Source organism: Rhinatrema bivittatum, chromosome 7 (assembly GCF_901001135.1).
Source record: "Rhinatrema bivittatum chromosome 7, aRhiBiv1.1, whole genome shotgun sequence".
NCBI classification, from domain to species: Eukaryota; Metazoa; Chordata; class Amphibia; order Gymnophiona; family Rhinatrematidae; genus Rhinatrema; species Rhinatrema bivittatum.
The window spans coordinates 141383695-141527873 of NC_042621.1; the positions used below are offsets into that span (position 1 = coordinate 141383695).

At 44.3% G+C, this 144179-nt stretch overlaps 1 protein-coding gene across 1 annotated transcript; it reads left to right on the top strand.

Annotated features, from left to right (window-relative positions):
- The first annotated feature begins 13058 nt into the window (after positions 1-13058).
- CNGB1 (cyclic nucleotide gated channel subunit beta 1) lies at positions 13059-119908 on the top strand. Its single transcript, XM_029609273.1, has 22 exons — positions 13059-13695; positions 25048-25153; positions 25571-25594; positions 27182-27224; positions 31570-31856; positions 33386-33542; positions 37735-37812; positions 55194-55351; positions 63920-64114; positions 66630-66838; positions 70342-70392; positions 75723-75809; positions 79718-79782; positions 88347-88469; positions 90809-90950; positions 93034-93193; positions 103518-103615; positions 104481-104564; positions 106226-106344; positions 114240-114386; positions 115030-115219; positions 118387-119908. The coding sequence occupies exons 5-22, from the start codon at positions 31625-31627 to the stop codon at positions 118594-118596; spliced, it is 2505 nt and encodes an 834-aa protein (XP_029465133.1). The 5' UTR covers positions 13059-13695; positions 25048-25153; positions 25571-25594; positions 27182-27224; positions 31570-31624; the 3' UTR covers positions 118597-119908.
- The last annotated feature ends 24271 nt before the right edge of the window (positions 119909-144179 follow it).

Below are 144179 nucleotides of genomic sequence, written 5' to 3' on the forward strand. Positions count from 1 at the left end.
TATTGGAGTGGTTTACAGACCTCCAAATCATATGGAAGAACTTGACAGAGATCTGGTTGAAGACATCCAAAAGATGGGAAAGAAGGGAGAAGGAATGATCGTTGGAAATTTTATTCTGCCAGATGTAGACTGGAGAATCCCTTCTGCAGAATTTAACATTAGTAGAGAGATAGTGGATGCCATGCAAGGGGCTCTGTTCAAACAAATGGTAATGGAACCCACCAGGGAGGGAGCTATGCTCAATTCAGTGTTCACAAACGGAGATAATGTCCGGGTGGGAGCCCATCTCAGCTTCAGTGTGTTGCACTCATCAGTCGCAGATGGCTGCGACCTCTCATGCTCACCTCTTTTTTCCCTGCACCGTCAATCATTGGAAGAGTGGCGACCTCCGCCAACCAACGCCGACCTCCCCGGCGTCATCGGCATGGGCACTGCTGACTGCCATCTTACTTCCGGAATCACCTAGGCACGCGCACGCAGGGCCTCCTTTTGTCTACGTCATGGTGGGAACCTCCGGGGCGTCCCCTCCCGATGACGTCAACTCACTGGTGTACTTAAGCTGACCGGCCCACTGCTAAGACGATTTAGCAAGGAGTTCTCTCATTGCTAAATCCGCTCCACATTGGAATGATCTGTTCCAGTAACTCATCGTGGCATTGGGACACTCTGGGTACCTGCTCCTCGGGGGCCTTTCCACATCTCGGCTATCCGCTCCTCGGAGGGCCCTTCTACCTTGGACTTCTCCTAACCCGACCCTTGGGTTCCTCTCCTGGAACTTCCTTATGTGAGTACCTTCTTCAGCTTCCTACACTGTCTTCATTGCTGGATTTTTCCATGGTGTACCCCATTCATCGGGCCACTACCATTCTTTAGCATATCCCTTCTACCTATCCTGAGCTACAGGGTATTGTTACCATGACTCAAGATCCTCTACCTGGTTCCTGTATCTCCAGACCTTTGCTACCTCGTCACCTACTGTACAGCTATCCTCAGCATACCCTGCACTGCGGGCCACTACCGTATCTTCTCTCAGAGGTATCTACAACAGCGTACAGGAATCTCCTGGTGTACCCCGAGCTGTGGGTCACTACCGGATCTTCTCATATACAGTACTACCCTGAGTATATCTTGCTCAAGAACTGTCTTATTGCATTTCCCACTCCTCGGGTTATGCATTATCTTTTCTCCCTAATAAAAGCTCTCTTACAGCTGTGTTCTACATCGCTGAGACCATGCCCACTGACGGTGAGGCTCACGGGGCTCCTCCCTGAGAGCGGAGATATCTCTCATCTCGGCCCAGGGTTCACAATTTCCAACAAAGTCATAACAGATTGCTAACTCCATGGACCCGGATCAGCTCTCAGCCCTTCAGGCCATTCCTGGCCTGGCCCAACATCTTGCCGAACAACAAAGGACACTAGAGACTCTGGCTAACACCTTTAATCAGCTAAACTTCTGGCTGAACTCCACAGGAATGCCTGACAAGGCCATTTTCTCTCCACTGGTGATGCCTGTACGTTTTTCCATACCCTTGCCAGCGCCTACACGCTTTACAGGTGATCACCTGTTATATAGGGGCTTTCTAAATCAGTGTTGTATGCACTTTTCGCTTCAACCTACTTATTTCCCAGATGTAGTCTCCAAAACTACGTACATACTATCACTTCTAGATGGAAAAGCCCTGGCCTGGGCTTCACCCCTCTGGGAAAGTAATGACCCTATACTCCAGGACTTGATGGGATTTCTCACACTCTTTCATTCTGTATTCGACGATCCCACCCATAAGACTGTCGCTGGATCCGGCGTTCTGCACTTACAACAAGGTACCAAACCTTTGACTGATTATGTTATTGAGTTTAAAACCTTGACCTCAGAATTACATTCGTACCTGGGTTGCCTATGGGCTGTTTTCCTGGAGGGTCTTAACTCTCTCATCAAAGACAAATTAGCGGCACGTGAACTCCCCAAGGCTTTGGACGCTCTCATTGATCTTGCTGGATGAATTGATCGTTGACTGCTTGAACACTCTCAAGAGATAAAGAATCCTAAGAAGATGTCATCTGGATTTCTCGCTCTCGTCCAATGCCAGTTACTCAGACCATTCCTACACCCAATATCGAGGAGGAAGAACCAATGCAACTAGGGCGAAACCATCTTTCGTCAAAGGAGAGATGTTATCGAAAGAGACTTGGCCTTTGCATGTACTGTGGACAACCGGGCCACGCAATACCTTCCTGTCCTATCTGTCCGGGAAACTTGCAGACCTAGGATCTGCCGGAGGACTCTTCCTAGGTCTAACCTCACCATCTCCTCCATTGACACTCCCAGTCTCTATTATTTTGGATGCCCTTGAATTCAAAACTCTAGCCGTCGTGGACTCTGGGACTGGTGGTAATTTCATACTTCGCCAACTCGTAGAGCACCTAAGAATCCCTATTGTTTGGACACCCACGCCTCTACTACTGTCATCTATACACAGCGAGCCTTTGCCTGGTGAGGTCTGTTACACCACTCAGCCTCTTCGTCTCCGCACAGGGTCTCTGCACTTGAGACCATTACATTTTTAGTCCTGGATAAGGCTATACATCCAGTGGTACTCGGGATACCATGGCTTCAAATTCATTCACCCCAATTCAATTGGAGTACCCTCGAACTATCTCAATGGGGAAAAGCCTGCCATGGAAGATGCTTAGAGGCAGTGACTCCTATGCCTTGCCTAGCTACCACTACCTCCCTTTCAGGTTTACCTCCACAGTACCAGTCTTATCAGGATGTGTTTTCTAAACAAGCAGCAGATACTTTGCCACCTCACCGATCCTCTGACTGCACCATCAATTTAGTACCGGGTTCCGAACCTCCTTTCTCTATCCGAAACAAAGGCTATGTCTACCTACATTCAGGAGAACTTGGCAAAGAGCTTTATCCAGCCTTCAAAGTCCCCGGCTGGAGCTGGATTCTTTTTCGTGGGTAATTAGACATATTCCTACTCCCATAGCAACCTAAAACTTAACTAGGAACTGATCAAAATTGAGATGAAGGCAGCAGTCCAGCAGCAAGAGGGGGGCTTCCCAGTCTTTTGTATCGAGTGTCACATGTATGATTTTTTACCTACCAGTGAGAAGTTGTACATGTGCATGTGATGCAAAGAGCTCCTGGCTCTCAGAGAATGAGTCCGATCTCTGAAGGCTAGAGTGGCAGACCTGGAGGAGCTGAGACAGACAGAGAGGTATATAGATGAGATCTTCAGGGACATAGTAGCCAAGTCCCAACTTCAGACTGGCAGCCCTGGTGCTGCCTTGGAGGAAGAAAGTCTCATGATTGGAGAGCATCAACCTGGTGTAGCAGGAAAGGATCCTATAGCAAGGACCTGCTCTCTAGGTGATGCACTGTCCGTTCGTACCGAGGATATCTCCCCAAAGCCTACTGCCCAGGAGGGAAGGGTTAGGTCGGCCGTCATAGTTGGTGTTTCGATTATTAAGAATGTAGACAGCTGGGTGGCTGGTGGGCATGAGGATCGCCTGGTAACATGCCTACCTGGTGCGAAGGTGGCGGACCTCACGCGTCACCTAGATAGGATTTTAGACAGTGCTGGGGAAGAGCCTGCTGTCGTGGTACATGTGGGCACCAACGACATAGGAAAATGTGGGAGGGAGGTTCTGGAAGCCAAATTTAGGCTCTTAGGTAGAAAACTTAAATCCAGAACCTCCAGGGCAGCATTCTCTGAAATGCTCCCTGTTCCACATGCAGGTCACAAGAGGCAGGCAGAGCTCCGGAGTCTCAATGCATGGATGAGATGATGGTGCAAGGAAGAGGGATTCAGTTTTGTTAGGAACTGGGGAACCTTTTGGGGAAGGGGGAGTCTCTTCTGAAGGGATGGGCTCCACCTTAACCAAGGTGGAACCAGACTGCTGGCGCTAACCTTTAAAAAGGAGATAGAGCAGCTTTTAAACTAGAACAAAGGGGAAAGCCGACAGTCGCTCAGCAGTGCATGGTTCGGAGAGAGGTATCTTCAAAGGATACTAATGATGCATTAGAATTAGGGCATCCCGACAGTGAGGTTCCAATAATAAGAAAAGTAGTCCAAGTGCCTGTAACTAAAAACTCACCTGAGCTAAAAAATTCTAACTTATCCCTATCAATTAAAAAGCAGAATGAAAATACAAACAAAAAACAAACTTTGAAATGTTTTTTAACTATTGCCTCGGGCTCCCTGTTAGAGCCCACTCTAACTTGTTTTTGCTGGTTACCCACCCCCACCTCCCCGTTCTATGTATTTTCTACCTGCTGTTATAATGTAAACCGATATGATGTGTATTTTAATGTTGGTATAGAAAAACTGTTAAATAAATAAATAAATAAATGTTTGTATGCTAATGCCAGAAGTCTAAGAAGTAAGATGGGAGAATTTGAATGTATAGCAGTAAATGATGACATAGACTTAATTGGCATCTCAGAGAGATGGTGGAAGGAGGACAACCAATGGGACAGTGCTATACCGGGCACAAATTATATCGCAATGACAGAGAGGAGCACCTGGGAGGTGGTGTGGTGCTTTATGTCTGGGATGGCATAGAGTCCAACAGGATAAATATCCTGCACGAGACTAAATGTACAATTGAATCTTTATGGGTAGAAATCCCTTGTGAGTCGGGGAAGACTACAGTGATAGGGGTATACTACCGTCCACCTGGTCAAGATGGTGAGATGGACAGTGAAATGCTAAGAGAAATTAGGGAAGCTAACCAAATTGGTAGTGCAGTAATATTGGGAGACTTCAAGTACTCCAATATTGACTGGGTAAATGTATCATCAGGACACGCTAGAGAGATAAAGTTCCTGGATGGAATAAATGATAGCTTTATGGAGCAATTGGTTCAGGAACCAACGAGAGAGGGAGCAATTTTAGATCTAATTCTCAGTGGAGAACAGGATTTGGTGAGAGAGGTAATGGTGGTGGGGCCACTTGGCAATAGTGATCATAATATGATCAAATTTGATTTAATGACTGGAAAAGGAACAGTGTGCAAATCCAAGGCTCTCGTGCTAAACTTTCAAAAGGGAAACTTTGAGAAAATGAGAAAAATTGTTAGAAAAAAACTGAAAGGAGCAGCTACAAAAGTAAAAATTGTGTGCAAGAGGCATGGTCATTGTTAAAAAAAATACCATCCTAGAAGCACAGTCCAGATGTATTCCACATATTAAGAAAGGTGGAAAGAAGGCAAAACGATTACCGGCATGGTTAAAAGGGGAGGTGAAAGAAGCTATTTTAGCCAAAAGATCTTCATTCAAAAATTGGAAGAAGGATCCAACAGAAGAAAATAGGATAAAGTGGCCAAGGCTATTAATTCGTCCAGCAAGTCAGGTGTCTGGCGAGCGGCCAGCTCATCCTTTAAACGGGTTTCCAGGCCTCTGCAGAAGAGAGTCTTGAGACAATTGGGGCCCAGCGAAGTTCCGCTGCAAGAGTCTTGAATTCTATGGCGAATTCCCTCAGTGATCTGTTGCCTTGCTTCAAGTCCACCAAAGCAAATCCAACAACAGAATTACGAGCAGGGTCATCAAAGACGGATTTAAACAAGTCCATAAATCCTTCTATGTTCTGCAAAATAGGGTCCTTGCATTCCATTACCTTTTCAGCCACTTCTTTAGAAAACCACACGGGCGGATTTTAAAAGCCCTGCTCGCGTAAATCCGCCCAGATTTACGCGAGCAGGGCCTTGCGCGCCTATTTTCCATAGGCCGCCGGCGCGCGCAGAGCCCCGGGACTCGTGTAAGTCCCGGGGTTTTGGGGGGGGGGGGGGGGGGGGGGGGGGGGGGGGCGGGGCCGATCGACGCGGCGTTTTGGGGGCAGGACGCGGTGTTTCGGGGGTGGGCCCGGGGGCGTGGCCGTGCCCTCCGGAACCGCCCCCGGGTCGAGTCTCGGCGCAGCAGCCCGCTGGCGCGCGTGGATTTACGTCTCCTTCTGGGAGACGTAAATCCGCGCAGCCTGCCTCCGTTCCCTCCGAGGCCGCTCCGATTTCGGAGCGGCCTCGGAGGGAACGGAGGCGGCTGCGCGGCTTGGCGCGCGCCGGCTGCCCAAAATCGGCAGCCTTGTGCGCGCCAATCCAGGATTTTATAAGATACGCGCGGCTACGCGCGTATCTTATAAAATCCAGCGTACTTTTGTTTGCGCCTGGTGCGCGAACAAAAGTACGCAATCGCGCATTTTTTAAAAATCTACCCCACAGTGATCTCTTTTTTTCATTTACCTTTATTTATTTTCTTAACTATAAGATTTGTTGCCCTTACAATTTCTATTTCAGTTTTGACCAGTGCTCTTCTACTGTACTTCGCCTAGCTTATCCCATCCAGTTAATAACTCATTGAGATACTCCTTGCCTTACCTTTCAATTTCCTGCCCAGTGACATTCATTTACAGCCCGATTTTAAAAGGGCCACGTGTGTAAATAATGGGGGTTACGCGCGTGACTGGGCCTTGCATGTGGCGCGTGCATTTTAGAACGAGCCCAACCACGTGCGAACCCCCGTTATGTGCCGAAGTGCTAGGACCTGCAAAAGGGGCGGGCCAGGGGGCATGGTCTGGGCAGGGAGGGGCGTAGCAGGGGTGGGCTGGAACAGCGCCATTAGCCGCTGTCCCGTGGAAGTGCATGCCACAGCCGGCCAGTGCAGGGAGATTACTTCTGCTCCCGGGGAGCAGTAAGTATTAAAATAAAAAATCTAGGGTTAGATTAGGGGTCGGGAAGGAGAGGGGAAGAGGTAGGAAGGGTAAGGTAAAGGATAGGAAAGTTCCCTCCCAGTCTGCTCCTTAATTGGAGCGGACTGGGAGGGAACTGGGGGAGGCCCAATTGCGTTGCCGCACGTATTTTGCTAAAATTCCCCCCCTTGCGCACAAGTCGCGGGCCGCCTGCACATGCATGCACGGATTTTAAAATCTGACATGCGTGTGTGTGTGGCCATTGGATTTTATAACGTGCGCTCGCTGGCGCGCACACGTTATAAAATCAGCACATCCATGTGCGCGTGCCGGGAACCGCGCGCACATGGACGCCCACATGCGGGTCTTAAAATCGCCCCCTTAGTGTCAGATCTTAATGAGTTCAGGAAACAAAGACTTGGCTCTTCTCATGATTTAAGCCTCAGTTTATACTTTATATTTTGTTTACCAACAGCTATAAGAACCCCATGCCCAAACTGGCCAGTGTGTTGGCTTAGGGAGGGAAGATTACAAGTTAAATAATTTATATTCTGTGAGGTGGTCAAACATGAGGGGTTCCCTTTTAAGATGAGGAGTCCCAGACATTTAAAATGTAATATCAAACCAAATATTTGTTTTGAGATTCAAGATTTGTGAGCTTTTGGGAAAGGGATAGTCTTCTCAGACAGTTTGCACCTGAATAACTTGAATTTGAATTTGTCTTTATTTGTATTTTCTTGGTAACAGAATAAATATCAGAATGTTCAACTGGTGCCATTCTAAATGTTCATCTAAAGGAAATTTGTCTCTAATTTGAGATTTTGGAGAGATTTAAGAAAATGTGGTCATGCAGAGGATTTCAGTTTAATTCATTTGGGAAAACAGTGGGTGATAGGATGTTTTATTATCGAATTGGTTTATATCAGTAGATTTATGGTGAAAGTAAATGCATTTAAATAAAAATAAAGAATGCTAAGTTACAACTGAAATTTGAAAAGTAACTGAAAAGATATTTCTCTTAAAAAGGTCTGATTGAATAATCTCATAGTCTATATAGTCATTGGATTGTATAATGGTTCAACAGAGACATTTTAACCTAGGTTTTGGTTTATATTAAGCACAGCTTAGATAGAAATGTTGCTGGGTTGTCAGGGACGTTAGGCCTAATTGGCTTCCTGGTTCTTTACGGTTGCAGTTGATCAGATGATCTGGAGGAGGACCAGGGGATGACGCACTCACTATACGGGCTGACCAGGCCCCTCCGTACATGACATTTATTCTCCAGAAACCCTCTAACTATGGTACTAGCTATTAGCCACATCCCAGAAAGCAAAGCAGGGCTGTAGGGAAGTGACTGTGGTTCCAAACCAAGATCTGTTTATTTTCATGAATAAAGGTATTTACAGATGCAAGCCACAGGAGAATTTAAACTCTGAAACAGTAACAGCATCCTCCAAATAGTATATCCTCAGAAAGCATCCCCGGGTGACCAGGAAATATGCAGCATTCAGACTCTCAGGAAATTTAGGTCAATTACAGCAGAGCTGGCTGACGTTTCTGCCTCAATGAGCTGAGGTTTTGCTTCCCTGATTCTCTTCCTACCTCCTGCAGAACGGCTCCTAGATCTCTAAAGATTAAAAAAAAAAAAAACACATGGGAGGGGTTTCTTAAGCTGATTGACAAGGGCTTAAAGGCACACAGTTGTATTATCACACAGGGTCCCCAATACCTAATGAAGTACCTGATTACACTGTGAAGGAACTGCAAAACCTACTGACCTCATAATTATAAACACAAGAACAGGAAACGCTCAGTATGGTAATGGAATATTATGTGATGAATGTGTATTTCTGCAAAACTTGAAATATACTTTTGTTTTCATTCCCCCCATCCCCAAGGAAAGACAGTATTTTGATAATTAAAACAGAGTTTCATGCACACTGAAGAAACGTTTGACGACCACCTTTGCAGGAAAACCTTTGTAATTGCAGTGATAAAAAGAGATTACTATGAGGATCGCACTGTGGCTTCAGGGAATAGTTCAAAAGAAATCTTTCAGATTTCACAGGAATTAGTGGGAAGGCATTGTGTACCGAGGGAGATTATCCCTGAAAAGTTAAATTTTCTCAGTTCTGAAAAAGTAAAATTGAAGGGTTATGTGATCAGTTGATTGTAGATACCCGTTCGATTAGGGAGATAAAAGGATTGGAGAAGGAATCACCTTTAGTGAGTCACTGGGTCGGTGTTGAGAACTTTGAGGAGGTGACTCAAGGAGAACTTTGTGGGATTTTGAAAAATCTGAATGTTACCAGTTGTAGCTTTGACCCTTGTCCGTCAGTTTTAGTGAAACATCTCCCTATTCAGTTAATGGGGAGATTACAAAAGATTGTAAATGGCTCACTGAGGGAGGGAATATTTCCAGTAGCACTGAAAAAAATAGAATTATATCCACTTTTAAAAGGGGGAGGGTTGAATCATGAAAACTGTGCAAGCTACTGCCCAGTGGCAAAGAACCCATTTCTAGGGAAGGTGATTGAAGAGGTAGCAATCGTTCAATTTTCTGAATTGGTGTGGGAGAATAAGCTATGAGATGAATGCCAGTCGGGGTTTCGCACCGATTATAGTACAGAGACAGTGTTGGTAGCAGCACAGGATTTTATTTGTAGGAATCTGGAGAAGGGCAATCAGTTGGGTTGTTGCAGTTGGATCTATCAAGGGTTTTTGACTTAATAGACCATAGAATTTTAGTACAAAGATGTGAGAACTGGGTTTTGGAGGAAACATTTTATATTGGGTTTCCTCTTTCTTGGAGGAGAGGATGTTGGATATGCATAAAGGGGAAGAAGTCCACTCCGTATTGTTAGAGTGTGGACTTCCACAGGTATCCCCGTTATTGCCATTACCATTTAACATGTTTGTGCAACCTTTGGGATGAATAATTCAGATGTTGGACTTCAGGCGATTTATCTAAACAGGTGATGTCCAAATTTTGTGCCCCCTTGGAAGAGACCCAGAGAGGTTGCTCATTAAGGTATATGAAGGGTTGAAGAGTTTAATGGATTGGATGATAGAAAATAAATTTGTTTTAAATGAGGGTAAAACTGAATGGATGACTTTTACAATGACAGAATCAGAAAACCCTCTACAGTTGGAGATGGAAAAAGTAAATGTTTAAACACTTCAAATGTTTGTAATTTGGGGGTCCAATTGGATGATAGATTGGCCTTTGAAGCCCAGGTTCCCCTGACGGTGCGGAGGATTTTTAGGAAATTAAAGCAGCTCAGGAGAATTAAAGGTTGGTTGAGTTTTGGGGCTTTTCGGATTGTTATTCAGGCATTAGTTTGTAATGGGTTATTGATGGGGGTGACAGTAAAAACCATGACAGCGAGGTTGGTGTACTGATGTCCAAGAAGGGTCAGTGTGAGAGCTGCACTGGCTCCCTGTTGATACAAGAATAAAGTTTAAGATCATGACTTTAATGTATAACGTGAAATATAATGAGGGAGCAGGCTATTTAGCTAATTTGGTACAAAGATATATTCCAGGTCAGAATTTATGTTCAGCAAATAGCCCTCTTTTCATAACAGCAGCGGTTAAAGTGATCAAAAGAGAGGCTTTTCGAAGAAAGATGTTCTCAATTTGTAGGCCGGCACTTTGGAATTTAGCACCACTGGAAACCAGGCTGGAGAGAAATTATTTAACATTTAGAAAGTAAAGGCATGGATGTTTTTTAATTGTAAAAGCAAAACAGTTTTAAGACTGCAAGCTGTTAAAAGGATGTTTAATATTGTTATATGATTGATTGTATATTGTTTTTTATTATGTTATAAACCGCTCTGACCAGTTTTTTTTCTGTTGTGCAGCATAGAAAAGCTGAGAAATAAACAGATAGATAAATAAATAAAGCTCTGTAATAAATGCTGGGTGAGAGACATTCTCAGGGCACTGTCTTTTACGACCTCAATCCTCTTGTCAGAGTGTCGTAGTGAGCTAGTGTTTCAGATGAGCAAGACCATCTTAAATCATCTGGGTTTTAACCTAATGTTGCATGCTTATACTTGGATTTGGCTGGACTCTTACTGATATAAGTTCCTGTAGGGTCCCATAAAATAAAAGTCCTACTGCTAAGGTTTCTTCTCTGTGGAATGAAATTTGGTTAGGTTGATGGTGGATTGGACTGAGCTCAGAGGTGAGGAGAGTACAAGATCTCTTATTGGATAAGGAAATAGTAAAATTAAACTTATTTTCCCTCTGTGACTCCAGATTGCCCCCGTAAGTGAAAGTCTTGCCCCTCTCGTTTAGCCTTCCTTGGCAGACTTAGGATCATGAACCCAAACCCTGGAATCAAATTACTTCAGTTCACACAGGTTTGGTAGTTCCAACTTGCAAACAATGTATGTACTCTTCTGGAAATTCAGCAGTAAAGCACAAAACAATATGAGTTACAGGCTTCAACAGCACAGGCAGGATAATAAAACCAACTACCCATTAGCAGCAAGATAAGAAAACCTCTTCTAGTTCAGGAAAAACAATAGAACCTCAATCATTACTTGGGTGGAAGATTATCCAACAAAGGCCAAGAGTTCAGGCTAGAATCTGGGATCCATGCAACCTCTTAGGGCTTCTTATGAGGAGAAATTAGGCATTAGCACCAAGGTGCCTGTCCTGTCACTCCTTGTTCATGGAAGAACCTGTAGGATCTTTTCTGCACTGGAAACACCAGAAAACCCTCTGCTAGAAAATAATCAGCAGAATCCTCTTGAATATTCTCTAAAAGATCTCCAAGGGACCTCCTTTCTCAGATTCTCTAAACTAGTATGCCCCAGTCACATAATTACAGCCCTGCACTGCAGAACCAATTACCCAGAGAATTAATGGTAGAGGTTAAGAACACACCACACCAGCAAATACCACAGGGGCCTAGGTCCATTTGGAACTTGGGTCACACTGAATTCCCCAGAAGGTTGTCTGTCAGTCCAAGAAGTAATGCTGAAAAGATTCTTGCTTGCTGACAGTAACTACACGATTTCTTTTTTCTTTTTTTTTTTTGTCCCCAGAAGCTTCCTTTTACTCTTTTGTACTTCCAGGGTAATTGGAGCCAGAGCTGGGATCTGATGCCATGAGCTTTCAGTCACGACTAGTGATGATCCTGGGCTGGGGGCTGTGCACTAGGGTTCCTTCTGGAATCCTGCAATCAGGGGCCCTGAATCTGGCCACTAGGTGTCACCCTTAAGCAGTGACCATGACTCTCTCCTCTGTGTCCCCCCCCCCCCCCCCAGGGGCTGTGAACACTGCCTCTGTAGCATCCCCAGCCTGGGGAGTGAAAAATTCAACGCAGGGTCCAACCTGGTAACCTTCCTCATGGTGGTGCACAACACTTGTCACCAGAGTCAAGGGGCCTGTCCAGCCACTCATTTTCTATCTTTATAATGACATTTTCTTGAATCTGAGTATTGCATGGCCACTGTTAGAGCAGTCATCCCTGAAAGCTTCTGCGTCAGCCATTATCCTACTCTCCCCATTTCCTTCCTCACCAGAGCTTCCTTTTTAACAGCAAGCATTAGGGAAGCATACTGAGGTTTAGACCCCTGCATTTTATGGTCAGAATGGCCTGAGTCCTGTGATTGTGTGAAGGAATTAGGCCCTCTACACCTCCCACCCGTCACTGTGCAGTGCTTTCCTTGTGCGCAAGGGTCTTGGTGGGATCTTTCATACTAAGCACTGTGTAGCAGCAGATTCAGGTCCTGTGAACATTTGCTTCTCACACAGAGGTAGTGAGCTGGTGAATTTAGGGTCGCCACCTGGCTCCATGCCTTGAAGAGCAGTTCAGTCCTCGGTTTTACCCTATTGAATGCAGAAACTTGTAGTTCTGATTGTCTCGTTGGTGGTTTATCTGGGAACTTATGACATGGAGCCAGAAGGGGGGGTTGATATTAATGTTATATTGGAGATGAGCATGTATTAATACCAATCATTTATCTTCCAAAGGCTACGAATATTATATCATGAGAGTGAAAGCAAGGAAGAAATCAACACGGCAGAGTAAGTCTTTTTCGCACTGTCCTTAGACATAAACTGCACGGGACCTGCATTTCCAACAAAATGGGAACACTAGCCTGGACTGGTGGGGAGGGAGCAATGCTAGAGACCCTTTGTTGAGCCTAGGAGGAGCCTTCTTTGCAGAAAAAAGGGAAAAGCACAAGGCAAACACAGTCAGGGCGGTAAGCATGTGCCGACAAAAGGTCCTTAGTGGCTGCCCAGCATCTCCTAGCAACACATTCCGTTGCCCTGGCAACAGGTTGCATCTCTTAGCAGCCACAGCGCCTGCGCTCCCCCAGGAAGATCAACCCCCATCCCATCACTTCCAAAAAAAAAAACAACCGAGCTCCAGTGCTGACTGCCGAGGAGGCTGAATGTCAAGGGCTGATTCCTGTAAGCTGCGACTGACTTGATCCCAGACTTGATTCCCTGGCTTCGATCTTGAAACACAATCCTTCTGCAGGTTTCGGCTCCAAATGGGCAGAAAAGTAGAGGTTTCACCTCACGGGATAACGGCACCTCTGTGTGCATGCTGCAGATAACAAACGAGCTTTGGTCGTGTCAGAGTTTGCTCCGTTTATGCTTGGTGTGACCACTTTATGACAGCACATTTCTGTTCTTGTGTGCAATCGAGTTCTGCTGCCGGGGAGCTGGATCATGTTCCATAGACGGCTGGAAATTAAACTTGTGCATAGAAAAGGCTTGAACTAAGGTGTCAAACAGTACCCGCCTCATCGATTTACGAACAGCATCGCTAATAATTTGGAGGGGAAGTAATTGCAGATATTCTTCTGGGAAGTGGGGAAAAAAACCCAACCCCTAGCCACCATGCTGCCCTCTACTCAAAAAGTTTCTTTCAAAAGCATCAGAGGAAAGGGATTTAAACATAGACGCTAAGCTGGCTGTGGCTCACAATTGGGCTGTACGCTGATGGTGGAAGGGAGCACGCTTGGAAACATACAAAGGTATTTAAACACTTTCCTTTGTTCATTTTTTTTTGTCTAACCCTGATGCTAGTTTCAGGATGGAGCTGAAATATTAGTTCTGCAAAGGATGACTTTGATTCTGGACTGTCTTGATCAGGTCAAGTTCTTACGTGATACCTTTTTCACATCTGGAATGGCTGGCGACCGTACTAGACTCTTTGCAGATCTACTCAGTCCCTTAGCTGTAGACTCCTGTATCTGGCAGGTGTCTCCTGCTCTCCCACAAGTTGAAAGCAAACACCTTCCAATTTAATGTTCTCAGGTAGGATGTGGCCAATCTTGGAGTCACTTTCTGAAAGTAGCCCGGGGGGTGACATTCACAGTGGATCCTCCAAGGCCAAGAAGATCTGCAGACCCTACTGTAGGGCCCAATGATCTCCCTCATCCCAATCCCTGGAAAAATCTGAGGATTCAGCTAGGAAGTGGGAGGGTTCCTGCTCTTCCCTGCCCAGTGGAGAGAACGGCTGCCACCTCTGTGGATTATGCTACTTCCTTCCCTCAAAAAAAACAGAACACATCACTGCTGCTGCCACTGGACAGCAGGAATCCTGGGACCCAATTCAAAGTAATATAGGCCGCACGTATGTCCCACGTAAAGAAAATGTATGTGTTGAAAAAAAATTAATTTTGTTGGCTGATGTGGCTTTTTTCTGTTATCTGGTTCCCTTCTGCACAGGACATATCCCTGATAGTGTAGTTTGAATTGGGTAGGGATTACTTTGGGGTGAGAAAACATATAGAATGTGTTTCTTGGCTGTCAGAGAACTGTATCTTTAGCAAGAACTGGTAACGCTTTTTCCTGGGGCAATTCATAGACCCTTTACAAACTATTTGCCTGCTACGCTTGTTCCCACCATGTGAAAAGGTGTCCCAGATTTCACCATCAAAAATCTGGTGACCTTGAAAGAGTGCTGGTGTGCATGTGCTTCAGTTGTTCTCACGTACGGGGAAGGAGACCAGACAAGAGCTGGATGGCTGCTTTCTCAGAGCTCCAAACTGTGGATTCTGCCCTGGTGGAGGAAAATGCCTGCCTGGGGCAGTCCCTGCTGAAGCATCGTAACAGGCCAGATGTGGCATGCAGCCACCTAAGTACTGGGGTCAGGGATTGCCACTGACCTGTGTAAACCAAGCTTTTAGTGGTGGAGCACTCGGCAGATTGACCCTCCTGCTAGCTAAGCACTAGAAGTAAGGTGAGTCTTGGGCAGCAGGCAGGAAGGGGAATGAGATGAGGAATATTCAGTAGAGGCTCAGATAAGCTGGCAGTGAAGAGCAAGGGAGCTTCCAGTAAGGGACTTTATATCTTTCTTTGCATGGACAATGAAAACAGCAATAGGCCATGTCTCGAGCTGTTTTTTTCCCAGCATATAGCACACTAAACACAGCCAAGAGTTCTAGGAGAGGAAGGGATAAAGTGTGTTTTGCTGAACAATTTTTCTCTTAAAAATTGCTCTCCCTTGCCTGCTCTATATTTTTCTGCTTTTGACAACCTAGAGTTTGGCTCATTCTTTAAGACCACATGTTTTTGAATACCCCTTTTCTGATATTTCTCAAATAACATTTTGGAGAGTGCTCCATGGCATGTTTATTGCTTTGCATGGATTTTCAGTCCATTTATCAGTAGGGATATCATTGCAAGATTCGGGGAAGCATGGTTTTTCTCAGAGGTGAACCTGATCAACTTCTTTGGGTGACCAGAGAGTTGGACCAAGGGAGAGCACTAGATATAGTATACTTGGATTGCAGTGAGGCCTTTTATATTGTTCCACATAAGTGGCCTGTAAATAAATTGAGCACCCATGGTATGGACCCTAAAGTGGCTGACTCGGTTAGAAACTGTTTGAGTGGGAAGCGACAAAGTGTAGTGGTAAATGGAGTTCACTCCAAGGAGGGAGGTGTTACTAGTGGAGTGCCTGAGGGATCAATCCTGGGACCAGTTCTTTTCAACATTTTGGTGACAAAATTGTGGAAGGATTGTTGGGTAGGGTTTGCCTTTTTGCCGATGATTCCAAAACTGTAACTGTTATGTAACGGCCTCGAAAGGCCTTGCATTCTGTTACATGTGGGGTGTTTTAGTGTGCCCATGGACCTCAGCCCCGCCCCAGACGGATCCAGGACCGAACCGAGGGTTGACGGCGTGTTCCAGCATGGCTGACGGTCTTACCCTCTGCAGGTTTGCAAGCTCCCAAGGCCAACAACAGGATGATGTTGGAATGTGAATGGTCCTCCGACCATTCCGAGCCCTTTCGGACCTGCCGCTTGGATCTGCATGGAGCAGCAGGCCAGCCTGAGGATGAGGGCAGACGGAGGCCTTGACACGAAGACATGACACCAGGGCTGATGCAACGGCATCAGAGACAAGGAACTTGATGAAGTCCAGACGAGACGAGAAGCTGAGAAGGAAGACATTGGCACTGTCTTTCAGGGCGCCCTACACAGCCCACCTTCACGGGCGGACCCAATGGGCTGGTCATGGACCACCCTGTCCCACTGCATGCCCTACACAGCCCGAGGAGGCTGGTCACGGGCCACGCTGAGAACGGGACGAGCGCAGGGAAGAATCCAGTCGAAGTGGGACCCCGACGACGAAGCCAGATGTCGCCCGAAGCACCACAAAGGCTGGCAGGACATGACGGCTCAGGAGCACAGGACACCAGTCCACTGCCGGCATCTCCCATGATGAAGCTGCGTCACCCGGAGATCCACGGCCGGCAGAACAGAAGGCTCTGGAGGAAACACGAACATCAAGGAGGGCTGGACACCAAGGAAGCTGGGACATCAGGAAGCAGAGGATCAAGACGAGACACCAGGACACCTGGACGAGGCCCTCAGGCACGAAGGCATGGCATGACAAGGAACAGACAAGACGAGGCACTCCATGGAGAAGATAAAAGACCAGACGGAGCTCTGGCAGGCAGGAGCCTCCAGAGTGAAGTAACTCCGATGCAAGGCCAGGCTGACTGGAAGTTGAAGTTCTTTTATAGGGCTGTAGACCGGCGACTCCCTGGGAGGAGTTTGGATGGCCCACACCTAGCTGGCCCTATAACTACGGAGGAGTGCTGTGGGCCGGCCCCTAGGGAGAAGGGCGAGGCTCAAACCAGGAAGTCCATGCAAACACAAGCAGCCTCAGGCAGGCCCCAGAACATAGAGGCCTCTCAGGCCCTGGAGCAAATCTTGGATAGTTCGTAGGCGAGACCCCAGCTTCGGAGCGGCCTCCAGGAAGAGGTAAGGAGCCTCCTGTAGCGGAGGGTTCATAACAGTACAGGGTAAACAACCAGGAAGGTGTGGGAAATATGAGGAGGGATCTAGCAAAGATCAAGGAATGATCTAGGGTATGGCAGCTAAAATTTAATGATAAAAAATGTAGAATTCTGTATTTAGGATGCAAAAACCCAAGGGAAAGGTACAGTATTGGGAATGAAATTCTTCTAAGCACGAAAGAAAGGGATCTGTGAGTGATTGTATCTGATGTTCTGATGATCTTAAGGTGACCAAATAATTGAATAAAGCAACAGCAAAAGCCAGAAAGATGCTTGGCTGCATAGGGAGAGGAAAGGTCAACTGAAAAAGGGAGGGAATGTTGCCCCTGTATATGTGCCTGGTGAGACCTCATTTGGAATACAGTGCACAATTCTGGAGACCGCGCCTTCAAAAGGACATAAACAGGATGGAGTCAATTCCGAGGGTGGCTACCAAAATGATCAGTTGTCTTTGTTCTAAAGCATATGGGGATAAACTTAAAGATTTAAACATGTATACCTTTGAGGAAAGGCGAGATAGGGGACATAAGATAGAGACATTCAAATATCTGAAAGGTTCAAATGCACAGGAGGCGACATCTTTCAACAGAAAAGAGGATCTAGAACAAGGGGTCATGAGATGAGGGGGAAAGGGGGTGGACACAGGAGTAATCCTAGGAAATATTTCTTTACAGAGAGGTAGTGGATGCATGGAACAGCCTCCCAATGGAGGTGGAGGAGGCAAAAACAGTATTTGAATTTAAGAAACTATGGGATAAATAGGGGATCTCTGTGGGCGTTATGGGAATTGTAAAACTTAATTAGTTGGGCAGACGGGCAGACTGGATGGGCCATATGGTATTTTTCTGCCACTATGTTTCTATGTCTGATACATATATTTTGTTTTTGCTTCCACTTATTTATACAAGCAAACTGATCTTTCATCAGGAACTAGTGGGCTTTTGTTTTCCTTGAGCTTGGATGGAAACCTTTTCTGACATTGCTGAGATTACCGAGTGAGAGTGTCTTTTCTAACAGACAGAGGTGCAGAATCAATTCTATTTAAGGCAGATAATGTAGGATTCTGTAACAGATAAACCTGAGGATTTGATAGAGGACAGAAGAGGCTTAAAAGAAGAACAGGACTGACTCTGACATGGATTTATTACTCTTAGCCAGAGGATTCTGCATAAGGCCTCAACCAAATACCAGCAGGCAAAACATTGGTGTCTGAAGGAAAAGGCATCTGGCTCCTATCAAGTTTCTATAGATCTAGTTTTAGGGTCAATACACTAAACTGCATTAACAATAGTGCAAGCATTAATGCGCATTAACAGCTTTAGCTGGAGTTAATGTCAACGTAAAATCTGTGCTGATGAAATAATGAGATACAGAATTATCCTAAATAGCTCATTTATTATTAGTGCAGTGAAAAACTACACGTTAAAAATGTGCAAACTATAATGCAGACCCTTAATGTAAAAATCTTTACTACACCTGAGGGAGGAGTAGTTGACTTTTTGTGTTAATGTCCGCATTAATGCACATATTTTAATGCAGGTGTATTAACACATGCTGCATTTGCATCTCATTATTGGTCGTTAATACACGTATTAAACACATTTTTAATGCTCATCATTGGCCAAAGTTAAGTCTCTTTGGTACATCGGCTTTAATGTCAGCATTTGAAGAAATCAGGCATGAGCTTGTACAACTAGAAGAGACAACTTAGAATTGTACATAGTAACACAACGGAGAAGAAAACTACATTTGTATCTCATTGTCTTAAAGTAACAGAATCACAGATAAATAAGAAAATAGAAAAGTAAAAGGAGAAATTCAGGATTAACACAGAAGTGAAATATTGTGCTATGCTAATGACTGCCCACAGAACAACCACGTTCTTCTTTGAGTGGGATTCAGGAAAAGGGTGACCTAGCAACTTCATATTCCTCGGCATTTGATTGGAAGGGAGTTAGGTCAATAAGAGAGAGCCAACAGACTGGTACAGCTTTATCAAGGGCAAGCCATCCGAAAAGAAAGGGAAGGGAGAATTAGAAGAAAGAGACAATCGCCCCTGAGCGCAGGACATGTATTTCATCCGGTAGAGAGATGAGGCCTCAGAAGATACAAGTTTTAAGAACATAAGAACATAAGAAATTGCCATGCTGGTCCATCAAGCCCAGCATCCTGTTTCCAACAGAGGCCAAACCAGACCACAAGAACCTGGCAATTACCCAAATACCAAGAAGATCCCATGTTACTGATGCAATTAATAGCAGTGGCTATTCCCTAAATAAACTTGATTAATAGCAGTTAATGGACTTCTCCTCCAAGAACTTATCCAAACCTTTTTTGAACCCAGCTACACTAACTGCACTAACCACATCCTCTGGCAACAAATTCCAGAGCTTTATTGTGCTTTATTCTGCTTTCCATTTGGAATGATCCTGCCGCTTAGCCCACTTCACTGTGCACTGCACTTAGCAGAGACTCAAGTTCAGATCTTCCACCTGATGGGCGTTGACGGGGGTCAGAGGCACCATGGAGGTGACTCGCTTGATTTTAGGGAGAGAAGGAATATGATTGCCACTACAGGTGCCAACTCCTGTTGACCAAAGGAGCAGGGTTGAGGGGCCTCAGAGGAGACTTCTGTCCAGCCCTTCTGGCTAGTGAGGGCACATGGCGCCCAGTTATACCATCTGGGCTGGGGCTGTAAAGAGCGAAAAATGGGATATACATTTTTAAAAAGTCTCGATGTCCTTCCTAACAGTTTGACATATTTTTATTTCAGACAGAAATGTTCACTTAACATTGAAAATGAAGGCTTTTAGAACCTGTCTAACTCGATAACCGAAATCTGTTTATAACGCCTCCACTAACCTTTGTTAACACATTGTTAAACATCGAAACTTGTAAACTGTTGTGATGGCGAAACAGAATGACGATATGTAAAACTTGATAAATAAAACATGCAGGAGAGTGCAGGGAGTGAGGAATCCGATAGCGAAAATGCACTTACACCGAAAAGTATTTCTATTCCCCCTATTAAGGATTCCTTTCTAGAAACCTTCTGCATATTGGTAAAAAGGGATGCAGGTGAGTACTCAGGGCCAGTGCAAGGGTATTAGGCACCCTAGGCGAACCTTCTGCTTGTGCCCTCCCTCCCCCCCCACTGGTCCAGGTCCAGCCTTGACCTCATTCACTCAGACAGGCCCCCTCTCTTACACACACTTAGGTTCCTTGAATCATTCACACACACACCCTTACACAGGCTCCCTCCCTCTCTCTCACTAACACCATTGCTCTCTCATAGACACACGATCCCTCTCACTCACACTCACACACACAGAGGTGCCGCTCATGGCCCACCAGACTCTGCTTCTCTCGGCTGTGAGTGGGATGGGCTCCGCTTGTGCCTCTGTATGGCTGCTCTTTGCTGCCCCTAATGGCTAGCGCCCTAGGCGACTGCCTGGTTCGCATATTGGAACGCACCAGCTCTGTAAATACTCATGTAGAAAGTAGCCACACATTGCAAAAGATGAACCTTAAAAGGATTATAGAAGGATAAGAACATTATCATTAAACCTGCTGACAGATACTGGGTTAGGCCAAGGTCCATCAAGCCCAGCATCCAGTCTTCGACAGTGGCCAATCCGAGTCACTAGTACCTGGCAGATCCCATAAAGTACATCTAATTCTTGTTACTCATTCCCAGGGATAGCAATAGTTTTCTTTAGTGTACCTGGCTAATAATGTGCCATGGCCTTTTCCTCCGGGAACTTATCCAAATCGCTATGCTAATCATCTTGATCGTGTCCTCTAGTAACAGATTCCACAGCTTGATAGTGCACTGAGTTAAACAGTACTTTCTAGGATCTGTTTTGAATGTGTTGGTTGTTAGTTTCTTGGAGTGTCCTCTTGTTTTAGTAATATTTGAAAGGATAAATAACTGTCATTTATTTACCCATTCCACCTCACTCAGGATTTTATAAACTTCTATCATGTCCTTTCTCAGCCATCTCTTTTCCAACTGAAGACAAGATGCTGAGCTCAATGGACCTTGGTCTAACTCAGCATAACAATTCTTATATTCTAAAGAGCTTAACCACTTGTAGAATATTTTTTCTTACCTAAATCAGTTTTTATTGTCTTAGAATGTTCCATCCCCTTTATCATTTTTTGTCATTTTCCTCTACACATTTTCTATTTCTGCTATGTCTTTCTTGCAATGGGGTTACCAGAACTGCCCACAATACACAAGATGCGGTCGCACCGTGGCTTGATAGAGGAAATATGATATTTTCCGTTTTAATCTCCATTCCTTTTTGGATCATTCCTAACATTCTATTTGCTTTTATGACTACCATTGCACACTGAGCCGAGGATTTCAAAGTATTGTCCACAAGGTCTCCAAGGTCCTTTTCCTGAGGAGTGACTTCCATTAGAGAATCCAGGTTCGTGTACCTATAGTTGGGATTATTTGTCCTATGTGCAACACTTTGCATTCATTCACATTAAATTTCACCTGCCATAATAAGGGCCTTCTGCAGTTCCTCACAATCTGTCATAACAATTTTGAATAAATTTTGTGTCATCTGCAAATTGGTCACCTCACTTGTCGTTCCCTTTTCCAGATCAGTTATTAATATGTTAAACAATACAGGTCCAAGACCAATCCCTGTGGTACTTCACTAATAACTTTCTCCATTTGGAAAACTGACCATTTAGTCCTATCTTCTGTTTCCAGCCTTTTAACCAGTTACCAGTCCACAACTAGGGTTTCCAACTGGCTCCAGATTTTCAGGATAGGTTGATCCAGTCCTGGTTTTACCCCACTGTATGCTAGGATTTATTTTGATTTGCCTATTGCATTCCCTAAGAAAATCAAGATTATAAGTACCTGCATTGTACAAATCTCATCATTGTGTGAGTTTCCTCACTCTGAAGGACATCAAATCTTCACAAGAGTGCACTGTTCTGTTTGTACGTTTCACTCTGCTTGTCAAAGTGGCCCCTAACCCCTACACTACTACCTAAACCTCACCTCGAGTTACTAGGTGGGCCTCCTATAGTAGCATAAATAGCTAAGTACTACAAGGCCCTTATAGGTACTCTCTCTCTCTCTCCACAATTTGTGAAAAAATCCACCATAACATGAGTTGGAAAATGACCTCCTATGTAAAAGTTAGTAACATTAGATTCAGCAGAAGTATTTTTAGGAAGAAGCAATAACCTACAAACAGAAGGTAGTTGGTCTGAAGAAAAATCCAAACTTTCCAAAAAAATATCTTTTTAAAGTCGCTTCCAGAATGTCCCCCATACGCTTAAGAAAATTAAATAATCTCAAATTCTTGGTATAATTTTCAAGATGTTCTATCATTCTTGAAAGAGTATTACAGTCCTTAACTGTAGCCAGCCACATTGAAAACTGAATTTGCTTCAAGTTGTCTTCAATAACAGACGCTTTAGAGCTAAGAACAGCTATTTGACCTTCACTGTTGGAAATCAATCATTTGAATTTAGATGAAAGAACATCCGTTTTTTGTATAGAAGAGTTCAGGGACTTCCCAAAGCCTGTGATTAATTCCCAGAGGGAACCTAGTGTTACTACGGCCAGCCGAGCTGGAATCACAAGAAAATCACAGGAAGGAATGCTTAGACTTACCCAGGGCAAAGCAGGTGAAAAAGTTCCATCCCGAGTTCAAAGCAACTGGGGGAGAAGGGAAAGACGCCAATCGACCTTCCTCGTGAAAATCTTCCAGAGATGAAATTGAAAGCAGCCGCTCCGGTGCACCCGTACTGCCAGCTCTCTCTACCGTGGTGCCTTCTGCCACAAGAAAGGTAGGCACTATGGAGCTGGAAGGGGAATCACAACTCTGTGCCGGCGGAGGTCGAAAGTTCAAAGGACTCAAAAACACTTCTGCAGGTGACCGCGGGTCTCCCTCACAGCGGGGCACATCAGGGTCATTGGTTCCTTGAAATGCTGAAGATTGGGAGGTGAAAGCTGTAATGAGCTGCTGTCCCGAGGGATATAAGGGTTCATAGGGGTAAACCCTAACCCATCCCTTACGCTTTGAAGGCCTAGTTCCAGAGAAGAAACTGTAGAAGTAGCGAGGTAAAGAGCAGCAGCTGAATACCTCCTGTACCTTGCCAACATCTTGCCCCTCTCCAGAAGGTTAAATGCCTTCTGAATATCTAAATGCACTATATCATTTGGATCACCTTTATCTGCATGTTTATTTACATCTTCAAATAAATCTAAAACATTTGTAAGACAAAAACATCCTCTTGCTAAAACCATGTTCACACTTTCCTATTAAGCCATTTCTATCTATGTGGCCAGTGATTTTGCTTTTAAAAATGTTTTTTTTATCATTTTACCCAGCACCAATGTCAGACTCACCTGTTTATAGTTTCCTGGTGTCACATTGGCCACCTTTCAGGCTTCAGAAATCACGGCTATTTTAAATGATAGGTTATAGATTACTAGTAATAGGTTAACAATTTCATGTTTTAGTTCTAAAAGAACTCCAGAGTTCTAAAAGGAGTGGATGCCTTCCAGTCCCAGTCATTTGATATTCTTCAGTCACAGATATTTGTTTTAGTTGCTCAGGACCTCCACCTTTAAAGCATGTTTCAGGCGTAGATATGTTCCCAATATCCTCCTCCGTAAAGACCAAGGCAAAGAATTCATTTAGTTTATCTGTTATTTCCTTGTCCTCCTTGAACACCCCTTTTGCCTCTCATCTAGCAGCCTCAGCTAATTTCCTCACAGGCTTTTTGCTTCAGATGTACTTGAAAAAGATTTTATTAGTTTTTTGCCTCACTTTCAAGCTTTTACTCAAAGCATTTTTTGGCCTATCTAACTACTGTTTTACATCTAACTTTCCAGCGCTTATACTCTTGCCTATTTTCATCATTTGGGTTTGCTTTCCATTTTTTGAACAATGGTCTTTTAGCTTTAAGTGCCTCTTTTACCTCACCATCTCACCATTAAACCACACTGGCAATCATTTGGTCTTCCTTCAATCTTTTTTTAATGCATGGAATACATTTTATCTGAGCTTCCAAAATGGTATTTTTAACAATGCCCATGCCTCATGCAAACTATTAAACCTTTGCATCCTCTCCTTTCAGATTTTCTAACTAATTTCCTCATTCTATCATATTCTTCCTTTTTAAAGATATATGCTACTATAGGTAGTAGTTTTAACTAATGTCCTCCCTCCAGTGATTATGTTAAATTTAATTGTATTATGATGACTATTGCTTAGTGGCCCCACCAGAGTAACTCCTCACAGCAAGTTATGCATTCCACTGAGGAAACCAAGCACCAATGTAAAGTAGCCACTTCTCTCATTCATTTTAGGATCAGCTGCTCCGTGAAGCAGTCATTTATGGCATCTAGAAATGTAACCTCTCTAACATGTACTGATGAGACATTGACTCATTCAGTTGAAATCTCCCATTATTATTGTGTTGCAAAATTTGTTTTTTTATTTTCAGCTAGTATTTCACAGCTCCTATGGCTGGTAATATATTCTTAGCAGTGTGGACTTTTATAACTGGGTAGACTGTTTGGCCAATTGATATTTATCTGCTGTCATCTACCAAATTACTATGTAAACACATTTTGATCTCACTTTAGATGCAAAGCAAAGGGTAATTACATAAGACTTACACTGTTCCTTACACTGTTCCTAAGTTCCATGTTAAGATGTTAATCCCCCTTTGTTATCCCCCTTTGTTATAATCTTCCCGGCTCACAAATAGAGCCTTCTCCTAACTGCAACCTCTTGTTGCAACCTGTTACGCTTGTTGTTCCTCTTTTCCCCGTCCCTGTTCATTGTATTTTCTACCTTTTTGTTCTAATGTAAACTGATATGATGTGCATTCTAATATCGGTATAGAAAAGCTGTTAAATAAAACAAAATAAATAAGACTTTCCTTAGGAAAGGGGATGGATAGTGTTTAGTTGCCTAAATGAGTAGCTTGTGAGTGCAGTATCCTGCAAGCTGGTTTGCATTTATCAGGTTTCATGAAGCATCCATTCAACCTCCTGGTTCCTTTATTTTGGAATTCATTGCTACAGACTGGTACAAGAGGGTCCAGCTGAGTTCTCTGACACCACTACCTCAGTTCTTCACCAGACTGAAGAGGAAACAGAGGACACTGACCCGACAGACTATTTTTCACAGGTAAGAATTCACTTCCTGCCATAAAATAATAGAAGAGAGCGACCAGAATGCTGTAGGATCAGTACCATAAGACCTATGAAAAGGGACTTAACAATCTAATAAGTAAGTATACCTAGAGAAGAGGGGAAGATGGGAGACATGATAGAAACATTCAGATACCAGTGAGCATGTGAGCTGGTAGTTAGAATTACAAATTAAGAAACAGGAGACTTGGGATCAAATCCTGTTTCTGCTGGTTAGCAAGGTACAGCATTAGAGTTATCAGGTAAGTGACATTATCTTCTGAATATAATACCCATTTAACCACTATTTATCACAGTATTTACTAAACTAATGAGATGAGGAACATTGCTGAATTAAAGTGTGGCAGCACTCTGTTTTCAATTCATTTTAATTTTTATATTCTGCTTTTCACAGCACTTCACAGCGGATTACTTACAGGTACTGTAGGTATTTTCCTATCCCCAGAGGGCTTATAAGCTAATGGCCAGATTCATTAAGGCTTTTCTCCCATTTTGTGTACAAATCGACTCTTTTCATCATTTATAAGGTCTAAAATTCTTTAATGAGGTCAATTTTACAATGAATACCTCTGAATGTGTCTGTAACAACCCTCTCCCAACCCCAAATCACCTCCCGAAAACTCACCCCGAATCAAAGTGTCCCCGTACAATACTTTATATATAGAGACTCAGACTGAGCCTTATAAAAAGGTTCTCTCTCTCTCCCCTCCTCTAACAGGAGCAGCTCCCCTGCAGCCCTCTTACATGCATGCATACACACAGCTTTGACAATCTACCTCTTAGTGAATCAGGTAGGTACTAAGTTTGCACCTTATGCAATGGAGGATAAAGAAACTTGTCCAAGGTCAAAAGGAGCAACAGTAAGATTTGAACCTTGGTTTCCCCAGGTCATAACCCACTGCATTAACCATTAGGATAATCCTCCCTTCCATGCAATCATATACTGAACATATTCAAACACAGTCAGTTAGGTTTGAAAGTTAGCCAGATACATGTAGTTGGATAACTTTAAGCAGGTATATTCAGCAGGACATTTATCCCACTGAATATACGGGACAAGTTATCTGGCTAACTTGTCCACTAAACGGTCTACTGAATATTGGCCTCCCTCTGTCCTCTCCTCTAGGGTATATATATTTAATAGGGATGTGCTGTTTTAAAATGACATTTATTTATTTATTTATGTATGTATGTATGTATGTATGTATTTATTTATTTAGAGATTTTTATATAGTTGTGGACATCATATCAAAATATCAACCCCATAAGCAAGGAAATGAAGAGACAGTAAATAAAATATTTGATTATTATCAGGTTGGTCTGAGCAGATTGTAGCTTGCCATCGTTCTACCTCCAGAGACTGAGTGAATGTTCCCCGGTCAGGGTTTTTGGGGGTTTTTTTGTAATACATCTTTTGTTAGCTTTATCACAAACTTGACATTCGCCACAGTGTAAAAAATGCAAATTTACAAAAAAGATCATTTACACTGTGATAAAGTTTACTACAATTGAGCTTTACAGTAGCCATAACAGCTTACTACCATACAGCTTAGCTGCACAAATAAGAGAAGTTGCACAAAAATTCAGTGGCTGAAGCACAGAGAGATAAATTGACTCACCTAAAGTCACACAGAGAGTCAATGACTCTCAGCGCTAACATCTGTGAGGCCCTAGCAGTGCTGAACCAAGAATCAGATGGGCAGCAGAAGCTGAGGACAGGGGACACAAGTAGACTTAAGAAGCAACCACTACTTATTACTGCATGATAGCATAAGATCTATAGTATTTACTGATTGGGCTCTTGCCAGGTGCTTGTGACCTGGACTGGCCATGGTTTGAAACAGCACACTGGGCTTGATGGACCCTCGGTTTGACCCAGTAGGGCAAATTCTTATGTTATTAGCTTATGCCTGGGAGACGCTTTCACTGCTGATTTGAGGATCAAACTTAGAACAGGAGGACATGCTAGACTGTCACTAAACACATTTCTTTGTCTTTCGTGAAGGTGCTACAGGAGGCAGCTGACACTGTTGACGTGGCCAAAGAAGGTATCATACGCTTAACATTCAGCCAGTTGTTTTTTCACCAGCACAAACCTCTTTCCTTCAGAATCTGAGCCAGTGTATCCCAAGTCTTAAAAGGCTCCCCTGCATTCTGTGTCAGTGATAGGCATCATTTGGAAGCTGAGGATGGATGGGTCTTCTATGTGCTATGCCGGCTGTCTCGGGATTTGTGTCTGGGAAAGTCTCACTGTGGCACAGGAGGGATATGCAGGCCAAATACATTTGTTTCAGTTCATTTCGTTCATTTCTGGGATTGCTTTTTTCTTTGTGTTTCAGTTTATTTAATGTTTATTTCAGTTCGGTTCATTTCCCAAACCAAAACAAATCATTAAAAGAAAAAAAATCCCAAAACAAATTAAGGAGCGAAATGAGGCCTCCCTGAGGCCTTCAAACCCCTTTCCACCCTCAGAGACAGGTAGGGGGCTCGGGACTCCTTGACCACCCTCCTGCCTCTCAAAGAAAACTGCAGGATCCAGGCCTACCCAGCTGGGCTTAGCCAGGTCCAGTCAAAACCTCCCTGGAAAGGTTTGCTGAGGCTGCGAACCTCCCTAGCCTCCACTTACTCTTTCCTTGTGGGTCGCTGGTGAAGAAAGGGGCAAGAGCAATGCCCATTTGCTCGCCTCTAGTTGCATTCTTTAAAAATGGTGCTGCTGGCCCTAGGAATGACATCAAAGTGACATCACTGTGGTGCTGTTCACAGGGTCAGCTGACATTCTTATGTTGTGCAGGCGCACAGAAGAATTTGTCCCCCTATACTGCACCTCTCCCTGCATTTTTTAGCATTAAATCTTAGTTGCCAGACTGTAGACCATTTCTCAAGCTTTGGTATCATCTGCAAAAAGACAAACCTTTCCCAATTATCCTTCCTGCTGTCCAATTCTACTAACAACCCTATCCTCCATTTAGCACTATTCTTTTTTGCCTTCCACTCGCTCAGTTTCTAGGGCCCATAATAAGGGTGCTCAGTTTATTGTGTCAAAAGCCCTACTGAAATCGAAGTGCACTTCATCTAACACTTTCCCTTAATCTAACTCTCTGGTCACCCAGTCAAAGAAATTGATCAGATTTGTCTGACAAGATCTACCTCTGGTAAAACATTGCTGCCTTGGATCTTGCAATCCATTAGATTCCAGAAACCGTACTGTCCTCTGTTTTAGCAGCAAAAAGCAATGGGCCGGATTTTAAATCACCTACGCATGTAAAAGCCCGGGGTTTTACATAGGTGGGCCTTACACGCACCAGGCCAATTTTCAAAGGCCCAGCCTCGCTTGTAAACCCCCGGGACATGTGTAAGTCCCGGGGTTAGTGAAAGAAGCGGTCCAGATGTGGAGCGGGGCAGTCCGGAGTGGGGCGGGGTGGGGCTAGAGGCGCCTGGCACAGCGGCCATTTGCCGCTGTGTCGGTGGATTGCATGCCTCCAAGGTGCCGGCGCGTGCAACTTGCTCCTGCTCAGAAGCAGGCGCAAAAGGTAAGTTCATGATTTGGGGGGGGGGAGGGGGTTAGGATAGGGATGGGGGCGGGCAGGATAGGGGAAGGGGCTAGGGGGGTTGGTAAGTTCACTCCCAGTCTGCTCTTTAATTGGAATGGACTGGGAGGGAATTGGGGAAGGCCCACCTACGGGTAAATGCAAAAATCTTTCCCCACTTGCATGCGCCGACCCGGTTTTTTATAACATGCGTGTGCAGGATTTCCAACTCACAAATATGTTTTTTTTACTGTCAGTCTGCCAGAATTATACTGACAGCCTGTTTTTTTTATGAACAGACGTTTTACCATTACTATGTTGTGCACAGCCAGACTTACTATTCAGAGCTTCACCCCTTTAGATGAAATATTGCCCCAAAATCCCAGTGCTAAATCGCCAGTTTGGAACCTTGGAGAACTGCAGCAAATTGCTTCCTTGTCCTATTGCAGCCAGGGCAGAAGGCGGAGTCCGCCCCTGGCTCCAGTCTGGTATCTTTCTTTTTAGAAAAACTTAATTCACATAGGCTGAGCCCAAGGCACCAGGGACAGGCCTCATTGCCCAGGATGTTTTTACTGATACATTTTTTTTAATGAACATATCAAGGTCCATATTCAAAATCCATTTATTTTATTTATTTATTTATTTAAAGCTTTTCTATACCGGCATTCATGATACAATCATATCATGCCGGTTTACATATAACAAGGGGTGCAATAACTTTCTTTTAACCAGTGTCGAGGAAGTAAAAAGTTACAATATAACAAGGTTGTTGAAACTGGGAAGGAAAGAGACAGGGAAAGACAAGAATTATATAATCCATTTACATGGATCTCTCAAATGTTATCCATCTAAATGGCAAATTTGACGTATTCAGCCACTTTGACTAAATTATAGCCGGATAAGTAGTTATCTGGCTATATTTTAGCTGGATAAACAAAGGGGCATTCTGGGAAGAAGTTGAGTATTCCGGCTAACCTAGACGAATGTATAGGTATATATGGCTAGGTGAGCTGGAGAACTTTAGGCCTGCTTCAGAGCCGGCCTAAAGTTACCTGGCATTGCGTGGGCAGGTAACGTGCTGCTTACCCCAATAATTTCAAAAGATTTCTGGGTAGCTAGCGCATCTTAAAAACGTAAATAAAGAAACAATCACAGGCCTCCTGGCCCAATTTACTCCCACCTCCCCCCCCACCATGAGTCTCATCCACCTGCTGACCCGGATCCCCCTCCCAACCCCTTCCTAGGAGCTGAAAATAGAAAGTAAACCGTGGCGCCAGGCCCAGCCCTCCCCGCTACATAGAAATGAGAGCCTCACCTATCACCCTCCATTCACGCCGGCAACATAAACCCTCCCACCCACTCCCCCTGTACCTGAAGCGGGGCCTGATTTTTACAATGTGATCCCGGCCGCTTCCAGCGTTACATTTATGCTGTACAGTCTGCCTCCATTGACGCTGGAAGCGGGAATTCCCACTGTGAAGTCTGCTTTCGAGTTATTACCGGCGTGACGCTGGAAGCGGCCGGGATTGCATGGCTCTGCGATTCTGGCATAAGAAACGGGCCCCGATCCAAGTATGGGGTGGGCGGGTGGGAGGGCGTCTGGTGCCAGCGTGGGGGGGGGGGGGGGGTGTTTGGGGAGGGCAGTAGACAAGGTTTTCATTTAGATTTAGTGGGGAGGGTAAGAAGTGGGAGGGCCGGGCCTGACGGCGCAGTTTACTTTTTATTTTAAATCCTGTGAAGGGGTTGAGAGGGGTTCCGGGTTAGCGGATGGGTGAGACTCATGGGGGGAGGGGGGAATTGGGCCAGGAGGCCCTCGATATTTTTTATGTAATTTTTTTTAAGAAGCACCAGTTACCCGGATATCTTTTTGATATGTGGCCGGATAACTTTGTGGTAGTATATTTAACGGGACGTTTATCCTGCTGAATATATGGCACAAGTTATCCAGTAGCCAGATTTATTTTATTTATTTATTTATTTATTTATTTAAAATTTTTATATACCGACATTCATCCAGGATATCACATCGGTTTACAGTGTAACACCAACAAACGCCAGGCATGGCCTAATGAATATGGACCTCATCATTTTTTGTTTGCTTTCTTTTACTGACTGTCAGTGCATTTACTGACAGTGGGCAAATTTGGTCATAAGACACGAAAGGTTTGTTGATAATGCAATGGGATACAAGTCAGTGGGTATTAATAACATGGGAATGAGGTGAATGCATTAAAAGCAGAAAATATGCTCTGTTTTAGATTTTTTGGAGCTTTTGATAATTTTCTGATATATTTGACACCAAAATTACAGTCTGAAGAGCCCTAAATTCACCATTTCCCAGGATGCACAGACATACCGGTGTCCAAACTCTAGATCAGTCACATGCAGGCAGATTTAGCTGTCTTGTCATTTTTATATATTTCCTTTTCTGTCTTGGTGATTTTAAAAGAGTTTTGTGTGCAAAACAAACTCGGTTGTTTTTAGTTCAACCTGCTGCTCAGGACTGAGATGAACTGGCAGGTGGTTAAAACACACAGCAAGGGGTGCTGCAGGTCAGGATGAGGTGCATTGCCAGAATTGGGTGGGGATCTCAGTGCTGTGATAGCAGAAGGTACTGCAGGTCAGGAGTGACTTTACTAATAGAAGAGAATGAGGTGTAGTGTCAGGACTGTAGAGGATATAGCAGTCTATGACTGAGGTGCATTTTGAGAGTTTGCTGAGATTGGGTGGAGAACCTATCTAACACCATCTTCACTGATACGTCTTTCAGTGCTATCAATGTTCAGTTCTGTGTGATGCTATGTGTGTCATCAATGGGCAGTGATCATGTCTTGTGTGATTTGCTCTGTTTTTGTTTTTTTTCTAGTTTCAGATGTCCTCGCCTGCTGTGCTTTGCTTGAAGCTCCCAGTCTCCTAGCATCATGACCAAGCAAACCAAAGACGTTGAACTTGATCACCTTGTGCATGATAAGCCGCTTGATTATCAGAGTGCCTCCCTTGCCTCCCCTGGCACTGCAGAGCTGCTTCCCAATGTTCCCAGCTATCAAGCCTCCTCTGCCTTACCCCTCTTGCCCCCTTCCCCCAAAACCCAAAAGGCTGGGGTGCTGAATCCAACTTTCCTAAAGGAGGAATTATCCACCTCTCGCCCCTTAGGTAGCAAAGAATGCCGCCTTTGTGTCATATCTGTTTTGTGGTGATTTTGTGTAGACATTTTCTGTCTTGTTTTGTGTGATATGTTAAGAAGTCTCATGAAATACAGAGTTCTGTTCAGGAATGCCGCATGCATCCAAAGAAAATGAGAGGTAGTTTCAGATAGAGCCTTTTTGAGTGAAGTAATATTGAGATGTACATGCAGGGAGACCTCTCAGGCATGGGACTTGAAGGGAGAAGTACACACAAGGAGAATTCTCCTGCATGAGGTTCATATTGAGGCATACAAGTAGGGAGAGCTCTCCCGCACGTGGCTCAGAGTGAGGAGTACATACAAAGAGAGCTGCCCAGCACAGGGCTCCTTCTTAGAGAGAAGAATCTGACTTAATTTCCACAGGGAAATATTTCTCAAGATTTTGGATCCAATGCATTTAAAATGTGGTGTCCATATTTTTAAGGATAATTCTCTGTTTTATTCTGTAAATATATTTGTAAGTATTTACTCCTCTCATATTTTAATTTTAAAAACATAATAATAACTGATTTCCTAAGTTTCCCAAAGGGGAATAAACTGCTTTGCAACTGATGATTTAATAGCATATCCCATATATTAACTGTACTCAGAACATTCATATGGGGAGTATACTGTGCTCCTCCTCTGAAAAATTGCATGGTAGGGTATAATTCATCATAGTATATTTCCAAGAGCAGCTTAAGGGACCAAATAAAACATTTTTGCAAGCAGAATGCTTTCACAATAAGAATTACCTGCAGAAGAAGAAACATAATTTTAAGAAACTGTTCTTATAGTACAAGCTTGGGGTCCATATTCAAATGTTATGTAGTGGGATAAGTAAGACTTATCCATCTAAGTGGTGGCCGCTGAATATCTAGCTATACAATTTAGCTGGATAAGTCACTTCTATGACTAAGTAGTTAGCCGGATAGTCAGTGAGTGTGCAGTGCGCATAACTGGGAGGTGCTACTTACCTGGCTCACTTATCTGGATAAGTAGCAATATTCAGACTTATCCAGTTAAGTTAACCAGATGAGTTAGATGTGCCCCACGTGCACCAAAAGTATTCGCGCAGAAAAAGCGCAGATTTCAGCACGGGTCTTGTTACATCGCCCTTATAGTTGACTAGATTTAAATATTGAACTCACCCTTAATTTGGCTCCCCTCTTTCACTCTTCTAATGATCAAACATGCTGCACCTTATTTCTTGGGGCAGAGGTTTAAAAGAGAGCCTTCTCTGAGACTGAGCTTATGTATTTCACTCTCGAGTTAATTTAGGAAACCCAAAATGCATGAGCTGATCGTATCCCTCCATTAACATGTACCACGCCATGGCCCAAACTACACAATTAGCTCATCCAGGAGAATGGATGTGTAGAGTGCTATTGCTGAGCCATGTTTCTTCAATAGAATTCCCTTTACTGTTGGTCAGAGAATACCCAGATGAGATAAGTGCTATACTGGCCACAATTGATAGGCCATTTTCTTTCTGATGATCTTGTTTATCTCCTTTAAGAACCCCATGGAAGCCCCCACCCAGCTGTCAATGTGGAGGATGTGGATTCTGACAACAAAGCTATGGGCATGCAGACACAGGATTCCATCCAACCTCCTCTCTCCCCCTACGGAAACAAAACCCTTACAGTACCAGGAACTTCTGCTACTACAAAAAGGTATGGGTGTTATACAGGGACCGCTGCACTGTAACATGGATCTTCTGAGTGAGGTCCATATCCATGCATCAGGTTTTGTATGTGAGCCACTTTCCTTAATATAGGAAGACAGTATTCTCAGGTTATCCCAGGCAATGCTCCTACCCTCCACCAACCTTCTTCTGCATTCTATCTGAAAGACTAGGTTCATAAATTTCAAAAGCGCTCTTTTGTTCTGTACATGAGGATTCCCATTGTTTCCACAGAAACCAAGTCCCAGCTCCATTCTTCTAATCTTTACCCTGCTTCTTCATCCAGATAGCCCTAACAGTTCACCTCTAGAGCTTCCGCTTCTCTCTCCAGATAGGAGATAACTTCCCATTGTCTCTGTGGGAACTCCTCAACTATTTACCACTCAAGATCAGGATAAGTTCTTATCCATTAGTCCCTGTCCTATTCTGAACACCTAGTAAGGCCACAGACCTTCAACTTGTGGGTTAGGATCTAAATGTAGGTCATAGAAGACTTGCAAATGTTCACAAAATAATCACTGTTAGAAAACCCTAGCGTAGATGGAATAGCAGCCTGTGGTTTGTCAGAGTTTTCAAAATGAAAAGCATATTGTTACCTATAGTTGGACTATCATCTAAAATGTGAGTTTTATTAAATACCATGCTCAATATAAACACTGGGACATCAGTGTTAAAATTATAATTAGTGGTATGTTATTTTTGTGGTAGGTCTCTTGGTTTAATAAGTCTTGCGTATAGTGCTCCTTTATGTGAGATGTCCCTTGATGTGCCTCCTTGGTGCTGATTTTTCATGATGTTTTTAACATCCTCTTTTATTAAGGGGGGGGTCTAATACACCCTCATAATAAATCAACTTTCTTTGTATCCTTATATATCAGTTAGATCTAAGAAAACTCACGTAACACAATAGCTAATCCCAATGAGAAAACTAAAAAATGGATAGTTTATCCTGCTAAAGTTAGCTGGAAAAGTTGTCAGGGATTCTCCGAGGATAAGTGAGATGACAGGCCTCACATATTGGTGACCTCATTAGATGGAGCCTAGCATGGAAATTTGATTTCAAAGAGTCTAGAAACATGCCCTCAGAAGCAATGTGATGACTTGGGTTGCTGGTGGACAAGGGAAAGAAGTGAGGAAAATACATGGTCTGGTCAATCTTTAATGTTTTTGAGATGGCATCAAGAGTCTCTGCAGTGAATATTAGTGCTCACAAGCTGACTTGGCTGTAGGCCTCAGACCTTCGGCTGGATGTCCAGGAAAGACTTGGTGATGTGCCTTGCAATGGAGAAAATCAGTTTGGATATATAGTCAAGGAAGTTGGGCCTGTGTGACGATTCAGATACCTCTCTACTGCCATTCCAGAACTACCCTCTTCAACTAGGAGGTACCCTAGTGGGGCACTGAGAAAGTATTTCTTTCAGTTGAAGAGACATTTCCTTCTGCCCCCTCGGATTCATCAATAGCAGGTTCCTCATGTTCATCCTAAGCAGCAGAGGGCCACAAAGCCACAGCCAACACATCTGTCAAAATTTTGGATGGGGTTTTAACTGGATCATAGGTAACATAGCCGAGATCCTGGTATCCGTGCCAGGTGATCTTCATGTCAGAGGCAGGCTAAGGTTTTATGTAAACCATTGGCCCAGAATAACTTGGGTCCTCAGCATAATTCGAAAAGAATACAGCCGTCCACTGAAACTCACTTAGTAGCTGTCTCAGCATCAGGAATTGCTACGAAAGGAGCTCTTCTCTCTCTTAGAAGTCAAAGCGGTCAAGGCTGTTCCACCAGAGGGCGGGAATTTTACTTCAAGCACTTCCTTATCCCTTATCCCAAAGAAAACAGGAGGCTCTGTCCCATCATAGATATGAAGGCTTTGAACAAAGTTCCTGAAAAGGAAAAAGTTCAGAATGATGTCCCTGGGCACCTTGATTCCCTTTCTTGAAAAAAGGAACTGGCTATGCTTTCTAGATCTAAAGGATGCTTATACCCACGTAGAGTTATTTTCAGCTTACAAGAAGTATCACATTCGTAGTAGAAAAATATCACCTTCAGTATCTCATACTGCCCTTTAGTTTGGTGTCAACACCACGTGTATTCACAAAATATCTGACGGTGGTAGCAGTGTAGTAATTTAAGGGAACCAATCTATCAATTTAGAAAAATGTTTATAATATATACAAAAGATTTTTAGAAAAAAGATTACAAAACATTATTTAACAATAAAAACAATAAATATCATATGTAAATCCTGTCTAGCTGCCCAATAGGAATAATATGTTTATATACAAATCATGTAATTAAGAGCTACCACAGTCATACCTTGCATCCATACTTATCTCACTAGACATACCAACACAATACAAAAACACATCACATGTGCAAAGCTAACTGCTTTCGTAATTTCACAAACTGAAACAACAAACTAAAGGTACTGACAGTGCGGCCCTGCAGCACCTTAAAACACCGGGCAGGCGCAGAGCTTTATCACCAGGTTCAAACGCCATATCGTTTAAACTGCACATGCACTGAAAAAGTGTTATCGTTGTTATAGAAACATAACCCATTCAGTTTTTTGATTGAGTCCCTTCGGGTGAAGCGTATCCCACTGGAAAATAAAACGCTGTTCTCTTTGTTTAAGAATCCCCAAGATATCTCCTCCCCAATGCAATCTAATCTTGCAAATCACAAAGAACTTTAAGTCATGTCAAGAGTGTCCACATGTCTGCCAATGTTCCACGAAGGATGTTCGTAGTTTTAGTGTACGAATACAGTTTTTGAGTTCAATAATACATGTGCGTATTTGTCTTTTTGTCTGCCCTATATAAACCAATTGACAGGGGCAGATAATCGCATAGATCACTTGACTTGTTTGGCATTTGAAGTTCTCTGTAAATCAGATAAGGTTTTGACAAATTGGGGTGATAAAAGCTTGAAATATTTGAGTGGACACAAATGGAGCAATGCCCACATGCGGAATGGCTACCATTCAGAGTCTGTCTATCTTCTGATGATAACACAGCTGACACAAGATGATTTTGAAGATTCTTGTTTTTTTTTTTTTAAAGGAAAAATGAGGAGGGGGGGGGGGGGGGGGCGGTCATTGAAGAAATAATTCCTGCTAATGTATGCCAATGTTTGTAGATAATAGATTTAATCCTGGCTGCCCTGTTTGAGAAAGGGATTGTACAAATGTGTTCTAAGGAAATCTGTTCTCTATTTCTGAACAGGTTGTCTCAATTTGCACAGAGAGCTCTTTTATAAGCTTGCTGTATGCATTTGTGAGTGTATTCCCAATCTAGGCTATGTTCAGATAATTTTTCAGCTTGCCTTTTATACTCATGAGTGGAGAAACAGATCATTCTTAAACGTAGAAACTGGCCTACCCGTATATTTTGTTTAAGGACTCTAGGGTGAAAACTAGAATTATGCAGTAATGTGATTTTGTCTGTAGATATCCTATAAATAGTGGTAACAATTGTATCTTGTTCCACCTTTACTAGTAAATCGAAAAAGGGAATTTGTAAACTGTTGAATAGAAAACTTTAAATTAAAATCCTGAAGATTTAGCCATTGATATAAATTCCTGCAATTTGTCAACTGTATTGGACCAAATCCAAAAAATATCATCATTGTAGCATCTCCATATAATGATATTTTGCCAAAATGGTGATTGGTATTTGTATCGCTTCTCAAAATCTGCAACATGAAGGCACTGAAGACCCCACAGCCACTCCCTTGACTCCTGATTTATGAGGCCAGAGTTGTAACTAGAAAGCTGCTGTAAACAAGCTACATGCTTCCAGCAAACCAGTTGGAAAAATGCCCACGGATGCATCAAACATGAGAACTAACAAGGAGTAATTCTAATCTGATCCGTTTCTTTTTTTACATGCCCCATTTGCTGCATGATCTTTTAGCAGGATTGATCATTTGATAAACTTTGCCCTTCTTAATAGTTTTAAATACCTCACAATATAGATATTAGATTCCAATACACATTCTTGGAAACATTTCTGGCTTCTTGGTAGCTACTAAGCTTTCACATTATGGATTTGTTACCTGCTATTTGAGTGTATAGCGAGCAATGGTGTGAATTGCATGGGGGGAATGGTATGAACTAGATGACTATGACTGATGACTGTTTTGGTTGTGGAACTCATTCCGGCCATTTGCTTCTCTACAGGAGGAAACTATATTCCTCAGCAGACAGCATGGAGGATTTACTTGGTTCTCCAGGTCAATCCATTTCGCAGGAAGAAGGGTGAGTAAGGCAAAGAGCCCAGCTATATGGTGCTTGACACACCGATAGGCTTTATGAATTACCTTTTGGCTACTAAGATTTATATTTTCTATTTATTTTAAATATATGAACTAGCAGTTCCAGCATAAGCTGAAAATAACATGACAATGGCATAATCATAAAACAGCACAGAAAAGGAAACAAACAAACAAACAAACATCTTCCAGTCTTTCATTAAGGAAGAAGAAACAAGTATATGCCAAGTCCTACAAAATCCTCAGTGGGAGATCTGTACATAGAAAATGTATAACCAAAAAGAAATAAAAACTTTCTGGGGATCTGTCGTGTCGAGTGCTTGTGACCCAAACTGGTCTCTGGCAGAGCAGGATGCTGGGCTTGATGTACCTTGGCCTGACCCAGCATGACACATCTTATGTTATTATGTTCTTACCTAACAAAGAAATAAACAGCACTAATAATAATAATACAGCTGTGATTATACAGACAAGAATCCCATCAGCTCTAACATCCCTCTCATCAAACCTGCGAGCACATAGGAGATGGAGACTCACCTTTGAGCAAGGGGCTGCTCATGCAATCAACAAAGGATATAAATTGTGAGGGCTCAGAAGATATGTATCGAGTACCCCAGAACTTTACAAGGCATTTGCATGGAAATCTAAGGAAAGTGTGTGCTCCAAGTGAAATAACTTCCTGACACATTAAGAGGAATTCCTTGTAGGTAGGATGCATTGCCCTGCAAACGTCTGGAACGATACATATTTCGGAGCGGCCTTGGAGGGAATGGGGGTAGGCAGCGCGGCTCGGCGTGCGCCGGCTATACAGAATTCATAGCCTTGCACGCGCCGATCCAGGATTTTAGTGGATATGCGCGGCTCCGCGCGTTTCTACTAAAATCCCGCATACTTTTGTTTGCGCCTGGAGCGCCAACAAAAGTACGCCAACGCGCCTTGTTTGAAAATCTACCCCTATGTCTATAATTTCAGAGTTTAATTGAGATCAATAACTTCAGAAGGCTTTAAAAAGGTTTAAAATACTTTATGTGACAATTTTTCCTTCAGGAGTCGGGATACCTTTTCCCAGTAAGATTCTTCTCTGCATCACTTTCTGGCTATCTAGTCCTACAAACTGGTTAGATTTTCCCTGTTCTACATTCATTTGTAGCCCCATCCAGAGGTGTAGTCTGTATCATAATGGATTCCCTCTCAGTGAATAGACTTCTAAAGGAGCTGTTCCTATAATGAGTCAGGGGTGGCTCAAGGCAATCTGCTGCCTGAGGCGAGGGATTAGATAGCGCCACCCTCACCCTGCCCCCCAGTCACCACGCCCCCCCATCCCTCCTCTCTTCAGTCACTGCCAACTTGGCCTTGGGCGGTGGCCCACAGCAACATCCCTCTTCCCTTCAGCCACCACTGGCCTGACCTCCGGTGGCTGGCCCGCAGCAGCGACCCTCCTCCCTTCAGACACTGATAGCCTGGTCTCCGGTGGTGGACCCCAGCAGCAGCGTCCCTCCTCTCTTGAGCCACCGCTGGCCTGGCCTCCAGTAGCGGACCGCGGCAGTGACCCTCCTCTCTTCAGCCTCTGCAGGCCGCTACAGCTCGCAGCATCACTCCTCTCTTCCACTGCCACCAGCCTGGGTCAGCAGCCATGGTAGGGGCAAGCAGTGTGAGGCAGATGCCACAGTGGTGTTCTGAGAGGGGCATTTTTTGCTGCCTCAAAATTCTGCCACTTGAAGTGGCTGCCTCACCCTGCCTGATTATAGAACCACCCCTGTAATGAGTGTTCTACTAGTGTAATGCGCCCTTGACAACTTACCTTGTGGGGCGTTCCAGGGTCTGAGGCCAGCACAATGGAAGAGACCGATCTCCTTAGGTATAAGGACTCCTTTATTAAATAATCAATCCAATGATAACAAGGTTAAAATATGCCTTTTATTTTATGCCCGATTCAGGCTGAGTTTTGACCAGTAGTGGGGCTGCTTCAGGGGCTGCAAAGGAAATATATAAACAATTTTTTAATAAACTGATTATTAACATAAAAATTATAGACAAAAAACAAATAGTGCATTTGAAAACACCTCACATGATTTTGGAGGAGGAATAGCCTAGTTGTTAGAGCAGTGGGCTATGAACCAGGAGACCAGAGTTTGAGTCCCACTGTCATTCCTTGTGACCTTGGGCAAGTCACTTTACCCTCTATTGCTTCAGGTACAAACTTAGGGGGTCATTTATCAAAATGTGCTAAGGCATTTTTGCATGTGTTAAGGGCTTATTGCATGTGAAAAGCCCTGTTAACACATGTGATTGGCCCTTACCTTTGAATTGATGCTCCCATAATGTCATCTCCCTAGATAGGTATTTGTATCCCTATGATAGGCCCACCTAGTAACGTGAGGTTTAGGTATTAGAATAGAATAAGTGGCCCCTAACCCCCTACTCTAATACCTAAACCTCACGTTACTAGGTGGGCCTATCATAGGGATACAAATACCTATCTAGGGAGATGACATTATGGCCATGTGCTCTCTCTCTCTCTCTCTCTCTCTCCCTCCCTCCCAGTGGTGTAACATTATCAGACCTATCGCAAGGTCTGATAATGTTATCACAATTTGCACTAACTTAGCTCTTCGCATAGGTAATTAGTGCAAATTGTGATAAACTGAATATTTGCATAAACCACACCCCTTTTGCTATTACATGCAGTACTTACTGCATTTTGATAAATCTAGGCCTTAGATTGTAAGCTTTCTGGGGTCAGGGAAAATACCTGAATGTAAACCAATGTGATGTGTCAGATCAAATGTCGGTATATAAAAAAAAAAAATACAATAGGAACATCAAGATGAGCAGAAAGAAGAAGCTGAGCACAAGTAATAGTTTGACATAAGTATAATAACAATCTTTATAATAGATAAGGACCAGTTTTAAATAAAAATACATATGCTAAAGTGTATTGTGATCCATTAGAGGACAGAGAAAAAAAAAACCTTTAAATAATTAAAATGTTACATACATACCTTCCAAGTGAAACAATAAAGAATATGCTGTCCAATGCACAAAGTTATAAGTCCACCCAAAGCCTTAACTTATCCATATGCAATTTATTTTATGATCAGGAACAACATCAGTCATCTAAAATACATTACAATACTTAGAGCCATCGTATCAAAATTAAATATATAAACACATATAGGTCAACAAGAATCATATAACGTTCTTCCTTAGTTCTTAAGGTAAATAAAGTTTATTATAGCCCATTGACCATGATTAGACAAAGCGTGTATATCCTAAAAATGCTACAATAAATATTTAAAACCTTTCAGTCTTTAAATTAGTCTTATAAATAAAAATATATTATAAATCATCAATGGAGCCAGCTTATAAAAGTTAAAAAACAGATCGCTAATTAAAATTAATTTGATCCTAGTCAACACTCATATCTAAACATAAACTTAGAAATTTAATAGCAGCAGCCTCGCATTGCTAATATTCCGACAATTGAATCATTCATAGTAAATTGTAGTGCTGACACAGATGTGTTTTAAATACTGTGGTGCGATTTAACTGCTTGCAAATGATTTTTTATGAATAAATTCTGATCCCATTATTTTGTGGGGTAGCCAGCGAACTTAATATCCCGTACTACGGAACTTCATATAAATATGGTCAGAGATTTCTTACAATCTTTTTATATTTGAAAGAATAAACGTGGAATAGCGATATCATTCCAAGATAATATAAATCCACCAGAAAACTCTAGCATAATAGTGAAATCAATATCGGATAGTATTAACCTGTTAAGATCTGATGTTTGATGCGGCAAATCAGGTGGTGGTGGAAGGAAAAACTATCAGCACCGAATGAAAGCATTTTAAGCCTGGTAAAAGCCTGCCAAAACTCAAGCTGACGTCATATCCTTCAAGACACCGTTGATTGACATCTCTAGGTTTTACTTACATCTATGGTTTACCAGAGAAGTGTGTTGTATGGCAAATAACTTAATGAATATCGGTATAAAAATTCAAACATCATTTGATTAGCAGCTATAAGTTTCACTTTTGTTTATGGTTTACTGGAAAAGTATGTTGTATAGAAAGTAATGTAAATAATATCAATATAAAAAAATAATAAACTAGAAAAATTAATAATAAAAAATAAGAATGTAATGAAAATAAAAAGTAATAAAAAGATTTTTGCAAATAATGATTATAAAAGTAATAAACTAAAAAGTGTAACAAATATATTAAATACTTAAATAAAAATAATTACAGAAACTCATAAATATTAAAATATAATAATAATAATAATAAAAATGAAACAAAAAAATTAAAATTAAAACAAACATTAGAAGTAAGGTTTAAAATTAAGAAGACATAAGAAATGACTATAAACAAGAAATAAAAAAGAGGCAATAATAACAATAAAGAATTTTAAAGAAGAAAGAAGAAGGCAAAAAAACCCCCAAACCCCATTATTCATCAAAAAGTGTTAATGCCTATGATAAGGAAAAGGGGTGTGTTTATGAAAGGTTTTGAGGGGAAGAGAGAAAGAGAGTGAGCACACCTATCTACAAGGTCCTCCTAGTAGTTAAGTATTTATATGTCTATAAGAGGGCCACAAAATAGGTTGAGGTGAGGTGTTAGTGGTGGTTTAGAGTTCAGGGGCCAGTTTCACATGTAGAGTGAAATGTACGAACAGCACAATACACCATGGTGAAGATTTGACGTCATTTGGGGTGAGGAAAGTCTCAAAAAATTGAAATTTCTTCTATGTTCTCTCAACCTAGCTTGATGGGCTCTATAAACAGGGTACCATCAAGCTAGGGTGATAAGGAGCACAGGGAAGAGGGTGTGAGGGGTCAGGAATGCTAGGAAGGGATGTGAGTGTGAGCGAATCATTGAAAGGGAGTAATTGGGAAAAGTGAAGAATGATGGAGTCATGGAAGGGGAGTGACGGGGTGCAAAAGTCATATGATGTCAGTTTTGGGATGTGCATTTCTTCTATCTTTGTACTTTGCTTAGCCTAGGAGGATATTATTTCTATTTCTATTCTCTCCAATTTTGCACTGCCTGTAGAGTGGCTTTTTGAGGTTTCCATTCCAGTTTTTGTCTCCACATTTATAATTTATGGTCTTTTATTCTGTATTTGGTGAAGGTCGGATCTCTATGTGTGACTGAGTTGAGGTATTTTACTAGTAGGTAGGGATTTGTATCAATCTTCTTTATTGCATTTTCTCATTCTCAAGAGGACATGCACTGGTGCTGCACTGCTGCCTTTTCATAGGAAGGACTATTGCTGTTTGAGTTCTTGGAATTAGTGTTGCGATGGTATGGAAGGTTTGCTACACATGTGCTGAGTGTTATTTTCTTCAGGTTTTGTATTTTACAATGCACCTGATAGCAAGGGAGTTTGTGTTTCTGTTACTGAAATAGCACCAGAATCAGAATATCTTTTTTATATAGCGAGTTGTATTTGAAAAATCCTAGCTCTGCTCTGCATCCATTGTTTGGGGATGACCCGGTGGGGGGGTGGGGGGTGGATGCAGGTTCCTGTGGATGCAGAGTATATGTTTACATTTAGCTCCTTGATGGTCAAGTGTTCAGTGTATTGCACCTGTAAGCATTATCTGCCAGGTGTCCCAATAGAAAAAAGGTTGAGAACCACTGGTACAGTGATGGGACTGGGGATTCAAGGGTTAAAGTTAGAAATAAGGAACTTGGGATCAGCTGTAATGCACAGGCTTACTTCTGTGAAGATGAATAACTATGCATAAGGAGCCGAACTTTCAAAACTGCCTGAGGTACCCAGTTTGTGCATGTATGTGAATATGGGGAGATTTTTGCAAGAATTTTATAAACTATGTGGCAGGGGCCCCATAAGTATGCATGTATATTGTAGTAAATGTGTATATTTCCAATGCCAGAAAATAATTACTTTCTCTACCTATTTTATAAATATATGTGTATAGTATATAACATATTCGCCTAACAACCTGATTTAAACGTGAGGCGGGTGTTTTATAAAGCATGCTCGTGTACCATTATGAAAGTACTTGCGTGCATACTTGGACTCACCAGTTTGCTGATACCTCCACCAGTTCACCCAGTCCTTCTCCAGTTCACCTAGACCTTCTAGCACTGCACCCTGAACCCCCCACCAGTTCACCAAGACCTCCCACCCAAAAACTGCAGACAAACGACAAGTCCGATTTCAATTGCACGAGTCCATCAGCAGGTGTAAAAGTGTTCAGACAAGTTCAATAACATATAAACATATGTGCATTTGCCTCTTACAACATAGCAACTTACTCATATACTTCTCACCCACCCTGAAACAAACCTAGACTGTCTCTTTTTTCCCCTGGTCAAATGTACACTTGAGGTTTATAAACTAGCATCTTCGCATGTACATGCTACTTACATGCCTATATGCTGTTTTGACATGTAAAACCTCTTTGAGCATTCACTTCTTATATGATAGATGACACTGGAGCATAGTCTGATGGCTCGCTGAATTATGCAAGAGATAGATACAGCCCTGTTCCCCTGCAGTTATAGGAAAATGGTTACTCATGCTCCCCAAAAGTCTCCTCCACGTAGTTATCTTCTCTAGTCCATGGGACCTTTATCCTCAGCACCTGCGCTGCAGTAAACACAGTGCTCCAGCCACAAATCATAGAGGCCTGGCAGCATCTCCCATCCATAGCAGCACGGGCTCAGCAGAGAAATGGCGCTGTAACTCCTAGAGAATTACAGCTAGTCTCTTCTCGAGCCATCCACTAATCTCCAGCTGCCCAGGCTAATAAGGATACTCATTGCGTAAATCCCTGCAGGGGACAGCAGGCCTAAGGGGCAGAGTCACGAGTACCACTTTTTCTTCTCTCTCTCTCTCCAACTGCACTCCAAAACACAGGGCACATTTGAAATCTTGGTACTCTCTCAGCTTTCTCATTGGTCAAATCCTTCCCTGGGCCCCATTGGCTCTTAGGGTCTTGTGATCAGGCACATAGCTCAGTCCCATAAGGAAAGGAAAGGCTGAGGCAGCCTTGCTGAGAAGTGCTGCAGGTGTCCCAGAAACAGCAACTCGACAGTGTCACGATGCACTTTTCTCACAGGTGTGAAGGTTTGGGTGTAACTGCACAAAGAGCAAGGTAGGAAAGCACTACATTGTTCAGTTTCTCTATTGAGCACTGTTTGCTATAGGTTTACAAATGGCCATTAATAGATACGTTGTCTCTACATAGTCAGGGTTTTCTTTAATAGATTGGAATAGATGGTATGTTTTCTAAAAATATTGAAGGTAATTTTCAAAGAGTTTCGCATATAAAAATTAGCATGCATGTGCGTAGGTTACCTGTATTTGCGCGATCTATATTTTATAAAAGTCAAAAGTACGCGTGTACTTTACATTTTGTGCATACATATATACACACGTATAAAAGGGGCAGTCTAGGGGTGTTCTGGGTGTGGCCAACAGTTACGCACGCAAGTTGCTATTTTAAAAGGCACACAAGAACGTTTGGCAAATTACTCACTTACTTGTGCTAATTATCTTGCATAATTGATATCAGACTTGTTTATTGTATATTATTTGCTGGGTAGGAGGTCTGGGTGAACTGGGGGGGAGTTCAGGCTGAAGGACCAGGAGAGTCTTGATGACCTGGAGAAGGACTGGGTGAACTGGTGGAGTAATTGGTAATTTCAGTTGTGCACGCATGTTTCAAAATATACTGACTTTTGCACGTTAATCATGTTTTGCAAGTCCTACTTTATTTTCATGCGTAAAATATATGCGCACATATTTTTTCCAATAGGTAGAAAAAGTATCTGGTTGATTTTAAAAGCCCTGTGCACGCCACAGCCAGGAGATATGCGCGTGACTTGGCTCGGCGCGCACCTTGCGTATTTTAAACAGCGCACGGTTACGTGAGCATCTCCCAGTACGTGCACAAATCATAAAGTTCAAAAAAGGGGCAGGGCATGGGCGGGCCGAGTCTATTACATGAAGTCTGCGCGTACGTATTTCCACCCTACCACAGAACTTTACTTCTGCTATGCCCATGCCGGGCATAGCAGAAGTAAAGTTCTGTGGTAGGGTGGTAGTATTAAAATAAAATAAGCTAGGCTAGTCAGCGGGGTTTTAAGGGTCGGGGCTAACAGGGTAAAAGGGAGGCAAATTAGCTAGGGGGTTTAGGAAGTCCTCTCCGTCACTGGGGCGAACTGGGAATGAACTGGTGAAACAGGTAATTGCGTTGGCGCGTGTGTCTACTAAAATCCCCCCCACTTACGTGATCGAGGCAGCATTTGCGTCAATATAAAATCATGCACGCATCTATGCGCGTATAACCGATTTTATAACAGATGCACGTATACGCTTATATACGCACGTATGTTATAAAATCGTTGCGTCCATGTGCACGAGCCGACAAACGTGCACAAGTTTGAAATACTCATGTTTAATGCATTGCATTTATTCGGGCATAAGCATACAGACACGCATATGTTGTGGGGTAGAGATATGTGTATTTTATATTATGTGCATATATAATATAAGCAGGTTATAAAATACTATCACAGATCTACGCACGGCCATATGCACGCGTATATGTCGCTGTGCAGTTATTTATTTATTATTTATTTATTCGCATTTATTGGCTGTTAATGCCTTAGCCCGAAGTGGCTTACAATGTCCACAATACACAGTCCAAAATAAAAAGATAAAACAAAGACCAAAAATGTTATCCTCATGTGTATCTTTCATGTGTATGTATATATAAAATTTATTTTTGATGTTTTGTTGTATTATTCATTTTACAATGGTGTAATTTATAGCGTTTTAATGGTTCATTGTCATATGTTTTATTTGCTTTTAAGTTTAGTTTCACTGACATTGAAGAAGGACTATCCAGTCACAGGGAAGATAATTTTCAAATATGTATATAAGAACATAAGATATGTTACTGGGTCAGACCAAAGGTCCATCAAGCCCAGTATCCTGTCTCCAATAGTGGCCAATCTAAGTCACAAATACCTGGCAAATACCCAGACATTAAATAGATCCCATGCTACTGGTGCTGACAACAAGTAGTGGCTCTTCCCTATTGATTAATAGCAGTTTATGGACTTCTCTCCCAGGAACTTATCCAAACCTTTTTCAAACCCAGCTATACTAATAGCCTTAATCACATCCTATGGCAACAAATTCCAGAGCTTAATTGTGCATTGAGTGAAAAAGCACATTTACAATGAATCTGAGAAAATTCTATTTGCTAACTTCATGGAGTGCCTCCTAGTCCTTGTATTATCCGAAAGAGTAAATAACCGTTTCACATTTACCCATTCAAGTCCTTTCATGATTTTGTAGCCCTCTATCATATCCCCCCTCAGCCATCTCTTCTCCAAGGTGAACTGCCCTAACCTCTTTAGCCTCTTCTGATAGGATAGATGTTCCATGCCCTTTATCATTTTGGTCAGCCTTCTGACCAGGTGTCTTTATATTACATGAAAAACAGGATTCCTAGCTGAAACTCTGAAGTATAAAACCTCTGTTACCACAGCTATTTGTCTGCCCACGCCCTGACCTGGATCTTTTATTACCTTTCCCAGTGTTATGAACCCTCCTGTAGCGGGGCTACGGGAGGCTCCTTACCTCTTCCTGGAGGCCGCTCCAAGCCAGGGTCTCGCCTGCAAACTGTCCAGGATTTGCTCCAGGGCCTGGGAGGCCTCGATGTCCGTGGGGCCTGCCTGAGGCTGCTTGTGCTTGCATGGACTTCCTGTTTTGAGCCACGCCCTTCCCTAGGGGCCAGTCCACAGCACTTCTCTGTAGTTATAGGGCCAGCTAGGTGTGGGCCTGCCAAACTCCTCCCAGGGAGTCGCCGGTCTGCAGCCCTATAAAAGGACTTCAACTTCAGTCTGTGTTTGCCTTGCATCATCGTGACTTCCCTCTGGAGGCTCCTGCCTTGTAAAGTCTTCTGTTCTCCGTGGAGCTCCTCATCTCGTCTGCTTTTATACTACGTCTTTGTGTCTTGATGTCTTGCCTGAGGTCCCTCACCATGTCCTGATGTTCCGCCATGATCTTCCTTATCCTGATGTGTCTGCCTGCCAGGATGTTCTTCCCTGCGTCTTCGTCTGGTGCTCCTGAGCCTTCTGTTCCTGTAAGCCGGTGCTCTCGGATGGTGTATGCCCGAGAATGAGGTGGCTTGCAGGTGGGAAGTGTCCCTGTGCTCCAGAGCCTCTGTTCCTACCAGCCTTGGGGGAAGCTTCAGATGACACCGGCTTCATCATTGGAGTTCCTCCGTGCCTAGGTCTTCCCTGCGCTGTCCCGTTCTCCTCGTGGTCCGTGACCAGCCTGCTAGGGCTGTGTAGGGCGCTCAGTGGGACAGGGTGGTCCGCGACTCAGTCCCGCGGGTGGGCTGAGTAGGGCGCCCTGAGAGACAGTGCCAATGTCCTCCTGCCCTATGTCTTGTCTTGTGTGGATCAAGTTCCTTGTCATGCTTGTGATGCCGTCGCATCAACCCAGACTCGTCCGAGATGCCCCTGCATCCATCATAGTCCTGTCTACGTGTCAAGGCCTCCGTCTGCCCTCAACCTCAGGCCAGGCCTGCTGCTCCATGCTGTTCGCAGCAGGTCCGAAAGGGCTTGGAATGATCGGAAGACCATTCAACTTCCAACATCCTTGGGTGTTGGCCTTGGGCGCTTGCAGGCCTGGCAGAGGGTCAGCCCGTCAGCCATGCGGAGCCACCGTCAACCCTCGGCTCGGCCCTGAAGGTCTGGGCCCGGGCTGAGGCCCAAGGGCACACTAAACACCCCCACTCTCAACAGAATGCAAGGCCTGCCAAGGCCGCGCTCACAACACCCAGGCTTGCAAGCAAAGATACACAAGTATTTTATAACCCAGGCATATCATGTACACGCATTTAATAAAATACGCTTATCTCTACCCTGTAACATCTGCGAGTATGTAGGCTTATGTGTGATGCATTGAAACTATGTATACCAATGCATTGAACGTGTGTACTTTTCCTACCTATTTTAAAAATATATGTGCGTATATTTTACGCTCTAAAATAAAGTAGAACTTACTTGCATATGTCCCAATTTACATGCATAAGTTGGCCAATTTTAAAACATGTGCGTGCAATTGAAATTAACCAGTTTACCAATTAGTCTACCAGTTCACCAAGTTCTTCAGCCTGAACTCCCCCCATTTCACCCAGGCCTCCTACCCAGTCAGTCCTACACAATAAACATGTTTAATATCACGCCAAATAATTAGCAGGTGTAAAAATATTTGAGTAAATTGGCAAATATATTCGAGTAAATGTTATTATAAAATAGCAACTTACATGAGTACGTATTAGACTCACTCTAGAGCGCCCCAGACTGTTCCCATGTGCACACGAAAGTGAAAATGCCTGCGTATTTTTGACTTTTATAAAATATGGAGTACACAAGTAGAGGAGGCTATTTATGCAAGTATATGCTCATTTTTAAGCACGGAAAGTTTTGAAAATTCACCCCTTAGGTTGAGACTCCCCTCTGTTTCTAAAATCATATTGGGGCAGATTTTCAAAGGGTTACGCGCGTAAGATATGCGCGTAACCCCCGAAAAGCTGCCCCTGCCTGTCCCTGCACGTGCCGAGCCTATCTTGCATAGGCTCGGCACGTGCAGGGGCAGAGCCTATGTTTTCTCACGATGCAGGCAATCACTGTTGATTTTATCTAGCTTGCTTTATTTAGTTTGTACGCCTGTTTGTTAGTGATCTGGTGTTTTTATCATCAGCCATAATTTCCCTTTTTCCCTTATTATTTTTTTGATTCGGTATGTAATTTCTTTCCTCCTTTTTAATCCACACTCCTTTACTATTTGTTGTATATTATGCTCAGGGACCTTTGTTTTCCATTTTTATTTTATATTTCCTGGGAATTTCAATGTTAGAATGAAAAGGAACAATGATTGTTATTTTGACTCCTTATTTGGTGAAAAGATTTCTCTCCAGGGTTATAGAACTCACCGAGTTTGTGCCCCTTAGAGAAATGCACCTTAAATATCTTCACAGGGCCCATGTTTCTCCAGCGAAGGCTTACAAGGCCAAGATTTCAGATGCCGATAGATGTTGAGGTTAAGGATTCTCGGTATTGCTCTTTTATACAGATCTACTGGCCGAAGATTTTTCAGTATTTAGTAGATCAAGGGGTTCCCCACTGCACAGAGGCAGTATTGTTTGATCAGTTTTCTAATGTGATGTTACAATGGGGTTGCTACGCTGATGCTTATTTCTTGATTCGTGAACTGTTCTTGTTTCCTTCTTCAATAAAAAAGTTTTCTTATAACATACAGGAGAAAAATAAGTGGAAAAGTCAATTTTCCTTTGATTTTTATTTTTTTTATTATAACTCTGAAATTCTCAGGAAAAATAAAATAAGAACTGAAAACAAAGATCCCTAATTATGCTGCAAGCGGGATATTAACATCAAGTTGTCTTCTGAAAGCAGCATTATCAGGGTAAAAGAGCCATTAATAATTAGCTGAACTGAATGTATTATAGTCACAAAGATACATAGGGAGGGTCATTTTGTAACTGCGTGATCAGATAAAGTCTGAACATACCTTTTATGAGCAGACTTTATCCTTCCTTTTCAGAGGGCATAACTTATGTAGTTTAACCTATGCACAAAGGGCCGATATTCAAAAAAAGATGAGCTCCTAAATTTAGGTTCCTAGGTTAGGTGTTATGAAACTGCCCTGTGTTAGCTGCAAGGGCAGCTTCTCCACCTTTTTTCCTCCTCTTTTTCTCGCAGCCTGGAGCCGCCGATGCACTTCCCGTGCGGTAGGAGCCGAGCTACTGCAGCCTCTGCAGCCCGGAGGTTGTCCCTGCTCTCTGTTCGTGGCTGGAGCCGTGCTGTACCACCCGGCACGGCCCGGAGGCCAACATCGCCACTGTTTTACCCGACGGCAGGCAGCCGTCTGGGTATGCCCCTATGCGGCAGGAGGCCGCCAACAATACCCCTATGTGGCCCGGAAACACCGACACCTACCTTGTCTCCCGCAGGGATGGGGCCTACCATCCCCGGTCTCACCTGGCAACTGGAGCTGCTGGCAGTTCCTCCTCAGCGGTCAGAAGCTGTGCTTACCTCAGGGCCTGCCTGAGGCCAAATTCCAGCTTCTGCTACAGCTTGGGGTCCTCCTGTGCAGCAGGGCTGCTGTCCAGGGTCCTGCACTGCTTCCTGCTTCCTCCTAGGGGGTGAGACCGGTTCTCTCTTCAGCATTTAAAGCTACTGCAAAGGAGTGGTCCACTTCTGATGTCATCATTGGATCCACCTCTTCTCCAGTATAAAAAGCGCAGTCTTCATTCCAGCTTTGCCTTTGCAAGGTGTAAGTCCTCCTTAGGACTCCACGTCTTCTAGCTCTTCCTAGGTACTCCGTTCTGTGTGGGTTCCCACGTCTTCATCATCGTTCCATGTTCCTGATGTCTAGATGTTCTTTGTTCCTTGGTCTCTCGACTTCGTCCTTGTTCCAGATGTTTCCCTGATGTTCTATTCCAGTCCAGAGGTTCCATCTTCCCATCCCTTGTGGCCACGACGAGCCCAGCTGGGCTGGTAGGGTGCATAGTGGTCCAGTGGTCCACGACTACCCCAGCTGGGGTGTGTAGGGCGTTGGTGGGATTCCATCTCACAGACCGAAGATCCTCACCATCCTCAATCCATCTGAGTTTCGCCTCAGATCTTCATCCTCTATCCATCTGAGTTTCGCCTAGGATCTCCATCCTCAATCCATGAGTTTTGCCTCAGATCTTCATCCTCAATCCATCTGAGTTTCATCTCGGATCTTCACCCTCACATCTTGAACTCTAATGTAATTGAGTCGATGTCAGCTTTGCTGCTTCGCCTCCAATGTGGTCTGTGACCATCCTGGCTGGGGTGTGTAGGGCATGTGTAGGGCATGTGGCGTCACAGTACTTCTTCCAAGTTTTCCTTCAAGCCTGAGTCTTTGTCTTTCTTCAAGCCTGAGTCTTCGTCTACCTCAATGTCTGAGTCCTGTCCTATGTCAGATGTCTCCGTCTGCCCTTGTCCTCTGTCCAGCCTGCCACCCTAGTTGTTACCCAGTGGCAGTCCGAAAGGGCTTGGAACAGTCGGAGGACTGTTCAAGAGACCATCATTGTGTTGATTGTCTCGTCTGGGCTTGCAGGTTTGGTAGAGGCCCTCAATTCGCAGTTCCCAGACTTGGACCGTCTCGCCGCAGGGGCACACATCTTTTGTCCCACGCTGAGGAGCACCCCCTGGCACTTCCCTTCCATCCACAGCACAACAGATTGCAAAGGCCATGTGCCCGGTGGGATATCCTTCTCACAGGTCTTGTCTCTGGACTTTCTTTTGGTCTCAAGAATTTTTTTTTGGGATCTTCTTCTTTCTCCAGGATCTTCTTCTGTCTTCTTCTATGACCTGCAGGAGGTGCCTGCACCCAGAAGTTCCAGCTGCGCGCGCATGTTATAAAATCAGGCATAGATTTGCGCACGCTGGGTTGTGCGCACAAATCTCCGCCCGTGAGTAGGTCTTAAAATCTGGCCCTTACTGAATACTACCTTCCTTGCTCCTAAATTTAGGGGCCCAAAAACTGAGTGGCTAAAGGGCAGAGTTAGGACAGGGAAGCACAGGAGCTTAGCGCCGATAGTCAGACGTAGGCACCTAACTTAACAAATGAATAGCAGCCCTAACTTATGGGACCCTAAATTTAAGTGAATTTTCAGCTGAAAATTAGGCTCCTAACTTAGGGGCCCAGCTTTTTTTGCATATTGGCCTCTAAGTTGTCAGCTGAAAATTCACATAAATTTAGGATCCTAAACTAAGGGTCTCACTATAATATTGTTGTCATGATCAGTTTGTATGTCACGAAAACGTTTGTTAAATGCGGCTGCCCGTCTCATTTCAGGTTGTAAAAGAAGTGACCATATTACACCTGTGCTAATAGATCTCCATATTACTGATCTCCATTACACCTGTGCTAATAGATCTCCATATTCAGTACTAAATTGCAGTCATTGTGTTTAAATTTATTTCTTCCTCTGCTGCACCATGGTGCATATATACTGTCCGACACGCCATTTGCGTTTATCACAAAGAAGACTTTTGGAAGTCCCTTCTTTGCACCGCGCCAGAATGAGCAGTACTTCTCTGTTGCGGCCCCCGCTCTCTGGAACTCCTTTCCAGAGGCTTTGCGCCTGGCTGATGGAGTCAAAAATTTTAAAACTGTGTTGAAAACCTATTTATTTAAGCAGGCTTATTACTAGCTTTTGAGACTCTGAATTAAGCATTATCTCTACTGACGCTCCTGACTGCTATGGTTCTCATGTGAGCTTTTTGATATTGAATTTATTTGTTTGTTTTGTGAATGTTTGCAATTTATATTTTATGCTTGTTTTATTTGTACATCACCTAGAGTACTGTTTTAGGTGATTTATAAATTAAAATAAAGATAACTATAAAGTTTAGAAAAAAAAAAAACTAAGGCCTGGATTTTCTAAAATCACAGGCCTTTGAGAATTGCGCGGTACCAGGGGGCGGGAGGGGCGAAGCGGGGGGCGGGCCTGCGAAAGCTGGCAACAATCGCACCACCGCGGTGTTATCGCTGCCGGATTTCACACCCAATAGCGCCACCGTGAAAGGTGGCGCTATTGGGCGCGCTATTGGCGGCAATAAGGAGTCTTACCTTTCACCGTTAGCGAAGTTGTCACGGAGTCCGCCCCGACGCCGCCCCGACTCCTCCCCTTCTAGTGCGGACTCCGCCCCAATCTAAGTATTGCACGCGAAAAGTCCCTTTTCGCGTGAGATCCCTTTAGAAAATGACCCCCTAAGAGTCCTAAATTTAGGCCTTTTATTCATTTGTAGAGATGTGAATCGGAACCGGAATCTGATCGGTTCCGGTTCTGATTCAAATCTTAAAATTTTTATTGTCCGGCCCGATTGGGTTTTTGTTTATCAGCTGCGCTCGATCTGATAAACAAAAAACCCACCCCGACCCTTAAAAACCGACCCCTTAGCTTCCCCCACCCTCCCGAACCCCCAAAAACGTTTTAAAATTACCTGGTGGTCCAGTGGGGACGCGGGGAGCGATCTCCTGCTCTCAGGCCATCGACTGCACTAATAAAAATGGTGCCGATGGCCCTTTGCCCTTACCATGTGACAGGGTATCCGTGCCATTGGCCGGCCCCTGTCATATGGTAGGAGCACTGGATGGCCGGCGCCATCTTTAAAAATGGCGCGGGCCATGGCCGGCGATACAGTGCTCCCTCCATGTGACAGGGGCCAGCCAATGGCATGAATACCCTGTCACATGGTAAGGGTAAAGGGCCATCGGCGCCATTTTTATTAGTGGCAGTCGATGGCCTTAGAGCAGGAGATCGCTCCCTGCGCCCCTACTGGATCACCAGATAATTTTAAAATGTTTTTTGGGGGGTCGGGAGGGTGGGGGAAGCTAAGGGGTCGATTTTTAAAGGGTCGGTGGGTTTTGTTTTTATCGGGCCATCAACGCCATTTTTATTAGTGGCATCAAAATGGCGCCATTGGCCCGAGAGCGGGAGATCGGTCCCGGGGCTTCCACTGGACCACCAGGTACTCGTAAAAAGTTTTGGGGGGGGTTCGGGAGGGTGGGGGAAGGTAAGGGTTTAGTTTTAAAGGGTCGGGGTGGGTTTAGGGGTTGTTTTGGTGTGCCGGTTTTCCCGCCCTCCCCCCAAATCCCCGATTTACGATTTTTCACGATAAATTGGGGGAATTTATATTGTATCGTGCACTCTAACGATTTTTGACGATTTAAAAAATATCGGACGATTTTTTAAATCGTCAAAAAAACGATTCACATCCCTATTCATTTGCCTAGATTTAGTTTCCTAAGTTAGGCACATAGTTCTTAAAATTAATGTTATGCTTATAACTTTGTTTTCATGCCCTATCTCTGTCCCTACGTTTTAGGCACTCAGCCCTAGTCAATTTTCACAAAGGCCAATTTAGGTTAACTTCAAAGTTAGATGCTTAAAATCTTTGAAAATAGATCTCATACTTTTTAATATCAAAAATTTGCTTCTAGGTTCCAGCTCACCCCAATTCTGCCCTTCCCCAGAACATCTTTCTCCTGTTTGCGTAAAAGCACGGGTGTATTTGGGTTACGCACATACTCCAACGTTCACTGAGCCCTGGGCTATTTTCTATCAGCCATTTATGTACTGGCTTTGAAATTCAGCCCTAAGTAACCATGGGCGAGCATCGTACAGTTCAAGCAATATTATAATCGAGCCTTGACTCTATGACAAGTCCTAAGTTTCTAAAGCCACTGAGCTGCTGCTCTCCCCCAACTGTGAATAGCTTTGAAATTAATATTTCATCTTGACAGCGTGCAAGAGCGTCCAAGCTCAGCAATGAGCCACAACAGCGCCGTCATCAATGAGCGACTTCAGGAGCTCGTTAGACTCTTCAAGGACCGGACTGAGAGAGCCAAGGAGAAGCTGATTGACGCTGAGGCTTCCAGTGATGAGGAAACTCCTGCTGCATGTGAGTCACAGTCCAGGGCAGGGGAAGGGAATCGTTTGTTTGACACACGGCAAGAAATCCCCCAACTTGGAACAATGATACCTCATTTTTTGCGGGGTGTGGGGATGAGGAAGTCTTGGGGGGGGAGGGGTCAGATTTGGAGTTTTTACTTAAGAAAGGCACAGGATAAGGGAAAGGGGCAGAGAGAAGAGAGAAAAGGCTACAGCATGTGATGCGCCCACTCCTGCTTCTCACTCCCCCCCAAAAATGCCATCATTAGAATTTGCTGACTAGTTCAGGAGATAAAACTAACACAGATGGAGCATTGCTATGTCAGTTATTACACCTATAATTTCAAAAACAAGTAAAGACTATATAGGTACGTCCAAATTATTAGAAAACCTGCTCAGTGGGTAAACATGGTGGTTAATTTTAACCTGCAGAAACTCTGCTGATTTGGAAAAAAATCTTGTTTTAAATTTGGCATAGAACTGAACTCATGTGGGTTAAAATTAGTAGCTGAGCGGGATAATCCATGTGCCAAAACACACCACCACCTGCCCCATGGCGAACCCCTTCCCGCCGATGGTATCCTTGTGATTGTGTAATCCGCTTCTGGTTTGGGTCCCCCTGGTGATCACACACATTACCCCCCATGGATCATGTCTCTCTTTCCTCCTCCCCTTACTGGGACACCCCTGATGATGGATATCAAGCTTCCCCATGGTGAGCACCAATCAAACTCCCCATGGAGGCTTCAGGATCTGAGGATCTCACATTTGAGGTCTCAGTGGAGGTCAGCAGAGAGTGGGTTATCGAATGATCAGGGGTCTTTGGGTGGGGGAAGGGGAAGGGGAGTGCAGCAATTCTTGGGGGGGGGTTGGCAATAGGGCTTTAGGGCCTCCTGGAGTGCCACAGTCCCAGAGCCGGTGCAAGAGCATTTGGCACCCTAAGCAAACCTTCGGTCTTGCACCCCCCTCTCCCAACCTGCTCCAGCTCCTACAGCGGCAGTGGCTCCAGCACAGCGCGCCCTTCTTTGGCAGCATTGGCTCTGGCACGGCGCCGTTCTGGGCCTCATGCTGGCAGGATTTTGCCACCCCCAAAATGTTGGTGCTCTAGGAAACCTAGTTTGCCTGATGGAAGCACAAGGTTTTTTTGGGGGGGGGGGATGGGGGGAGAGGAGAGGCAATCAAAGATATAGAATGGACGGTTGGGATTCCGTCTAGGTTTGCGTCACCTTCATTAATGTGTGCAAGTCAGCATGGGTAAACTACTCACGTACATTGTGAAAACAAAATGAAATGATATGGCAGTTTTCTTCCCTATCCCAGTTCCACCCCTAGGCATGACTATTTGTGATGCAGCTAAAGGTACCCACTTTGTGATACAACGTGGATACTTTCAGCCTTTGAAAATCAAATTATGCAGATAAAGGTAATCTACCTGTGTAAACTGGAAGGGAATATAAATCAAATACATAAATAAACCCTTGTTTTACATGGGCAGATGGAGACTAGGTTTTTCAAAATTTATCTAAAAATACATAATAATTTATAACATGATCCAATATTTTAAATTGAAAAAAAAGTCTTACCTTTGATATGTGTGTTTGTTTTCTTCTTAATGTCGAATATTCAAAACCCTTTCTATTCTTAAAAAAGCCTAGAGATTTATCAAGTCTAGCCTTATTCTAATTTCCTAACTGCTTTCTCTGGGCCCTGTTTACTGAAGTGCATCAATGCTGCACCTTAGTTACCGTTGCATTTACTAAATGTGGTGCAGTGTTCCCATAGCCTGTAACCTTGGATGTTGCTAGCAGCGGTAATGTCCATGCCTTACCACTATGGGAATGAATTTTAACAGTCACCTGACCTGCAAATGAGAAAGGGGCAGTTAGCTCCAAGTGAAAGCCTCCCATCTCTACCCCCCACAGATATCCCCCCTCCCTATGCTGAAATCCTCCTCTCCCGGGGCACCTCCCTTTGCAGGAATGTTCTCCCTGCACCAAATCAATCCCTTCTATGTATACTCTCTTCCCCTTTACTCTAATACATTTATTTATTTATTTGCTTCTATATAAAACATCCAATATTCTGCCTTTTACCAAGAATTGCTCAAGGTGGATTACAAGCAGTCTAAATCAAACAGTACAGAATATTGTGATGGTTATCATATCAAAGCAAGATTTTCCTTCTTCCTGGAACAAAGAACAAAAACAAAAGGGAAAGAAAGAGGGTTAGGAAAACTGAGTCGTCTACTAGGAGTAGGCAGCATCTGCAGTAAGATCAAGGAACTGGAGCAAGAGTAAGAACATAGGTGCATAACAATAAGACTAACATCTGATGCAGATACGCGAGAATCCCATGGTGTTTAAGTTACTGTCATAACTCACAAAGTCCCACCCTCGGGTTCTGTTCCCCACCTGAACCGCATCCCATTACCCCATGGCAGAATCCAGGTCATCCTAAGCAGGAGAGATGCCCAATTGCTCCTGTCCCACTGGGGACAAAATCCAAAATGGCACTGACTGACCATCAAATTCAGATCCAAATTAAAGACTTGGCTCTTTAAACAGGCCTATCCTGACTAGACCTTCCGCACTTTTACCCCTTACGGCAACAAGACTCGACCGTATCCTATGTATAAAGCTGGTTCACTTTATTTACCAGGCCTTGCCACTTGTTACATTGTTCACATTGTTTTATCTGTTTATTGCATTCGTATCTTGCACCTGTTTTTGCATTTGTATGCTAGCTTCTAGCCTTCGCTCTTGTTCCTTCTAGCCCCTACCCTGTACCTGTTTAATGTAATATCATCCTGCAGTTATGATGTAAACCGGTATGATATACCTAGTAATACCGGTATAAAAAAAAGTTTTTAAATAAATAAATAATTGCTTTCTACACTTAGGCGTTTAATGCATGTAACAATTGCAATAGTGTTAACATGCTTCTGTACAGGAAAGTTGTCGAAAATGTAGTGGCTCTCCAGTTGCTGGGGTATGTGTCATCGGCTGCATTACTGGATAAATATCAATCAGGTTTTTGTGAGTTTTTTTCATACTGAGATATTGCTGAGGTCTTTTTTAGACAATTGTTACTATTTTAATGATGATGGAATGGACATCGTGGTGATCCTTCTTGATTTCTCTGCAACATGTTGATTGCCCGAATAAGAGCAGAGGGTTTAGACGAATGACAGTATTGCAGTTCTCCAGGACAATGGCAGGAAACAGCAATTGCAAATCATCGATCTTCACCCTGGGAACTGTCTTGTGGAGTTTCGCAAGAGTCAGTCCTGTCACCTTATCTTTTTAACCTTTATAAGGCACCTTTATGCAAGATTATTAGGGCATCAGTTCTGAGATACCATTGCTTTGCCGATGACATTCAGATTTTTCTCTCAGTTTCAAAAGGTGGCTAGATAGAAATGGAGTCAGTCAGTTACAGACTGAAAGCTATTTCCCCATAATTATAGGTTAATAAACTCAAACTGATTGTTAAAAATTTGGAGCATTAGGGAAAGGGGAACCTCAACCTGATTTTAAGATGATTTTAATGATTCCACTATCTCCCTTACGTCTTCTGTTCAAAAGATTCGGTGATAGTAAACAGTATTTGTCCCGACAGCTATTGCGCTTTTTCAGTTGCTCGAGAGAGATGTAGAGGTGGGGGTGTGCTTGCATTTATTAAAGCCTCTCTTAAACCCATAAGGAAAATAATTCCTAACAGTGACCCGTTCGAACTTTTGATTTTATCCACTAAATATTTGAATGTAGTATTAGTGTACTGTCCGCCTAGAACTTTATACACACATTTGTCAAAATTCTTAGAACTTTATATCTTCTTTGGATTTAAATTTAGTCAAAACAATTCTTATAGGTGATTTTAACTTGCAAATAAATAATGACTCGTTATCCACTATTACCACCTCTTTTCTGGACGCTATGTTGGGACTAGGTTGGATCCAACTTATTTCTGATCCCACCCATACAAAAGGCAATATTTTAGATTTAGTCTTTTATAATCCCTCTTATTTGAATATACCATCGGTGGGCTTAAATAATCAATCTGTTCAATGGTCAGACCATCATCTTATTTCTTTTTCCGTTTCTGTTTCAATGAAAAGTTCAAATGTTCTGTCTAAACAACCAAAGAAGAGGAAACCAATAAGCTCAGAAACTTTTTTAAATGTATTTGCGGACAATATGCCTCGTAATCTTGCCGAGAATGTGGATAAATCGCTAGAAGACTGGAACTCAGCTATTTTGACAACTTTAGATACTGTGGCTCCTTTAAGATCAGTAGTACAAAAAAAGTCCCATAACAAACCGAATTCTCCTTGGTATAACAACAATTTACGTGTGTGGAAAACTTCTTTAAGGAAAAAGGAGCGTGCCTGGCAAAAACAGAAGACCCTAGAAGTAAAGACTGTTTTTCAAAATACTTTAAAATCATACAAGAAAGAAGATAATTTAGCAAGGAAAAGGTATTATGCGGACAAAATAGCACTTGCAAACAACAATCCAGCAACTTTGTTCAATATAGTGAAATCTTTAACAACCGATCATACAAATGCCTTTTCCGAAATTACAAATGACACATGCGAGCAAATATCTAAATATTTTCAACAAAAAATTGAATCCATATCTCAGGAATTTATTACCTTACCTTATCCAAATTACAAACAAAAACTAACAGGTTCAGAGTGGTCAGACTTTTATCCCACCAACCCTACAGCCATCTTAAAGATCATAAGTAAGCAAAAAATTTCTAATTCCCCTTTAAACCCTTGTTCCGGCATTCTATTAAAAAGTATTGCTGAAAACTATCCTGAACACCTCTGTTTGTTAATTAATCAATCTTTAGAAACAGGGAAATTCCCTAACTCATTAAAGCAGACTTCAATCTTGCCTATCCTAAAGAATAAAGCATCTTCATTTTTGGACTTTTCCTGTTTGAGACCTATTGCATCGTTATGCTCCTTAGCAAAAATTCTGGAATCGGTCGTTTTACACCAACTTAAAGAATTTCTATCGGAATCGGACATACTAAATCCAAATCAGCATGGCTTTAGAAAAGGATACTCCACAGAGACCCTTTTGCTATCCTCTTTTGACACTTTCCTTAGAGGTTTTGATTCTTATACGGATTATGTTGTGATCTTTTTGGATATTTCAGCAGCGTTTGATACGTTAGACCATAAAATATTGATGTCTGTTCTACAACACATAGGTATAAAGTCCACTGTACTGGAGTGGTTCGGGAGCTTCCTCTCTAACCACATTTGTCAAGTTAATATTGGCTCCTGCTCCTCTCAAAGATACATTCAATCGACAGGTGTCCCACAAGGTTCTTCATTGTCTCCAATTTTGTTTAACATTTATCTCTTGCCTTTGTGTCAAATTTTAGCTTCATTGAATGTTGAATTTAAACTTTATGCTGATGATATTCAGCTGTTTGTCCCTTATAAATCATCCTGGTCCGAAACTTTTTCTTTGATACAATTATACATTAGTACAATTGAACAGTGGATGGCTCACAACCAATTAAAGCTGAATAAAAAGAAAACTGAAATCCTTTATCTTAGCTTCATATCTAACTCTGTCAATGCTCCTCCGGCAAGTGTAAATTTAGGTAATGATGTGGTACCAGTTACTAAGTTAGCGCGTAATCTTGGCGTATGGATTGACACTAATCTTTCTTTAGTACAACACATCTCAAAAACGGTAAAAAATTATTTTTTTAAATTGCATGTCCTAAAGCGATTACGCCCACTTCTATTTTTTCATGACTATCATTCAGTACTACAAGTGCTGATTCTTTCTGGCTTAGATTATTGTAATGGTCTATATAAAGGATTGCCTGAAAACACCATTAGGCCTTTACAACTGGTTCTAAACTCAGCAGCTAGACTTCTTACTGGCACTCCTTTTAAACAGCATATCTCACCAATCTTGTATAAATTACATTGGTTACCAGTTAGGTATAGAATCCAATATAAAATCATCACGTTAATTCATTCCCTACTAAATAGCACAGATTCCATTTGGTTATGCTCCACGCTGCGAGTTTATAAACCGCAGAGAGAGCTCAGATCAACAGGAAAAAACTTACTGGAAATTCCTTCAGTAAAAAACGCCGCATTGAATGTGACAAGGAATAGAGCTTTCTTGGTTGTTGGTCCCATTTTATGGAATGCACTGCCAGACCCTTTAAGGCTAATACCCAATCGAAAAGAGTTCAAGAAGGCATTGAAAACCCATCTTTTTCAGGAAGCTTTTAGGGACATTGAACTCTCTAGCTAGAGTTAGTAAGGTTAGGTATGTATCACACTTAATGTCTTTTAAGGAATTGTTGAACTTTTAAAATATTTATTGACTTTGTTTTACTTCTGACTTTTAAGTTTTTAAATGTAATGGCCAATTTTATTTTTGTCAGTTTAATTTTTATTGATCATGTAACTTGCTGTATTTTTATTCATCTCTATTTTTACTTTAATTCTGTTTTACTATTTTAGTTAAACAATTTAAATTTAATTTAAATTGAGTCTTGTTTATGATGTTTGTTTTGCTATTGTAAACCGCTTTGGTCAGTGATATACTAGTAAAACGGTATATAAATATATTAAATAAATAAATAATAAATAAATTCTGTTCACAATTTGGGAATATGGGTTGATTCAAGGCTGACCTTGAGATTCAGGGTTCCTCGATGATCAAGTTGGTCTTTGGTTACCTAAGAATAGTTCATCAATAAGGCCCTATTGGGCTTAATGGCTCAGGCATTAGTAATCTCTAGATTGGACTATTGAAACTCAGTTTATTTGGGATTATCTGAACTTCTGATCAGGGGACAACAGTTTGTGCAGAACACATCAACAAAGATCTTAGGTGGCTTGCATGCCAGGGCCCATGGTTCTCCTTTCCTTAAGCACCACATTCTCTCCCAGTTCAGTTCCAATGCAAGTTCAAGATTCTGAAGGGGATCTTCAATTGTAGCTATAATAGCCGTCCAGAGTATTTTGCACAAAGATTAGCTAACGACGTACTATCTCAGAATCTGAGGTCCTCTTAGCAGAATTTTCATATAGTTCCATCAAATGAAGAGAGTTACTTACCAAAAATAATGAAAATGAATCTTTTCAATTAGGGGTCCTGAACTCTGGAATAAGCTTCCTAGAATAGGCCGATAAAGAAAAACGCACGGGAGAGCCAGCGAGCGCCCGCTCTCCCAACACGCGCACAGGCCACTCTTCTGGGCGCGCGATTCAGAAAGCCCAGGTATGTAAATTAGGGCCCGCGGTCAAAGGAGGCACTAGGGACATTAGCGCGTCCCTAGCACCTCCTTTTTGACAGAAGTGGCGGCTGTCAGCGGGTTTGACAGCCGACGCTCAATTTTACCAGCGTCAGTTCTCGAACCCGCTGACAGCCACGGGTTCGGAAAACGGACGCCGGCTATTTTAATTTTTTTTTTTTTTAATTTTTGATTTTTTTTTTATTTTGGGACCTCCGTTGGAGGGTGTACAGAAAAGCAGTTTTTTCTGCTTTTCTGTACACTTTCCCGGTGCCAGCCGAAATTAATGCCAGCCTTTGACATGCGTTAATTTTTGAAAGTAAAATGTGCGGGAATGACTAATAGGCCCATCAACATGCATTTGCATGTTGCGGGCGCTATTAGTTGTGTGTGTGTGTGGGGGGGGGGGGGGTTGGCTGCGCATTTTTGATGCGCTATTACCCCTTACTGTATAAGGGATAAAAATAGCACGTCGAAAACGCACGGCCAAACGCGGGCTAACAGTGCGCTCCATCGGAGCGCACTGTTAGCCCGCGTTTGGCCGTGCCGATACAGTAAAGTGCGCTCCATTGGAGCGCACTTTACTGTATCGGCCTGAAACTGAGGTCCCTGGAGAATTATAGGTGCTACAGGAAGGAAGTGAAGACCTGGCTTTTTTGAAAGCCTTCTCTCAGTGAAACAATTACATTTATAGCCGGGTTTCAGTTTTAGTTCATCAGGTTCAAAATAAGTTTTAGATTTGTTTTATATGGATTTGTTAATAATAGGAAATGGTTCTGGATTATGAGTTTTAATGACAAATTGATGTTTTGTCTTTATTATATTGGTTTTACTTGTTTTGTATTCACAATGTGATGTTTTTGCAAATCACTATGAGCCATTTGTCATCAGCGATCAACAAATGTAAACGTAAAGTAAAAAATAAAGTAAAGGTGAAAAATTGTAAATGGCTATCCTTACTGACGGAGGCTCAAACCTCTTGTTGGAGCAGATGGATAATTTTCTGTGGAGTCAGAAGGACCACAAAAGTATTTTTAGAGATTAGGAGGTTGTTGAAGCAATGGAAACCCCTTCAGGTTCCCATCAGGCTCCATCATTTCAGGCCGAGCCAGTCCAGTTCTGGTTTCACTCCTCTGCCTATATGAACATGGAGCTGTGCTTTTATTAGGGAACTTGAAACTACAGGACCATGCACGCAGTGATGTAAAACCAGGGCTGTCCTGAGAAAATGGAGCCTGTTGCCAATTCCGAGAAACCTCGGATGACTGAAATAATTCTGAGCTCTTCCACACAGCCCCTGCCAAGAAAGAAACTCCACCTCCCCCTCCTCCACCTCCAGAACCACCTGAGCAGAAGAAAGAGCCAGAAGGAGCCAAGCATGAAGAGGAGGAGCATTACTGCGAGATGCTGTGCTGTAAATTCAAAGTCCGTCCCTGGTCCCGTCGTCGAAGACAGCACAAATTCCCATCCAGCATTGACCCTTTATCCAGTGAGTACCCGCAGGTGTTAGCTGAGTGATTTGACAGCATGAACGACCAGTGAATACACCCAGGTGTTATCTCAGTGTCATGGTAGTGAATTAGGAGAAGGGCGAAACAGAGGTAAGAACAATGCGAATGCAGGAAAGAAAGGCAAGGAAGAGGCAGGTAGATGAAGGAAGGATGAAACAGAAAGCAAATTGGGAAGGATTGATGAGGAGAAATGGCATGCTATACAGCATGAAACCCAGTGCTATTCTCTTGGGGAATTCCTCATTAATTTCTAAGCTAGTAACATTCAGGCAGTTATGTGTGGTTAGGAGGAGGGGACGATCACTGGGAGACCGATTATTCAGCGCTGCTTAGCCGGAGAAGTAGCAATTTATCCAGCTATCTGAATATCTGGCTATGTTCAGCAGCTGCCACTTAGCTGGATAAGTAGATAGTTGGATATCTGGTGGGCGGGCGGTGGGCGGATCGGGGCAGTGCTACTTAGCCGCTAACGTAACTGGGTGTTTATTTATTTATTTAATTTAAATGTTCTTCTATCTTGCAACTTCACAATACATGTTCAGTAGCAATATTTTTACTTAGACAGTTAAGTTAATTGGATAAGTTAACCCTGTCATACAGCAGGTCTAACTTAGCTGGATATAACTTATACGGCTAAGTAGCACCAAATACAGGGATATTCAGCAGCCGTGCTGCTGAATATCCCATGTAAGTTAGCCAGACATGTTTTATCCAGCTAACTCATAATATCCGGCTAACTAGCCATTTTCTTTTAAATATCTACCTCACTGAAAATGAAACCACAGAAAAAGGACTTCCTTCTCTACCACTGAAATCTTAATCAGTTTCAACACTGCTTTATCCAGTACCCAATAATAACATTGACTGACTTCTTAAACTCATGTAACTTTTATCAATGTTTCCTGAACTGGTTAAAGCTGTCTGTTAACGTATCCTGCAAACGTGGTATAACACCCATCAACATTGTACTCCCTTCCACATTTATAGGAATCTCCTTGTGCTCCTCATGAACAATCCCTCACTCTTCATTTAATTCTCGATCTGATAAGCTGCCCTGCCATCTCCTTATACGGCTTTATGAGGTCCTTCACAGTGATCAGATCCTCCAGGCTATCCTTCTTCTCAAGGCCAAGAGCCTCGGTTGAGACTGTCTCTATGTGTGTTAACTTCATCACCTCTATTATCAATTTGGAAGCCCATGTTTTTAATTTTTCCAGCTCCTGGCCTTTATTTTCAAAAAAGTTGATTGCTGGACTGGGGAGATTCTATGGCACATTATCCCAACATCATGAACACAACATAGCAGCTGACGTCTTCCACCTAATAACATTGTCAGTGTTAAGCTGAAGTTTCTGCAGAATTTTCTGAGAGTTGTATGCTAATGAACACTTTTAAGAAGGAAATGCTGGGTTCCAAAGGATTTGGTGCTTCTAGATAAAGGAATTATATTCCAACTGTGGCGAAACAGGGGTTTTAGATGCTTTGTGATTTATTCTTTTGGCCTGTGACTGTTTTCCCCAGAGAACTCATTACTTCTGCTGGCTTATAGGTAGTGTTTGACCGCTGCACTGTAGTTCAAACAGAAGCCTGGAATGCTGGCTTGACTCAGAATGAGGCTCGGACAGCATGCATATCCCAGGATCCTTGAGGAAGCTGTAGGGCTGTAACATCTTGCAATCCTATAGCCCAGAAAACTATTATTAGTCAGAAAGCCATTGGTCAGAGAGCTATTGTTAGTACTTTGTGTCCTGATTGGCCTTTCAGACAAAGAACTAGCTCTGACTTTGCTAGCATTCTTTAGTTTTGGCTGGGAGTACAGAGAGAGCAGATCTCTGTGCTGAGACCCTGCTCCAACTCCAGTGTACAGCACATTCCCTGAAACTCCCCAGGAACTGGGAAGCAGTGAAAAATGTTTAGTTGACTTTTATTGTTTAATCTTTATTATTTTACCTGTCACTGGATGCAAGTTAAATCTTTTTACATTCACTGTTCCCACTTTTTACGTTCACTGTTCCCACTTTTCGTTAGCTCTGTTTGTCCAGAAATAATTAATGTTCCCAGTGTTTTTGTATTTGGTCTGTAGGTGTATTTCTAGGAACTGTGTGACTCCTGGGTTGTGTGGGGTCCCAGTGTTCCTAGAAACCACCAGGTGATAGCCTGCAGGTGGGGTACTTGCCTGAAGGCAAGCGGGATCCAGTTGGCAGGTGTGGGGTAGCCAGTATAGGAACATGTGCTCAGGTGCAGGCAGGCCTGGGCGGTGCTTAGCAGAACCCTCCGAGTGGCCACGGGGTTAACCCTGAATGGGTGTTAGGAGTGGAGCTGAGGTGTTACATGACACCATCATATTAAGGAATCTCTCCAATATTCAATATTTGTCTCTGAATAGTCTCTTGGAATAATATTGTTCCACCTGTCACATTCACGTACCTTCCTACAGTCTTGGAATCTGGTAAGGGGAGATCGCTTCTCTTTCCCTCTCTTTTCTCTACTTAGATCTGATGTATATCCTGTGGCTGTTCTTTGTGGTTCTGGCCTGGAATTGGAACTGCTGGCTGATCCCAGTCCGCTGGGCTTTCCCTTACCAGAAACCAGATAACATCTATTACTGGTTGCTGATGGATTACCTCTGCGACCTCATTTACCTGCTGGATATCACTGTGTTCCAAACTCGTCTGCAGTTTGTTCGTGGAGGAGACATCGTGGTAAGTGGTCACTACATGCAACATCTCCTGAGCAACCTATGGGAAAGCAGAAACCGATCATTTCTTGTTTGCATGAGTACCATCCCCTGTTCTGATTGCAAAAGTGGAAGAGGGAATGGATTCATGAAATGGGATCATGAAGACCTTGAACTGTACTTTCAATGCAGAAGAACCCCAGGTAGATATAAAAATCCATGTCAGACACTGTTGATATCCCAGTGGCTTGCTTTCTTTGAGTTAGATATGACAGTTCTGGTCAATTCTTCTATTTCTGCTGAACAGACAGATGCTCAGCAATTCTGGTCACCGCATCTCAAAAAAGATATAGTTGCACTGAAGAAAGTAAAGAGAAGGGCAACCAAAATGATAAAGGGGCATGGAACAACTCCCCTACGAGGAAAGACTAAAGAGGTTAGGGCTGTTCAGCTTGGAGAAGAGATGGCTGATAGAGGTTCTCAAAATCATGAAAAGACTTGAACTGTTAAATGTGAAACAGTTATTTACTCTTTCGGATAATACAAGGAGTAGGAGGCCACTTCATAATGTTAGCAAGAAGCACATTTAAAACAAATTGGAGAAAATAGTTTTTCTCTCAATGCACAATTAAGCTCTGGAATTCATTGCTAGAGGATGTGGTTAAGGCAGCTAGAGTAGCTGGGTTTAAAAAAGGTTTGAATAAGTTCCTGGAGGAGAAGTCCATAAACTGCTATTAATCAATAGGGAATAGCCACTGCTTGTTGCTGGCATTAATAGCATGGGATCTATTTAATGTTTGGGTACTTGCCAGGTACTTGTGACTTGGATTGGCCATTGTTGGAGACAGGATACTGGGCTTGATGGACCCTTGGTCTGACCCAATATGGCATGTCTTATTTTCTTATGTTCTTATGTAATATGCAACCTCAAGTCACATGTCTAACAGCACTACAGAAGTGCCACATGCCATGTGATTTCTAATCACTGTTCTCATGTTACTAGGCTAAACAGCTTTCTAGAAGACTTCTCCTTTGGCTGGTCCTGTTTTGGAGGCAGTTTCCAGACAGAGGGTCCTGCAGAGAGGATGATATTAGGGATTTGATCTGAATACTAAAACTCCCTCCAGACTCTTCCGGCATCCTGTGGCTCAACAGTGCATAGATCCTTGTGCTACCACAAGCTCCAGCCCTTCTCTCTCCTGAAACGCTCAGATTCCAATTCTAGAACTTTCTTTTGTTTTTATAATTAGAAATTTATTAGAAACCAAAATGTACAAATACACGTATAAAACACACTATACAGCTCATTTCAAGCTCAGCAAAACCTCCAATGCAGAGAGTTAGAACATCTAGCACTAAGACTCAGCAAAATTACAATAAGTATCATAATCCTATTGACAAGCTAACTCTTTGATATACCTGCTGGACAGGCACACTCTCCCCCATCCCTCAGTCTTCCCTTCTCCCTCCAGGTCATCAAGATCATGTCAGCAACAGCAACAGCATGTGCTGTGCAAATAGACTGCATAGTCTCTATACTCTACACTTGACCTCCTCTTCCCCCACGGCACATCGTTTCTGAAACTGGAAGTTGGGGGAGGATGAGGAGCAGCTGTGGCAAGAGAGTGTGTTCACTCTTTGTCTTTCTCCCCATGGCACACACTACTACTGCTGCCATTCTGGAGACCTCACAGAGGCTGCTGGAGTTCTGGGGCCTGGGTATCTACATTTGGAGGTTCTAAGGAAGATTTGGGAAGTGGGAGGGAAAGCAGGCAGCCCAGAAGTCTCCCAGAAAACATGGAAGACTTTGTCTGAACACCTCTGAGGAAGTGAGTCAAAATTTCATTATAGATTGCAGAAATGATGGGACTCAGCAGATCTGTACTGCAACAGATATACCTATCTATACATTATCAGGGTCAACCAAGCAAGGGAACATGTTCATGCAATGACCTTAAGGCAAAGATCAACACAGTTGAATGACTATTTCCTTTTGCTTTTCCCAAAAAAAGTATAATTTTTCTCCTTTTGGAATATTTTTAGTTTCATATAAGTACTCCATTTGAGTGTGTTTTATTACAGACCAAATCTGATTTGCAACAGAAGGCATACATGCCAACATTTGTAGAAACAGAGGTTAAACAACAAGTTGTAGATGTTAGTAAAAGAAAAAGGTAACAATACCTTTGTAACTAACTAGCATTAAAACCATCAAGGTAATGCGAGTTACCTGCCAGCTTTAATAGGGGTGTCACATCAAATTTTAATGCCCAATGTACTCGACTGATGATACACAGAAAAGAGCTGCATTACCATGAGCGGATTAAAGAAGGCGTGGCCATAGTAACACAGGCCGTGCTCTGCATATGACATTTCCTCATGCTAACTGGCCAGTTAGCTCAAGAAACTCTTACCCCATCCCCGCAAACAGAAATCATTCCTCGAGGTCCATGACCTCCTTTCCCTCATGGTAGCAACATTGATCATAAATTAGCTTTGGTATTTGGGTCAGAGTGTCTACAGTGCCATTTTGTATTCAAGGGGCTTTCTTTTCAATAAATGGAGGGGTCTGTGTAGGTGAGTAGGAGATCATGGGCTCAGCAACCCAATCACTGCTTGAGGCGTGGAGGTGGGGGAGATGAGGTGGGCCCAACGACTCAATTGCTCTTCAGGAAGTGGGGTCTGAAGGCCCAGAGTCCCAATCACATGGGGGAGGGAAGTGCTAATATTCTGGGGAACGGAGTTGCGGTGAGTGGTAGAGGTGTAGTTTATTTTCTTGTGTTGTGTCCCATGTTAAGTCTCATAGGTATTAATGCTTAATGAGACCATTAGCACAATATTTTATTGTATTTGGGTCATTGGCATGCACATTACATTACCGTGTGATAACACTAATGTGTGTTTTACATAAGCATTAGGTAATGCCTGTGTTAACATCTATTACCACACATTAAAAGAAATGCATTAACATGTGCTCTTTAGTACATAGACCCCTTGGTTAGTCCAATAAATAGATACCACCTACAACTTGGTTTGCAGACCTTCATTCTATATATGCAGGTGGACTAACATGGCAAGCACACCAATTTTTACTAACATTTGAAAACTCTCAAAAAGGAGGTCTGATAAAAGAGACAGATTTGCTTTGACCTGATAAAGAGCGTGCAGCACTAAAAGTTAGTGAAATCTATATGAAGGGGAGAATTTTCAAATAGCCCGGCATAATCATGATCTACGTCGGCAATTTTGACACATACTCCAGGGAAATTTTCGAGGAGAAATTACCCGCATTGTTTCTCCTTAAAAATGAGCACATGCAACGTACATGCGGTAAAAGCTGTGTATCACTGATTGTAAGCCAGGGCTGAGGAGGGCTGGGTCAGCAATGGCCCCGGAGATGCAGAACCACTTTAGATCTCAGCCAGCCTTCTGACTGCAGAGAAAGAACCCGAATGCGTTTGTATTGCCAGATCTGGCTGAAATAGCAAAGAAAGCTGACCTAATGGATTCTCTCTTCTTCTTTTGTAGACGGATAAAAAGGAAATGCGAATGAATTATCTAAAGTCAGACCGCTTCAAGGTTTGTCAGATTTTTGTCTGCCCTTCATCATTTTCAAGAACTGATTCCCTGTAATTAGAGCTTCTTTATTGTGTCTGGGTTAAATAAATTAGTGTGGAAAATATTTGGTTCATTTGCCTGCACATTTAGCATCATTTCTTATAGCATAAACTGTATTTTACTGGTGCTTTAATTTAAAGGCCAAATTTAGGTTTTGGGCAAAAATAGTGCAATCTGTTGCTCAAAAACTTCATTTTCTAAAACTTCTGAAAAGAAAATAATTTCCCAGCAAAACTGTGCAAGAAAAATGTTCCGCAGAAGGCTTTGTAGAACTTGGACTCGACCACCCCAACTCACCCTTGCTAATTAACAGCAATCTCAGAGTGACCACAACTCAAACGTTCCCAGCCAAGATCACAACTCTGGGGGACTGTACAAAGCAAGGCAAAGAGATGCCACAGTGTAAGTTCCTTGCTGCATTTATCATATAGATATCGGAGACTTGATATATTTTGAAAGCCTTCGTATAAGTTTAAACATGTCTAGGATGTTTTGTGTTGAATTAATCAGACAAACTGTGTCATGAAAAATGATCTAGTAGTACCAGTCTTGGCCATGTTGGTTCTCCATGGTCCCCTCTGTGGTGAGACAGAGCAGGAGGCACTAGCAGGCAACAGCTATTAGGTTACTGGCTGGCTTGAGGGGCAGATATACCAAACATTTCCCCATAAACACAAAATGGGAAAATCTCTTTAGTACATCTGGCCATGTGTGAGTAGTTCTAACTAGGCAGAAGTAGAAGAAACAGGCCTAAGAGAGGTTCCTGAGTGCAGGCCCAGCATGAGTGGGTGTGCAACACACCCGGGGAGGGGGGGGGCGGCGGCAACAGAAGAGACCACAGGGCCACCAGTGGAGCCAAACCTGCCAGCGACTGAAGAGGAAGAGAAGCTGCAGGCAAAGTTCAATCCGCCGGCGGCTGAAGAGGAAATACTGTGCCATCACAGTGTTCTCTGAAATATACCGCACGTGCACCCATGCACAACTTTTCCCGCTTTAGCGCCAACTACCCCCGCAGGGCCGATGAGAAGAGGAGCCCGCAGGGCCATGGCGGAGCTCATCCCACCACAGCCCAAAGAGAAGAGGAGCCCCTCGGGGCCATAGTGGAGCTCATCCCACTAGGCCCGAAGAGAAGAGGAGCCCAAGGGCCGTGATGGAGCTCATTCTACCAGAACGAAGAGAACAGGAGGCCATGTATGTTTGTGTCTAAGTCTATGTGACAGCTTATGTAGGTATATATGTCTGTTTGTGAGCCTGTGTGTGTCTGTGTTAAAGCTTGTGTGTGTGTTTGGCTGTGTGATGGCCTGTAATCATGTGTGTGTCTCTGTGAAAGCTTGTGTGTGTGTGGCTGTGTGACAGCCTGTATACATGTGTTTGACTGTATCAGAGCTTGTGTGTCACCATGCTTGTGTGTGTGTCTGTGAGTGCCTGTGTGCATGTGTGTGTCTGTGTGACAGCCTGCATGTGTGTGTGTGTGCCTTTGAGAGCCTATGTATCGTATATAGGCAATCATAGGCAGGGGCACACACATACATTATGTATCTATGAAGGAGAGAGGAAGTATGTGTGAGAGCATAGGCATGTATTTAGACAGGAAGTAGGTTAGAGAATCAATGTGTTATTGTGTGTGTGAGAGAGAGAGAAGAAAAGGTTTGTACGTCTTTATCTCCCTAAATCCACAAAAATCTCAGGGTGACTGGAAATCAAAAGATCCTAGATATGGAAAACAGGAGATTTTTTAATCCTTATTAATTTCAATTATTGGGTGTAATTTGATGCTTTTGCTGTTTTGAAATATTTTATAGTTTTTTGGGAAATATTGGAACATTTTTTAATTATTGGATTTTTTTAAATATTGTATTTGGGAAATTTTGGATATTTTATTCATTAACTTGTTTGAAATACTTATTCTTTTTATGAATATGATTTTACTATCATTATGTTTTATATTTCTTGATTTTATTATTTAATGTTTTATGAAGAATGGTACTGTCTCTGTTGTTCTATTGTTGCACTGCATACAGAGGCTGGCTTGTTGTGGGTTCCAGTCCAGTTCTTCTCAGCACCTTTCTGTTTATACTTTCTGATCTCTTTATTCTGTATTTAGTGAGGGTCTCTCTGTGTTCTGCATATGTGACCGAAGTGAGCTATTTTGCTGGCATGTAGTTTCTGTGTGGGGATCTATAGCAGCCTGGCTTGTTCTGTTTTCCTAATAGGAGATGTATTGGTGTTCTAGGGCCTGATGTAATATTTGCAGTGTTGCCTTTTCATAGATAAAGTTGCTACTATTTGAGTGCTTGTAGTTAGGATTGTTTTGGTATGGGAAGTTTATTATATTGTAATGGTAATTACGTTTATTTAATGGTTTCTGAGGTGCCATTATAAATTATATAGGAGATCCAAGTGTCCTTTTTGCAGAATTTTCTGGTTGGCACCATAGTGGTGCTTGTAAATATAATATTTATATTAACCGAAACTGTATATATATGATGTTTATTAGACCACTGTAATTACAGAAACACCATGTTCATGAGCTGAAAACAGTTTGTACTATGTAGTCTATAAATTTAGTGTGGACATCTCATAAACTGCGTGGGCTTCTATTTGGATACCTCACGCTAACGTTGTGCAGCGTTTAGATGCTGCTAACACTTCAATTAGGTTATTTTTGACTGTATAACCAATTTATAATCATCGGTGACCACACTCATTAATGTACATTTTTTGAAAACTTTTTTTTGAGAAGAAATTTTGTTTGGAAACCGGACACTTATCTTAGCATTGCTTGGACAGCATTTGACAACACCGACCTGACCCGGTTCGTGTTTCATGGGCTTCGTCAGGGGTGGAAAACTTGTGCGGTGTCTATAATATAAAAAACAAAGAGTTGTACTTACTTATCTTTTTGGTTGTATTAAAAACAGTCCAAGACGCTGTACAAGATAGCATACATTCTTTGTGTCTGTTTCTCTGCATGCACTGCTACTCGGTTTCAGCTTTGACTAACAGGGACCCGCCATTACTATTGACTGTCTTTTTAAGCTAAACAGGAAGTTCGGGATTGGCCAATCAGATTTGGGGGAGGTGGCTACAACGCCTAATCAGAATTTAAACCAATGATGACCATTCGTCGCTGTCATTTAACCCATCTGGAGCTTCAGACGCGAGGGTGAAAATCCACCACTGCTCACGATAATTGAGCTGACAACTGAGATCACCACCGTGATCACTCTTGTGCACTTGTTCCAATATTGTCCATTTAAGTTGTTCAAAGGTATGGTGAGTCTGAAGGCAATGATTCACTATTGGAGCTTCAACGTTACCAGTGTTTATGCGACTTCTGTGTTCACTCAGGCGAGTTTTAATCGCTCTGCTTGTACGGCCAACATATAAAAGTGGGCACGGACATACAATTAAATAAACAACTTGGGTGGATTCACATGTAGTGATGTTGTTCTTTCTATACATTCGTCCTGTAATTGGATGACACCATTCATTACCTTCAATAGTGGTAATGCACATGTCACACTTTCCACATTGCCTATGTATGCCGTTAAACTGAACTGGGTTAATCGTTTGCTGGACCCCCATTAATCTCCTATCAGAGAAGTAAAAATATTCGGGATCACATAGTGCGGGCATCTCTTTTGCCGATTAACCAAGTTCAGTGTCATCCAATTACAGGACGAATGTATAGAAAGAACAACATGTGAATCCACCCAAGTTGTTTATTTAATTGTATGTCCGTGCCCACTTTTATATGTTGGCCGTACAAGCAGAGTGATTAAAACTCGCCTGCATGAACACAGAAGTCGCATAAACAATGGTAACATTGAAGCTCCAATAGTGAATCATTGCCTTCAGACTCACAATACCTTTAAACAACTTAAATGGACAATATTGGAAGAAGTGCACAAGAGTGATCGTGGTGGTGATCTCAGTTGTCAGCTCAATTATCGCGAGCAGTGGTGGATTTTCACCCTCGCGTCTGAAGCTCCAGATGGGTTAAATGACAGTGACGAATGGTCATCATTGGTTTAAATTCTGATTAGGAGTTGTAGCCACCTTCCCCAAATCTGATTGGCCAATCCCGAACTTCCTGTTTAGCTTAAAAAGACAGTCAATAGTAATGGCGGGTCCCTGCTAGTCAAAGCTGAAACCAAGTAGCAGTGCATGCAGAGAGACAGACACAAAGAACGTATGCTATCTTGTACAGCGTCTTGGACCGTTTTTAATACAACCAAAAAGATAAGTACAACTCTTTGTTTTTTATATTATAGACACTGCACAAGTTTTCCACCCCTGACGAAGCCCACGAAACACGAACCGGGTCGGGTCGGTGTTGTCAAATGCTGTCCAAGCAATGCTAAGATAAGTGTCCGGTTTCCAAACAAAATTTCTTCTCAAAAAAAAGTTTTCAAAAAAATGTACATTAATGAGTGTGGTCACTGATGATTATAAATTGGTTATACAGTCAAAAATAACCTAATTGAAGTGTTAGCAGCATCTAAACGCTGCACAACATTAGCGTGAGGTATCCAAATAGAAGCCCACGCAGTTTATGAGGTGTCCACACTAAATTTATAGACTACATAGTACAAACTGTTTTCAGCTCATGAATATAGTGTTTCTGTAAATATAATATGCCTGTTGTAAGAGATATTTTTCCTCAGAAGAGCGTTCTTGTGAATGTTCGTTTTCATGTAAAATTTGTTATAAGTGCATAATTAAAGTTTGTGTGGGGGGTGGTGTGTGCAAGGCTATAAGGTTTCCCTAGGGTATGTAATACCCTTCCCTTACCATGGGTAAGGGAAGGGTATTACATACCCTGGGGAGGAGTGGATGGGTGTCAGCTTTTAAAAATATAGATTTCTGGAGGGAGCTGGGCTTTATTTGACGGGCCTGGGAGAGAGACTGAATGAATCATGGAGAGGTGGGGGCAGCACAGTAATTGCTCTCACAGGACAGCAACAAAGCTAACACCGGCCCTGCCTGAGTAGAAAAGATTGCTCTGGTGATTTTCATTTTTAAATCTTGTTTTGGTTTGCACAGAGCTCCAACTGCTTGGTCCCCGCATATTGTAGGCACTTGCCTGGTTACTTTTCAGGTGCTCAGCTCTCCTAAGTTATTATTCACTACTTGGAAAGAGCCTTCTTGGTCCTCATTGCATTTTTATTTGTAGTCCATATTGCCTATTTCTTCATGCCATCAGACATTTAGGTATCTCATCCCTTCAGATGAATGAACTTTCATATATGTTACCTGATTTTATTTGTTTAAATAACTTATTTCAGATGGATTTGATCTCGCTTCTTCCTCTGGATTTCCTTTACTTTAAGTTTGGTGTGAAATCGCTATTGCGTTTCCCACGCCTGTTGAAGGTAAGCATATGTAGCTCCTTCCTGTCCTATGTCCTGGTTACAGAGGTGATAGGCGTATGAGTCCCATGTATGGGGTCATGCAGATAGTGAACTGAAATCTCAGCAGAAGGAAACCCAGGATAACAATCTCACTCATTGGGTTGGGGTTTCCCAATTACTTGCATTTATCTGGGGTAGAAGGTATAAATCCAGTAGTTAATGGAGAAACTATTTACTGAATAAGAAAAGTAATTATGTGTAATGCGCTGAACAAAATCTTCTCTGCAGCCTGCCTTTTCCCTGTCTTCTTGACTTTAAAAGCCGTGTGCATTAGCAGCACGAATTCTGAAGAAAAGGAGGAATCCGACGAGGAATACGCAGCCCCCTCAGGGCTATTCTCGACTATTGGAGAGGATGGACCTGTGGGAGCACCGCCCCCCTCCCCCCCCCCCCCCCCCGAAGGCATTTGCTGTGGAGATAGCAAAGGAGTAAAATCCCCTCCCCCACTGCGATCTGTGCGACTGCCTGCAGGGATCCCAAAATGGCCGTCGCTCCCACGCTTATCAGGAGCGGCTCATCTGACCCTGCACAACTTGTCCAGGTCCTTAGCCGCCTTGTGAGCAGGGAGCACAGAGGCCTTTGTGCGAGAGACGACCACGCGACGAGCCACACGCGTGGCAGGAGGAGCCCCGGGGCATGGTCAGGCTGGCGAAAACCAAAGGGAACCGACGCGGCGAAAGACTAAGAAAAACAGCGGCGCAGCTTGGCAGGGGACCAAGGGAAAGTACAGGAGAACCGGCGCGGGAAAGAGTAGAAAATTTCGGGGTTTTTTTGTTTTTTTTTGTAAAATTAAAGCAAACCTGCCCAATCGCTGACCTTGGTTCTGGACAGTAGGTGCTCCTGCTCCCACTGAAGTGAATGAGCCGGGCTCCCCACTATCACCCCAGTGCTGCTTATCAACGTGACAGGGCCCTCGACCCTTCTGAACAGCTGCCTCGACCAGGGAGGATGGTCCCCTCAGGAGACTGACAGGCCTTCACAACGATTTTCCTTCTCCTTCCCTCTGTCAAAAACTGTTTTTGTTTTTTTTTTTTAAACAAAGAAAGGAACACAAACCCCTAAATTGTTAACTAATCCTGACTTTCTAAGGTCTATTAATCCTTTGGTTTTTTTTTAATCAGAAGAGACTGTGGGTTTTGCACCTCCGCCATCTGCTGGAGACAGAGTAAGACTGAGGGACTGTGGGTGGCACCTTGGTATATATGGCAGTGTTGTTTTGAAAAACGTCTCTGTCTCCATCTGCTGGAGGGGAGGCAAAACCCAGGTGTCTGGACTGATCCGGGTACGTACAGGGAAGGGCTTTTTTAGTCATGGAGTGGTGAAATTAGGGAGCATTTTGCCAATAGAGGCACTCATTACTACAACCCGGTACAACTTCATTATTAAAGTGGACAAGTTGTAAAGGAAAAAGAGGTCTAGGGTAGGATGATGTTACATTTTTGGGACAAATGCTGGTTCAGAAAATTTTAGCTGATCACTATATTTGGGGACTGGTTTCTTTTTTTTCACTGCCACAGAACTCACTCCAGATGTTTAATGATGTTTTTGACACTTCCCTTGTATTAACATGTAGTCAGAGCTGTTAAAGCAGGGGTGGCCACATCCGGTCCTTAAGAGCCACAAACAAGCCTAGTTTTCAGGATATCCACAATAAATATGCATGAGATAAATATGCATACCATGGAGGCAACGTATGCAAATCTATCTCATGCATGTTCACTGTTGATATCCTGAAAACCTGGCCTGTTTGCGGTTCTCAAGGACTGGGGTTGGCCCCCCCCCCTGTGTTAAAGTATTGCAAGAAAGCTGAACTGGATGGATTTCAGGTCTTTCAATCTATCTGTCGGGCCAATTCAGTATGGTGTGCTCGGCTGAGCGCACATTTAGCCCCCGTTTGGTTGCGCATTTTTGATGCGCTATTTTTACCCCTTATACAGTAAGGGGTAATAGCGCGTGGAAAATGCGCGGCCAACCCCCCTGAAACTAATAGCGCCCGCAACATGCAAATGCATGTTAATGAGCCTATTCATTATTCCCGCGCGATATAGAAAGTAAAATTTGCAGCGAAGCCGCACATTTTACTTTCAGAAATTAATGCCTGCCCAAAGGAAGACGTTAATTTCAGCCGGCACAGGGAAAGTGTACAGAAAAGTAGAAAAAAATGCTTTTCTGTACACCCTTTGACTTAATATCATAGCGATATTAAGTCGGAGGCCCCAAAAATAAAAAAAAATTAAAAATCTGCCCGCGGCCCGCGGGTTGGAAGACGGACGCTCAATTTTGCCTGCGTCGGTTTTCCAAACCGGTGGCTGTCAGCAGGGTTCGATAACCGATGCCAGTAAAATTAAGCGTTGGCTGTCAAACCTGCTGACAGCCGCCGCTTCTGTCAGTAAAGCGGTGCTAGGGACGCACTAGTGTCCCTAGTGCCTCCTTTTTACCATAGGCCCTAATTTGCATACCTTTGCTTCCTGAATTGTGCACCCAGGAGAGTGGCCTGGGCGCTCGTCAGGAGAGCTGGCGCTCGCCCACTCTCCCGCGTTGTTTACTGTATCGACCCTTATGTAACTGTACGTAATCTATTCTGCCTGCATGAACATCGAGGGACCAATAATCAAAACATTTGACTTGGGTACATGTGTGTGTGGTAAAAGTATGTGTGTGCTGCTCATAGTGCGTGTACTTTTAGCCATGTTAAAGAAAAGGGACGTGGCTAGGTCATGAGGAGGAAACACACGCTTGGCACAAGCATTTTCAAATCACTGCATGTACTTTCCGGTGCATCCTTGGTGCCTGAGTGGAATTTTAACAGGAAAACCCCACAAGGAGTTTCCCTTGGAAAATTAGCTTGTGATTAGACCTGTGGAACTGCAAGGCCTGCATGGTGTCTCGGGGAGGATAATTTTCTAACTGTGTGTGGTGGGAAAAGATCTGCACATATGTTTTACATGCGGACTTTTACCCCAAATTTTCAAAACAAACTTATGGGCACATGTTCACTGGGAAAATGTGTGCATGAGTCCTCTGGTGTGTGTAGAAACTCACCCCACAAAGTTGCACCTGCTCTATCAAGGATATAACTTGTGCAGGTGAAGTGCCATGCGCACTTTCTAGCATGCAGAAGTATGCGTGTAAGTCCTAGCTCCGCCTCCTGGAATGCCTTCCCCCAGTTTGCATAAAAGCGCACACAGAGTTGGGATACACAGATACTTTTACGCAAATTGAACCCCGCCTATTTTGGTATAGCCATTTCCGCACATGAAACCAGGCTTTGGAAATTCAGTCCTTAAACAGAGGCGTCCTGTGCATATTACAGAACTGACGCAGGGTTGCCTGGGCGGGAGAATGATTGCTGGTCTAGCGGCAACCGCTGCTCGCACAGGCGCCATACTGAGGAATTCTGTCTCGTCAAAGATGAACCAGAAGGCCGGGTGTCCTGGGAGGATGGGGAAGAATGTGAGAAACACAAAAAAAAGGTGAAAAGCTTCCGTCCCGAGTATAATATAGAATGCGTTCTTCAGAAAACAGAACCTTTTATTTCAGTTCATTAGAGGGGAAGACAGGTTACAGTAAAAAGTTCTGAAGAAAGGGCTAAGAGTTTGAAAGGGAGCGATAAAACTCTGAAGAAAAGATTTGTGACTTGGTATGACGGGCGGGGTCCAGAAAACGGATTTTAAAAAGTGTTAGGAACTCAATAGCCAGTGACTGGGAATGAAGACCTGCAGGATGGGAAGGAAGGGAGGAAAAATTTAATTCCACGTCACAGTGTGGAGTCTCTCTTACTGGTGAGTGCTGAAATTGTTTGAACTGTAGCTTATTAAAGCCTTCGGTATTACTGATTCACTGATTTGTCTCTCTGTCTTTCTTGATAGTACATGGCCTTCTTTGAGTTCAATAACCGCCTGGAAGCCATTCTCAGTAAGGCTTACATTTACAGGTGAGACTGCTCAGCAGCAAACCCCTGCAGACACATATTAACTTCTTGTTTTTTTCCTGTGCGCATTACTGAGGCAATCTATTTCCACTAAGCCACTCGGTAACAAGGTGTGCAGATTATTTTGTACCCCTCATCTACTAACGTCAGTGAATTTTCAAAGAGAAACTCGATAATTTTGGAAAATTCGCTAAAGCATATGCTGGTACCGTATAGTTTGCACCTCCTATATCTGTGGCTGGGGTACATAGGGCAAAACTGTGGGCATATTGGAAAATTCAGTATACCTGCATGGTTTCCTTTCCCAACCTAGACATGACCCCAGGAACACCTTTGTTTTGTACAGGTAAAAGTGCTTGCATTGGGAAATATCGTGCCCATTTTGTACTCATTAACAGGCTGATGCAGAAAGATGTGTTCAGCCGAATGCAGTTGTACCTGCACTTGAATGCATATTTTGTGAACGTAAATCTTACTGCCGATGTAGCAAGGAGTTTTACACTCACAAAATGTGCATTAAAAAATGTGAATATTGCTTAGCACCCTCGCATGGAAATTCCGTGCTAATGAGGGCATTAAGTATTCCTTCCCGATGCAGAGAGGGGCGCTGGCTGAACTCACATTTTCTTAACACTGGAAACGTTACTCCTGGTCAGAGGTGGAATAAAGTTTCCAGCGCACATGGGTACATCGGGACAACAAGCACATTGTCTTGGATGCAAACTGGATGACAGCAGCTGAGACGCCACCCAATTTGCAGCAGTGAATTCACTCACCAGATTGTTGAGCAACTGCTCCCAAAATGAAATTATATTTAACAAGGTGGTGCAAGTATGACAGGAAGTGGTTTAAATGCTCAGTTCTTCTGCCTGCCCACCCTCTGCCCAGGTTTAAAAAATGTGTTCAGTCTATTCTGAATTAATATTTTGCTGTCTGTGCCCTTTTTTAAACTCCTGATGCATTAGCTTACTGCATCGGGAATTTAACAAAATTTAGTCTGGGGGGGGGGCGCTCTAACGACATCAACCAAGTTGGCTGCCTAACTTCAGAGCTCCTCTCCCCTGCTTTTTATATCCTTCACTTTACGGTGCTAATTCCATTATTATTGGGCATTCTCTGTACTATTATGTGGCTCAAGTGTTTACGATGGCAACCAAGCGGAAAACAACCGGCCTTAAGCAATTTTCATTCAGTAAAAATGCAATGACTCTCCTTGGGGAGGATGGTGAGGTGACCGTGCAGGCCGTTGACGGCACAGGCTGAAAAGATGCTGAGGACCCGACGATCAGCCCAAAGACAACTGCAAGCCCTACCAACTTACCCTCCCAAGACGAGCTTCGCGGCTGGTTTCTTGAATTGAGAACGGATATGAAGCAGCACAAGGCTGAACTGCTTGCTTCCATTTCAGAAGTCTGTGAGAATCTCATGGCCCTGGGGTCCAGAGTCGATGAACTAGATCTGCGGGTTGAGAGTCACAGCGCTGCACTCACAAATATGACGGCGCAACAGAAATCTATACAAGCGGAGTGCGCCTCTCTCGCCAACAAACTAGAAGACCTAGAAGGTATATCATGGCACTGCAACTTGAGAATAAGGGGAGTCCCGGAAACCGCTGACTACACAGATGTTCATGCCATGTCGCAGAAAATCTGCATCTTCATTCTCTCCGTGCAGGCTGATGGCGCCCTTGAAAGCAACTCTGCCACACCGCCTATCAAGATCGAGAGGGCCCATAGAGCTTTGGGCCCTCGTCTTAGGAACTGACCTAGAGATCTTATTTTTTGCCTTTTTAGCTTTGTGCAGAAATCTCAAATTTTTGAGGAAGCGAGAAACCAGAGAGAATGGCTGTGGGAGGGGCATTCCCTCGCAACTTTAACGATCTGGCCCCGTCGTCCCTGCGCAAGAGGTTTGAAATTCGTGAAGTGACAGCTTCCCTGCGGTCTACAGGTATCCGGTACCACTGGAACTTTCCTTTTAGCCTGCAATTTATGCTTAAAGGAACCTCCTTCTGAGTTAAATCTGCACCGGAGGCTGCGGAGGCCTTTCAAAAAGTGAACTTGCCTATCACCTTCACCCTGCCCAAGATGGCGCTGGCCACATTGAAAGCAGATCTGCAACCCCGATGGTATTGAGCAGGGAAAGTGAGGGCACTCTGAAGATTCACACTCTGCCTTGTCAGATCAAGGCTGAAGGACTTTTGTTGTCTCCGGATAACTGATGTTCTGCGTATTGTTTGCTGCAGGCATACCTCCGCTTTGACAGACCTTTAGCGCTGGTTTATTTTCCTTGTCACTCTGTATTCTCAGTGAAGGTTATTCACTTATTTTTACATTTATTGTGCAGGGGATATCGGCCGGGAGCTGTTGATGGTTTGATGTTTCTCTCCCTTAAGGGTAGTGAGATTCGCCAGAATGGATGGGTGAATCAGTTTGGGGATTCTGGGATAGTTAGGGGGAAATGTCATTTGTCCTACCTTACTTATATACAGAATTGGTATGGTGCTTTTCGTTCCTTATGCTCTCTGAATATTCTTAAAAAGTTATTTTTCTTGTCTCTACACACTTTTCTATGGCGACCAAGATAAGACCCTTTACATTCAAAGAAATTAACACCCACCAGAAGAGATACTTATTATCTCAAGAGTTAAAATCTCAAAAAGACTTTCTAGTCCTACTCCAGGAAACACATCTTTGAAAGAGGCATGAACATCTAGTGAATCTCCCTGACTGTCTTCTTAGAATTATGGCTGCTAGCTCCAAAGGTGCTAGGTACTGGGGTGGGTATTTTGATTTCTGCCCATTTTGCTCATGAGATATTATCCCAAATTGCAGATCCTCTAGGCCGCTATTGTCTGGTGAAACTACGGGAGTGGATAGAAGTATTCACAATAGTAAGTGTTTATGCTCCCAGTATTGCTCAAAGATCTTTTTTACATTCTCTAGATAAACTCTTGCTGGACAATTCTGAGGGATCACTATTGTTAGGTGGGGATTTTAATCTCACCAGAAATTCTACATTAGATAACTCCCATCACATAAGTACCCCTTCTTCCTTACAGGGGAGTAGACAACAACTGTCTGTCCTCATGTTTCAGTGGGGACTAGCTGATATCTGGAGGCAATGTCACCCTACCTCACGAATGTACACTTTTTACTCTTCTCCTCATAGATTATACTCTCGTCTCGGTTATTTCCTCTCTGATACAATTTTGCAAAATTGGGTGGGGGTGGGAATTGGGAACATCACCTGGTCCGACCATTTCCCCATGTGGCTCGAAGTTAAATTTCAGGATGCAGATAGGGGTATTAGCTTCTGGCGCCTAAATGCTCAAGGATGATTCTTTTTCTAGGTTTTTTGGGGGAACATCTCCAGTCTTACTTTCCAGCTAATTCTTCTACCCCCATCTCTAAAGGTGTGATCTGGGACTGCAAGGGGTATTCTCATTTCCCAAGTGACCTTTTGCAAGAAAGATAGAGAGAAGTCCCGTATAGCATTAATTGATAAAATATCTCAAGTTTCTTATCTACATATGAAGTCTCAATCTAAGTCGGTCCTCAAGCACCTCTCTTTAGCCAGAACTGCTTTAAAATCCCTCAACGATGAATGATTATCTCATCAACTTAATTTAGCTAAACAAGCTTATTATGAAGGGGGTATTAAGGCTGAGAGTTATTTAGCTAGAAGGCTAAAAGCCCTTTCCTAGCGTGTAGCAGATGGACTCAGGGCCAATGGGTATAATGTACTCCTGATAGCAGTTGGAGACGGATCAGATTTCAATCTGACATCAGCCCTAGTACATATACCCCTGCAGGAAGTACAGCTTTTCGGTATTTTCTGTCTCCATAGCAGTCAGGGACTCTATGCACGCTCGCACAGCGTTAGAGTAATTTTACCAAAGAAAACCAAAATAAGAAGAAATCTTACTTCTACAGACGAGCCCCGCTGTTCTGCGGTGACACCCAGTGGGTCCCTCCCCCAGTTGAGAATTCTCGAGGTGATTTCCGCGATCCCTTGGAGGTAAGCCTCGGTCCGGCGGCCAACCCTCGGCGGGGACCTAGCCCCCGACACCGGGTGAGGCTGAGAGGCAGCGGGTGCAACTTCAAGCGCGGCGGTGAAGGTATTTTCTCTCTCCCCCCGCAGCCGGAGACCGCCCGGAACAAGACCGGGAAGCGTCGAGACAAGGTAAGGTAGAAATCTATTTAAAAGTCTCCGGTCTCCGAAGCTCGAGGAGTCGCACAGGTCGCCAGTCGGGACCAATGCCACCAGGTTGATCTGCCCTAGCAGGGCTAGACCCCAGTCAGATCCGAGGGTCCTCCCACGTGGAGACCCTCCGAGGTGGTCGCCATATTGTCCTCGTGGTCGCCGTCACCATTTTGATCTGTTCGCCGCTCTGTCTGCCGTTCCGATCCGTGCGCACAGAGGCGAGCCGTGCACACAAATACCTTGTGTGCACAACGTCGCGCGCCCAAGTACCGTGCGCACAAGCGACGTGCATAGCCATGCGCTCACTGTGCCAGGCGCATAACTTCGATCTGTGCGCACAACAGTTGCACATCTCCCTGAGAGTGCACCAAACCTACGCGCACAACTTCGACGCACAGGAGCGCACAACTGTATGTTTCGCGCACAAGCCATGGCACCACCGGAAAATAAACTCAAGGCTCAGGGCCTTTGCCCAGCATACCACATTAGGGCTGCACAGCATGAGGAGGCCACAGCCCTGTGTATACAGTGTGAAGAGGCCCTAGGGGATCCAACTCATGGCCCCCCCCCAGCCGGTACCGGGTTCCAGCTTCTCAGACAGTACACCGGTCCTAGCATTGCACAGCGGAACTCCCCCTCAAATGGGGCTCCCCAGGGACACGGCGCCCCTTAGTCTAGACCAAGCATCTATCTTCTGGGTGGAGTTCTTCAAAGGTCTGCATACCTTCGTCCACATGCAACCGGGGCCTCCTATAATACGGCCACAAGCTCCACCAGAGGACCTCAACATCCCGGGACCCTCCATGCCCAGGGAAGTGATCCCACCATCTAGAAGCCCCACCTTCGGGAACAAGGACAACTCGGATGAGGAGTTAGAACCCCTGGAGGAAGGAAAACTCCCTCCGGGGACAGAGCCCCACCAAACCATGAGATGATTCTTCACCAAGGACGAGCTTCCAGACCTGGTCACACACAGCTTAAAAGAGCTTGCTATCCCGGGCACAAGTGCCTCAGGGGAACCTAAGATGAACCCCCTATTAGAGGGACTCCATCAGACCTCCTGTCATTTCCCACTATTACAAGCCGTCCAGCAACTAATCGACTTGGAATGGGATGCCCCAGAAACTACGTTCAAAGGGGGGCGTGCTCTGGCAGCCATGTACCCTCTGGACCCAGCTGCCAAAGATCTCCTGGCATGTCCGAAATGGCTGCCATGGTCTGTGCGGTCTCGAAGCGCACTACTATTCTGGTGGAGGGAGGAGCAGCACTCAAGGATGCTCAAGACAGACATCTGGAATCTATCGTCAAACAATCCTTTGATGTTTCCACTATGTCTTTACAGATCGCGGCCTGCTGTGCCGTGGTGACACAGACCAGGAGCAACACTCCTGGGGAGTGTTGCAGTATCATTCCTCACGGATACCGCTTCTGATCTGGTGCGCACCGCAGCTAGAGGAGTGTCATTCGCCATAGCAGCCAGAAGACAACTCTGGCTCTGAAAATGTTCGGCCGACGCATCCTCCAAAACGAGACACACAAGGATGCCTTTCAAGGGAACACTCCTGTTCGGAAGCGAACTAGAGAAACTAGCCAACAAATGGGGCGAGTCCCCACTGCCGTGACCTCCGGAGGACAGGAATAAGAGAAACCAGCGATCCTTCCCCCGAACTTCCCAGGGCAGAGGATCACAGTGCTTCAACTCATATAGAAGCACATATCAAGTGGCCCGCCCCACAGGCCGAAGTCAGTCCTTTCGGAACAAGCATAACAAAAGGGGAGCCAGTCGGGCCCAGGCCCCAACCGCACCCCACAATGAAAATCAGCCGACCCATCCAAAGGAAGAAGCCATAGGGGGCAGACTTGCCCTATTCTACCAAAGATGGGTCGAGATAACTTCGGACAAGTTGGTCCTATCCATCATTCGAGAGGGATATTACCTGGATTTCCACCACCTCCCTCCGGACAAGTTTGTGGAATCCCCCTGCCATGATCCTTCCTAAAGGATGGCAGTGGAAGCTACACTGACCAGATTGCTAGCCTTAGAGGCTATAACACTGGTACCTCCACAGGAAATAAATACTGGACATTATTCCATCTATTTTATAGTCCCCAAGAAAGAAAGAATGTTCAGGCCCATCCTGGACCTCAAGGCGGTCAACCGTCACCTGAAGATTCTTCGCTTCCGCATGGAAACCCTACGCTCAGTAATAAGGGTGATACAATCGGGAGAGTTCCTTATATCCCTGGATCTGTTGGAGGCCTACCTACACATTCGATCCATCAAGAGCATCAGCGCTTTCTACGCTTCTTGATCCTGAACCGTCACTATGAGAAGTATGCCTGAACAGAAAACCAACATGGAGAAGGAAATCCCCAGAAGCCTCTGCGTGTCTTTGGCCTGCCTGGGCTGAATGGACTCTGAGTGACTTTCTGAGCATGATGTGCAGAATGTCCCTGGATATCTACAAAAGCAGGCAAGCTGGCACCAGACAGGTGATGTCTATTCATACAGTCACAAAAGAAGAAACCACAGGGGAGCTTCAGGCACTATCCTCAGGAGTTTGTAATCAACATAGCTACAGACAGTGTTGATTGCCTTGACCAGTAAGAGTTTAACTGAACAAAGAAAGTCATGGGAAATGGGCTACACATCCTGGGAAGCCAATCAGGGTTAGTTAGGGTTAATCTTATCATGCAGTTGACATGACAACCTATGTAAATGATCCTTTGGGCAGTCATGCAAATCTCTAGAACCTTCTATCCTTTTCCTGTATTTGAATGCTATCTATAAAACAAGGGTCACTTCCTGTATCCAGGGAGATGCTGGTCAGTTTGTAAGACTAAGGGCACCCAGTATCCAGCATCTCCCGAGAACACTTATATTGATTAATAAAAATACATTATACTTTTACTGAGTCTAAGTGTTCTTGTGTCCCTGGCCATAAGCATAGAGTAAGCTTTACAACTACCAGTTTCTGGCACTACCATTCGGGTTAGCCACTGCACTCCGTACGTGCACCAAGATCATAGTGGTGGTGGCACAGATTGCCTGATCAGGGAGAAATCCCTAGAGGAAAGCCACCAGGCAACCAACAGAATCAAAACTGTACTGGAGAGCCTCGGGTGGGTGGTCAACACAAACAAGAGCTGTCTACAGCCCTTCCAATCTCTAGAATACTTGGGAGTCAGGTTCGACCCCAAACAAGACACCAAACAAGACAACGTCATCCTGACACCGACAAGGAGATCAAACTGATGACCCAGTTACGAACCCTGTTGAGTGAACTTCGCCCCACAGCATGGGACTACCTACAAGTCCTCGGCCTCATGGCATCCACACTGGAAGTAGTGCCATGGGCAAGAGCTCACATGAGACCCCTACAGTGCTCACTACTATCACGATGGAATCCACTGTCCCAGAACTACACCATACATCTTCAGTTCCCGGACCCAATTACGATGGTGGCTACAAGAAGGCCATCTGAGCCAGGGAACAAGACTATCCTCAGCAACCTGGATCCTGCTCATCACAGATGCCAGCCTACGAGGATGGGGAGCACACTGCCAGGAGCTAACTGCCCAAGGGCAATGGAACAAAGAAGAGTCGGGATGGAACATCAATCGCCTAGAAGCCCGGGCAGTCAGACTAGCCTGCCTACAGTTTGGTCACAGACTCTGAGACAAAGCAGTCAGAATAATGTCGGACAATGCCACAACAGTGGCCTACATCAACCGTCAGGGAGGAACCAGAAGCCAACAGGTGCTTCTGGAAATAGACCCCCTAATGTCATCGGCGGAAGCGAATCTTCAAGAGATCTTGGCCATCCACATTGCTGGGAAAGATAATGTCGCTGCAGATTACCTCAGCAGAGAAAGTCTAGACCCAGGAGAATGGAGGCTGTCGACCACAGCATTCCAATTGATAGTAAACCGTTGGGGAACACCAACCATGGACCTCCTGGCAAACCGGTCCAACACCCAAGTGCCCAGTTTCTTCAGCCACAGGCGGGAAGCCCAGTCCCAGGGAATTGATACCCTGGTACAGACCTGGCCACAGGAGACTCTGCTATATGCCTTCCCGCCATGGTCCTTATTGTAGGTACAAAACATAGTAACATAGTACATGGCAGCAGATAAAACCCAGTATGTCCCATCCCGTCCGCCCAGCGGCAATTTGTCTACTGTGGGTAGATGGCTTGTACAGATTCCCATATGGAACCCTCCCGTGTTCTTCGCCCAACCTTTTCAAAATACTGTCACTGCTTTATAGCCCGTATTCCCCTGATTTGGTTTACAGTGGGTCTTTGTGAGGGCTTGTGGTAGAGTTTTTGTAAATTGTGTCATCTTTTTGCTTTTTTTTTCAGGGTGATCCGGACTACGATGTACTTACTCTTCAGCCTTCATGTGAATGCATGTCTGTATTACTGGGCATCAGACTTCGAGGGCCTAGGATCCACGGTCTGGGTCTATAATGGAGATGGAAACAGGTAGATTGCACTGGGAGACTTGAATGCCGCCATTGGAAGGGGGTAATTCTGTAACACTGCAAATTAATAGGGCAGCAAATTGTGCGCATCACTTTTAGCAGTTTTCAAAGTGGACTTACACGCATACGACTGCCTTGAAAAAGCTGGCGCCAAATCTAGCCCGCCCTGGTTGCACCTGCTAAAATGTGCGCTCAGATTGTTCCTGAAGATTTAGGTTCGTGGTTTTAAAAATCCATACAGGGCAAACTCCTCCCTAGCTACACCCCCAGAAAACTCCAGGTAAAGTTTCTCTTGAAAATGAGGTCTCCCTAGAAGTTTACCCATCCAGTATACTCACCACTACTGGTAGGGTTAAACTTGTTCACAATTAACCTAAATCCAACAACCCCACAACTATTAATTATATATATGGGAGAAGGTGGAGGTTTCATATCAACTGAAGCATGCGCCTACAGCCTCAGTAGCTTGTTATTTTTCAAATTTATAATCATTAACACACCACCTACCCACCCTTTATTTTTTGTGCACTGTGTGATAACTCATTCAAAACTAAATTTTTCTTCCCTTTCCTTGTTTTTTCTTTTTTACTTTCTTTTTATTAATTCTTTTAAAATCTTCAAACGCCATTATCACTGACTCCCAACTTGAAACAAACAGTCTCCTCCTTAATTACTTTCATCAACTCCTTAGCTGTCTCCTGCTCCCGACATGGCCGTGCTTCGAAAGTTCTTCCTTCATCCGGGGGAGCTACACCTTACTCCGGTCGCTGGACACACTGATCCCCGTTGGTGTTTCGAAATGTTGTTACATGGTGGTGTTCCCTTTGAAAACTGGTGCAGAATCCTTGGGTAAAAGTACCCCGTGGACTTTTCCCCCTGCTTGCACAGCTTAGAAAATTGTCCCCTCCCCTCCCCAAATATTACATCGTAATCTGCACTCCAAAGCATCATTGAAAGCAGAATGTAGCACAGAGGAGATATTACAAAGGCATTTCCCTACGTAAAGCAGCGTCGTCCGCACAGAAATGGGCTCTGAAAATCGCCTCTCCTCTCTGTATGTGAAAGCGTGCGAGTAATGTCAGCACACGAGAAGGAGTTCCTGGGGGCGCAGTCCAGGATGCGCTAGCGCTCACGCACATGATTTCACTGGGAAACGTAGCCCCCCCCCACCTACCTACACAAATAGCAGGGACAGGTCTGCGTGCGTACCTTTTCCCAACCTGATTTTCAATTTGCTGTAAAGTCTGCAGATAAAAAGTACCCGCATACTTTACAGCTGCTGCGGGCAGCTTGAAAGTTGCCCTCCTGGTAAATATCTGGGTAGGTAAAGACTGATTGGCCTGTGCAATCTGCCCAGACATCTGAGACTCTTCCTCTCCAATTGCCTGCTAGCTCGAGGAGATGAGCACACAAATTCCCAGTTCCCCACCGTGTCCCTCACCTGACCACTCCACAACCCTGTTCCCATCACCACCCTCCACAATTGCCCCAAGCCTGTCCCTCTGCCATTTCTTCTCCTCAGCATCCTCTAACCCCAGCACGCTCTGTGTCTGTTCCAAGCATTTACAAACTCAGTCCTGGCTTTGCTTGCCGACACCTCCTCTGGTAGGCCACTCCATCCCTGCAAAGAAATACCTGCTCATGTTTCCTCTGCACTCACTTTCCTGCAACTTCAGATCACAACCCCCTCTCCCCCCCCCCCCCATCCCAGAATATTCCATTTGTACCTCACAAAACATTTTTCATCTAGACAGTGAGGAGCAATGGCTTTGGTTCCTATGGAATAAAGACTCATCCTTATCATATTGATGTCCGATATGAAGACTGTGCTGTTATTTTTAAAGATTTGAAGTGTAGCAGCATTGGGTTTTTTTTTTTATCCAGTTCTGTTCAATGTTTAATCAACACATCTGCCATAAAGTAGCAGTAACTTCCTAGAGAGGTTGTGTCTTCCATGCAAATTTGGATTGCCAACTTGCTCCATGTCATAAGGGACGGTCCTAGTTTTACCCTCCTGCATCGAGGTAGTTCTGATTTTCTCATTGATGTCCCTAAGAAAATCCAAATTACAAAGCCATGCATCCATTGACGTAAATCCAGGCTTGGATTAGTCTGTGCCTGATGACATACAGCAGACCCATCGGGCAACCCTAATACCAATACACTCTGTTGCTGTACAATACTCCTTCAGAAGCACACTGTGAGATCCATTCACTAAACATGGAGCCACCGGGCCTCTTCCTGCTCCTGCTGTATCCCCGGGAGAGGCATGAAAGGATAGTTGTGGTTCTTCGTTTTAGATGTGACAAATGCTTACTTTTTATGCTTCTTTTTCTGCAGTTACATCCGTTGTTATTACTGGGCTGTGAAAACCTTGATCACCATTGGAGGACTGCCTGACCCGGAAACTCTATTCGAGCTGTGCTTCCAGCTCTTGAACTATTTTATGGGAGTGTTTGCCTTCTCTGTCATGATTGGTCAGGTAAATAACAGGAAATTAGTACCTTTTGCAGGGCAAATATTTTGCAAAGCTGCCCCATTCCAGGACAGAACTCTGAAAGGTCCATATTCATATTCACTGGCAGGGTGGTAAAGTTAAACTTATCCAGCTAATTTTGGAGAGAGATTCAGAGGTGCAGCTGCATTATTGAATATAGACAGCTATGTTAAAGGTGGCCGGATAAGTTTATCTGGCTAATTTTAGGATAGTTCTACGGCATGACCGGAGTTAGCTGGATAACTTATGCAGCTAACCTAACTCCTGACCCAATGCCCGTCGCTTCGTCGCAGGTCCCTGCTCTGGCTGCCGGGTGGGGAGCCATCCCTGCTTGGGACATTGTCTTTTTTAAAAGTATTGGGGAAAAGTTAACTATTTGGGAATATTATTTAGTGTGTTTGTGCTTTTAATAGTCAGTAAGGTAGCGAATAAACAAGTTAGACTGTTTGTAGTTTTAAATAGTCAGTCAGTAAGGCAGCTAGTAAGCAGTAGTTAGTGTGTTTATTTTTAAAAGTTTGTAAGGCAGCTAGTAAGCAGAACTGAGTGTTTTCTATTTAAAACAAAGTAGCCAGAAGCTAGAAATAAGCTAGGAGCAGTGCATACCTAAGTAAAAAGGTTGAAAAGTTCAGTTCAGTTACTCACCTTGGAAAGGTGTTGAGGTAATGTGATTTGGTTTGATTAGGTACCAACATTTGTTAATCAAGAGAGCAGTGAGTCACTCTGGCTGACTAACTGAAGTTAAACTGTTTGTATGTGTTAGTATAGAAGAGCATACCATTTCACCACAGAATCCCCATTGGAGGTTCCTGCTTATTTAAGTGCAGATAACTCCTCTGTCTAGCATGGGATCTTTGTGTTGGAGTTTTGGGAAGAAGGATGATTTTTGTCAGTTCCCTTGTCTAGAATTCCTGTGCTATGTAGGTTAAGAAGTGAGCAAACCACTGTTTATGACCCAGTATCTAGATTGTGGCTCTCAGTGTTTTGAGTATTTTTTAAATATATGGTGTAGTTTTAGATCTGGAGAGAAGTTTTGTTGTCCACCCGTACTGCCCAGGAAAGGAGTGAGGAAAGAAGAGAATTTTATTTCCCTGCTGTTGTGATTTCTAGGATATTTTAGTCTGAAAGATCCGAATAACCTCTAGGAAGAGATTTGGGAGTGTAAAGCTTTTCATCTGGAGAAAGGAGAGAGGTTGGAAAGAGTTGGAGATTTTGGAATTGAGCAGAGGATCACAGATATTTTGGAAGAAGAAAGCCACCAGAGATAGGTGATCCATTCCAACCTAAACATGCTATTTTTCTACCTTCAGGGAGAAAGGAGACCCCTGGAAAAAAAAATACCAAGGGACTATGGACACAGATTGCGTTTGGGGTTAATTATAGAATCAATCTGTTTATTTTGTATGGCTAATTTTGAAGACTTAAAGGATTGAACTGAGGCCCCAGAAAGCCTTTTACCCAGTACCTGGAGGTATACCCTTCCCCCTGTCCCTGCCAGGGTTTGGACTTTGCACTGACTATGCCCTGGTACCAAGTGTGACCCCTTTCTTTATAGTCACCCCTAGAAGAGGGGCTGCATGAGCCTCATGGTTAATGGTTTTGTGTCTTATTCTTAAAGACCTTCATTGAAGATGCTTCCAATTATATCTAAAGGCCGACTACTTCAGAGGCTTTCCTACCATGATTGTAAGGAACACGTTCTTTGACTTCAAACCGAACAAATCTTTTATATGCTTCAGTTTCTGCTCTCTGGTTTGCCCTACTGACTGTCCCATGGAAAATGCCTTGGCTTGCAGAGTAATTTTTATTTGTATTTATTTTATTTATGTATTTATTTATTTATTTATGTAATTTTTATGAAATCCATGCTCCAAAATGTGCTGTTGGGCCTTCCATCTCAAGAGGTGCCTGCATGCAGGTTCTGAAGAATTTAATTGTAAAGTGTTTTGGAATCCTATCTGAATGAATGTTGCTATAAAAATCCAGTTTAGGCCATTTTCCCTAATGGATGATCCAGCCCTAGGTTTATAATTACTTCTCAGTTTCTATTTTTTTCTGTGTCTCTCTGCAGATGAGAGATGTGGTAGGTGCTGCCACAGCTGGACAGACGTACTATAGGAGCTGCATGGACAGTACCATTAAATACATGAATTCCTACAGAATCCCCAAATCTGTACAGAAACGAGTCAAAATGTGGTACGAGTACACATGGCATTCTCAAGGCATGTTGGGTAAGAACCACCAGGATACCTCTTTCATGCATCATTCCAAGTTGTGTATTTTTTTTTGTTCCCACGAATGTTTGCCAAGAAAGACACCTTGCTTTTCTAAATTCTAGTTCTGAAACTACAGGGAATTTCCAAGGTATCAAGGTCAGAATCAGCCTGCTGCCCTTCAGACCCCATATCACATTGGTATCATGGTTCAAGTTAGCTTTTGAAACGCAGAATGAAATTATTATAATCTCAAAGCCACGATTCACAACCAACTTGTGAATACAGTACCAATGACACAGTTGTGCACTAATGCCAGTATTCATATTTTAGCTCAGTCATCTTCACTACTTTTCAAGCAGGAGCCATTTTAGCAAAAAAAATCTTCTGTGTGAGAGCCGGCACCCTGGTCAATGACATTGCTAGCCTGGGACAGGGAGGCGGCGGGAGGTGGGCGGTGAATGCCCTCCGATAATGCAGCTGGCCTTACTGCTGATGCAAACTCAGAGTAACTCATGCAACCGTAACTCCTGGGCGGGACGGATCCTTTTATTTGCACCCAGGGCACATAGAAAAGAGGAGATGGAGCCTTTCTGCGCAACCCACCCCAGAAGTCTCTCTGGGTCTATTCCCCGTGCCGCCAGATAGCTTCTGCCTCTGAGTTCCAGGATTCCAGTCTGGGGACGAACAAAAGTTCTTATACCCTGCTTTCTGCACTTGAGCTCCTTCTCCATCCTCTGTACACAGCAATGATAATTAACACTGTATCTGCATCCAACAAGCACACATGAGAAGAAGGGTGGTTTCCAACTTCTTTACTGATAGTTGATTAGATGACAGAATACTATTTACAGTATTTAATTTGCTTCTCAATTAAAATCAATAAATAATAAGACAGCAGGAAGAATAATAAACGTGTGACTCACTTTTCTAGCAAAGTCTCTCAATTACTTTGGAAGCACTCTTTTTATACTTGAATACCTTCTTTTATCCAACTCCTCAGATTTCTTGGATTATTCAGATTGAAGTTAGTGGAATCCTCTTTTACGCCCCAATTTATTATTCAGCTTCTTCCCACTGAAGACGGTCAGAGTTTATAGTCCCAATGTGAGATTAGAACTTAGTCCCAGTCTCAAACCATTACGGATTCCTCTTAGATCCTTTAATTCCTTATGCGGCACCTGAAGAGTACCTTACTCTCCCTTGTTATCTATCTAGATTAGTAGCAACAAAGTTCTGCTTACCTTCAGCTCCAGCCACTTTGTATTCTCTAGCTCCTTTTCGTAGTGGCATTGCAGGAATCCTCTTCTCCAGCTGTGCACTTCGACGCTCATGGTCTCTTTCCAGATGAAAGACCCCACTCTCCTTTTGGTCAGCTTACTGAGTCCCGGGTACCAAGAACCATCAGCTCCCACTGGAACAAAAATAATCTTTAACCTCAAGAAGCAGGAAGGGTGGAATAGAACTTCCTTGCCTCAGAACGGAGGAGATAGTGCAAAAGACAGTTATTTTAGAGTTGAAACTCCTCTGCATCAGGTCACAGTCAGGTCTATTCTGTGAAGGAGAAATAGCACACTGCAGGTCTTCCCTACCCCATGATCCAGCCGTGAACACAGGGACGCCCCAATCCACTGCAACAAGGGGGACCAGCTCTCACAGGGAATTCTGCAAAATGAGCTTAAAAGCGTCCAAAAGCAACTCTAAACTTCAGACAGACAGGCCAATGAGAGGCTGGCCCCTAAATGGGAAGCTTTCCTTACTCCTTTACCATAAATCAGGAGAAAAATAGAGGACAGGAGGCAGAGAGCATCTGCTCAAACAAAATCCAAATTAAAATCCACAACCGGTCTAAACATCAGTACATTAATTACTCTTTAAAATTACTTTTTAAAATTCTATGCACATTGGGGCGGATTTTAAAAGGAGCGCGAATAACCTACTTTTGTTTGCGCTCCAGGCGCAAACAAAAGTATGCTGGATTTTAGTAGATACGCGCGGAGCCGCGCGTATCTGCTAAAAACCTGGATCGGCGCGCGCAAGGCTATGGATTTTGTATAGCCGGCGCGCGCCGAGCCGCGCAGCCTACCCCCGTTCCCTCCAAGGCCGCTCCGAAATCGGAGCGGCCTTGGAGGGAATCCTCTAACGCCCTCCCCTCACCCTCCCCTCCCTTCCTCTACCTAACCCACCCGCCCGGCCCTGTCTACACCCCCCCCTTACCTTTGTTGGGGGATTTACGCCTTCCAGAGGGAGGCGTAAATCCCCGCGCGCCAGCGGGCCTCCTGCGCGCCGGGCCGCGACCTGGGGGCGGGTACGGAGGGCGCGGCCACGCCCCCGGACCGCCCCGGGCCGTAGCCACGCCCCCGTACCCCCCCAAAACGCTGCCGACACGCCCCGAAAACACCGCGACGACCGGGACCGTCCCCGACATGCCCCCGACACGCCCCCCTCGGAGAACCCCGGGACTTACGCGAGTCCCGGGGCTCTGCACGCGCCGGTAGGCCTATGTAAAATAGGCTTCCCGGCGCGCAGGGCCCTGCTCGCCTAAATCCGCCCGGTTTTGGGCGGATTTAGGCGAGCAGGGCTCTTAAAATCCGCCCCATTATTTGTCAAAATATAGTCATTTGTAATAATTTAAAATGCAAACTGAAAAAAGTTATTGTTCCAATTTTGGAATGTTTTTATGCAGAATTCCCCCAGGAATACTGTAAAAATGCATCAAAGTCTAGCCCCTCCCCCCTGCTCTCTCCCCTACCTCCCCAGAGTTGATTCCCCCTGCAGCTGGCTCTGACTGATGCAGACTCAACTGCCCTCTCCCCAGGCTAAGCCTCCAGCCCTCCCTCCCTCTCCCAGGCTTCAACTGCCTCTCATCTTTCTCCCTAGCAATCCCTTGGTTTGACTCTCCAGTTCTTCCCCAGTTCCTGCTCTTTCTCACTGATTTAGGCTTGAATGCCTTTCCCCCAGGCTAAACCTCCACCTCTCTCTGCCTCCCTCTTTGGCTGGTATATATATGTTGGCAGAGTTATCCAGCTAAGTGCTGCTGAATATCCAGAACCCGAGCAGAGTTACCCAGGTAACTTTACTGCTCCCTGACCCACCGAATATTGATGCTAAAATTCCCAAGCTGGATCAAAATTTAGCATGTCCCATTTAATTCCAAACATTTGCCACCCTGCCTTGAGGTGGAGCAAAGGAACTAACATTCCCGAATTGGTGTGCAAGCCCTTTATCCATCATTCCCCTACCGGCACCCCAATCAACCCCACCTCCTGCCATGCACCTTCTACAGTAAAAGGGTCCACTCCCAGACCAGTGAGCCTAACTTCAGTGCCGGGAAAAATAGTGGAAACTATCCTCAAGATCAAAATTGTAGAGCATATAGAAAGACATGATTTAATGGGACACAGTCAACATGGATTTACCCAAGGGAAGTCTTGCCTAACAAACCTGCTTCATTTTTTTGAAGGGGTTAATAAACATGTGGATAAAGGTGAACCGGTAGATGTAGTGTATTTGGATTTTCAGAAGGCGTTTGACAAAGTCCCTCATGAGAGGCTTCTACGAAAACTAAAAAGTCATGGGATAGGAGGCGATGTCCTTTTGTGGATTACAAACTGGTTAAAAGACAGGAAACAGAGAGTAGGACTAAATGGTCAATTTTCTCAGTGGAAAAGGGTAAACAGTGGAGTGCCTCAGGGATCTGTACTTGGACCGGTGCTTTTCAATATATATATCAATGATCTGGAAAGGAATACAATGAGTGACGTTATCAAATTTGCAGATGATACAAAATTATTCAGAGTAGTTAAATCACAAGCAGACTGTGATACATTACAGGAGGACCTTGCAAGACTGGAAGATTGGGCATCCAAATGGCAGATGAAATTTAATGTGGACAAGTGCAAGGTGTTGCATATAGGGAAAAATAACCCTAGCTGTAGTTACACGATGTTAGGTTCCATATTAGGAGCTACCACCCAAGAAAGAGATCTAGGCGTCATAGTAGATAATACATTGAAATCGTCAGCTCAGTGTGCTGCAGCAGTCAAAAAAGCAAATAAAATGTTAGGAATTATTAGGAAGGGAATGGTTAATAAAACGGAAAATGTCATAATGCCTCTATATCGCTCCATGGTGAGACCACACCTTGAATACTGTGTACAATTCTGGTCGCCGTATCTCAAAAAAGATATAGTTGCAATGGAGAAGGTACAGAGAAGGGCAACCAAAATGATAAAGGGGATGGAACAGCTCCCCTATGAGGAAAGGCTGAAGAGGTTAGGGCTGTTCAGCTTGGAGAAGAGACGGCTGAGGGGGGATATCATAGAGGTCTTTAAGATCATGAGAGGTCTTGAACGAGTAGATGTGACTCGGTTATTTACACTTTCGAATAATAGAAGGACTAGGGGGCATTCCATGAAGTTAGCAAGTAGCACATTTAAGACTAATCGGAGAAAATTCTTTTTCACTCAACGCACAATAAATCTCTGGAATTTGTTGCCAGAGGATGTGGTTAGTGCAGTTAGTGTAGCTGGGTTCAAAAAAGGTTTGGATAAGTTCTTGGAAGAGAAGTCCATTAACTGCTATTAATCAAGTTTACTTAGGGAATAGTCACTGCTATTAATTGCATCAGTAGCATGGGATCTTCTAGGTGTTTGGGTAATTGCCAGGTTCTTGTGGCCTGGTTTGGCCTCTGTTGGAAACAGGATGCTGGGCTTGATGGACCCTTGGTCTGACCCAGCATGGCAATTTCTTATGTTCTTATGTTCTTATGTTACTGAATATCCATCCTCTTCCTCTCAACTACACCACTACCCTTCTCCTGGGCTCTCAGCATGTCCTGACCTGCCACTCCTCCCCCCTTTGCACCTTTTCACATCTTCCTCCTTCCTCCGGCAGGAAGATAGTCGCTCACTTCCTGCCAGCTTGGCAGATCTTCATGGGAAGGCTTGCTTAGCAGTGCCATTCTGGGAGTGACAGCCAAGCTGGCAGGAGATGAGGGGCTGTCTTCCTGCTGGTGAGGAGAGGTGGTGCTGCTGACCTGTAAGGTGGGGTGTTACTTGATCCTATATTCCGCTTATTAAAGAAAAACCCCTTCTAAACCATTCTTATACCCAAGCAATGGATGCCATGTTAATAGACAAAGAAAAGTCACAATATTTCTTTAATTACGTAACAATCTACAGGTTTTGAATTAGAAACCCACATTTACAATTCTAATATCTGATTTTTTAATATAAGTTTAAATATTATTTTTATTTATTATTTATTTCAGGATTTTTATATACATAGGCAGTTCTGGACATCACCTCGGTTTACAATGAACCACAATGCAGCAACAATAAACTAATTAAATAACAATCATTGAAAAAAGCGGCAATAGGCGTTACAAAAAAATAATTAACTAAAAACCATTGAAATACCTAAGTTAATAACAATCTTTGCATTACATGCACAATAAGGGGCGGATTTTCAGAGCCCTGCTCGCGTAAATCCGCCCAAAACCGGGCGGATTTACGCGAGCAGGGCCCTGCGCGCCGGGAAGCCTATTTTACATAGGCCTCCCGGCGCGCGCAGAGCCCTGGGACTTGCGTAAGTCCCGGGGTTCTCCGTGGGGGGCGTGTCGGGGGCGTGTCGGGGGCGGGCCCGGTCGTCGCGGCGTTTCGGGGGCGTGTCGGCAGCGTTTTGGGGGCGGGTACAGGGGCGTGGCTATGGCCCGGGGCGGTCCGGGGGCTTGGCCACGCCCTCCGTACCTGTCCCCAGGTCGCGGCCCGGCGCGCAGGAGGCCCGCTCGCGCGCGGGGATTTACTTCTCCCTCCGGGAGGCGTAAATCCCCGGAGAAAGGTAAGGGGGGGGTGTAGACAGGGCCGGGGAGGTGGGTTAGGTAGAGGAAGGGAGGGGAAGGTGAGGGGAGGGCGTTAGAGGATTCCCTCCAAGGCTGCTCCGATTTCGGAGCGGCCTTGGAGGGAACGGGGGTAGGCTGCGCGGCTCGGCGCGCGCCGGCTATACAAAATCGATAGCCTTGTGCGCGCCGATCCAGGTTTTTAGCAGATATGCGCGGCTCCGCGCGTATCTACTAAAATCCAGCGTACTTTTGTTTGCGCCTGGAGCGCAAACAAAAGTAGGCTATTCGCGCGCCTTTTAAAATCCGCCCCATAATGTAGAAAGAGAGATGGAGCAATGGAAGGAAATTCTAATGGGACACATATTGGAGAGAGGAGGCCAGAGCATGGAAATCTTCGGGGGGGCGGGGGGGGGGGGGGAAGAGGAGAGTGAGAGAGAGCACATTTGAGGGTCAAGTCAGTTATAGGAATGCTTGTTTGAACAGCCAGGTTTTAAGGTTTTGTTTGAATTTCTTATGGCAGGGTTCCTGGCGCAATGTAGTGGGCATTTTATCCCATAAAGTGATTCCAGCTATGGTAATTGAGCGTTCCCTTGTGGATACATGTTTGGTAAGCTTGGGAGCAGGTGTCCGGAGTTTGGCCAGGTGCTGAGTTCTTGTTGGTCGGTTTGCCTTTTGGAATGTAAAAAGGTCAGAGAACCATTGCATATTTTCATTATGTATGGACTTATGTATTAGTGTAAGAGATTTATAGATAATTCTAGAAGCAACTGGTAACCAGTGTAGAGATCGGAGCACTGGTGTAATGTGATCATAGCTGTGTGTGTTGGTGAGTATGCGAGCGGCAGCGTTTTGGAGCATTTGTAATGGTTGTAGTACATTTTTTGGTAGGCCTAGAAGGATGGAGTTGCAATAGTCAATCTTGGATAGTATTGTGTAGAGATGTGAATTGGAACTGGAATCGGTTTGGATTCCAGTTCCGATTCACATCGTGATTTTTTTTTTCGTCCGGCCCGATCGCAGTTTTGTTTATCGGCTGCGCCCGAGCCGATAAACAAAAAACCCACCCCGACCCTTTAAACTAATCCTTTAGCTTCCCCCACCCTCCCGACCCCCCAAAAAACATTTTACAGGTACCTGGTGGTCCAGTGGGGGTCCCGGGAGCGATCTCCCGCTCTCGGGCCGTCAGCTGCCACTAATAAAAATGGCGCCGATGGCCTTTGCCCTTACCATGTGACAGGGTATCCGTGCCATTGGCCGGCCCCTGTCACATGGATGGAGCACTGGATGGCCGGCGCCCGAAGCCCGATTCACATCCCTAGTATTGTGGCTTGCAGCATTGTACGGAAGTCAGAATGGTGTAAGAGTGGCTTAATTCTTTTTAGTGTATGGAGCTTGAAAAGCCATTTTTTATTGTGGCAGCAATGAATCTTTTTAGCGTGAAATGGTTGTCTATAATGATGCCAAGGCTGCAGACCTGATGTGTAGTGGGTAGGCCGGTATGTAATGGGAGAGCTGTGTTAATTGCGGCATCGTTTTGAGGTGAGATGATGAGTAGCTCCATTTTGCTGGTGTTAATTGCCAGATAATTGTCAGTGAGGAGTTTTTTTATTTCAGCGAGAGCAGTATTCCAGACTTTCAGAGCATTGGTAAGCGAGTTATTTATGGGAATGAGAATCTGCACATCATCCACGTAGATGAAGTGCAAGAAGCCCAGTTTAGTGAGGAGTTGACAAAGGGGAATAAGATAAATATTGAAAAGTGTTGAAGAAAGAGAAGATCCTTGAGGTACTCCTTGTGACAGTTTTCTCGGTTTAGATTCGTGTGGACCGATTTTTACACTATAGCTCCTATCACTAAGGTATGATTGGAACCAGCGTAGTGCAGAGCCATCAATGCCAATTTCTGTGAGGCGGGTGATGAGGGTATTGTGATTGAACGTGTCAAATGCAGCAGATATGTCAAGAAGGGCAAGGATGTATGAGTGGCCAGAGTCTAGGGGCTTTTAGTATGGATTCTGAGAGGGAAAGGAGTAGTGTTTCAGTGCTATGTTGCTTACGAAAACCATATTGGGATGGGAAGAGTAGTTGATGTTCTTCTAGATAATCCGTAAGTTGTTTATTGATAATTTTCTCTATTATTTTGGAGAGAAATGGGAGGTTTGAAACTGGGCGATAGCTGGCTCAGCAGGATCCAGATCAGGTTTTTTTTAGCGTAGGCTTTATTATGGCGTGTTTGAGTTGAGTTGGTACCATGCCAGAGGTAATGGATTTATTAAGTATATTTGCAATGGGTTTTGCGATAGTAGTGGGGATGGAAAGGAGTGTTTTTGTGGGCATTATGTCAGTGGGGTGCATTGCTGGTTTGATTTTCTTAAGAAAGGTTTCTATTTCTGGTGCTGACGTGGTCACGAATTTTGTAAGCGATGTCTCCGTATTTGTGAGTGAGGCCGTGTGGTGCATGTTTTGGTTGTGGGTAGATGAGGGAGGTATGTGTGTGGTGTTGGCGTTGTGATTGTTGTCTGGTGTTGGTGCATTGCAGAGGGTGGGAGGGGGGTTGAAGCATGCCATTATGTTTTCGATTTTGTCGTGAAAATAAGAGGCCAGTTTCTCGCATTTGGATCCGTCATCATTGTTTGAGTTCGTGTTGTCAGGGGATGCGATGAGGCTAGAGACGTATTGGAAGAGAGCACGTGGGTTGAATTGGTATTGGTGGATTCTTGATGCGTAATAGTCTTTCTTAAATTTATCGGTGGTTTTACGGTAGTTATGAAGTAGAGACCGGAACTTTAGTAATAAGGCTGGGCTTTGGTTTCTGCACCATTTCTTTTCAGTTTTGCGAAGCTCTGTTTTCATTGTTCTTAGTTCTGGGGTATACCATGGTTTCTTTCCTATCTTGTCAGTATTGACTTCTTTAGTACGTAAGGGGCAGAGTTTGTCTGCTATGCTTCTAGTAATAAGAAACCAGGATGATGAGGCAGTATTGGCGTCTGTGAGGTCTAATTTATTGAGTTCCTCTGCTAGTGCATCTATCACATCTTCTGATCTACATTGTTTTCGGGATGTAATCGTTTTTTTGTAATGTGTAGGTTGGGGGCTGTATTTAATTGTGTAGCAAGTGTCTATCCGGTAATGGTCTGACCAGGGTATAGGATACTAGTATCTGCCTGTCCAAGGTGACAAAGCTATGAGGTATACAAAAAGGCCAATGCTGATTATCTGTCAGCTTTCCCCAAGGTCTTTCATCTCAGATTGCTCTATGTTCCGTCTTCTCTCTCCGTATCCATACTGTGGCTTGTGTAACTTCTGCTGACTTTTTAGTTTTTCCTCTTTTTCTGTTGTTTTGGGATGCCAGGTGTTTATCACAGATCAAGCTGCTCCTGCTTGCCAGGTGTCCCTCATGGTCAGGCATGTGTGGTCAGTGCTGGCTTCACCCTGCGTTACTGGGCATGCGGTTCAGCTGCAAGCTTTTATTTGTGCAGTTTTTGCAAGCGCTGTTCCCAGAAACTAGTTCTGCTTTTAGCTGCTTAAGAGAAAGATCATGGGGAGAGGGTACCCGAGGCACCAGAGGAGCTGTAGTGCTGTGATTGTGGACTTTTACTTTGGAGGGTTCAGGAGAGGATAACTTGGGGATGCTCAGGGTGCCGAGTGGGAGGGAGGTCAGGAATGTCTCCTCTTGCTATAGGGCTGGTTAGCATAGGGGATCAGTGACTTCATGTGATATCAGTGGCTTGGCAATTTTATCTTGCTGCTCATTTGCATGCATGACCTTAGTGAATGCTGCAATATAGTTTTGAAAGATTATCCATGATAGCTTTCAAATCTAGCATGGCTTTAATAAATAAGCCCCTTATTCTGTTATGACTATGCCCTGGTATTGAAGTTTGCATTTGCTGTGTATATGATATATGATGGGTTTTGAAAATGCAATTGCCTGCTTACCAGGGGCAAATGTTTTTTCTCTTCTGACAAGTTTATCTGAGGAGCAGGGGGTGGCAGAAACATCTTCAGCCTCAATAGGAGCAAGTGAGTGGGAAAAGGAGGCATCCAGACCTGAAAGGAAAGTGAGACAGAAGGGGGGGGGGGGGGAGGAGGTGGGAGAAGAGGGTGGAGGAAGAGAGTGGGGAGTAGGAGGGCTGCAGGGAGGGGAATGAGGGAGGAGAGCAGAGAAAGTGAGAGGGCTTCAGGGGGAACAGGAGGAAGAAAGAGGACTGTCCCTGGGTAGGGTCAGATGTGGTTAGTGGAGGGAAGGAATGATGAGTGGAGGAGGAGAGTGAGAAAGCTGCACCAGGATGATGCCAGGTAAGAAGGGTGCTCATCATATATTTCTCTTGCTGCCAACCTACCAAAAGAAATTATTGATAAGGGGAGGGGCAGAACTGTACAAGTACATGGCAAGTGCATTTTGTCTCTGGCGAGCATGTCCTGGAGGAATTTTAGAATCCCTGGCGATGTAATTAAGCTACTGCTGAGTCTTTCTTCCCTTTCTTCCTGTTTCTGGCAGATGAGTCAGAGCTTATGCTGCAGCTGCCCGATAAGATGAAGCTGGACATTGCCGTTGATGTCAGTTACCATATAGTCAGCAAAGTGCCTCTCTTCCAGGTAATCGCAATTATTTGCAGCATGCTGCTGGTGTGCGTGGGGTCCGGGAGCCATCTCCTGCAATGGATGGCCGGTGCCATCTTGTGCTCCTACCATGTGACAGGGGCCGACCAATGGCACCGGTAGCCCCTGTGACATAGTAAGGTCAAAGGCTATCGGTGCCATTTTGAATACCGGCAGCCGAGGGCGTGAGTGCAGGAGATGGCTCCCGGACCCCCCGCTGGACCACCAGGGAGTTTTGGTAAGTCTTGGGGGGGTCAGGAGGGTGGGGGGTTTGTTTAAATTTGCTCCTTTAGACGGCCGAATAATTCGGCGAAGATTTGTTGTATTCGTGGGGAATCGCGATACATTTCGCTTCCCCACGAATACATCGAATATGGCCCAATACATTGCAGATTACCAATACGTTAAAAACAAATGCACACCCCTAGAAGAAGTAGCTATGCTGACTCTTATTGCTGCATGCCTTGAATATCTTTTTCTGGGACATTCCAAACATCTTGGGGTTTTTGTTGTTTTGTTTTACAAATATTTTGTGAAGATCTGCTTTTCTGGCAGTTGCTATTTAGCATTTTTACAATATCTGCCCTCCAGAGGCCAACTTTATTTTAGGTAAATCAAGCCCAGGATGTCAGAGAAATGATTTAAAAGAAACTATATTTAAAGTTCTACTTTCAGTAAACGTTCTTGTCGAAATCCTTGCAACCGATTGGAATGCTGCATTGAGTTTCCCTACTGCAGCTATGAAAACCTCCTCCTTCCACATGCCTTCTGCCATTCTCCAAAGAACTTTTTACCTGAACAGGATACAGAGGTCCTAATATATATTTCCCTCTCTTTTGGCCTATCTTCTTTCTTTGAAAAGGGTTGTGACCGTCAAATGATTTACGACATGCTGAAACGATTGAGGTCTGTGGTTTACCTGCCTGGGGATTACGTCTGTAAAAAGGTAAGAGGGAGCTTTACTTTCTATGTAAATACATATCCTTGCACCACGAAGTGACTCAACTGCTTTAATCCTTTAATAGATATTTAATATAGCAAAGAACAGGAGTTCAGCACCTCTACACCTCTAAATTTAAGCCCCTAAAAAATAGGCAGAGTGAGATAAGTAAGTTAGGTAAGTTAGGTGCATTGCACTGATTTCTGTTGCTGGGTGCCTAACCTAGTACCTGTATTTAGATGAAGAAACAGCAGGCCTAGATTTAAGGTCCCTAAGTTTGACAATTTTTCAGCCTAAAAATTAGGCTCTTAATTATGGCTGAAATTTTGCCAAACTTTAGACACCTAAAGCTAGGTCAGGCGCTCAAGCTTCCTTTGAAAATCAGTCTCATAGTTTTCTGATTAGCTGAGTGCCTCCAGCTACTCGACCCTCGTTCGACCCAAAAGGAACTTTTGGCCAGCTTGGGGGTGTCAGGAGGCCCCCCCAAGCTGGCCAAAAGTTCCTTTTGGGTCGAACGAGGGTCCCGGAGCGAACCCGCGGGGAATCACGTGACGCCGCGTCACTCCGACGTGACGCCGACGTCACGTGCTCCTTGCAAAGGAGGTCAGAAATGGCGTCCTGACCCCGCTGGACCACCAGGGAGTTTTGGTAAGTCTTGGGGGGGGGGGGGATTAAGGAGGGTGAGGGGTTTAAATTTTTATTTGCACATATGGACATAGACTCAACTTATGGAATTCTCCATATGTCCATATTGACCGCAAATGGGACCCCCTTTCGACTTATGGACTTATGGACTTATGAACATAAACTTTTGCTCTGCACATCCCTAGTGGTTATCTGGGTAAGGCTGAATTTTGGCACTTACTTGGCTAAGTTAACCAGATTAGCTCTGACCCGGAACACCCTGATCCTCCCCCCACACACACTTAGCTAGATAACTATTCAGCCAGATAAATAGTTAACTGGCTAAGTGGCAGCCACTGAACAAGGCAAAATATTGAAACGGCACCATGTAGCCAGATAACTCCAAACTTAGCCAGCTAAGTTGCGCTGAATATCATCCTCTGAATATTTTGTAAATGGAATATTATTCCAGTTGCTTGCGGTTGTGAGATTATAGACACACTACATGGTTTATAAAACATTTAAAATATGCTTTTATATTTTGATGGCTGCATACCTTACATATCCTGCTTGTAAGGACACAAGATGGGGTTATTCAGCCAATAATAAAGTTCCCATATTGCTGTCCACTTATTAAAGAAAAATCAACTTTGGCTTAACAGAAGTGATTAAAGCAATCATCCATTCTAGCCTTTTATGTCAACTGTTTTGATAGATTTGTTTTTGCATATCTGAATTTCTTGACATTGTTTCATTTGTATTATTTTTTGGGGGAAGGAAGCAGTACTTTTACTCCCCTTGACAGCCTCCTGCATCACTGGAGACATATGTGCCACACACACTCACGTCTCTATCATTTCACAGTGATTGTGCATTCCTTGCACATCTTTTGCGTCCCTGGTTCACACCGTTTCTTTGCGGGTACAGTTATCCTATGTATCACCTACTTTTCTCCAGCCTATGCAGGGTGCCCCGCGCAGCTTTCTCATGGCTGTTCTGCTATAGTTGCATGCATGTCCTGCACTTATGTCCTCCTTTTTCAGGGTGAAATCGGAAGAGAGATGTACATCATTAAAGCTGGACAGGTGCGGGTGCTAGGAGGACCCGATGGCCAGACAGTGCTGGTGACCTTGAAAGCTGGTTCTGTCTTTGGAGAAATCAGGTCCGTTTCTTTATTCTTTCCATTAAGTGTCTTAACAAACGACTTGAGAGCATTCATGGAGCAGAGCTGATGGTACATGGCCTGGGCTGCACAGGAGATGTAACATCCCCCAGGGAAAGGGATCCAATGTTGCAAAATCATGAGCTGCCACTATTTCTTGGGACAGGGCAAGGGAAGATGGTGAGCAGGGATCAAGTAAGGTCTGTAGCAAGAAGGGTCAAATTGGAAGGAACAAATAGTCCTTACCTGTGTTTCGAATGCATTGCAAGCAAACCTCTTCTTTTTTGGGCAAATTCATTATTTAGCCAATTCATATCCTTTATTTTATTTATTTAGAAACTTTTATATACCGGTATTTGTGGGGACATCATACCGGTTCACATAGTAACTGAAAAGATTGGAAAATACATTGCAACAGGGGAATGTAACTGGGCAGGGGGAAGAACAGAAAGGTAGTAGGAAGGATAGGAGAACAAGAAGGTAATAACCAAAACAATTTACAATGAAAGTCTCCTTAATATAAGGAGGTCACCTGAAAGGGGACTGCGAGGGGGAGTGGAAGGAGTTATTCTGTGTAAGCATGGTTGAACAGGAGAGTTTTTAATTTCTTTTTGAATTTAAATGCACAGGGTTCAAGTCGCATGTGGACAGGTAGTGTATTCCAGAGAACGGGCCCGGCAATAGAGATGGCACGGTCTCGGGTGGAGGAGAGATGTGCCAGTTTCAAGGATTGAACATGTAGGGTGCCTTTGTTGGTAGATCTGGTGGCTCAGGTGGACAGGGGGGCAGTGAAAGGGAGGTCGAGCCAGTTGGAGTTGCTATGAATATCCTCCACAATATGTGCTAGAAAGTCAAATTGACCACAGCATGCACCAGTCCACCCAGTTCCTCCATTGAGCTAGTCCACACATTCCATTAAAATGAGGGCAGAGCTTGCTTTCTGCCTTCTCGTTTGCATGCTATGAATAGTAATAAGTCAGCTTTATGTTGGCGAGCTTGTGGTCAATGAGGTACCCTATCTCATATACTATATGGGTACCCAATAGTAAAAACCTTCTGGGCAGAAGTTGGGGCATTGATATCATCAATGCTGGGATGGGATTTGCTGGAAGATTCTAGAATATATGTATTCCAGAGTATATTATATCTGACCATGTGATTGATTCCAGAAATCAGGTCAGTTATGGGAAATTTGGCACTATATGTCTATTTGTGTTGAGTTGATTGTATTGCTATATACTGCTCAATAAAAAGTGAACTAAAAAAATAGGACATCTGGGGCCTGCCCAGTGGCAATGCTTAGTCTCGGGTCAGGTCTTCTGTTCTCCTGGCTGGGAATGTTGTGAAATCAGTTTTCACAGCCCCTTGGGGAGGGAGCCCCAGCCATTGCACAATGGTGACACCTAGTGGCCAAATTTAGGGCCCATGATATCAGGGTTCTGGACTGAGCCCTGTATATGGCCCTCGACCAAGGATGATGAGTGGGCTAAGTGAATTGGAAGGAGATTAGAAAATAGTGAGCAAATCTCCAAGTAGTTGTGAATCAAGGCTCATGGGGCCAGATCCTGTCACCAGTTCCAAATGAGCAGAAAGTCCAAAGGAGCGGGAGGAACTGCCACACCCAAAAATAAAAAAGAACAAAAGAGACAGCTGTAAGTGGAAAATAACAGGCTGCATCTTTATTGCACTTACAGAATAATACTGAACCATGAAAACCCTTAATAGAACCACAATGAAGAATAGCTTGTTCACCACTGAAGCTGGATGAGGGCCACCAAATACAAGCCATTCTGTTAAACCAAATTTTCCCCAGTTTACACCCCATACAATTGTGGAGTGGGGTAAACATCCAGATGGGTGGCTAACTCACACATCCAGATCAGCCATAGGTCTAGCCTGTATACCTTGTACTCAACAGGTCATAGACCCTGCAAGATCTGACTTGACATAAAACCTACCCATGATAACAACCCTGCCATGGAGTTTGGCATGCTTCTCTGCTACTTTCAGTCATCACCATTCCTTGGGAAATGGGGTATTTCCAGTATGCAATAATGATGGTCCTCCATTAACCATTTTGGATACCTATTGCTTTAACTTGACAAGGTTACGATAGGATCTGTATCTAAACCATAAAAGTGGAGGCAGGCAGGTGGGCAAAAATCACCACCCCTAAAACCCATAAGAACTTCTTCATCTTTTAAATTTCAGATTTCTATTGTGTCCTTAGTAGGACCAAGTTGGGGACTGGTAGTTGGCAAATCAAAAACCAACTAATCCTGTGCCTGCATTTCCATCTCTCCTTACTCCTAGCTCCTGACATCATTCCCTTACGTACTGTTCCCTTCCCCCCTCCCCTTTCAATCTCCACATCTGCTTTATGTTACAAACGTGCCCAGCGGGCCCTGAAGAGGGACGCAGGGACGTGATCATCTGCTCCTGGGTGAGAGTGAGCCCTTGGCCCACAAGGCGACTCAGGGAGGAGCCCCAAGACACGCCCCAAGGGAGGTGAGCGAGTGCAGGCACTGGTGGAGGAAGTATACAGGAGCTAGGATGAAGCAGGGTCAGCCCCCCGCTGAGCTACACATACCAGTGAAGACACAGAGGCAGAGGGCTGGGAACGAAGAGACAAGGAACTGGAACAGGAGACTCCAGATCCTAGAACAAGAGAAGAGTCAGAGTACATAGAGAAGATGAGGACTCCTGGTACTTGGACGAGACGAGACTCTGGAGACTTGGACAAGACGAGACTCTGAAGACTTGGACGAGACGAGAATCTTGGAACTTGGAAGAGACGAGAATCTTGGAACTTGGAAGAGACGAGACACTTGGAAGGCACTGTCCCTCACGGCGCCCTTCACAGCCCGACATGGACTGGTCATGGACCACCCTGGCCTGCTGCGCGCCCTACACAACCTGGGAAGTTGGTCACGGACCACACGGGGAGCAGAATGAGCACAGAACGGAGAAGAGGATCCACACAGTGCTTGAGAGAAGTCCAGCTGGAAGAAGACTCCAGTCACCCAAAGATGGACACCGAATGAGATGGATTTACTCCGACGAAGAAAGGCTGGAGACAAGGTTCGGTGGACGGCAAGGCTCCTTATGGATTTTTCAGGATCGAGGTCAGGAACGAAGGAGGGTGGTACACAAGAGAATAGTACCTCCGAATACAAAGGCATCTGGACACCTGCACATCTGAACGAGTTGACATCTGGACATTGGGACATCTGGGCATCTGGATGAGAGATCGGGAGGACATCAGGATGAGTGGACATCCGGACATCTGGACAGGCAGACAAGCAGACATCAGGATGAGAGTACATCTGGACAAGTGGGCATCTGGACATCTAGACATCTGGACAGAGACAAGGAACTCCAGGACTTCAGGAAGGGAAGCCGAGGACTGGAACATACCATGAAGGAGATACGACGAGGGACGAGACCCGGAACATCGGACAGAGACAAGGAACATGAAGAACAAGGAACATGAAGTCATCTGGACAGGAGCAGTAGATGGAACTCCAAGAAGGTGTTGGAGCTAGAAGTAACTCCAAGGAAGGAGTTGTAACTCCATGGAGCTTATAACGCCATTCGAAGGCCCTGAGGAACTGCAGGACCAGGAAGAGCCCCAAGGACGTCATCCATTGGGGCCAAAGAGTACTTCCTTCTTCTGGCCCTTTAAAAAGTGAGGAGAGGCGCGCGCCCATGCCTAGAGGAACTCCAGAGGCTGGAGGGCAGAGCCAAGGCCTGTGGCGGCATCCAGCCGCATGGAGAAGGAGAGAGCAGGCCGGAGACGGCTCCTGCCGCGAAGAGGAAGAGAGCAGGCTGCCGCCGGCTTCCTGCCACGAAGAGGAGCTTGGATGGCGGTGCTTGGTCCACAGAGGAGGAGGGAATCCTGGCGGGGACTTCCCCACTGCAGGTGTCAGCGGCGCAGCTCCAGCCACGCAGGAGAAGTGCAGCAGCGTCAAGGCCGCGAAGACGGAGGGAGGTGCTGCTCGGCAGTGGTCTGGACCGCGATGAAGGGCTGCAGTGTTGGCCAGGGCAGGAGAGAGGTGAGAACCTGTCCGCGGGATGGGGTCCGCGGGCAGGATCATAACACTTTAGCCTTCAGAGGAGTGACAAACTATGTTGTGAACCATCAACTTCCTGGAGGAAAGTTTAAAATGACTCTTTTTGTTTGGATAATATGTCTTTCTCCAAAGTGTAAATCTCTTTTACATGGGTGATACACTTGAAGTTAAAAGATTTAAATTGGTTCAAATAATAAGGTGGTAAGAAAGTATCTCTCACTTTGTAGACAGTGGTGCCACAGAAGCAAGAAACACATAAACTGGATTTATTGTTCACCTTTCCAATTAATGTCCTACATACTCAAGGTGGTTAAATATACTGCCCAAAGATCTTACAATCTAAGCAGGTACCTGAAGTAACAGAAGATGAGGGAGTTGCCCAAGGTCACAAGGAGTGTCATTGGGGGAAGTGAGATTTAAACCCTGGTTTTCCTGGTATGCAAGTATAACTGCATCCCCAAAGGCAGACTACAATCCGACGGGGCCATAAAAGATTTAGTTACTCTTCAAGGCTGAAACCTCAGTCAAGCTCTTTCATTGTCTCTATCGCCCAGGACCCAGATCCTTTTTCTAAGGGAGAACGATTGTCTTTTTCAGGGCCCGGAGTGCTAAGGGTGACTTGGATTCACATCTCTCTTTGGCCCTGGGGAGTGGTGTCTCTTATTCACTATTGGGCCGATACAGAAAGAAGCGCGGGAGAGCCGGCGAGCGCCAGCTCTCCCGACACACGCACACGCCAGTGTCCTGGGCGCGCGATTCAGTATCTGCCTGCATGCAAATGAGGGCCCGCGGTAAAAGGAGGCGCTAGGGACACTAGTGCGTCCCTAGCGCCTCCTTTTTGACAGAAGCGGCAGCTGTCAGCGGGTTTCACAGCCGACGCTCAATTTTACCGGCGTCAGTTCTCGAACCTGCTGACAGCCACGGGTTCGGAAAACGGACACCAGCTAAATTGAGTGTCTGGCTTCCAACCCACGGGGAGATTTTTAATTTTTTTTTTTAATTTTTGATTTTTTTAAATTTTGAGGCCTCCAACTTAATATCGCTATGATATTAAGTTGGAGGGTGTACAAAAAAGCATTTTTTTCTGCTTTTCTGTACACTTTCCTGGTGCCGGCCGAAATTAATGCTAGCCTTTGGCAGGCGTTACTTTCTGTATCGCATGGGAATGACTAATAGGCCCATCAACTGTATAAGGGGTAAAAATAGTGCGTCGAAAACGCGCGGCCAAACACGGGCTAACAGTGCGCTCCGCCGAAGCACACTTTACTGTATCGGCCCGTGTGTGTGTGCAGTTTGTGCCCAAAAAAAAAAAAAAAAATACTGAAATAACCAAGTTTGTGTGCAAAACAAAGATATTTATTGTTGTAAACTTCAGATGAAATATGGCACAAAAACGTAGTCCTCAGCACCTCTGTCTGTCCAAGTGTTTCATTACCAGAGCAAGGGAAACATCCACCCTCCAGGGCTTGGAAAAGTGAAGTTCCCATGTGGGCAAGGTATCCTTTAGTTAGACAGAAAAACCCCTTCCAGTCTGACAAAAAAGGTAAAAATACAGTCTCAGCACAGAGAGTCACAAACCTCTCTCTCTCCAGGGCTTGAAGACTCCAGATGGGTGTCCTCAGATGTTCTTAGATAATATTCTTCCCCTGCAGATACTTCTTTTTCTCTCTGGATCCCAGATGGGTGTCCTCAGATGTTCTTAGATAAGATTCTTCCCCTGCAGATTCTTCTTTTTCTCTCTGGATCCCAGATGGGTGTCCTCAGATGTTCTTAGATAAGATTCTTTCCCTGCAGATACTTTTTTTTCTCTCTGGATCCCAGATGGGTGTCCTCAGATGTTCTTAGATAAGATTCTTCCCCTGCAGATACTTCTTTTTCTCTCTGGATCCCAGATGGGTGTCCTCAGATGTTCTTAGATAAGATTCTTCCCCTGCAGATTCTTCTTTTTCTCTCTGGATCCCAGATCGGTGTCCTCAGATGTTCTTAGATAAGATTCTTCCCCTGCAGATACTTCTTTTTCTCTCTGGATCCCAGATGGGTGTCCTCAGATGTTCTTAGATAAGATTCTTCCCCAGCAGATACTTCTTTTTCTCTCTGGATCCCAGATGGGTGACCTCAGATGTTCTTAGATAAGATTCTTCCCCTGCAGATAATTCTTTTTCTCTCTGGATCCCAGATGGGTGACCTCAGATGTTCTTAGATAAGATTCTTACCCAGCAGATACTTCTTTTTCTCTCTGGACCCCAGATGGGAGGGATCTATTTGCAACAGGATCCAATACAGGGAGGAAGGGGCAGCCAAAAAACCTTCCTCCTGGATCTCATAAAGCAATTCTTTTCCCTTTCACCATAATTTAACCCAGGAGTTCCTCCTTGCAGCAGGTCACCACCAAACCTCCCTCCTCGCTGACGGTATGGAGGGGCAGGTCTTCCCTAACCTGAACAGCCTTAGACACAGGGTTCCCCATGCCATGAATCCAGGTGGTACCCAGGGTCGCAGAAAAGGTCACAACCTGGAAAAATCAACCTAGAGGGAAATTCCAACCAGCCAGTGAATGGACCGGAAGGAACACCCTCCCGACCTTGATCAGGATCCCCAGGCAGGATGCACCTGACTCCTCAGATTGGGCCTGAAAAACCAACTCAGAAAAAGCTCCTCACTACCTCCTAACTTCAAGCAAACCATAAGGGGCTGCCCCCAGTCTCTCTGGAGAGAGCTGCTTAAGAAACCTTCCCAAGGGAACAGCCATTCCAGCGCCCTCCAAGGGAGAGGCTGCATTTGAATGCTAACCTCCCCCATTCAAACTAACCTATATCTCTTAACTATTGAAGGGTTCACCCAGGACTTAATGGTAACAACCAGAGGGTCTGCTACACAAGCCATTGCTCTAACCACTAGGACACTCCTTGTCTGTCTAAAGAGCAGAGGGCACAGACTTCAGATCTGACCCAGCACTCAAACCTCCTACTCTGTATGGCAGCGCCCGGGTGTCCCATTTTACTGGTATGTGTGGACTAGCCTAGTTCAGGAATTGGGTGGAATAGTGCATGTTGTGGTCGGGTTGACTTTTCTAGCACACAAATCCTGAATATTGTGGAGGTTAGGAATTGGCTAAATGGTGTTTGCATTACATTTGAAGCACAGAAGATGTCAGCAGGTAAGAAAGCCTTGGCCCTCCCAGTTTGCCCCTTGTGTTGCTTCTTTCCTGTCTAAGGAGCACAGAGCAAAGCTAAACGGTTTCTAAATCCTCAGCATGCTTCAGACTGGCAAGAGAGATGACACTCGCTGACTATACCAACACGTTCAACTCATACCATGGTGCTCAAGGATAGGACTAGCATGATAACTGCTTCACCTGCTCCCTTCCCCCCTTTGCAATAAAAAATAATCATATGGAACACACCAAAAATATTAAAATGTAAATATTTCTTCTTTATTGAAAAATTAATTAAAAAAACAGGTCCCCAGTGCTGGGTAATATACAATCTCAGATGTATTTTGTTCACTCCCTGTGAGCCAATCATTACTGAAATAAAGGATAAATGTACTTGGCTCATGTAAGATGTTCTTTTCTACTAATGTATCTTATATTTTATGTTCCTAGTGAACAAATATCATGAGGAAAAATGTGTCTGAGAATATTTTATACCAAAGTAGCAATGTTCCTTTCACTTAAATGGATTCTGTCAAGCCATGAGATGCCCAATTCCCTTGGTGGCCGATTCTGGCACAGTGATGTTCTATAAAAACATGTACAGTTTTCATTGGGCTGAGGACCTATTCCAAACCTTTTTTTTTTTCTATTTTTTTTTTTTTTTATAGCTTGCTGGCGGTAGGAGGTGGAAACCGCCGCACAGCCAATGTTGTTGCTCATGGATTCACCAACCTATTTATCCTGGATAAGAAGGATCTCAATGACATTCTGGTCCATTATCCAGAATCAGAGAAGGTCCTGCAGAAAAAGGCGAGGCAAGTAAACAGAGCTGATCTCCATGAAAAGATATACAGTATATGAGTACCAGCTGAACGCACTAGACCCAGACACTTACTGTGTATTTACTGTGTGAAAGATCATCATAATAGGCTTCATCGTGCAGTGATAACACTTTATAACTCAGCCTTATTTTTAGTCATAGGTCAATTCCAAGTGGATATCTATTTTTTGATTTTTTTTTTTTATATATGCTGTGTAAAATTTCAACTTAACTTTGGTATGAACGCTGCTGTTTTTGTCCAAACATCTATGAAGCCTCGCATTCTCAACACGCCCGACATGGGTCCATGTTTCGAACAAACAGTTCTTTTTCAAGGGCTTAATAACAGCATCTACAATGAAATATAGGTGATCAATGCCATATAAAAAGCTTCTTAGTATCAATAGAATGAAGTGAGCGAAATCATTTCAGCATAGGTGGCAACAATTTGGCAAAGAGTATTTGTACACATAAGTCATCTACAGTAAGTAGATGACTTACTGTAGATGACTGGTTGCTTTTGCCACTCAGCGGCGGTTTGAAAATTGGCCTTATATAGCTAGTTGCCTTCTCAAAATATTGATCCTGTAATTTGAGGTGGTTACTGTATGTAACTAATGCCCTTTGGGTTCTTTCAGGAAAATGCTCAAGAAAACCAGCAAACCTAAAGAGGAGAAACCGGTAGCTAAAGGGATTCAGCATGTCATTCCCCCCAGGCCCGAGACTCCCAAGCTCCTGCAGGCCACCCTGGCAGCCACCGAAAAGATGGGAGTGAAAGGATCCTTTGCGAAAATGCGACGAAGACTGAGAGTGAAGAAGACAATCCAGGTGAGGGGCAGAGCTCGGCTTTATGTAAAAACTATCAAACTGACAACTGGAAAGAGTCACAGTCAGTTTAAAGGAACACTTTAGAGAGGTGATCCTGTGACTTGGCTGCAGTGCTTCCCATGGTTTATAACAGGCAAAAAGGGCTTGAAAAGGACATTAGGAAAAGAGAACCCCTTTAAACCGAAGCCATGTTTCTGCATAAAGTACTTTGATTCTATGAAATGTCTGTCTCCTTTTCTTTACAACTTCATCTTTATTAAAATGTATTTAGCGCTTAATCGGATTAACTAAGCAATGTACAAAGCTGACCTTCATAAAATCATAAATAACATAAAAACAAAATTAACATGCATAAAACATTGAAATCATCTTCATCTTCTTCGAGGTCCATATTCAAAAACATTTAGCCGGCTAGCTCAGAAGTTAGCCGGCTAAATGAATATTTTGGCACTTATCCGGCTAAATTCTAGTCAACTAATAAGATAGCCAGTTAGAATTTAACTGGCTAAGTTAGGGGCGCTTTGGGGGTGTAACTGGGGAGTGTTGAGTTAGCTGGCTAACTCCAATATTCAGAGAACTGGGTAACTTAGCCAGCTAATAGGTCATTCATCAAAATGTGGTATGGTGTACTGTTAATACCATAATGCATGCGATAATAATAGTATTGCATTGTATGAATGCAAATTTTTGAAAGGGGTGAAATTAGGCAGGGGTTAATGAACATAAGGGGCATTATTGCATGTTTTTAATGATGGAAATAACTATACCTGATTTAAGCTGTGTAATATGGAGAGAGAGAGAGAGAGAGAGAGAGATGGACTCTATACTAGTAAGCTAGGATGAGGGAACATTGTAGAAATCTCTTCTTTGTGAGACTTTCCTCACTCCAAATGACGTCAAATCTTCACTGGGGTGTACTGTGCTGTTCGTACGTCTCAATCTGCATGTCAAACTGGCCCCCAAACCCTAAACCACCACTGAAACCTCACCTCGAGTTATTAGCTGGCCTGCCTATAGTGATATAAATAGTTGAATACTATGAAGGCCTCCCAGAGTCTGTCTCTGTCTCTCTGTCTCTCATTTTTTTCCCCTGACACTTTAATTTGGCAGTGAGAGCCTAAAGACATGCCAGAGAAATGTTCATGGCTGAATACCTTCTTGAATACAATACACACATACATAGGGAATCCCATAGCAACAACCTGTAAACTTTAATACATCAAATTAATCATCAGTTAACATCATTTCCCAATAACATATTTATCAATGTATTTAAAACATGTATTAATATAAATGCATACACATAAACTTCACAAATGTATCTTTTAGTACATCATTCATACGAATACATGTGCAACCTCATATACATTACCACCCCACCATAGCACCAATGAACTAGCAGCAGCACCTTAAAAATAACCCATTCCAAACATACTCATTCATTCATACCACACACACTCCGCACCCACTAAAACCACCACACATATAAGAACAACACCACCAAAACTCTTCACTGAAAATTGAAACTGTCTTCAACTGGGCATGCTCCACCACGTATTCATTTCATATAGGAGCAATCCACCACGTCCCATACTTTCTTGGTCAGCCATGATAAAATTGCCAAGTAATGACCTTCTTTACAAGGCATTTGCATTATTCTTGCATGCAAAGAATGTCATTGTAATAGGGGAGGGTATCTGGGCAGGATATGCTAAGTATCATGTAGAGCATGCAATATAAATGCATTGGAGCCTTTTATGGTACCATAAGGCCCTAATGCACTTTGATGAATGATCCGGTTAATTTGCTGCCTGGACTGGGTCTGAATATGGGCCTCATCCTGGACATCTGGATATAAATTAGGGATGTGCATTCATTTCAACGAAATTGCCTAATTCTTCCTGTTTCAGGGACAACGAATCCCAAATGAATTTTCCCCAAAATTTCAGGAAAAATTCATTTTCGGTTTAGCGCGCACTAACAGGAGTAAAAATGTTAGCACGCACTAACAAGGAGTGCGCACTAACCTGAAATTCGGGTCCCCCCGAATTTCAAAGGCCCAAACCGCGGGAAATATGATATTTCCCACGGTGGGCCACATCACTAATATAAATATTGATCTGTGGGGTGGCCAGCTAATGGATACTGGATATTCAGTGATGTGGGTGTGCTGCTGAATTTAAGTTTATCAGGCTAACATTAGGACTGCTCCTCAGCTCCCCTAAAGTTAGCCAGCTAACTTAGGGGATCATTTTCCAAAGCGATCGCACGAGAAAAGGGACTTTTCGTGTGCAATCACTAAAAAGGGGCGGTGTCAAGACCGGAACAGGAGGAGGCGGGGCGGCACCGGGACGGATGCCGCAAAGACAGTTTTGCACCTAATAGCGCCATCTTTTATGATGGAGCTATTGTCTTTCTCAGGCCCGCCCCCATTACCGCGCGACTCAGGAAGCCGCGGTAGCTTAGAAAATCTAGGCCTTAGCAAAATTAAGTTGAATATTGACGTTATCTGACTAATGCTGCTTCGCCCAGAATGCCCCCAAACATTTCCGACTTATCCAGCCTAAAGAGTTAGCCAGCCAACAACTTAGCCAGATAAATCATGGGTGGTGAAAGCAGCTAGATTTTAAAAACCCATGGTTTGTCTGGCTAAGTCCAGAAGCTAGCTAGACAAACTATTTAAATATAGACCTGCTGGACTTTATTTTTTGCTATTAAGTCACAGAAAATAGATACTGGTGCCACTCACATCCAAACCAAGAGAAAATAGTGTTACCTTTACTGGCAGTCTATTTGTCCACAGTGTGAAACAAGAACATATCCCAAGAAATTTTTCTCCAAACACCATTTCACATCCCTGTGCTTTATAAGCAAATGTTTTATCAAAATCTGCTACTTTTTTGAATGTTTTCTGGAGGTGTGTAATGATTACAAAAGTATCCTTAAAACATGATTGGACTATGATTCCTTCAATGTTTGGGTATGAACGCCCCTGTTTTTCACTCAGATTTTGAGCATGTATACTGTTTGATAAGAGTTAAATGATTTAGTGGTCCCTTTTCTTATATAATATCATTTGTTTATGCCCCATACAAATGAATAACAGTGTAGACAGCAGCAAAGTTAAAACACAGCAATGAAACCTTTTCAATGTTTTTGTTTCTCAGCCTTCCACTTCCAGCCTAATCCCGCCTGCATCCCCTGGCCATCGTCTGTCTCCTGTTCCCCTCCAGAAAGTGAAGGATGACGACGGTGCAGACATCATTTCCGAGTCTTCGGATAATTCTGTCTTTATTTCCATGAGCCCCAGCCTTCAAAGGGATGAGCACGTTCTCTCTGTGGAAGAAGGAAAGAAGAAGGAAGAAGGCAAGAAATAGAAAAATGGAGGAGAGCATCTCATTTATCTGCTGTTTTCAGGACCAAGCTTCCTTTATGGGGCAGTTTTGAAACCTCCCAGGCAGCTTGCAGGTCACAGGTACTGTGCACCCACGGACCTGCAAGCTCATTTTTTTTTTCATTACATTTTTATTATGCTCAAGTACAGCTTCAACAAGTGAATATACAAAATAGGCATTGAGAGGTAGTTCCAGCATACTTTTTACACAACTCTTTGTAGCCCTGGCAAGCTTATTTTTCAAAGAGAAACCCTCTGCAGAGTTTCCCTTTCAAATTTTGAGGGCTGGTGGGGACCATGGGTGCAAATGTACGCACAGTAAAGCATTCATGGAGGGGTAGAGGGTGTTTCAAAATAAACTCCCACTGCATAATGTCCCTTCCCCTTCCAAGCCTGCCCCTTTATTTATATGTTTTTATTTGGATTTAATAAGTCTTTGCAAAGATGCTCAAGATTTAGGTGGAAGTTTCCAGGTTGTGAGAAACTATGCCAAATTTTAGCTTGGGGAATTCATCCTGGTTAACTCCTTTGTTATGCAGGCAAATTCCTTTGAAAATTGTTCCTTAAGAGGACTTTGTACCTGGGGGCCTGCTAGCGAATTTTCAAAGGGAAACTCCCTGCAGAGTTTCCTTTTGAAAATCTACGGCAGTTGGTGCCACAGAGACCTTTGTAACCAGCATACTTTGCAGGAGCTGAGTGTGGGGGTTAAACAACGCACAGAGATCTCAAAATGAAATCCCTTCAGGTGGCCCACCCCAGGCCTGCCCCTTTTCCTCACGGGGAAAATTACACATGCTGACAATTCCCTGCAGAGGGGATTTTCAGAGGGGGGCTTTTCTGTGAGTAAATGGTCATGGAAATCCTCTAAGGGCATAAATCCAAACTCTTCTGTCCCTGATGACCACAAATAAGTCTGGTTTTCAAGATATTGCAAATTAATTTCTTTGTAGACCAAATACATTACATACGGATATATCTGTGCATGCCATGAAAACTAGACTGATCTGTTGTTGTCAAGAACTATGGTTCAAGAGCCTTGGAAGAGAGGCTAGGCAGATCGTGAAGAGTTTTCAGGAATTTTATAACTGACGTCCAGAGTCTTGATTAACAAAATGTCCTTCAGGCAGGTCACAACAGCCCAGACAATGACTCCAATTACTGTACAAGCTTCAATCCAATAATCGGTGTCCTGTAGCTTCCTGTGTGGCTGCTGAATAAGACACCTACTGGCTACAATTGTAGCTGACATCACAGAACTCTCTGCACATTATTGTGTTTTAAAGCAAAGTATAAGTTGGCTGTATTTGAAAAAAAAATAAACTATAGAAGAAATCTGAATTTATATCTATATCTTTTTTCATTTTTGCAATATTAAAGACACAATCTCAGCAATGGTGCGTTCTTATCCATTAAAGCCCAGATATTACAAAGGCTACGCGCGATTGCAAATATGTACCCCAAGTTCGCAAAAATGTGGGCTTAGCTTTAGACAGATCGTATTTAGCTAAACATTTTTCCATAAGGCAGAATGGAAGATTGTATTCTGTACCTGCGTTATGGTGGGTGTTTCCGGCACTAGCCATTTCTGTAAAATTATTTTCTTTGCAAATAAGAGTACCTTTCTATACCAGAGCCATACAAATCTACTTCAAAAAGGCATTGGATATAGTTCACCAAATAATACAATCTTGGTATCTAAAGGTACTTGTGTGCCAGTAATAGAAGATCGAGTCCAAGACATTTTTGCCAGAAACTCTGGACTTTAGGACATGTCCAAAACTGATGGACAAGAGTTCCTATGGCTTTACCACATTTCATATACAAGGCCAATATGGGCCATATGCAGGTCTTTAGCTCATTGTGGCTGTTAAAAGTGTAATAAAAAGGTATATTGGGTTTCTCTCAAATCCATATTGCTAGTAAATTGTTTAAGGCATTTAAAATAATTTGCATAATTCTTACCTGGAAAATCAAGGATCAATTCAGCCTGTCAACTACTTCTTTGAGACTGATAGTCTATCAATCTACATGTAGTTTTTTTCAAACATTTATAAAATTCTGGAGTAGTACAGTGAGAGGGATCTTCCAAGTCAAAAAAAGTCTAAAAGGAATTGTCCCTTGCCTTGCTTGAGCTCTCACGTGTGGCCAGATCCTCCAGTCCGCCACTATATGTCCCTAGAGTCCAGTGTAGATATTTCAGTACTATCAAGAAGCCATCCATTCCCCATCAGTCCCAACCCCCTTAAATAACTCAGTGATTATGTCATCAGGGTGTGGCTAGCGGTTATTTTTGGTTAGACACAAAGGAAGAAAGATGCCTGGTTTGCCCCTCCTGGTGAGGCCTCCCAGCCTCATTAGGCTTTTGCTTTTTGAAGAGGACCTCCACTGTGCACTCCCTGCCAGAGGGTCCCCCAGTAAGAGAGACTTTTTGCTAGAAATCTTTTGGGACTCCCATTCCAGGACTGAAGAGCAGTGAGCCCATTCACTCCCTGAATATGGCAAGCACCTGAGACAGGCTTGGCAGCATGAGATATTTGATGGCCTGAAGATATCTATTTTTGAAAAGGGTCTGTGTTTAAACCTTGCTCCTTTGGGCAGGGCTGGTGCATCCATTAGGCGAACTTCGGCGGTCGCCTAGGGCGCCGAGCCTTAGGGCGCGCCGAAGAGCAGCCTCGTGGTGCCGCAAGCGGGGCCTATCCCGCTCGCGGCAAAGAGGAATAGAGACTGTGTGCTTCTCAGGGCCGCGAGCAGCGCTGCTCGTGACCCTGAGAAACACACAGTCGGCACCGAAACAGGTGGGGGGGGGGGGGGGGGGAGTGCAACCGGGGGAGGGGGTGCGAGCGGGGTGGGGGGGGGGGGCAGCGTAAGGGTAGCCTAGGGCGCCCAATACCTTTGCACCGGCCCTGCCTTTGGGGGAAGGTCATCCTCGCTGGCCAAACACAGAGGACAGGAGGTAAAGATCAATGAGCCCATTCTCCCCTTGAATGCAGCAAGCACCTGTGATAGTAAAACACAAGTCAAGAAAGATTTTGGATTAAGGAAGTATTTTCTCTCTTGTTGTGAGGAGGGTTTTTTTAGCCACCCCTTCTCACCGGGTGCCAGGCTAATATAGCAGGTTCTCGATATTAAGACTTTGCTGTACGAGGAGTGGCCTTCTAAAACAACTAAGGAGACAAAGTAAGATCTGGAGACTTCCATCTGGATCTCCACCCGTATGGGACCAGGACACAGAGCTGGGTGTTCGGGAGTGAGCTGAAGGCTCAGATAGGACCGTTTTTCTGTATTGGAAGGGATTCTCCAATAGGATTCCCGGTAGGCCACTGGAAGAGCTTTCGTGCACTTAAATATCACCATGGGAAGCTTTGCCCAGATTGGTGAAGTAAAGGACACCCACCCAGGAGACACCCCTAGCTGTACAAAATTCAGATGTAACTGCATATACAATGGACTTTATTTGGAACTTTTAGCAAATCAGTAAACTTAGAATTTAACACCCAGTGCCTTGTCCTGCCTGGTTTGTCCCAGCATCTCTCCCCTTGGGATGCTGCAGCTATCAACACACACAGGGAATAACGCTCCACTGCCCGGGCCATAAGTGAGAGCTTCCCTCCATTAAAAGAATCCACCTCTGGGACAGAGAGTACAAGCCATGAGAGAAGCGCTTGCCGGAGCAGCTCCAAAGAAAAGAAATATGTTTGTGTGCCCTTGGGAGTAAACACCTCACTAAGGGTTACACCTGTATTTGGGGAGCACGTATAATGCCTGGCTTGTAAATAAGCAACAAAAGTGACCCCCTGAGCAGTGTCCTCAAAAAGTTGCCATACTGGTTGTAAGCCTAATGAAGCCCATTTTGTAAAAATAGCCATCCTCATTCTCGGTTGAAAATTCACATTTCCTGCACTAGGGAGAAAATGAGACACCTATAATTTAGTTTTAATTGAAGGCAGACCCTTCAAAAGTGGCCTAAACAGTTCACTCTGTTGTACTTATTCTGGGATCTGAGAAGTAGTGCCATGTAATAGAAATCTGAGATCCAAAGGAAAAAACAATTCTTGTTCCAAACCTTGGGGAGTGTAATAGGAAGCATTCATCACCCAATCCCCTACATGCCAGAGTAGACATGCTATATTATACCATCTTAAATTTGCCAGGCCTATTCCTCACTCTTCCCACCTCTTCATCAGAGTAGTTAAGGCTGTATGCGGTTGTCAGTGCCTCCACATGAAGAAACGGACTAGTGATTCGATTTCTCATATATTTTAACAGTAAGAAAAAGCGATAATGTTTGGAGCAAGTAAAGCCATTTTGGCAGAACTATCATCTGGAATAAATCGACCTGCCTGTGGGAACGAGCAGTGATTCCCACAGGCCTGGAGACAAACTAGTCTGATCCAGCACAACATGAGACTTTCTTCCCTTCAGAACAGTGTATTCTCTTTACTTACAGTTCAGTACTGCTTCGTCTCAGCTCAGTGTTTGGAAAGAGTTACGTTACAGGAGCTGCCTTCCTCTTGCAGACCTGGGTCTGGTCTGGTTATCCCCTCCTGGATCCCAGCTCTTATTCCCCAGTCTCTGGTTATTCCCCACAGGATCCCACCCACAGACATACTCTCCTTAAGGAATTTAAGGTAGACCAGGCATCTAGGTAAATATGGGAACACTAGGGGCACTGTCTCACATACCCCTCCCCTCAGCTTGGACCCGTTGGGCCAAGCAACCCTACTCCCTTCTGCATCCCATCCAGGAGAGTCCAAGACATCCCATTCCCTTTCCTCTGGCTTCCCATCAGCTACGCTTGAGAATGAGGACTTAGCAACAAGCTCACCCCCATCTCTTAGGGATATCCTCGACAGCTTCACAACCACCGCCCAGTGTGCTGTTCACGCAGTGCACATCCCCAGTCCTTTAAATAAGTCCTTTGCTGGCTCCGTGTTCAATTTCCACCCCGAAGGAGCTTTATGGACCGACTGCAGAACTGGTTCCTCTATAACCAGCTGTGCCTACTTTCTGACATCTGGTATCTCTGATGTAGAACCTCTCTTCCGTATCCTCTGTTGCTGGAGACTCCACATTGCCATCCTCGGGGCTTTACATGGTTTCCTCTTCTGTACACTCTGCAGCACCTCCCTCAGGGCTCTCCACAGTATCCTCATCTGTAAACTCTGCAGCACCTCCCTCTGGGCTCTCTGTAGTTTCCTCATCTGTAAACTCTGCAGCACCTCCCTCTGGGCTCTCTGCAGTTTCCTCATCTGTAAACTCTGCAGCACCTCCCTCTGGGCTCTCCACAGTTTCCACCTCTGTATACTCTGGCCACTCACCCACGCCAGTCGCTGGCTCCTCTGCAACCTCACTCGCTGGAGTCTCTGCAACACCACCCTCTGGGCTCGCCATGGCATATCTTGCTTGCCTTTCTGTGCCCTCTCTCTCTGGGCTTCTCACGGGAGTTGGCTCTGGACTCCTGGTAGTGTTTGGGCACCGTACAGGGTCTTCCTTGGGACCTCCTGTAATGCCGATTTCCAACTTCTCAATACTGCTTCCTCCTGGGCAGTCTGTGTTGCCCCCTCTAGGGCATTCTATGACCCCTTTCTTAGGGTTCTTCACTGTTCCCTTCTTGGGGCTTCTCACAGGAGTAGTCTCTGGACTCCTGCTAGTGTTTGGGTACCCTACAGGGTCTTCCTCAGGACCACCTGTAGTGCCATTCTCTGGCCAATTGGTGTTGTAGCCCGCTGGCCATTCTGTAGTGCCACATCCTGGCCACTCTGTGTCACCACTTCTTGATAAGGCCACAATGACTATGGCCCAGTGTACTTCCTGGTTCCATTTTTGCTCAACCCAGGCCCGCTGACTCCTTAAAAGGCTCTCTTGTAATTTCCTATCTCCCTCCTGGAGATTCTGGATCAGTGCTTGCCAGCTTCCATCAGTTTTGCTCTCAGACTGCGGCATTCTGGTGCTGCAGTTCCCTGGCTACTCCACTCCAGGTTTTCTCGTGGCTGCATACATTCCCTACAGATTGGCTTACTTGCTGGAAGAGGGCTCCACCCTATTTCCATTAACCACACTAAAAGCCCACTCTGGCAGCTTTTCCAGGGCCCTACCCTATTCAGCACAGTACTGCTGCACCAGTGGTCCTTCCTCTTTTCTTTTTTCAAGGCAAAAAAAATAGAAAAACTAAATCACTTTTAATCCCTATCTACCTCCAACCAGGCTTCTCCCATTAGCCGGTACAAACCTACCACTTCCTGGCTGTCCCTACAACCAGGCCCACTCACAATTTCTTCTCTACCTGAAACTTTTAAACCTTGGTGTTTTTTTCTTCAGTACAGCTTCTGATTCATACCCTTTCACAAGCTATTGTGCTCTGTGCACCCCTGTACTCTGTACTTTGTTTTACAGCCACAGGCCCCCTGTGTTCTCTACTATGTTCAGAACCACAGGTCCGCTTCACAACTCTTTCTGTAATCCAAACACTTTCTTGGAGACTGGGCTTTTTTTTTTCTGTGCACAGTTTTAGAAAAAATCCCATGCATAACACCATATGTGGAAATGAGCGGTGATTCCCACAAGCCTGGCGACAAACTAGTCTGATTTCAGCCTTTATTAAAACAGCATAACTTTATTACAGCTTTACACATGTACAACAGTAGACTCTATTTCCTTCAGAACAGTGTACTCTCTTTACTTACAGTTCGATATTGCTTCCCTCAGTACTTACAGTTTAGCTTTATCTCAGCTCAGTGTTTGGAAATGTTATGTTACAGGAGCTGCCTTCCTACTGGAGACCTGGGCCTGATCTGGTTATCCTCACCTGAATCCCAGCTCTTATTCATCAGCTTTGGTTACACCCTCTGAGCCCCACCTGCATCGCAGGATCCCACCCATAGAGCTTACTCTCTTAAAGGAATTTAAGGTAGACCAGGCATCTAACCTGGTCTTGCACAGGTAAATAGGGGAACATTAGGAGCACTGCCTCACACCACCCTATTAATGAGATGAATAAATCTCACCAATTTGAAAGCAACTGTTTATTGTCATTACACAACCTGATATAGTAAACTGTGATGCCTAAATAACTTATCGATTCCCCCGCTTATTTCATGAGAAATGATGGTCCTAACAAATTCACTATTGTATCCTGCTTTGGCAAGGCTTCAGATTTATTCAAGTTCATTGTAATTCTTACCAACATACTGCAATCCTTAAAGGTCATTATTAAATGCTTAAAAGAAGGGACCGTATCTATAATATGGAAAAGGATATCAACTGCAAAGGCAGATACTTTAAATTTACAAGTCACTCGTGGGCCAATAAGAACTTCCTTCATATTAGCATTTTCTAATATCTTCGTAAGTAAAGGATCTAAAGATAAGAAGAAAAGGGATGAGGATAATGGTCATCCTTGTCTTGTTCCTTGGTTTATTTGGAATGGTTCTGAGAGTGTCCCATTCACTATCACTGAGGCTAATGGCCTTCTGTACAAAGCCTGTACCATCTGCAAGAAATAACCCATTACACCAACTGTATACAAAGTTTACATCATCAAAGCCCAATCTACCCTTATCAAAGGCTTTTTGGTGTCAAAGCTCAAAACCAGAGAAGGAGTCTTGCGCCAAGTAAAATATTCTATTGAGGCTAACAACCTGAGCATATTCAATACTGAGCTTCTGTCTTTTACAAAGCTTACTTGTGCTTCCCCTATCAAAGTTGGCAAGTATTTTGCAACTTGTTTGCCATAATCTTTGCTATGAGTTTGATTTAAAAAATGAATAGGGAAATGGGCCTAAAGGACTCCAGTCACTCTGGATCCTTCCCTGACTTTAAGATTCTAGTAGTGAGTTCTTTATTAGAGAAAAAAGGTGTTGCATCTTCTGTTATAAAGGCCTCTGCCATATTCCCCAGTGGAAGAAGGAGTTGGTTCAACATTAGTTTGCAAAACTCTGCTGGAAAACCATCTGGCCCCAGGGATTTCAAAAGTTGCGTCTTCTTGATGCCTGTCTGAATTTACATCGCCTGAATAGGACAAATCAAAATGGCAATTTGGTCCTCTGTCAATTTAGGTAGACCAACTGACCAGGTCTGGTGTCTATGCAGAAAAAAATTGATTGTATTAATCAGTGAAAATTTTACATAGTTCTTTGTTATAGTAAGTACTAATTGCCCTGAGGAAGCTCTCATTGTCACTATAAACTGTGGGCCACTCCACCTGTTTGTGATGTTAGCCAACAATTCCCCTGCTTTGTTGCCATAGTAAAAATATTTATATTGATAATAAAGCAAACCATTCTTAGCTCTTTGATGGAGTAGGCTATTAAGAGCTGTTTGGGTTTCTAGAACCCTAATTTTATTACTAATACAAGGGTTCTGTTGTTGTGCTGTCTTTGCTTTTTGTAATTGGTGCTCTAAATGTAAAATATTCCAACTAATAGCCTTCTGTCTAGATTTATTTATTTTATTTATTTAGAAGATTTATATACCGATGAACGTTGGGAACATCTCATCGGTTTACATTAAACCAAATTATAGCTAACCGAGCTTTACATAGAAATTGGAACCAAAATGTAAAAAAGGAACAGAACAGATAATTAATAACAAGACAGAATCAACATCTTAACTTATGAAGGGCATTAACTGAAAAAGGGGGAGATGAGATATAAAATGAGGGGAAGAAGGGAGGAGCTATTTACAAATGCTACATAGATGCTACATAGATGCTACATAGAAGATGATATCTGCTCTTAGCACTGCTTTGGCAGTTCCCCAATACAGCATTGGAGTTTCTCTGTGCCTCTCATTCTCTTCTGCAAACATCTCCCACCATTTTGCTAAATAGTCTTTGAAACTGAGGTCTTTAAATAGGTATGTGGGGAATTTCCATATGTTTTGAAAATCAGGGGGAAGGAAGCCCTCTATCTTCACCCATACCAATACCATAGAATGATCTGAGAGGGCCACGTTTTTATTTCCACTCCACTCACTTGGGAAAACGCTGTGCTGTTTATTAGCAAGTAATCCAATCATGAACACATATTATCTGCTCTGGAGTCATATGTATATTCTCGGGACACAGGATGTAATACTCTCCAAACATCCACAAGTTCCAAGTTTTTACATAAGTATGGTGTGCCCAGCAGTTTCTTCTCCGGAACCATTTTATCCAATACAGGATTGTGCAGATAATTGAAGTCTCCTCCAATTATCATATTACTTTGATCATGGTCAGCCAGCATATTAAATATCTTAGTAAAAAATCCATGATGTCTGGAGTATATAGGTAACACAGGACTACAGGGTGTCTGTATGGAGTACCCACTACTAGTATGTATCTTCCTTCTGGGTCTTCTGTAATCTTCTTTACCTGAAATGGTATTCTTTTCCTCACCAAAATCACTACCACTGCCTTTCATGATCCTGTTTGTGCAGAATACATTTCTCCTAACCACTGCCTTTTAAGTTTCTGATGCTCATTTTTTGTTAGTTGGGTTTCCTGCAACTTTGCAATATCTGTTTTTGCCCTTTTAGTGCCTGGAGGATTTTATACTGCTTTACCACAGATTTTAAACCTGCCACTGAACTACTCATTTACATTTTAAACACCACAAGAAAATTATACAAGAAGAGAATACTTGATTATATCCCAGACCCCCCAGCCTAAGTCTGGGTCTGTCTTCATTCATCTAGCCCAATTTTTGCCACCTCTTCAAATTATAGATGCCCATAGCTTTTATTGATATGCTTTCTGAAAGATGGTGTCCCTGAAAAAGAATTCTGCACACAAACTCCAGTAAATCTCCCCTTAGCTTTTCCCACCCCACCCCACCATCCTGCCCCCATTCCCAAATCTCTGTAAATATCAGAAAAAACACCCCCTCTCCTAAGAGCAGCGGAGGTCATTATATGTGAGCAGGGAACTCTGCTCCCAAATGATCACTGCTGCATCCTCTCTCTGAGTTTATAGTAAAGCGATTGTAAGCTATAACTTAGACTGACAAAGTCAATGGCATACTGTGTACCATTCTGGTCACCGCATCTCAAAAAAGATATAGTTGCTGAGGAGAAGGTACAAAGAAGGGCAACCAAAATGATAAAGGGAATGGAACAACTCCCCTATGAGGAAAGGCTGAAGAGGTTAGGGCTGTTCAGCTTGGAGAAGAGACGGCTGAGGGGGGATATGATAGAGGTCTTTAAGATCATGAGAGGTCTTGAACGAGTAGATGTGAATCGGTTATTTATACTTTTGAATAATAGAAGGACTAGGGGGCATTCCATGAAGTTAGCAAGTAGCACATGTAAGTCTAATCGGAGAAAATTCTTTTTCACTCAATGCACAATAAAGCTCTGGAATTTGTTGCCAGAGGATGTGGTTAGTGCAGTTAGTGTAGCTGGGTTCAAAAAAGGTTTGGATAAGTTCTTGGAGGAGAATTCCATTAATGGCTATTAATCAAATTTACTTAGGGAATAGCCACTGCTATTAATTGCATCAGTAGCATGGGATCTTCTTAGTGTTTGGGTAATTGCCAGGTTCTTGTGGCCTGATTTGGCCTCTGTTGGAAACAGGATGCTGGGCTTGATGGACCCTTGATCTGATCCAGCATGGCAATTTCTTATGTTCTTATGTTCTTATAGCTCCTCTATCTTTGGACCGCTTCCGAACAAAAAAGCCTCACACAAGATCCTGTGAGGTCCACATCATATTAGACCTTGTCTTGAGCGAGGGAGATCTATTTCCAGCAAATGTGGTTTTATAGTGCAAAATAACGAGTAACAACACTGTAAATCTCCACTTCAATGGAAACAATCTGGCAACTTCCTTTGCTGAACATTTTAAGTCAAAATACTGCATCTATAGCAACAGCTGTGCGAAACCAGCATGGAAACTCTGAGTGCTTCTCAGCTACTCACTAATGCTCAGCACGTTGTCAAACTATGATCTGCCCAGGTAAAGTTCTTGTATTGCAGCTATCAGGCTTGATAGGGTAGCATGATAAAAAATGCTTGTACCTTGATTACAAAAAAAGTTGTTACTTTAACTTTGCCAGGTACTGCATATACAACCACACATTCAGCTCAGAGACTGCATCAGAATAATCCGTGAAGATTAAAATCTGCCTGCCTTCATAGGAGAGATGCCAGTTTTTGCAATATAACTGTAAAATCTCAGTTTTGTGGGCCGAGTTAAAACACATTGCAATAACCGGACATGGTTTATTTCTGGCATTTACTTTATTCCCCAGTAGGTATGCTCGCTCAGTTTTAAGGGGCCTGGGATGGTCGCTCAGTGTCAGGGTCTGAGTCAGCTAGGATTTGAGTGCTCATGCTTTATCGGTATCTGATATCATCTCTAGGAGGCCGACAAAATCGCAGATTCCCCTTCCTGGACCTGTTTTCCAAGTCCTCGAGCTTTTCCTTATATTTGGCAGTCAAGGCCTTCAAGGTAGATACTTCCTTTTCCAGGTCATTAGCGGGATCATCTAGGCCCAAGATCCTGTCCTCTGCCACTTGTATCCACTTAACAGAGTCAGTGAGCATCCCCGAAAGATCATCAAATTTAGTATAAGTCTTTTCAAATTTATCTGATAAGGCCACCACTGTTGTGCTCGGGGGTGAACCCTTGTCCTGGAGCAGTGGAGAATGGCTCCCTGGTAGGGACCAGGAAGTAACTGCCCCCAGGGGGTGGAGCACTGGAGGAGACAGAGGCTAGGAAGAGCTTCACCACTGGAAGCCCGAGGTCCCCCCGGGTGGAGCCCGTAGGGACCCGGGCCACTTGGACTTAGGTGGGCCTCGCAGGGTCTCCTGGAAGAATGGAAGTCCGGCGTGCCCACAGACAGAAGGGGAGCGCTGTCAGGTTCGAGACTGGAGGTCAGATGGAACAAGGATTCAACAACCTTTGACAACTCCGTAATGTTCTTCTCATTTAAATTGGCAGGTTTTTATTTACCTTGGTTATTATCTTTTATCTCATTGTTAATCTTTCTCTCGCCTTCTCTACATTCCAAGTTTACATTTTATCCCTGTTTTATTGTAACTGCTACTTTATTCTTCTATCACATGTTAATGTTCTAAGTTTTTTAAAGTATTTATCCTTTTATCACACCCTGTTATTTGTAAACCGGCATGATGCGACTCCCATCGCGAATGTCGGTATATAAGAAATTCAAATAAATAAATAAATAAATAAGGAGGACCAGAATAGCATAGGTGATGACAAAGCTAGGAACAGAGCCAGAATCTAGAGACGTAGTCAAGCAGGCAGAGGTCAGAGTCCGGGGGTCAGTCCAAGAAGTAGTCATCAAAGCAGAAGTCAGGTTCTGGAGGTCAGACAAGGTCAGAAGGCAGGCAGCAGGCAGATGAGTCTAGAACAAGCCAAGGTCAGAAGGCAGGCAGTAGGCAGGCAGGTCGAGAGGCAGACTGGAGTCAGGAGGCAGGTGGCAGGCAGGCAGGTTGAGGAACAGACTGGAGTCAGAAGGCAGGCAGCAGGCAGGCAGGTCAAGGAGCAAGCCAAGGTCAGTACCAGTGAGACAGTTCGGAGGTACTACCTGGGGAGACGGACAGACGAACAGGAACAGAAGGATGCTGGTGTACTAGGAAGCAGGAACAAGGAAGGAACAGAACTAGAACAGAAGGATCCTGGAATGAGACTTGGAACAAGGTTCAGACGCAGTGACAATCTAGTAAGACACTAACCCGATTGCCAAGGCAAGGAAGTACTAGCAGGGACATTTTACTAGCTGCACATTTTACTTTCAGAAATTAAGGCCTGCCCAAAGGCTGGCCTTAATTTCTGCCGGCACTGGGAAAGTGTACAGAAAAGCAGAAAAAACTAGAGATGTGAATTGGAACTGGAATCGGTTTGGTTCCGGTTCTGATTCAAATCTTATAATTTTTATCGTCCGGCCCGATTGGTTTTTTTGTTTATTGGCTGCGCCCGATCCGATAAACAAAAAACCCACCCTGACCCTTTAAAACTGACCCCTTAGCCTCCCCCACCCTCCTGACCCCCCCAAAAACATTTTAAAATTACCTGGTGGTCCAGTGGGGGCGCGGGGAGCAATCTCCCACTCTTGGGCCATCGGCTGTGCTAATAAAAATGGCGCCGATGGCCCTTTGCCCTTACCATGTGACAGGGTATCCGTGCCATTGGCCGCCCCTATCACATGGTAGGAGCACTGGATGGCCAGCGCCATCTTTAAAAATGGCGTGACAAAGAAGCCAGCCAGCGCAACAAAGAAGAAGCCAGCCCTGGCCGGGGTTTTGGATTTCCGGATGAAGCCCTTCTCCAGGTTCTCCTTGATATACTCACTCATAGCCTGCGTCTCAGCGGTTGAGAGGGCGTAGGTGCGACCCCGAGGCGGTTCGGTGCCAGGAAGGAGCTGGATGGCACAATCGAACTTCCAATGGGGAGGAAGAATCTCTGTCCTTTTCTTCGAGAAAACATCCGCGTATGCAGCATAAGGGGCTGGCAGGTTTGGAAGGCTGGTGGAAGCAATGGGGCAGGATGTTGGAACCACAGAGCTGAGGCAGTTGTCGTGACAGCTCGGGTCCCAACGAGCTAGCTGCAAAGTCTTCCAATCGAACTGGGGCTCATGCTCCTGGAGCCAGGGGAGACCTAAGACGATCGGGTGGATGGAGTACTCCAGGACATAGAATGACATCTGTTCTTGATGCAGGACCCCAGCTCGCAGCTGGACAGGAATTGTGGTGTGTGTGACCCGTTCGAGAAGAGGTTTCCCTTGAATCGAGGAAATGACCATCGGGGCCGGGAGACAAACTTGTGGAATCTTTAGATGATCCACTAGGCCTTTCATAATAAAATTTCCGCCAGTGCCGGAGTCCACTAGGGCTAGTGTGTGGAACTCCCCATCAGTCGAGGTTAACGCCACTGGCAATGTTAGCGGAGGTGCGGGTGCGGTACGGCCCAGGACGAGACCTCCTTCTGGTCCTAGGCCTGAGAGTTTTCCGGTCGTGCTAGACAGGCGGCTATCCGATGGCCTGCCGTGCCGCAATAAAAGCAAAGTCCTTCTCTCGCACGCCGCCGACGCTCTTGTGAAGACACTCTCCCACGACCCAACTCCATGGGCTCCTCGGCAGGTGCCCGAAGGGCTTCAGATGCACTTTTGGAGGAAGATGAGGGCCTTCTCGCTGGCCTGACTACTGGAAGGCGAAACCGCATCCGCTGATCCACTCGAGTGGCCAATTCTATCATGCCATTGAGGTCGTCTGGGAGTTCTTTCGCCGCTAGCTCGTTCTGCGGGCGCAAGGATAGCCTTCCAAGAAGATTCCGTGCAGACAATCCTCTCTCCAATTCAGCTCCGTGGCCAGGGTACGGAACTCCGTCGCATACTCGGCCACGGTCCGAGTAATCTGTCGTAATTGAAGCAATTTTGAAACCGCAGTGGGCTTGCGGACGGGTTCGTCTAAAGTCTGCCGGAAGGCGGACAGAAACTGACTTAAATCTTCGAAAATGGGATCCCTTCTCTCCCACAGATGAGAGGCCCATATCAGGGGCTTTCCGTCGAGTAAGGACATAATGTAGCTGGTTTTGACCAGGTCGCTAGGGAACTGCGCAGGCAACAAGTAAAAATGGACCTGGCGCTGGCTGAAGAATCCTCGACACAACTTCGCATCTCCGGCGTATCGAGAGGGTGCCGGGAGTTGAGTGGGTGTTACTGACCCCTGGTCGTCCCTGGGCCCCTGGACGGTGTGTGGCTGGGTAGGGCGACCTCCATGAGCCCCAGGCGGAGACGGCAACGTAGGGTTCGAGGGCCCTAATGCCTCAAGGCGTTGGGTCAGTCCTTGTACTGCAGAGACCAGGGCATCGAGGGTCTGCTGTTGATCCTTCAGGTGTTGGGCCATTCCGGGAATGGCCTGGCGGGCAGATACCTCTGCCACGTCCATGGACTTGGCAATCTGTTATGCTCAGGCTTGTGGACCCTTGGGCCGATGAGAGGATGGTATACCTTGCGGAGGTTCCGTAGGTTCTCTCGTTGGGTGGCGAGGCAGAACAGAAGAGGAGCGCAGTTGACCCTCGGTTCTGGAGGCGGAGACAACTGCAGACAGATGAAGAGGCTAGAAGAGGATCTGAATCTTCACCCCTGGAAGTCTGTGGTCCCCCCAGGAGGAGCCCTTAGGGACCCAGACCGCTGGGACTTAGGTGGCCCCGAGGAGTCGCAGTATTGGTGCAAGGGCTGACTGGAGCTTCGCCCTGGAAGTCCGCGGTCTCCCCAGGAGGAGCCCCTAGGGACCCAGACCGCTGGGACTTAGGCGGACCCTTGGAGACGGAGTCCAGGAGGGGTCCAAGATCAGGTGCCAGAGAGTCGTCGCTTACCAGGTCGAGGTCACACACCGAGGGATCAACACTTGCCAGTCCGAGGTCACACCAGAGAATCACTGCTTGCCTAACCGAGTTGCACACCAGAGAAGTACCGAAGCCAATCCAAAGTCAGGAACCGGGAATACCAAGCCGAAACACGAACAGGGATCCGAAGCTCAAGAACTCACCGAGGCAAGCAGACTAGACAATGCTGGAGGACGTTGCCAAGTCAGAGAATGAGCAGAGGAAGCTCCCTTATATACTTCCTCTGCTCAGGTTGATCCAGGACAGGTGAGGCTTGTTAAAGGGATACGGTCCCTTTAAATTAGTGAAGGGGCGCGGCCTCGTGCCTAAAGATGGCGGCAGCCATCTTTGATTTCCTCCGTGGAGGAACGACTGCAGGAACGGCGTGGGGGCAGAGCAGGGACGGCTTTCCCCCCGACGGTCAGGCCGGGGACCCGCGCTGGAGCATCGAGCACCCGGTCAGGGGTTTCCCCTGAGGCTGCCGGGGCGGGTCGCCGCCGCAGATGAGGTAGGGGACTGCAAAACACTACCTCTGTGGATTTCTCGTATCCCTCTTTCTTTTTTTTTAATGTAAAGTTTTATTGACAGAAAGATCATAACAGTACAGCACAGAGAAAACCGGTAAGTCAATAAGATTATCATAGAATATATCCCTCTTAAATCCCCCCTCCCCCTCCCCCTCCCAACTATTCTGAATACAGTAGTATCACAGACACGACCACATACAGATAACGTTAAGGTGGAATGTAGGCAGAATGTTCAAAACAGGTATGACATCAGCATATAAGACAAAGTGTAATGTCAAGGGTATATAACTCATAATAAATCACAGGAGAGAGAACAAAATTGGCTCCGAGTAGTCCTTTCTACGCGCTCCAGTTTGTAACAAGATCCTCATGTGTGCCCTGACGTATCGTGGGTGGCTAGCCACTTGATAAAGGGATCCCAAGTACGGCAGAGAGCAGGCATACGATCTCGATGGAGAGCAGTTAAATGTGCCATCCTATAACACGAATGAAGTCTATGGATCACTGCAGGCAATGACGGCAGATGGGGTAATTTCCATTCCTTGGCAATTTCACAGCGAGCTGCAATATAGACTTGTGATGTAAAAGATTGCATGGGCTTAGGCAAGTCCTCATTAGGAAGGAGAAGCAGAACCTGTGTAGAATGCAGAGGGATATCTATACCAGTAATGCTCTGCAGCCAGTTTTGCAAAGTGTCCCAAAAAGGTCGCACAAATGGGCACGTCCACCAGATATGAAGATATGTTCCCACTTGCCCGCAATTTCTCCAGCACTGATCAAAAACATGCGGGTACATAGCATGCAATTGCACTGGGGTCAAGTGCCACCTATACAATATCTTATAGCAGTGCTCCTGAATGGCGGAGGAAATTGAGCTTTTAGCAGTTTGCTGAAACACAATATCCCAGTTATCCTCAGTTAAGACATCCCCAAGATCAGCAGTCCATACCCGTATATGGGAGGAAGAGTAGGGATTATGCGTACTCAAAAAAGTATATAATTTGGAGATAACCCCTGTAATCTTATCGGCATGTTCACAATATGTCTCAAACAAAGAGGCAGTAGGGCGAACCACCTGAGTTGCCGATAACTTGTGCAAAAAATCTCTAATCTGAGCCAACCCCAGGAAATCCTGTAGATCCCCCCACCAAAGCGATCCTGAAGATCCTGAGATGACATTAAGGTACCCTCTTTCCAAAAATGACAAACATTAACTATGCCCTGGGTCACCCATTTATAGAAAAGGTGGGAAGTAAATCCTGCTGGAAAGCTAGTGTTATGGAAAAGAAAAGAAGATTGGTGGTATGAAAAGGAACTCACCATGGTAGCTTTCCACTGGTGCCAATTGGTAAGTGTAGCTTGTAGAGCAGTTGGCATAAAATCAGTAGTTCTCCAGGTATGTTTAGGTTGCCAAAATAAAGCTTGTAATGGCATTACCCCAATCATTGCCCGCTCTAAGCGTACCCATTGCTTCAAGTCATAAGTATGATATGTAGCAACAATCGCCCTCATGTGTGCTGCTCCATGATACCAGGAAAGATTAGGGACCCCTCTGCCCCCATTCTGACGACGGAGAAAAAGAACAGCTCGCGAAACCCTAGGTGGCCTCCTGTTCCAGATATAATCAAAAAACTTATTTTGCCATACTTTAAGTATTGCTTTCGGAACCAGTATTGGCAAAGTAGAAAACAAACATAATAAGCGAGGTAGGACATTCATTTTCAAAATCGCTATGCAACCCATCCAGGAAAAAAGGTTCCGGCCCCAGCTATGAAGATCCCGGTCAATTTTCTTCCACAATGGGGTATAATTATAGTCAAAAAGCTCCGACAGTTTAGCCCCTATCTGGACCCCTAAGTATTTAATAGATTGTTTTGCCCAGCGGAAGGGAAATGCCCCAGATATGCGATCCACTTCAAGGGAGGGCAGGGTAAGGTTTAACAATTCAGATTTATCATGATTGACTCGGAACCCAGCCACTGTATGGAAGGCCTCCAACTCCTCCACCACTGCTACGAGAGAGTCATAGGGATTAGTCAAAGTGAAAAAGACATCGTCCGCAAAAAGCGACATTTTACAGTGTATACCTTCAAGTTTCACACCAGTTACTTCAGAGGATTGACGCACCTTGGATGCCAAAGGCTCTAGGAAGAGTGCGAATAACAGAGGCGAGAGAGGACAGCCCTGCCTGGTACCCCTCTGGATATCAAAACAGGAACTATAGCCTCCGTTCACCTTTACCCGAGCCTTCGGGGAATCATAAAGTGCTCGCACCCAGTGTTGAAAGTAGGCACCAAATCCCAATTTTTGTAGGTCATGGAAGAGAAAAGGCCAATGAACAAGGTCAAAGGCCTTTTCAGCATCAATAGCTAGCAGTACTGCCGGAATTTGTTTGCCCTGTACCCATTCGATGATATCAATGACCTTCCGGATGTTGTCACTAGCCATCCTAGAGGGAACGAATCCGACTAAATCATTATGAATCAAGCCTGGCAGAATAGATTTAAGGCGCTCAGCTAAAACTCATGCCAAAATCTTTAGGTCAAGATTTATCAAAGATATTGGACGATAAGAGCCGCAGAGCTCGAGATCTCGCCCAGGTTTAGCTAAAACAGTGATGCCGGCGACATTAGCATGATTCATCAGACCTACCGAACCCCGCAGAGAATTGAACATATTTGTCAAAGGACCAATTAAAGTAGTCGCTAGTTTTTTATAGTAGGCCCCAGTGAGACCGTCGAGGCCCAGTGCCTTTCCGGCCTTCAACATTTTGATAGCATATTGAGCTTCCATGTCTGTTATGGGTGCGTCTAGCCGATTCTGTTGGTCTGCTGTCAAAGTTGGCAGTACAACCTGCGCCAAATAATTATCAATATTCCCCTCCCGGATGGTTTGGTCCATCCCATAAAGGTCTGAGTAAAACTCGGCAAAGCATTGGCGTATGTCGTCATAGGTCGTGCAGACCTTTCCCCCAGCACTTTTAATTTGAGCTACATTATTTTAGGCTAAGACTTTCTTAAGATGTCGGGCCAGAAGTCGACCCGCCTTATTGCCATCTTCATAAAACTGTTGCTTAGTAATCTCCAGAGCTAAAGCAGTAGCGTCAGTGTCCAATGTATTCAACTCTGCTCTAGCCTTGTCTAGCTGCTGATATATCTTGGGACACTGGGTAGCCTGGTGTTGACTCGTAAGTCTAGCAATGGTGGCATACAATAGCGCTCTCTGTTCTCCCTTCTGCTTCTTGCAATGGGTAGCTTGAGAAATAAATAGCCCTCTGGTGACAGCCTTAGAGCATTCCCACACCACTGGAGGCAAGCAGTCAGGGGTTGTATTGATCTTAAAGTAAGACTGCAAGCTATTTTCTAGACTGTTCAAGAAAACCTTGTCATTTAATAAGGACTCATTCAGTCTCCAGAATCTTTTCCCCAGATGAGTTGTTGGGGCTCTAATAGTGAGTTTGATAGGCGCATGATCCGTCCAGGTAATCGGATCTATGCCTGCTTCAGCTACCCTATTCTGCACTTGGGAATCCACTACAAAAAAATCAATCCGAGAGTACGAGTGGTGGACGTGGGATTAGTACAAGTATGAGCGGGAAGCGGGGTATCTATGTCACCAGACATCATGGAGATCCCATCTGTCGAGCAAGGATTTCAAAGAGGACCTAGCAGTTCTGGAGGCGGAGGATATCTGGGCAGAATTATCCAAAGTTGGGTTAATAGTAATATTGAAGTCCCCTCCAAGCAAAATAAAGCCAGCAGCATGTTGCAACCACAGATTATCTAAAAACTTGAAAAAGGGACCTTGTCCCGTGTTCGGGGCATAGATAGAGATCAGGGTCCACACCTCATCGCCTACATGTATCTTAAGTAGAACATATCACCCTTGGGGGTCAGCCAAAAATGAAAGGACCTCATGGGTAAAATCTTTGGCTAACAGTATACATACCCCAGCATATCTTTGGCTAACAGTATACCCACCCCAGAATCTTTGGTGCAGGCCGCCATAAATTTATGAGGGAATTGCCGGTACGCCAGGAGGCGCTCAAAGCGTTTGCGTAAGTGGGTTTCCTGAATAAGCCCGATAGAAGCTCCGCTATCCATTAACTCCCACTCCAAAAGCGAGCGCTTATGAGGGTGGTTTAGACCCTTAACATTAAGAGAAATAACTCGCATTAGTCCTGCCATACTCCTAGCTGAAAGGATTCACCATAACAGTGTAGTCCACATTCCTCCAAATGTACAAAAAACGTATCATGAGATACAATAAGATATATAAACCCAGAGAGCAGGATGACCCCTTTCCCACCACCCCCCACCCCCCATCCATCTAACAAACAGGATGGGCAACACCATAGGTAGGGGTAGGCCCCGTGCCAACGAGAACAGACTGCCAACAGTGCCCCCCCCCCCCCCCAGATCAATGCAACAAATAACATAGATAATAATGTGAACCTGCAAACATTCTGGAAATACAGAAGCAAAAAGAAACTGTCGTCACTCCTCACTCCCCTGGATAAAAAGAAAATACCAGGCAAGTGGAAGTTAGAAACAGAACCTCTCCAGGAAGCTCAAATAGCAGTAGGGAAACCTGAAGGTCTCGGCAGCTGGTCAGCCTTGATCGGAGAGGGCCACCTGCAAATCTTCAGAGTGCCTCTGAAGCCTCCTACCCCCCTTGCCAACTCTATGCCATCTTGGTGGGTCTGCCAAACATGCAGCCTTCAGTGGAAGTTGAACAGGCAGAATATTAGGACTAAAGCCAGCTTTTTCCAGCACTGCCACAGCTTCGCTTTGTGTTTTGACATGGAAATTGGTGCCTTTTATAAGAAACTGTAGTACAAAAGGAAATGTCCATCGATACCTGATGTTCTCCTTGCGGAGAAAGGCAGTGATGTCTCGCAACTCAAACCGCTTCCGAAGCGTGGAGGAGGCTAGATCCTGATATATGGTAATAGAATTACCGTCCCACATCCACACATTTTGCTTCTTCGCAGCATCCAATACAGTGTTTTTTTGAATGAAGCTATGAAAGCATAATACTATGTCTCGAGGTTTAGCTTCAGGTCTGGAGCCCAGAGCCCTATGCGCTCTTTCAAGCTTAATGTCCAAATTCCTGTCAGCAGAGTCCTCATCAGGTGTAGTACCTCCTGATAATAGAAAGCGGCATATCCGCACTGCCACCTCAGATGCATTGAGGTAAGCCGGGGACTCCGGGACACCCCGAATATGGATATTACACCTCCTGGTGCGGTTTTCTAAACCCTAAAGCTTATCTTCCACCGCAGTAAGCGTGGTATCCATGTGATCTTGTTTTTGTTGAAACGTGTGAATGGCCTCTGCGAGGCTTTCTGTCCGGAGGTCCATTTCATCCACCCGCTGCCCAAGCGCTGCAAAATCCTCACCAGCTCTGAAATAGATGCTAGCAGTTCCTTTTTATGCGATTTCAGGTCCGATCTAAATTCAACAAACCAGCCCCGGATTTCATCTCGGAGCTGTGTGATAAGCGCAGGGGGCTCGAGTTCTGTGCGATCCGCAGTGCTGCAAGTGGCGCCAAAATTTACCTCGGTGCTCTCCACTGCGGCCTGTTCAGGCCCAGCATCACGGAAGTCTGCAAGCTCTGCCGGGACTGTAGAGAAAGAGAACTGTTTTAAATCCGCAGTCTTCCGATTTGTTGCCATCGGGACGCAGTCGGGGGGTATTTCGCTTAAGCACCACAAAAATTGCAGCGATGCAGGTTGACTTTTCAGCGGAACATAGCAGATCTGGGAGGGAGAGCCCGGGACTACACGTCCATGCTTGTGGCAGGCAGAACCCTGTATCCCTCTTTCAATCTCCAGCACTCTCTTTCAGCAAGCACGGCCACTCCTCACATAAGCAAAGGTCTAAACCAGGCTTTGGCTGGACAAGCAAGAACTAAATTTGCAGAAAATTCATACACAATCACTCCATGAAATATAAGACACAAAAAGATAGTAGGAGGTTATAGTTCTATTTAAATGGGTACAGACAGGCAGCTTTCTGAAAGATTATCCTGACATTTGGACACCTCTCAGGCATTCAGTCTGATAGAAGCTTCTTGAAAGATCATGAGTGTGCCATCTCTCTGTTTTCCTCACAGGGGATAGCTACTGCTCTTCTGCTTCCAAGCTCTTGAGTCAGCTACTTCTCACACAACTCTTCTATTTCACTGATTTACTGAGACATTGACTGGATCTAGAATGAAGACAGACACTATGCGTACAACCTTGGCTAGGTTGGCACTGAGGATCCTCCACCCTGCAACCCAGATACTCCCAGGCTTGGAACCTTAGTATTCCCAGGTGCTGATGGCAGGAAACAGGACCGCATACCTCTCAAAACACAGGATTTTGTACTCTGAGCATTAGGACATCTCCCTATTGTGATGTCACTATACCCCTTGTTGTGATGTCACTATACATCCACAATTTTATACTGCTCCAATTTGCGAACATGGACCTTCAGAGATTTGCATCCATTCTAGAAAGCTCTCTCTGACCACCACCCCCAATTTACATATTGAACCCTGCAGTGTGTATACATTGTTAGGATTATGGTTTTCTATGGTTAACACCTTGCACTTGTCTATATTAAATTTTATCTGCGAAAATTGAACGGAAAACCATGAAGAAAAGGCAGGTGAAGATAAGTTGAAAACAGAGAACAAAACACATCAAAAAGCCCATCAGATACCAAAGATATAACCCCATTTCTCTCAAACCTACTCTCAGGAGAGTCAAAGGGATGGATGTACAATGTACCCCTAGCAGGGTATTCTTTAGAGATGCTCCTATGACTGACACCTTTTCTCTATTGGTACAGATTACTGTAACTCCCTGCTATTAGGACTACCTCAATCTACAATACGGCCACTGCAAATACTGCAAAATTCCGCTGCTAGAATTCTGACTGGCAAAAAAAGAAATGACCACATTACAGGAACACTTGCTGAACTTCATTGGCTTCCAATAGAAGAAAGAATACAATATAAGGCATTATGTATAATCCATAAACTAATCCACGATGAAAAAGTCGACTGGCTTAACACAGCACTACGCGTCCATGTTCCACAGAAAAAGCTGAGATCTTCCACTAAGGCTCTTCTAACCATCTCCTCTGTCAAATCAGCACGTCTCACGCAAGTAAGGGAAAGAGCACTGTCACTGGCTGGTCCCGTACTCTGGAACACCATGCCACTTGAAATAAGACTGCAGAGAAATTTGAAAATTTTCAAAACCAATCTGAAAACTTGGCTTTTTAAACAAGCTTTTTATAAAGATAAAGGGAAGGAGAAAAACAGATGAGGAATAAAGACGCACCAAAGTTAGAAGCTGTTATTTTAACCTAACAATGCATTGTAATGGTAAAACCAAACCGCCTAAATGTTCCCAACAAACAAGCTTAACATACACACTTAGTTTATAATTATGAATTGTTACTGTACAATGATTGCACATAAACAATTTGTAATCTATACCACCCATATGTTTCATTGTTGTGCCCATATGTAAACTGTTGTGATGGTTAGCTAACTTAACGATGGTATAGAAAAGTTTTTAAATAAATAAATAAATACATACTTGAAGTAGGCTGTAGATTTTTCCTCTCCAGTATGTAAAGAGAATCAAGAATGAAATACTAGTGAGTCGTGTCATCAATTCATAACACATCAGGGAATGGTATATGCTCTCTCTATATATAGGGGATTCAGCAAGCCAGTAACACCACCTGACTGTGATGTACAGCCGACAAGGGTCTTCTCTATCATTAACCCCATCTATGTTTTTACGAAAGATTTTCTGGTTTCTGGTGCAAAGACACAAGCTACATCTAATATAAGACACACATTTTAGTTTAGTTATAACTCCAAGAGAGAAAATCTCCATATGGTCCTCAAAAGATTCATATGAGTTTCTTCCGAAATTATCTTGCACATCCCAGTATCCCAACTCTGGCTGATGTTTCGTGGTCAGACTGTATAAGGAGAACACCCATCAGAAAGCAAAGAGATAACTCCATCTCTCTCAGAGCTTCTCACATGAGAGTCAAAGGGACTTATTTGAAAAGGACTTGATGCCGCTTCGGGTGCACACCTCACTGATTCATACAAACACAGGCATCTTTGTGCATTTTTAATCTCGATAGGAAATTATTAATTCTCCTGCTGGCAGTTGAAATCAACTTTCCAAATTTTCTGATGGCTCCTCCTCCTGAGGCTCTTCAGGCACACACTTTGCTACCTTTGGCTTTCACTCCATGCTGCAGAAACTCTTGTGGTAAATGGCATGCACGTGCGTGCTAACTTACTCTGTCTCAGAGTGCACATCCACCTCTAGGAATAGAAACAGAATCCTCCATTGCACACTAAGACTTTTCTCATTAACTTCCCCTGTCCTAGCAGCTCACCTTTTGGTTCTCTCCCACTCTGGATCCCCTTGACACTAAGATGATTCTCTCTCCCTGAAGGCTCTGAACTTCAGCTTCAGCCACCTTCCCTGGAAGACAGCTAGAAAGAAATGAACGCATAAAGGAGCCACAAGGCACCTCTATTAGATGCTTTCTACTCCCTGGATCCAATCTACCTCCTACTGGGAAGTGTCTGAAATTCAACACACGCTCTTGCTCTCTGATCTCATTCATAAGTGTCTGCAGAAACTCTTAGATAAATAGAAAGGGATACCCTGGTATATTACTTTGTTTCTTTACCTTAATTTCTACAAATTCATAAGAATGGGACAGGAGTCATGAAGTGCCTGTTCCTTCCCTGACTCTTGCAGCTGGGCTGAGACCACTATCTCCTTTCAAACAGGTCAGCTGCACTGGGCTTTGAACTGAAGGGGGAAAGCCTATACTGCTGTGATTAGGTCTTTGAGCCAGAAACAAAAGCTGCAAAGGGAGTGGGGTTGATGGTGTTGAGCAGGAAGTAAAATGACGTGTCCTGTTCCTCCATTTCTGTTTCTTGAAAAAGTCACATAAAAGGGACATTATTCATTGCCCCAGCCTGCTGTAAGAGTAGTCCGATAGGGGCCTGCTTGGCTTGTCAGCAGTGCTTTGGTGTAGCCACAGTGCAGCAACAATGAAGCAGCTGTACTGTGATGTCACACACAGGCGGAGCTTTAGCTCAGTGACAGCAGAGGGCAGTGTGCTGGGCTCAGTGGCGTGAGCCTGTAATCCCTGCTTCTGGGGAGGCTGAGGCTGGTGGATTGCTTGAGCTTAGGGTGTCTGGGCTACATCAGGCTGTGCTGAGTGGGTGTCCACACAAAGCTGGACATCAATATGGTGCTTCTGGGGGAGCTCAGGAGACCCAGGTTGTGTAAAGAGGGGTGAACCGGCCCAGGTTGGAAACAGAGCAGGTCAAAGCCCCCATGCCCAGCAGTAGTGGGATTGCACCTGTGAGCAGATGGTGTAGCCCAGCCTGGGTGAGACAGTAAGACCCAGTCTCACACTTTTACTAGGGCAGACATTCCTTTCCCATTGCTACTTTCATCCATTTTCTGTTGAACTAAAACAATTGCATTGACTTTTCGAAAGCTTCAAATAAAAAGTCAAACAAGTTAAACAAAACCAGCAAAAACAAATTCTTCTTTCTTTTCAAACAGAATTTTACTGAAAAATGCTAAATAAAATCACAGAAGGGCCTTAGCAAATAATATAAAGCCACACAACCTTGCGTTTTGGTCTTTATTTAAGTGCA

Excerpts from the sequence above, each read along its gene's own strand:
- CNGB1 (XM_029609273.1), top strand. The coding sequence starts at position 31,625 with ATGACCAAGCAAACCAAAGACGTTGAACTTGATCACCTTGTGCATGAT. Across the intron at positions 79,783-88,346 it reads AGTAAGGCTTACATTTACAG|GGTGATCCGGACTACGATGT; the intron begins GTGAGACTGCTC and ends TTTTTTTTTCAG. Across the intron at positions 90,951-93,033 it reads TCTCTGTCATGATTGGTCAG|ATGAGAGATGTGGTAGGTGC; the intron begins GTAAATAACAGG and ends GTCTCTCTGCAG.